The following is a 144,179-nucleotide window of genomic DNA, read 5'->3' as shown; positions in this document are numbered from 1 at the left end:
AATCAAAATAAATGCTGTCTCTTAACCATACCGTTGACAAATTCATTATGAATTAATTCATAGGCTTAATTCATTTTTACTTCAAATGTATTAAATTAATTCCTTTGAGAATTCATTCTCTAGAGAATTAATTCATTATTGATTCAGTAAAACTTCCTGTAGTTGTGATCAATTTCAAAATAGCTTTAAAAGTATATTGAATGATTAAAATTTTTCTTAAATTCAATCTATTACAAAAAGGCTTAAACACTAATTTTTCATCACTCAGTTTTGTTTTTGTTTTGCTTTTAATCATTTATAAAATGAGTTTGGAAGAAACTTATTCCAATTCATTTTATAAATGATTAATGAGCGTAATTCCAAAAAGTAGATATCTACGGTGTAAAATAACCAGCAGATAAGGTTACCTAAAAGGTAACTTGACATTAATTTCAAATCAATATCTACGAGTAAAAATTACCAAATATTTTTTACTCCATAAGTAATTAAGCACTGATAGATATCTATTTGTTGAAATTACGGGTATAAAAACTAAAACAAAACTGAATAATGATATGATGATGAATGAAAACATATTTTAATTCAATTTGTATTAGATTTGAATTAACAAGAATTGAATGATTCAAATGTTGAATTACGTTATGAATTAAATCAACGATGAATGAATTGTATTTAAATAAACGCCTGTAAAGGTAGGTTCACACATGGCAAATATTTGCTCAAAAAAGCGTAACCACTTTTTTTTAGCATAAATTTGTTTGACGTGTTTACTCTTACAATTGTTTTGTAAGATCAAACAGCATCAAATAAAATAAAACAAAATGTTTGGTTGTGAATCATCCAAAGTTAAATAAGTTTTTGGAATAAATAAAAGTATTCAAATATATTTTATTTAGTGGTTACGTCTTTTTCGTCAAATATTTGTCATGTGTGACCCTACCTTAAGAATGAAGCTAAAGAATTAGGTGTTAACATTTTTTTAATTCCGAATTAGTGAATTCAGTGAATTCAGCTCAAATTGAATTAATTAATTAGTTTAAATTAACCTTAGTTTCAATATATTTTCTTTAAAATCATTTTCTTTTGAACACAGGATATTGAACAAAAAAAATGTTCTTGAACAATGGATATCTCCAAAAAGATATCTTCCATTTTCTAAAGATTTTCCCCAATTATATGGTTAACAACTCAGAAAAAATTCAGAGTGGAACCATGTGGATCCCACTTGTTAGCTTTGAACTTTCCCCATCTTTCTGACAACTTATGGATTCCGAGCCAAAATAACTGCTCATGTTTTGAGGCCAAGAACGAATCCAGCCAATTTCGGATACTCTGTTCTGAAGTGAAGCGTTCTGCTTCGATCGAAACAAATAATAGTCGGACGGGGAAAGGTCTTGACTATAAAGCGACAACTTCATTCTAAATAGTTTTTAAAAGGCATTGCAACATGTAGACGAGTGTTGTCATGATGGAATATTACAGTTTCATGTCTGATCGTTGTTCGGCCAATGCTAGCTTCAAATGAATCAGTTGCGTTCGGTACAGGTTCCCTGTGATGGTCTGGTCAAATCTCAGTAGCTCATAATAGATAGGACACCTTTGGTTCCACCAAATACAGAACATTACCCTAGCGCCATTGATATTTGCCATTCATCTGGTTAGCCGGGCTTTACATACGATCTCTTACGTTTCGGGTTGTCGTAATGGATCCATTTTACATCGCAAGTAATAATGCCTACAAATTCTTGGTCTTTAACCTTTTTTGGAATAGAATAGACACATAGAACGGTAGGAGAGAGAAATATCAATGGAACAAATACGGGTGATTCACACATACGGGTGATACAACAACAAAATAGATGGCAATACATTCTCTTGAATTAGGTTTTTGGATCTCAGTTACCTATCTAGTTGTCATCTAGGGCCTAGGCGATCTTTGTCTTCCATGTCAAAATCACCACTTCTGAACCGAACAAACCGTTCATCGCACGTTGAAAGCGATAGAATACATTCACCATAAGCTTTGGTGAGCAATCGGTGTGCTTCAGCAACAGTTTTTTTTTTCAAATTGAAGAAGTAAAACTTCCCCTATATGACTCTTTCTTGGCCCAAAATTCAACATTTTCGAAGCAAATTAAGGACACGAATTTTGAGATATCCTTCTTAAATAGGCTCTAAGCATACTTATTCTCTTTCTGTTAAAAACGTTTTTCTTTTCAGAAATACATTATAACAAAACACTTTCAAGGATTAATTAAGAGTAAGTTTGGACACTATCTTCCTATGAGGACACAGGATATTTATACTTTTCGAAACTTTTGGAAATTATATTTTTTTTGAGATTTTCTTTGTTCAAGAACGATATTCTATACTATACCCTGTTTTGCTAAGAAACTGATTTCTAGAAGATTCATTAGCTTTAATATGAGATCAACAATTATAAAATCTGACACACAGTTCTAACTTAGAAGCTAAAGCGAATTTAAAAATTCTGGAAGAATTTAAATTTTGTATAGTCATGGAAAATATTATCGAATTTTGAAGTGTAAAAGTCCAAAAATTCATTTTTTTTATAGAATTTTTTCATTTCGTCCCAACAAAAAATTTATATTAAGAACTTGCCAGGTTCGAAGAAAGTTCTTAATATAATTTTTTTAATTTTATTGTGAAACAAAAAAATCCCTTAATTCGTTCCACTGTCCTACAGCTATAGAAAAACAATTATACGAACAGCCACAGCAAACAGTAATAACTACAACTAACTGGTGGCTAAAAGTCACTTAGGCATTGGCAACACTGATCAACTTTAGAGATCGTGTCAGATTAGAGAAATTTATTAGTAAAATGCCGCAGAGGGAGACTCACGTTTGGTCTCTAAATACCCGTACGTTCGAACACCAAACATTCAGAAACCAGCAGTGGCAACAACAGCTACAATGTTAAACTAAAAAGTCGAACTAATACAATTCATTGATAGTTTGTTGCCACTGCTGCTGCTGCTCACCGCTCGCTCCTGCAGCATATCGCTGTCGTTAGTAGTGGTGGTGGTGAAACTGCTGACATCAAAAATTGTGGCTATTGCTGCATGTATCAGGGTTTCAATTTGCAACGCAACTTATAATGTGGCATTTTGCAATTGAGCCACAAAACGCATTTCTTGGCTTGTTTCAACTGTGCCACCACTTTCAACTACTACTAATGCTCGGCAACATGTACTTAACTAAGACTTTGTTTGTAGCAAGCAGCCAATAAGAAAAATAAATAAAAAGAACGAAGACGATGAATTCTATACTAAGTATTGACTGGAGTTTATTTTGTTGCAGTATATGCTGCTCCTGCAAGCCGTAAATCATTGATAAAAAACAAAGTTAAGCGTGCTGATGAGACAACCCAAAGTAGCTGGCTGGCTGGCTCGATGGCTGGTTGGGGCTGGAAGATACCCAGAAACAAAGAGTTGTTTTGTATTTTTGTTTTTGCTACACATGTGTAGTAGACCATTTTTCAATTGTTACTGACTGCCGTTTTGCTAAAATGTATGTGCGCGGAGAGTTTCTTCTCTCTGCTGTCGATATTTTGTTCTTGTGATTGGACGTTGCAAATATTTTGGGTAATTTTGTATCATTATGTCAATTAATCACATTTAATTTGGCATAAAAGGATGTGTGAAAATTTCAATGAAACTAATTTATGATCCTCATGTACGATATTTGTTGTAGTTGTTGTTACTGTTTAATGACAAACAAAGTAGTGAGTGACTCTGCCTTTGAGTCCCAGAAAACGGTGGCATGTAAATAAAGGCTTTCTTTCTTTTTTTAGCAAGTAGCAGTAGTATTTTTGTTTGTCAATGTCAACAATCACCGAAAAAAAAACACAACTAACCAAATGAATATTTATATGATCATTTTTTAATTGGAACTTTTGTTTTCCACTTAAATATGGAGTGTTTATTTAAAAGGGAAGATGATGACAAATAAACATTTAAAATTAACAACATGCAGATCACTTGGCAGCTGAAATAAACTGCTCAAGTAATTATGTGTTCCCGGAAACATTAGCTTGAAAGTTTGTACAATTTAACAGTAAATTAATATTAACTAGAGTATAAATGGTGCATGCCTCTCAAAGCCTCAGCTCCCTGATGGTAATTAAAAAAGCTACGTTAGGATTTGACAGAAAGAAAAGAATCAAACATTCTAAAGACTCGTTTACAGTGTCCGACAAGAAATAAGATCCGTCAAATTTTTGTGTAGAAGAGTACGAATGGATCATTCTTAGGTTCAGGTTTATGGTAAGAAAATATATTGCAACTAAGATACATAAGCATTGCTATGAGGCAAATATTGTAAAAATTGGATAAGCAGTTACAACTTTATATCCACATGGAATTGAGCGATTTTACACCATTGTTATATAAAATATGAACTTAGTCTAGGTTCCATGGTCAGCCACTCTTCATGCAGCTCACTTGGGTCTATTCAAAACTGATCCCATAATGATACCCGAGGAGTAAACAGCTTGGTATTTATAATACATCCATTGTCTCCGAGGTGAACCAACCAGATTCTCTGATGAAGAAGTGGATTCGTCTTAGATTCATCCTTGATGGAGGAATACGATTCCAAGGATGCGTTCCCTCAAGTTTGTCAGAGCCAGGCATTGGCAGAATAGTTGAGACGCAGTCTCTTCCTGTTCTTTATTATGACAGTCTCTACAGTAGTCGTTGTACAGCATGTTTCCCAATTATACAGTGTCCTGTAATAAAGGACACAATTAGCATTATTTGTTCACGACGGAATTCTATAAGTAGATTCGTCCTGCCGGCATCATATACGGGCCAAGTCGACCTCGTTATAGCACTGGATTGTGCTGTCCCATATAGTTTCAGCTGTACAACCATCTTGCATTTAACAAGGAAAATACCATAAAAGGGGTGGATCGCCTCCAAATTCATCATCGCACCCATTTTGGCCAATTCATCTGCTATCAAACAACCCTGATTTCCATCGTGTCCAGGGACCCATATAAGTGTTATTCTAGAATGTCTCGCTATATAGGGATACCCGGCATTCCTCGGCTAACCTAGATGTCGCACAGATGGATGGATGGTCGTAGAGCGCTGATATTTAGCACCGAAAATTATATAGACCAAACTAAGAAAAAAATAAAATTTTATCAAAATCGACCACGCCCACTGCCCATACAATCCAAACTAGAAATGCCGAGTTTAAATTAAATCGGTCACGCCCACCGCCTACGAAACCCATACATAGATAAGATTTTTTTTTGATATTTCGTTTATTATTCGCCAAAAATTTTTAAGTTTTCATCCTGTTCCCAAAACTATTATTTTTTTTAATCGAAACAAGACACTCCCACCTTTCATTTTATTAAAAGGGGAAAGTGGGGCTACATATTTTTTTTTTTTCATGGAAAATCAAAAATATCACTTATAGATTTGGGCATATCTTCTTTCATTTTTTATTTATGGAGAAATGTTATATTTTTCAAATATGTTAAAGGTAAATGGTATTATTAGGAAAATTATACATATATAAACCACTGAATTGCGTGAAAATATAAGTAAATTTTTGCTTAACACCCTTGCATGGACTTTACTTAAATTTTTTAAAAATAAAATTAAATTTTTCTTAAAACTATAAGTGTACAATTCATCTTTAAACATTTCTCTACAAAACTGCATAATTTGATTTTTGAAATTGAGTGTTTGAAAAACTGACTTTTTGACACCAAAATCCCTCTGTGTGTCGTGAAGACACCCGCTATTCCGTTAACGGCAGCCTTGCTATCAGTAAATATACATAAATCGCTAGATATTCCGCCTGTAGTAATTTCCACTGTAGAGCAGTACAGATGTTAGGTAACTTAAAATAGGATTTTGTCCCAAAATTCTCAATAAAGAAACCACCACCGACCCTATTACCCCTTTTAGAGCCGTCCTTATGACATCGTTAGGTGGGAAGAGTCCGCGCTGACATATATCCCTGTTCGGGATTATAAGGTTTTGCGATGCAGTAATCGACATTACTATGTATATGCCCATAGTAATTCAGTATCTTAGAGTGTCCAAGTTCCTTACCAGACCACGAATAACCAGCATTCAGTCTGACAGCAGAGTTGAGAGCCATTTGTATCACCATCAAATCAACTGGTAACCAGTTTAAAATAGTAAAAAGTGTCATAGAGCAGGTAGAATTTATAGCGCCTGTAATCAGTATCACAGTAGTCCTTAGATCTCGTTCAACGGCCTTCCGCATTCTCCAAGGCGTGCCATCACACCATTACTCCATAAAACAAGATGGGTTTAACAACGGTTTTGAAGATCCAACTAATACCCTTCAGCATAACATCCCACTTAGTACCAAATACCCCTTTGCAAGAGTAGATGGCCACATAGGCCTTATTAAACCTGTTCTGAATGTTCAGATTATAGAATAATCTTTTGTCTAGTATGATGCCAAGGTACTTTGGATTATCCCTGATCTCCAGACTAATTCCATTCAGTCTAGGTGGTCTAAAGCCATCGATCTTGGGAGACAGACTCTGGTGGATTTCGGATGGACAAAAACTTACCAACCGGACCATAACAATGAAACCATGGAAAAAAGCTCTATGGTACATCTGATAACCGCCCCAAATAAGAACAGACGCTACCAGACATAGGGTGAGGGTAGTTCTTAGTATCATGCTCAACGTGTGCCTTTCTGCAATGTGAGACCCTACCAGCTATCGATAAAAGACAAACCAAATATAGCAACTTTAAATTTCGTAAAACCTTAACCCTCCGTTAGTCGCAATCATTTTCAATCGAGACTAGTCGCAATGTATCAAATTTATATCAATAAAAAAGGCGCGTTTGAAAATAATATCTTCACTTTTTATTTCGAAAACATAAAAACAATATTAAATGCAATGTATTTAAAAGAATAATACAAAAAAAATTGCAGTAAAAATATTATTTTATCAAAAAATATATTAAAATTAAGGGTGTTTAAAAAAATTTACAATAAAAAAATGTTTGCCTGTATCAACCAGATCAGTTGCGAGTAACGTTAAAGAACCTCTGCATCAAGTTTTAACAAAGGACAAATAATTCCTAGTAACGTAAAACAATAACTTTAATAACAATTTAAAATTTTAAAAAAAAAAAAATCTGAACAAAGAACACAAAACTTAAAGCTTAAGCATACTCCAAAAAACTTTCCTGTCTTTTGCCAGTTACCATTTAAAATTTACCCTCAACTCATAACGCATTTTTGCAACATTGTTTAAATACACACAAAAAAATTAAAGTAAAAATTGCACTTTATGTTTCTGCAACTGGTTGTTGACGGTACAATATTCTTTTGGGTTGTTGTATTGTTTTTTTATATTTTTTCTATAATAAAAATTGTATCTATTTTTTATGTTTATTTTTCCTATTGTTGTAAAAAGAAATTATTATGTACATGACAATAATAAAGAAAACCTCCCTAGAAAGATGATAAGGCAAAAAGTAATAAAACTTTCAAATTACTTTTTTTTTGTGTGTGTTTTCTTTAAAGAAAAGAAAGCATTGAAGAAAAAAAAAAGTAAAACAAGGAAAAGAATTAATGTTTGACAAGATATTGCAACTTCTATATAATTTTCTTTTTTTCTTTTTGTTTTTTATACTTTTTATTATTATTTTATTTTACTTTTCAAACTGATATTCTCAGCAGATTACAATGTAGGAAGATGCAGTAGAAAAAAAATCAAATAAAATAAAAGAAGCTAAAAAAGGGATAACAAAAATTAAGACTATAGAAAGAAAAGCTAAGCCTCCGAGAGAATCAGCACAAGAAAATGTTGTTTATTATTTATACAATACAGTGGGCTATGAGTGGGCTAAAGCACACAGTTGTCGTGGATAAAAATATTTTGAATACATTAGGTCATTGGTTGAGCCTTGAATATAAACTGATTATTATGGTTTTACCGTTATGAGATGTTGCTTATAAACAACTTTGCGCCATTGTGGTACATTTTAAAACACAAATAAATATGGATATTTCATGTTATTTTTATTAATTTTTAATACATTTCATGTGTGATATGAAACAAAACAATAGCTTTGTTCAATAACTAAAAGTTGTTACTAGTTAGTAACAATTGTTACTTATAAAAGCGTTCATTAACTCAAAAACTTGCAAGTAGAGAAAAAATCAAGAGCGTATAAATTTTAGAGAGTGTTCTCTCGTTGCAAACTATTACAAGTTCTATTTTGAACTCGTAATAGTTAGCAGCTTATATTTTATATGTTTTGTGTTATTGTTTATTTATTTAAAATTTTATTTTTGTGGTGAAAAAATGCCAAAACAAAAGAATTTTCAATAAAATTAAAGAAAATGTGAGTATTTATACATTTTAAAAGGAATAAAATAAGAAAATTGTGTGTATAAAACAATTGTTACTGGAAAAGCGTTCATTTACTTTTTACTATTGAGAATTTAAGAGAGTAATTTTGTAAATGTTGATTTTATTCTCTCGTTGCAAGTATTTACTGGGAATGTAAATGAACAGACCTAATTTGTTTGTGGCTTGCAACATAAGTGTACCTTACATTTTGATTTTGGAATACCGGTGTGGGAATGTTAGATGGTGCTGGAGACGATGGTGACAGTGAATCTGATTGCATGCTTGAAGGGATTGCCGAAGGACGACCTCTTTTGCGTTGGTTTATTGGCGTAATATCAGATGCGTGTAGAAGCTCGTTTACTATCATCAATTGAAAATTCAACAATGACATATGTTTCGTTTTTCTGTCTTGATCGAGGTATATTCATATACTTCTTTTGTTTACTACATCAGCGTTTGCATTCTGAAACTGAATTTTCAGCTACCTGATCAATTGTTGATTCAATTACTCTCTCCAAATTATAATTTTTCTTCTTATTCACCTTCTGCATCATCAGAATTATCAAATTCAAATCGATTATCTGTTTTAATTCTGATTCTGTGAGACCTTTTGGGCGCATTTCAAAAAAAAAAAAATAATTACTACGTTGGACAAATGTTGCCTATAAGCAACCGTCAGCAAAAATAACATCTGGTTGGCGGGACTTCACATACGATCTCTTACGTTTCGGGTTATCGTAATGGATCCATTTTTGATAGAAAGTAATGATTCGATGCAAAAATAATTTATTTTATAGTGTTCATGCATCATTTAGGACACGCAAAATCGTCTTTCAAGGTCTCTCGGCTTCAATTTGTATGGTACGGAGCTGTTGGATGAATCCTACTGCTCGCAAATATTTTGAAATTGCTGCTTGGGTAGCTCCAATGATTCTACAATCTCTTGTTGAACTTGGAAAGAATCTTCACGGAATAATGCCTCCAATTCTTAGTCTTCAAACTTTTTTTGGCTGGCATGAGCGATCTTTGTCTTAAGTGTCAAAATCACCACTTCTGAACCGCACAAACCATCTCTCGCACGCTAAAACCGATGGAACACATTCACCATAAGCTTTGGGGAGCATCGGTAAAGCAAAACTGGCCGCATATGACGATTCGTTGGTACAAAATTAGCTATTAGCAATAACTATTTGTATCAAATCGTATAATGTTCTATGGACATTTTGTTCTAATTACACAGTACAACATATGATTTTGGGACTCAATTCTGACAATTGCACATGAAAGTAGCCCCAAAAATAAGAACTTCTGCATAATTAGTTTTTTCAAGTTGGCTGCCGTAATAATTTAATGGCCATACGATTTTTTTGTTGCTAAAGATGGATTTTTATCACTTTTTCTATATTTTAACACGGTTATATCTCGGTATAAGGAATATCTCTTTTGTGTCTGAAGCAAATATTGAATAGGAGAAAAAAAGCGGAACATTCCTACCCGAAAAAGGTGCATCCAGTGCCTTAAAAATCTCAAAAATACCAATTTTTTTTAAATTTGTTACCAATTTTTCACCTTTTTTGCTCAATAACTGGATTGCAAATCCAATTATGGACCGATCACCATGAAATTAGGTCGTGGTTTGCGTCTATATGAAAGTTATTTACCATGAATTTTGTATGTATACCATAATTTTTAAGAGATTTATGCACTTTAAATGGATTTTCGGAACAGGGTATTATATGGGAACTATGACTAATTGTGGACCAATCATAATACGTTCACGTGCAATTGTCAGAATTGAGTCCCAAATGTTGTACTGTGTTATTATTGGTTTTACAGATTTTGTTCATTTTAAATACCAAACATTTCTGATCAACAGAGAATATTTGCGAAAATTTAATCCACCTAGGTCCTTCACTGTTGGCCACAACGTGCTGATGAAAATACCTAAATAGTCTTCGAATTGTATAAGGATCCGTAATAGATATGGTTTTGTGGGTTTCCGACCAATATATTGATGTGTTAGAATTTTTGGTGGAGGGTATAAAATGAAGACATAATTGCAGTGGAATCTTTTGGATTGCAATAATATTAATCTTTAAATACGAAGGTGAAAATTTGGATATAGTCACTGATAAAAACAATTTTTTTAAATTTTGGATATTTTGTTTTTGCTTACTTGACACAGGGATTTAGAAAATAAGGCCCTTAAAAATGTAGAGTGGGAGTGAAATATTCCACCACCTCCGTAGTTGAAGGTTAAATATTGTACAACTCTATTTTATATACTAAATATTGCATATAACAGTATTTTATATAGAAAATCTTGGGTATAACAGTATTTTCTATGGAAAATTTTGTGAAAATGTTGGCGTTGATATTTAATTTTTACTTAACATCAACAAATTTTTCATATTTTATTTCCCTGGGATTTACAAAATATGGCTCTTAAAAAATATAGAAAAAGAGTAAAATACTCTGATAGCTGTATTTACTATACAAAATATTTTTTATAACAGTATTTTTTATGGAATAGATTATGTGTATAGGTCTTTTCTATTGAAAATTGAGTGTATAACAGTATTGTCTACGTAAAGTTTTGTGTCTACCAGTTTTTGTCTATAGAAAATTGTAGGAATAAAAGATTTTCCTACAGAAAATTATGAGTATAACAGTTTTTTCTAAAAAAAATTTCGTGTATAACAATATTTTCTAAACAAAAATGTGTGTTCAGTTTTCAATAGAAAACAGCAAATTTTTTGTATAACAGTTTTTCTTATAGAACATTTTTTATATAACACATTTTTCTATAGCAAATTTTGTGTTTAAAATTTTTATTCTTAAAAAAAAAATTATGCCAATACCACTGTGCAGTAGTAACATTAAAGACAGATTATAAATTATGAATAAACACTAGTAGTTATGGTTTAATCAAACAAAGAATTATTTAAACAGTTCTTGTTTTCTTTTCAATCTCTTTCTCCATCCACTCTTTAACAACTTGCCGAGAAATCAAAGTCGAAGATATGTAAAAATGACACCAAAGGGATTAAAATATGCATTTGTTTGCAGAAAAAAAAGAAAGAAATCTAAAACATAAATTCTTAACAAGAATTAAAATATTAAAAAAAAAACACACAATAATGTAACAGAGTTTGAGGTCACTTTCTATAAAGAGACAAAAAAACAACAAGTTAAATGAGAAAAAAAAGACATTATAATAATAGAGAACAAACCCTAAAAGCCAAAAGAACAAAAAAACTATGAAACTGGGAAAAAAATGCAAAAAAAAATATATATAAAATAAAGTGAAAAACTTTAATTGCATGCAATGCGATGGATGTACAGCACAATTTTGTACTTTATAACTTTTGTCTGCATTTAGAGCGAATGAAGATGGAAAAGTCCTTTAGAATGAGTTGGTTGGCATTTCACATTTTACCCTCGAGATAAATGTTCCTACAAAACTCACACTCACATACCAACATGCATTTGTTTAAACATGAAACTTACAAAGATCTACAAGGATACTGGTATAAGAGCAGGAACTGTTATATCTTGCTCTGGCAGTAAAAGCAAAGCTTAAAGTCCATCAGTTTTGTTCTGTATACGAAGGATTTTTCCTTCCACTTCCCCATTTTGTTTTTTGGTATGAGTGTGTGTGCGTTTCTCTTCTTTGTACACTGACAGCTGTTTGGTCAGCGTGAAATTATTTTAATGAGTTCGAAAGTCAAACAATTTGCATTTTGTGTGCAAAAGCTTTTTTTCGTTCGTTTTTTTTTTTGGCCAAACTTTTTGCTCTGGTTAAATGAATGTTGTGTGTGTGAGTCTGCATACGAATTATGATGATGGTGCTGAGGCAGAGGCTGGTGTATGTTTAAGTCTTCCATATTTTGTGAGCTATGGGAATTTACCATCCATGTACTGGTTCGTATCTCGTTTTGTTGCTTTTAGTAGTGCTGTTAATGGTGATGAAGCAAAAGTTTGCTCAATGCTCTTAAGCGTTAAGCGAATTTTATATGAGTTAAATTACTTTGGATTATTAGCCACAAAAGTAACATCAATTAGCACCACAATATAGTGTTTACACTAACAAAAAGAAAACCCCCAGAAATTGGCTGCTAATAAAACAAAAACAGCAAAAAAAAAAAAAAAACTTTTTCTTCCCTCAAGATAACGACAGCACGTAGCAGCAACCAACCAGCCAACCAACATCGTTCGTTGTATATATTTTCCTAGTAGACAAGTACTGCTCAGTGCTAAGGAATTCATAAGTTTTAGCATCCACTTGACCCTAAAAATTTTGTGTTTACACACATACTGATACATTTAATTATGTATGTATGTATAAGTATACCTACCTACTTATGTAGATTCTTCCCTTTTACATAAGAAGGTTTATGTATTTAATTTAGCAATTTATTTACCACATACAAATTCTCTAAAGTTTAACTTTTAACTTTTTTTTTTTAATCGTTGGGAATAATTTTCATTATTTTATCACGTCCAGTTCGTACAGTCGTAGCAAATTGTTATGGGACAGCAAAATAGAAATAAAGTTGGAAATGGTTAATAGACTTTCTTAAATGTTTGTCTAAATAATTTCACATACATTTAATCAAAATTCAATTGTACAAGGTCTTTACTAGGGTATTCATTCGACTAATGATCGTTCGATTAATCGAATAATTTCTTACGAATCGAATCGAACAATTTAAAAATGGCCATTTTCGAACAACGAATAATTCAAACAATTTTATGTAGAATAATAGAATAAAACGAATAAATGTTCATATATATTTAAATTTACAAAATTGCTTAAAATTTTTCATAATTTCAATTTTAAATAAGAATAATGACTCACAAAAATTGTATTGTTTCTGAAAATCGACAAATAACTAAAGACAAAGGGACTTTCGATCACTGTAGATGAGTGTTCCGATAGCTCCTTCTATAAATATATAAATATTACTGCAAGAAGTTACAATTCTAAAAACAAATCTTTTTAACTTAGGACTTGAACCAATGAAAATAAAAGGTATGGAATAAAATATTTGTTATTTAGCTAGCAAAATATTAGAAGAATCGCAATTAATAATCAAAATATTAACTTAGATTAAAGTAGAGTTGAATGTGATGGAGAATGTGATTTTGAAACGGTCATCGAAAGTGATATTGAGGATGACATTTATAATGATTACATTGAAATAGATGAAGGAGTTCGCATGGAGTTCGTCTTATACGTGATTTTGAACATTGTTGAACATCTTTGTCTAACATTGTAAAAAGGTTTTTGCGATCAAACTTTGGACAGATTCCCTTTATTGTGTAATTCCCCAAGACCACTTTATTAAGCAAAGATTCGACAACGTTGATAGAGCTTGATGTATAATACAATTTGTTATAAATAATTTTGAAATAGTGAATAATAAATTTACTGAAGTATTAGTTACTCAATTTAAAACTCGAATTAATGAATGACATAAAAAATTCTTAATACATTTATATTGTATTTGAATTCAGGATCATGTCCATAGCTCAAATCAATTATTTTGTAGATTGTTCGGGAGTTAATCTGATGTTTCTGATGAAAATTTAATGATGGACTTTGTTTTTGAATGTTTTTTAACATTATCAATACTTGAATTGTTAACTTTAACGTTATTTTTTGTTTTTCTTTAACAATAAAATATTAAAAAACCGACATCATTCTTTACTTTTTTAAAAAAAATTTAATTATTCGAATAATTCGATTAATTTTAAAAGTGTGATCGAATTATTCGAACAAGTTAAAATCTCTTATTCGAATTATTCGTTTTATTCGAACAAGAGAAAAATCTAATAATTCGATTTCCCTAGTCTTTACCCAAAACCCCACTACAATCCGTGTATTAAAGGAAAAAAGTCAGCTCTGCATTAACGAAATTTATGCAACATAATTATAGAAAATGTCAGCAAAAGATCGGATCATTGAACGATATACTATTCCAAACATAACCCAATGCTGTGAACTTTTTTTAAGACAGAACGTGGAGCATTATCGTTAATGTGATCATTGATGGCATTATGGAAGATATTGTTCTCCATGGTAATTATTGACGACAAATTGAACGATATTATGACAAAGTTAATTGTTGAACGACAAACTGACTGACAGTCTAGTCGTCCATGAAAATGATCCGAAAACTTATAACACCCACTGTAAATAACTAAAATGCAATATTGAAAGACTGTGTGCATAAAACAGGACAAAGCATTCAGAGAGTATTAAAATAAATATACGATGATGAGTTAGTATCCTATTAAAAACCATTAAAAGCAAGAAAACTTATTTGCTTTAATAAAAACTAAATAAATAAACACAAAATAAAATAAAATTACAAGAGAAAACCGAACTTTGTTTGGCGAAAACCACAAGAATGTTTTTTTTTTTTTGTTTGTTTGTTAATTTTCAAGGAAAGTAAAAGCAACAGAGTAGAAATTAAGGCAGAGTTACAGCAGCAGCAACAGCAGCAATAACAACAGCAGAGTAAACGACAACAATAACTTCATTATCCTAAAACAGACCACAAAGAGTTGTTGGTTGCTCTTATCAGGGCCACATCAATAAGCTTTTGTTCTGGGTTTATATATTTTGTTGGGATTAAACTTTAAAAAGTAATAGAATACAAAGAGTTGCCAGACTAATTGGTGTTGATAGAAATATTTTCTTGATTTTAAAATTGGTTTACTATTTAAAGGTCGGAAAAAAATAAATTCACGTGCTGTTAAGGCAAGATTACAAGTTGTTAATTCTTGAACAAAAATATGAAAAAAATTCTGAAATATAGGGTGTTTTTCCTAGAGGCTGTGAACTTTAAATTGAAATAAAACAGAGAAAAACGTTTTTAATATCCATCCAATATCGGATGGGCAGCGGCTAACGCATACATGACATATTTTCCCATTAACACAAAGTTATTGTCCAATTTTCACACACCCTTTACTGGAAAATAAAGCACGCTTTTGATTAATAAGGAGCGTTGATAATCCTCAAGCCATTGTCGAAACACCGCTACATTCAGAAAAATTCACTGTTTGGTGCGATTTATGGGTCATGGGATTTCATAGTATAAATTTTTCATCAATCCTGGATCTTCCTCAATTGTGGATATTTATATAGTTCAAATGTTGCATCAATTCTGGAACTTCCTTAATCGTAGATGTTTTTATAGTTGAAATTTTACATAAATTCTGGGATTTCCTCAATCGTGGATCTTTTTATTGTTTAAATTTTACATCATCCTGAATCTTCCTTAATCGTGGATATTTTTACAGTTTAAATTTTACATCAATCGTAGCTCTTTTTATAGTTCAAATGTTGCATCAGTACTGGATCTTCCTCAATCGTGGATCATTCTATAGAGAAAATGTTACAGCAATCCTGAATCTTCCTCAATCGTAGATCTTTTTATTGTTCAAATTTTACAACAATTCTGGAGCTTCCTCAATCGTGGATATTTTTATAGTTTTAATTTTACATCAATCCTAGATCTTCCGCAATCATGGATCATTTTATGGTTCAAATTTTATATCAATCCTACATCTTCCTCAATCGTGGATCTTTTTATAGTTCAAATGTTGCATCCATCCTGAATCTTCCTCAATCATGGGTCATTTTATGGTTCAAATTTTATATCTTTTTTTATAGTTTAAATTTTACATCAATCCTGGGTCTTCCTCAATCGTGGATCATTTTATAGTTCAAATGTTGCAGCAATCCTGGATCTTCCTCAATCGTGGATCTTTTTATAGTTTAAATTTTACATCAATCCTGGATCTTCAATCATGGATCATTTTATAGTTCAAATGTTGTAGAAATTCTGGATCTTCCTCAATCGTGGATCTTTTTATAGTTAAAATTTTACATCAATCCTGGATCTTCCTCAATCGTGGATCATTTTATAGTTCAAATGTTGCAGCAATCCTGGATCTTCAATCATGGATAATTTTATAGTTCAAATGTTGTAGAAATTCTGGATCTTCCTCAATCGTGGATCTTTTTATAGTTTAAATTTTACATCAACCCTGGATCTTCCTCAATCGTGGACCATTTTATAGTTCAAATGTTGCAGCAATGCTGGATCTTCGTCAATCGTGGATCTTTTTATAGTTAAAATTTTACATCAATCCTGGATCTTCAATCATGGATCATTTTATAGTTCAAATGTTGTAGAAATTCTGGATCTTCCTCAATCGTGGATCTTTTTATAGTTTAAATTTTACATCAATCCTGAACCTTTTTCAATCGTGGATCTTTTTATAGTTTAAATTTTACATCAATCCTCGATCTTCCGCAATCGTGGATCTTTTTATAGTTTAAATTTTACATCAATCCTGAATCTTTTTCAATCTTGGACAATTTTAGAGTTCAAATGTTGCATCAATTCCGATTGTTTTTATTGTTAAAAGTTTACATCAATCCTCGATCTTCCGCAATCGTGAATTTTTTATAGTTTTTTTTTTGCATCAATCCTGGATCTTTTTATTGTTTAAATTTTAGCAAAGGATGTATGCAGATGGGACCTCCTGTTATCTGCCTCTATAAAAAACACCCTTTATATTATAAGTTTTAGGCGTTGAAAACTTAATATTAGTCTTTCTTAAAAACATATAACTTAAAATTTTTATTTGAAAAACTCTTAGTTAATAATATAACCAAATAACTCCATACATCTTGATAAAAGTTCTGGCAACCCACTTACTTTACTATATGTATTTTGAACTCGTATTATTATGAAAATTCTATTTATGTACATTATAAATAATGAAAATTATGTACAAATATACATATTTACATACAATATATGTACATATGTATATTTACTGAAATATATTTTTTGTGCAAAAGCAAAAAATAGAAAACGCCGTAAAAGATAAAAATTCCCTTTGGCTTTGGGGTTGTTGGCTTTACATTTACGATTATGTACATGATGCTCTCATCGTAGATACTTGCGGCTCTGGTTGGGCTGCTAGTGACCAATCATCGTTATAAAATCGTTAGCCTGGCTCTTTGATGTTTGATGTGGTTCACCATTTAACCAAATGAGATTATATTATACGAGTAAATATGTGTTCGAAAGTATATACGAGTACTTACTATAGATGTTACTCAAAGGAACACCAAAAATCCTTAATATCAAACAATAATGCAACACGCGTGCTAGTGATAGGAATTTTCCATTATTTAACATCGATTATATTCGCATTATCTCATTACTTGTAATCTACATACATGTAGATTAGACCTTAAGTTTGTATATGATTTGATAATATGTAGATTAAATAACAGAAGTTTAAAAATTAAATTATAGTTGTAACTGGCAGGGGATGAAGTTTATGGAAGATATGTAATGGTTTTAAAATGAATTGATAAGGGCAAACATGCAATTTAAATAATCGCATAAGATTTAAATAATATATTTGTAGTATAAAGAATAAATGAAGGGATTTGTTCAATGACTGTGTTAATTTGATTGTCAGCGAAATTGTTCATTACCAACTAATAATGGTCCTTCTGTACTTACTAGGGTTTCCATTTACTCAAGTTTTATTTTAATCGAATAAAAGTTTATAATTTGTTTTTATTGTTCGTATAATCTGTTAATTTTTAAAATTTGTAACGAATAATGAGTAAAAATATTATTCCAATAATTTAATCAAATATATTGGGTGTATGACTTTAAAATGTGGGATGGTGAATGTGTTCCATCGGTTTCAACGATCAAGAGATGGTTTGTACGGTTCATAAATCGCAATTTTGACACAGAAGTCAAATATCGCCCAGGTCAGCCAAACCAAGAATTGGAGGCATTGCTCCATGAAGATTTTTGTCAAACTCAACAAAAGCTTGCAAAAATGATAAGAACCCGCCATTCTATTTTTTAAATGCACCGACAACTTTGTTTTTATTTAATTCTTTATGACCTCATGCGGGCACGAACCTGTAACACAGAAATATATAAGTACAACTGAACAAATAACAGGTTATAAACAATAAAAATTGTTAGCACTTAATAAACATTTGCGCACTGATTTATATATAGACTCCGTGGCGCAACGGTAGCGCGTCTGACTCCAGATCAGAAGGTTGCGTGTTCAAATCACGTCGGGGTCACAACATAAAATATCTTTTTTTTCGAAAATTATATTTTATAAACTTGCTAATAAATATTATGTTGAAATTTGCCTGTGTAAACAACACCTTTAATTAGACCCCTTTCACACTAGGCAATTTTGTTGCGCAAGTCTCTTGTGTTTGTAGATGCCAGAGGTAATGTCGGGTTAAGGAGAAGAAAATTTTACAAGCTGTTTTGTTGTTGGGCAAGAGACTTGCGCAACTAAATTGCCTAGTGTGAAAGGGGTCTTAAATAGTTTTTAGGCTTAAGTTTTCAAAAAATAATTTAAATTTAAAATGAGTGATGCATAAAAAATTAAACTAAAACAATAGCATTTCGATAATATGTACTACTTTTTTAAAATAGTAGTAGAAATACTACTTTCCTAAAAAATAGTAGTAGAAAACTAATTTTTTTAAAAATAGTAGTAGAAATACTACTTTTTTAAAAAAATAGTAGTAGAAATACTATTTTTTTAAAATAGTAGTAGAAATACTACTTTTTTTGAAAATAGTAGTAGAAATACTATTTTTTTAAAATAGTAGTAGAAATACTACTTTTTAAAAAATAGTAGTAGAAATACTGCTTTTTTAAAATAGTAGTAGAAATTCTACCTTTTTAAAAAATAATAGTAGAAATACTACTTTTTTAAAAAATAGTAGTAGAAAACTACTTTTTTTAAAAATAATAGCATTTCTACTACTTTTTTAAAATAGTGGTAGAAATACTACTTTTTTAAAATAGTGGTAGAAATACTATTTTTTTAAAATAGTAGTAGAAATACTACTTTTTTAAAAATAGTTGGAGAAATACTACTTTTTCAAAATAGTAGTAGAATAACTACTTTTTTCAAATAGTAGTTTTTAAAATAGTAGTAGAAATACTACTTTTTTTAAAAAATAGTAGTAGAAATACTACTTTTTTTAAAAAATAGTAGTCGAAATACAATTGTTTTAAAATAGTAGTAGAAATACTACTTTTTTCAAATAGTAGTTCTTAAAATAGTAGTAGAAATACTACTTTTTCAAAATAGTAGTAGAAATACAACTTTTTTTAAAAAAATAGTAGTAGAAATACAATTTTTTTTAAAAAATAGTAGTAGAAACACTACTTTTTTTAAATAGTAGTAGAAATACTACTTTTTTCAAATAGTAGTAGAAATACTACTACGGACTATTATTGCCGAGATAAAAACGAAAAACTGTAAAAAAAAACTTTAAAGTTTTTTTTAATAAAAAATTAGAGTTTTAACTTGTTTTCTTTGTAGTCTACCCGGTAATCGGGTAGTGACAAATTGGCAAAATTTGTCCCGGGAATTCCTGTGACAAGAACCCTAATCCCAATTCATCTCTCTAAATTTAAGTTTTTTTCATTATGCCTTAAAAGTTTTCTTAAAGAATAATCTAAGATCTAAAATAATACTTTTCTTGTTATACACAAATGGGCATGACTATAGTCCACCTATATGTTGAAATTAACTTTCCGTAGCCCCCAATTAACTTACAAACATGATTGATACATCAATATATAAGGAATTCTCCCGACTCGGTTACTATTTGAGAAAATCGGCCCACAAATGTCTGAGATATAAGGAAAAAACCGGGACAACCTCGATTTTTGGCCAATTTTTTATCTATATCTGGATTACTAAGACATTAATATAGACAATATGGATATCTAATGATAGATATTTTAAAGTACATTTTACCAAAAAAATTTTGTTGTCATAAACTTTTTTCACTAATAAATAATTTTTTTTTAAATCTTGAAAAAAAAAATTTTAAACTTTGTTTACCTAAAAATATTTAAAATTTGTATTTTAAAGTATAATTTTGTGAAGGGTATAAAAGATTTGGCACAGCCGAATATAAATTTCATACTTGTTTTTTTTATTACATGAAATTAGTGTTATGAATCCTTGTGAAATGTAAATCGAATTGGAAAACATAGATGAAATCAAGAATGAAGTGAAGAAAGCTATCATAATGGACAACAATATCTTTATTTTCCATTGGTTTTTAATTACCGATACCATCCCTACAGCCTACCATAATTAAGCTAGATTTATTTGACTTTAAACACATTTAAATAGTTTAAGACAATTTTCATTCCACTAAAATTAATTTTATAATTTTAAACGTACAGTGAAATGTATATAAAAATTATAATCAAAATTGATGTTAGCTCATCATGCTCATTTTATATTATTCAAACTTGTACTTTATTTTAATAACTTTCAAAAATATTATGGCAATAAGAAATATAACGAGTATCATAAAAATCCAAGTACAATAATGTCAGTAATAAAAAAAACAAGACAAAACAAACTTCCTAAAATGGCTGTCATGTATTATATTTTGCCAGAATTTTTACAATATAAAACAAAAAAATTAAAAATATATAAAAATCCTTTAACATTTATAGTTTGAAATACAATAGAAAAGCATGTTTGTTAGCTCATTCGTTCGTTCGTTTGTTTTGTTGATTTTTGCTCAACAGTAGTTTGTGTTGGTCTTTGTTTTTATATCCGTTGAAATGCACTGCCGAAAATAAAAGTTTCCTTCCTTTTTAATTTCATTTAATGTTTAAGTACAACAACTGCTATTACTCTGGTTATAACTATATACTTTACAAAAATATATTAAAGGGTAGAATGGAGTAAATAAGTAGTTTCCTCAACTCTTTGTTGCATTTTTATTGGCTGTTTTAATAGTTTTTTATGTTTTGTATAGCTGTGCATTCTTTTAGCTTATTTTTTGTATTATTTTTGGCATAATAAAACTGTTCTGTTCTGTTTGGTTTTTTTTTATTTTGAATTTTCCTTATTTTTCTCATTAGTATTATTATCATAAATTCCAAGCAAAATGTTTAATTGCTATTATGTTTTAAGCTTAATTAAACGTAAAAGAAGTCATTAGGAGGGAAATTATAGAGTTATGAATTTATTTATAAAATGAATGTTGAATGAACATTTTGCATAATGTGTTCATTGTTGAATTGTAAAATAATATAAGTAAGTAAGGATATAATTTCAATTATTGTATTGTGTGTACAGTAGAGAAAATATTTAAAGTGTTTTATATTACAATGGATTCAAATTATGTTAATTTTAAGGAATATTATCTTTTGAGAAATATTAAGTTGATAAACGAAATTCACATTTTATTGTTCTAATTTAGGAACTGTTAAGGAATGTGGAAACGATTTGAGAGTAACTCTTTATAATATGAATCTTTGTAATCCTAAATATTATTAAATGCTTTCTGATGTTTTCATTCAACAGTTTTGTGCAACAATTAATTACAATTTTCAATGTGGATTAGGTAGACAAGAGTGCTTTCATTTTTGTTCCTTGATCGTAAGGTAATGTAATTAAACGTCTTATACCAGGCTTTTAAATATCGCAATTTATAATGGTAAGCCTTTCGATGTATTTTTATTATATTTACACACATTGAAAATCGTAACGAATCATCGCACGAGAATACTCATCCCAGCAGTTAAGCAAGTTGTCAATGTATCCCTTAAAGACAGTAATTGTCACAAATGTCTTATCACTTGGCTGACTCCCATTTATATATTTTGGTCATTTGACACGTGTGTGCACTTTGAAGTGCATAGAGATGACTATTGATTACTTTATACATCCCAAGTAATCTAGCGTGAAGACAATTGCCACTTAAGTGTCTCTAAGTAATCTGGAGTGTAGTTACTTTAAACTTTTTGTGAGTAATTCGTACAAACTTGTTTTATACAAATTGTGTTGACATAATTCTCATACAGTTTATTTTTATTTTTGCTTAAGTATACTGATATCCCATGTAACATAGCATGAAGTCAATAGTCACTTTAGTGTCTCTAAGTAACCTATGGTGAAGTCATTTCAAAATTTTGTTTTACTGCACTTTATGTTACCCACTAGAAGCGTTGACTACTTTCGATCAGCTATCAGATAGTCACAATGTAATCAAAAGGATCAATTAGGACATGCACGTGTTAAAATAACTAGCCACGTAGCTAATCAAGTACCAGTTACAAAGCTAGTAAGGTAATTGACGCTATGTAACCAGTATGTGAATCCAATGCGTTGCATACTTTGGACCAGCTATTAGACAGTCCCATTGTAATCAAAAAGAGACAATTGACCCCCTGCTTAGGACATGCCCCTGTTAAAATGACTAGTCACGTGGCTATTGAAGTAACTAGCTCCCACCCTAAATGATGGGTAAAATCACTAGTTCGGTACTGTCTCCTAGAACTGCTGGGATGGGTAAATATAACTGTGGTATTTATTAATCTACAATACCGCATCGTTTTTACTGAAAACACTAGAAAAACGGGTTGCTGTCCACGTTGGGAATATCTTCTTCCCGGTTAACATTAATACTTAAAAAGGAGGTCTATACTAACTATCAAGGATACTCATGATAGAAAGGGGATGTTGTTTTTGGGTATAGCAATTCAACAATGTGATTATATTATCGAGGCTCAACAATATGATTTCATCCTAAATTATCGAGGCTCTCAGAAATAGACCAGCAAAGAACTATCAAGGACACACTTGACAGAAAGGGGTATGGTATTTTGTTGGGTATAGTGATTGTATTATGGATGTGATTATATTATCGAGGCTCTCAGTGGTTTAGGGGTAGACCAGCGATGAACTGAACTGAAAATATGCTGATGAATAATGACATAAATGGCCATTGACAGAACTAGGAATATTATTACAAGATGCTCTCCGCAATGGAGAGTTATATCTCGACCTTTGTGGAACCTTGTGGTATATAAAATCGTCTTCAAGGTACTATGATCGTTGCATGTATTGCTTATATCTCGCTCCTTTTGAAATGCAATTTTTTTCCCTCGATAAATGAAGTAATAAAAGACAAAGGTCTAGGGATCAAACCGACGAGGATCGAATGTGTTTTTGGTTTCTCAAATTTTATATTGTACACTAGATGTACACAGCAGTCATAATACCAATTCTGACCTATAGTGTTTTTTCTGTTGCAGAAGGGTCCACTTTCACTGTTGCCATGAGTTTCTCAGACAAGTCTGGAGACAATAAGGATATACCTCCCCTTTATATTTACATCAAATGTATCTCGATTTTGTTCAAAGGCGCGATGGACTAGATGATAGTGCACTGGATTTTCATTCTGATTCCCGTCAATCACAATGGATGTTTCTGCAGAAAATATGGGCATGACTCACCCTGCAAAGCATGGGCTGGCCAATATTGGGTTAGGGTACAAAAAAGAGTGATTGTGCCGCAAAATTTATCCTCCATATTGATGGTTTAAAGCGGGGGCTATCACAGGAATCTTCTCTGATAAACTTGGCATCTTCGCCTCTCTTACGTTACCTAATACCTTTACTGTTTTCCAGGCGAGAAGTATTCCAGAATCTCGACGAGGTTAAATATATCCATATGGACAGTTTTGCATCAATATAAGATATATATATATAAGAAATATCTCCACCATGTCGAGTTAGTATGGTTCTCAGGAAGCGAGGTTATACGGGGAACCAAATATCTGATGAAAGTGCAATAACTTATTATCTTGTATAAAGCTGTATCATACAGGGATATTCATATTCCTTTGGTTCGAAGGGTGTTGAACATGATAGATAAATGGATGTACGAAGAGACTCTGGTGGTCTACGATTTTCAATAGAGTTTGTCACAAAAAAGATCTATTGCTGTGCACTGTATGATTGAATATATGTCGATACGTGTGAGTTACTCACGTAGGAATTACTGCAAAAGTTATTTGGACAAAGATATAGAGGAGTCGGTACAACACCATCTATGTGACTATCCCGCTCTGCAAGAGCCATCTTGGATTGAACCACTTTTATGATATCGACTATTTCACGATGGATCTAATTATATTTGACAGAACTGTGAGCTAACCGTGAATCACTAATAAAGTTATAGTAAAAACTTGATTGAGACTATAGGCCTGCAAATGTTGAATAGTTTAACATACCAACAATTCTCATACAAAAAATGTTATAGATTCTAAAACGATTTAGTTATGTCCGTACATCCGTCTGTCTGTTTGTTGAAAACACGATAGGTCCCAAATGAAAGGTGCTAACTGGTTGAAATTCTTCATAAATAATCTCTATAGATGAGGTTTGTTTGGTACTGAAAATGGGAAATATTGGTCCATGATTTCAACTAGCCCCCTTACAAATGTCCCCCCGGAGCAATAATAAATATGTTAATTCTGCAAACTTGATACAATTCTGCACAAATTAGTTGTAAGTACTCTGAAATTATACTGTAAAATATGGCGAAAATCGGGAAACATTTTCCCTAGTCCCCATACAAGTTCCCCCTCAGAAAATAACTTGAACATTCATAATAGTCTTAAACAAGTTTTATAAATATGAACCTAAATCTTTCTACCAACTTTTGAGGGGATCGGTCTATAATTGACCCTACCCCCCATTTAACCCCTATATCAGAACACTATTTTATTATAAATAAATAAGAAAATATAAACGTATAGAAGATTGTATTTTTTATTAACTTTTCAAATCTCTTTTTACAAAATAAATATTCAAGTTAAGTGCTAACAAAATTTAAATATTTATGCAAAATTCATGTTTTATAACATTTCAATACTCTTGTATGTTAAATAAAAAATTTATTGTTATCTCATTTACACTCAAAGAAAGATTTCAAATAAGAAAAATACAAATGCAAAAAAAAAAAAAAATAATCAAAATATAACAGATTGAAAAATGATTTAAGGAATTTCTTTTGAAGTTTTAGCACTTTAAAAACAAGTAAGAAAAAAAGTATAGTCGGTCAAGCCCGAACATATAATACACTAGACTGAGTATATATAATTTTCTTTTAAAATTTCAATAATGTTTTGCATGGGAAATTTGCCGAACTGGGCCTTAAATTATGAACCGATCGCCATGGAATTAGGCCTCGTGATTTCTTTCTTTATGAAACTTATTTTTGTTAAATTTTATTTGGATTCCAAAATTTTTATGAGATTTATGCTCGTTAAAGGGATTTTCAGAAGTGGGCCTTAAGAAATGTTTAAATTTCTTTTTATATAAAACTTATTTGTGAAAGAATTTGTATGGTTATCTTATATATAAATAGGCCACACGTTTTTTTATGGTACATATTTAGGTATGTTATTGTCCACCGATATTGATGAAACATATATGGTTTAAAAGGTTATTTTCTCTAGATTTGCAGATCATCATTTTTTTTTAAATTATTTCCATAAAAGTGGTCGAATTTCGGCCACCGGGCGATCCAAGTCTGATTTACTTTTATATCAAAAAAGTCCTATTTCGGGAGGAAATTTTTAAGGGGGCTAGGTGAAATAATGGATCGATTTTCACCAGTTTCAATAGGCTTTGTCCCTGAGCCGAAAACAAATTGATGCGAAATATTTTTCTCCATTATGGTGGTGTAGGGTATAAATATCCAAATAACGTATACGCACAGTAGCACGACCACATACAAGAATATGTTGTAGTATAAATTACAGTTTGTTTTTTGAAACGGAAGTTAAACTTAAGCTGTAAAATGGTGGCGATGTGTAACAAATCAACTGTATTTCATTTGTTCGACTCTCTTATAAGAATGTAATAAATCAAGTTGTAAAGCTATAATGCTACATACAACAATAACAAACACCATTCTAAGAAAGCAAACAAAATGAAAAACGCTTCAATGGCAAAAGAATACTAAGAAAATCTTAAAAGTTCTTTAAAAATTAAATTAAAATTCATCATTTCTTTATGGTATTTTCTGTAGACTTACTTAAAGCAAACAAATTTTGTAAGGTTTAGGAAAACTTGTAATATTAATAATTCCCAATAAGCATTTTTTACGGGAATTCAAGTTGAAAGCAAGTATAATTCAAGTCTTGAATTATAGTCAAGCAATTGAGTTGCATTTGCATTACACTTTATTTCAATAGCATTCTCCAGTAAAAAGAAAATAAATTCAAGCCATATCTTTCTTGTTTGAAAAATATTTAATTTTTCAAATATTTTTCAAGTTTAAAACACAATTACATTTGCATTCAAGTCAAATTCCAACAAAATGTTCAAGTACTTGAATTTCATAGGATTTGGTGCTTATTGGGTTAGAATTGTTTCACAAATAGGAATAGGGAATAGTGTTTAAAAGAACTCATCCCAATAAGATTTTTTACTGGAATTAAAGTTTAACGCAATTGAGTTGCATTTGCATTACACTTTATTTCAATAGCATTCTCCAGTAAAAAGGAAACGTAAATTCAAGCCATATGTTTTTTGTTTGAAAAATATTTAATTTTTCAAATATTTTTCAAGTTTAAACCATAATTACATATGCATTCAAGTCAAATTCCAACCAATTGTTCAAGTGCTTGAATTTTTGGGACTTTGGTGGTTATTGGGATTTTTCTAAAACTTTGAAATTACTTTTCAACCTGCTTTTTTACATACAGTTTTATGTAGATTACCTACTACTACTACTTTAAGAACTCCAAAAACGAGGGGAAAACATATAAAAAACATTAAAAAGAATAAGGAAAATGCCAATGAATATTTTATATATTCGTACATATACTTTTTCATCTTATTTTCACTTTTTGTATTATTTAAATACCCATTGATTTTTGGCCTTTTTGCAAATTTCTCATTTTCCTTTCAGTTCCCGGTTCATTTTTTCTCATTTTGGCCTTTATGCTGTTTGTGAATTTGAAATGAGTTTTGTGTGAACAAAGGTAGAGAGAAGGAGGGCGTCAAAGAATCATTCTTACTTACTTCTATTAAATGGATAAGAAAACAAGAATTCCATTTAAATAATGCTCAAAAAGAATGAAATGGGTGCGAACATTATTATTCGATTAACATATTTACGAGCATCAATAAACCTGAGACGAACAAATCTACCTTCAAATCATGCCACCATTTAGATTGCAATAAAAAGGTGTTAGAATTTTTTTTATAGGCCTTTAAGGAGCAAAACATTTAAATGAGTTGAAATACATACATACTAACATACATTCCTTAAGGTGATTAAACGTATAGAGAGGTATGATTTACTTTTATAGCTGAATTAAATTTAAATAAAATTTTAAAGTGTCTGGTGTATTAAGGGAAGTTGTAAACGAAATTGAATAAAGTGGCATAATACATATAAATATAAAATGAAATGTTGAGAATTTGCACAATTTTTATATTAAAATATTATAAAATAAGTTATATCCATGGGGTTCCTGTCTGAGTTAGGTATGATAAATACAAATGGCGCGGAATTATAATTGTATAAAGCTAAAGGTCATTAAAATTTGTGAACTCTGTAAGTTCTATTTAGAATTAAGTAAAATACAGATAATAATTATCAAAATCATTGACACTATTATAATTTTTAATACAAAATATGATTAAAAAATAATTGAGCAATAGAAAAATTTTAATCACATATTTAATGAAAATATTAAATAAAGCAATTCAATGGTTTGACACAAAACCAAAATAATGAAAAAACGACTTAACTCTTTTAGCCACGTTTTTTTTATGTATAAGTTAAAATCAAAACAATTGCATTTTTACTTTAATCAAGGTTAGTTTATTATAAAATGTAAGAAAAAATTAATCAAAACATGAAAAAAACACATTCCAAAGTTTTTTGTGGAGTGAAGTGGTTAGTTTACAAACCACCGTGGCAGTTGACATTAAAAATAACTATGATAAACATTTTTGTTTCGTATAATTTTTTCGGAAATCGAATATTTTTGACTAAATTTTCTGACCAAACAACCGAAATATCAAAGTAACACTGAATTCGATGAACAATAAACACTCTGTGCTTTTTTTTAATTCCTGAAAGTCTCTTAAAAAAAACAGATTTTTACAATAAGGGTACTCATTTAAACGCTTAAGTTTCCCATTTGTGCAAATGGGCAAATTTGCGCGACATGTTTCATGAACCCACCTTTTCAATTTTGTGCAAGTTTATACAGAAAATTTATATTTGTCAAATAAAAATACATAAATTCAACAAAAGCTTTAATAATTTTTTTTCAAATTGTATAAATTTTAATTTTAAAATGTTGAATGAAAGTTAAATCTTTGGAACAAACGGTGGTATACATAGTTTGGAGGACTTTGTTTATGTTCTAGCTGTTGGTTAATGTTTTCATACACAATGTCATTTAATACAATCATTCTGTTCCAAAGTTACACAATTTTCACATGCACAAAATTTTTATATTTTATTTGATTTTTATTTCTTATAAATAAAAGTAAACAAAAGCAGCTGATTCATCAAATGCACAATAAATTCAAGTTTGCGAGTCTAAATTGTCGCGCAAACTTATCGGAGTTGTGCAAATGAATTTCCATACATTTTTTGACATTTCATTTGCGAGAGTGTAAAAATGCACAGATTGCACAGTTTGCGAGGCTTTTAAGCGTATACATGAGGACCCTTAATATTTTCAAATTATAATATTTATCAATCATATTATTTGACAATCATAAACGATGACTGCAAATAATATAATTGTTTAGCCAAATGGCAATAGATGACAATAAACTATGTTTTAAAGACTATAGAAAATGTGGTTAGTACTCTGTTTTACAACATTTTAAAAATATATGATATAATATAAATATACGTATATAAAATAAATAAATATATATCTTTAAGAGTTAATTCTTTATTGAATCTTTAAATTATTCCTCATTCAATGTCATAGTACAATTTCTTAGATGATTACATTTTTCTTCAATTGAAATCTATTAGACATTCAAAGTTTTTAAATTCTAAAATTCCTTTTATACCCTTCACCATGAGTTGCAAAGATATATATATGGAGTATTTCATGTCAAGTGAACCAACTTTTGAAATCGATGTCTTCCGATCGGGATGAAATTTGCACCAATAGAATTTTGGATAGTAACTCAGACACAATTTTTAAATTTTTAAAAAAAAAAATATTCTTTTAATATTTTTTTCCGAAATATAAAACTTAAAAATAAAGCTTATGGCCTTTATTCTGCCTTTTACCCTTTTCTGTGTTCTTTTCTAAAAAAAATTTAGTTTGGCAAGGGTATAACATGTTCTTTTCAAATAATGTTGCCCTAAAACCCCGAAGATATGCTACACGTTTCACCCTCAATTTATCAAAGGGTTAGAAATGCAGCACTTTTTAAACAGCAAAATGTATAGTTTTACAACATTTAGAAGGTACATAAAAGAAAATTGCATAAATGGTAATGGTTTTTGTTCTATTGTGATCGTTAAAAATGTAAAACATTATGAGGGGATGGGTAATATTTAATAAATGGTACAAAATATGTTGGCAACATTTTGTGTCAGAAAAGAAAACGCCATTAGATATTTTCCTTGAAGACCTATTTGGTCGCTTAGTGGGATGCGTGTCCCATAGATATCCCATCAAAATAAATATTTTTTTATGTTTTAAGTTGCAAAATATTTATTTTGATAGATATCCCACTCGCATCCCACTAAGCGATCGAATATGTCTTCAAGGGAAATCTTTATATATAATTATTCTGTACGTGTGTTAGTAACTGAACTCCTCCTTAACGGCTAGGCCGATTTCGGTGAAATTTGTTGTGTGTTTGAGTGGGTACCTGGATGGTTTAGATTCACAATTGACCTATATAGAAACAATGGGCATGGTACCTCCCATACAAATTAAAAATTTATTAATGCATATCTGGAGTACTATTATAGTGGGAGTCTTCAAACTTTGTGTGAGCTATGGCAGAACAACGTTTGCCGGGACAGCTAGTACCTATATAATATTCTACACATATTTAAAAGTATATTAAACAATTTTACCCTTTTTTACTGCTTAACCATCAACTTGTATTAAATTCAATTAAAATCAAGAATTTTATTGAAGATCATGATTTATATGCATTTCCCTTAAACAATTCTTTTTCCTATCTCATTATTTACACTTTTTATTTCATTTACAAATTGCACTCCTTTTTCTTTTTTTTTATTTACATATTTTTTTTAAAAGCAACAACAACAAACAACACACATTGCCAATAACAAAAAAACACTTGAAAGAGAAATTACAATAAGTAATAGCAACAACAACTACAAAAACAACAAATTTAACTACGATTAATGACTTTGCTAAATTGAGATTAATGACCGCCTGTTTTAAAAGCTTTTTTCACTTTTATTTGAATATTTTTTTATGGAAATCCAGACTTTTTTGCGAAAACTATCACTTAAACTAATAAATTATATAATATATTAATTAAAACAAGCTCTACATGCCTTATAATAAATAAAATTTAATAAAGGCTTAATTTATAGGACTTTAGTGAAAGGAGTAAAATATTCAAGCGCAACACAAATCGGCGAGACATACAACATTTTTTTTGCAGTCATTGTCAATTTTGCCAGTTAAAACCAAAAAAAAAAATAAATAAAAAGAAAGAAAGTTGCATAAAAATCACTTAAACAACTAACAAACTAATCCACCTTCAGAACTCCGTAGAAAAAACCAATCTAAATCAACTTAATTGTATGACACATGTAGTAAAACATCGAGAAAAGTTCAATTGAAAAACATTAAAACGGAAAAAATAAATATAGAAAGAAAACTTGGAACTAAAAGGACAAGACCGTCTGTCTCTCAGTCCGTTTGTCAGTTGGCATGTTTGGACACTAGGTGTATTTGTGCTGCATCAGTGATGATAAATTCTCTTTTTTCTTACATTTCAAATGAAAGTGCTGCAGTTGCTAAATATTTCCTCCAGTTGCAGCAACATTTCAAATCGAGCTTGCAATTAAAATACAAACATACATAGATACAAAAAAAAATATATATGAAAAACGTTAAAGTTAAGCACAGATAAGATGAAAGGAATATTGACTGTAAAAAATAAGCAAGCAAATGAAATGATTAAATGTGAAATATATTTGGATGCTTTTACTTATTTGCTGGTATTTTTCAAATTCAAGTAAAAATGCATCGAAATGTCAGTAACGAGGGATGGATAAAATGGTCAAACGGATTACTTAACTTGGCTTAACTTAAATAAAACAATAATTACCTTCACTGAAATAACTACAATTTCCATTTTGGTGAATGTGTTCCATTCGTTTCAACGTACAAGAGATGGTTTTTGCGGTTCAGAAGTGGTGATTTTGATACGGAAGATCGCTCAGGCATTACTCCATGAAGATTGTTGTCAAACTCAACAAGAGCTTGCAAAATCATTGGGAGCTATTTAAGCAATTTCAAAACGTTTGCAAGCAGCAGCATTCATCCAGAAGCTGGGAAATTGGGTACCATACATCCCGATGCTGAGAGACCTTGAAAGACGATTTTGAATGTCTTAAACGCAACTGATTCATTTGAAGCGAGCATTAGCCAAAAAATACCCATAAGATGCGGTCAGCCGTGAAACCGTAATATTCCACCATGACAACACTCGGCCACATATTGCAATACCTGTTTAAAACTATTTTGAAAGATGTGGTTGGGAAGTTTTGCCTCACCCGTCTTATAGTCGAGGCCTTGACCCATCCAACTACTATTTGTTTCGATCGATGCAGAACAATCACTCTGGGATACGCTTCACTTTAGAACAGAGTATCCGAAATTTGCCTGATTCGTTCTTGGCCTTGGTTTTTTTTGGCGCGAATGATGGGAAAAAGTAATACATTTATATTGGGTCATACTCTCCAGATTTGGTAGTATGATGAAGTTGATTTATTAAAATTAAGACCAAGTAAAAATTATTGGCCTATAGAAAAAAATAATTGCCAAGAATTAGGTTCAAACTTTAGGCGTTAAATGGATAAATTTGTTCGAAATGGTTTCATGTTTATATAAATATATAGTTCTCAATTTCAAAAGTTACTCATAGTTGGTGAAGGGTATAAAAATTCCTAGCGGAAACCTTTAAAACTACCCTCGATTTTTTTCACATTTTCACTTACTCACTCCGAGAAGTTTGTCATACCAACACCACAAAGTAGACAAGTATTTATGTATAAGTCCATATGTCCAAATAGCTGTGTACTTGGATGTACGGATGTGAGTAGTATATGTGGTGGACTTAAACACTGAAATAACAACTGTTCAAAAATGTGATTTTAATGCTCTGTACAATTTGTTCAAATACAAGGATACACAAGCCAACAATATTTTGTAGTCGTTCTTGATGTTATTGTAATTGTGAAAAACTAAAGAAATAATGTCTGTCTGATGCATTTCCGTACAAAAATAAAACATGAACGACAACAAAAAAAAACAAACAAAAACCAAACTACTATTACAAACACCGGAAAGCTTTGGTATTCCCTACAGCAATAGTAACAGATGTTTGGTAAAGTCACTGTGCTGGCATACATGTATGTATATAAAGATGTACATGTGTATGTTTGTATCTATGTGTCTATGTTTGTATATACAACTACATAGATGGATGGATAAACAAACATTTTGTATTTTTTCATTGTATGTTTGTATGAATAAGAATTGAAATGTTTGTTCTAGCATATTCGTCATACAGTGTTGACCACGTAATCAACAAGATGCGAATGAAGCTTTAAAAGCACACACACACACAAATACTCGCACACTCACATGCATTGATTGATGGTCAGATAGTCCTGCCAACAACATAAACACCCTTAGCTGTATATAAGCACATATAGATAAGAAGGCAAACTGAAAAGTCCATTATTCTTACATAGTTATTGAACATTATAGTGTAAACAACTAAGTTTTGTTTGCTTCGAAAATGTCGAATTTTGTACCTAAAAAGCGTCATATGCGGGAAGTTTTGCTTTACTTCTTTAATTTGAAAAAAAGTGGCGCTGAAGCATACCGATTGCTCACCAAATCTTATGGTGAATGCGTTTCATTTGTTTCAACGTGCGAGATATGGTTTGTGCACTTCAGGATCGTCCAGGCCAGACAAAAAATATTGAATATCAGGAATTGGAACCATTACTCCATGAAAATTGTTGTAAAACTCGACAAGAGTTTGAAAAATCATTGGGAGTTACTCGAGCAGCAATTTCAAAATGGTTGCTGGCAGCAGGATTCATCAGGGAAATTGGGTAACATACGAATTGAAGATGAGAGACCTTGAAAGACGATTTTGTATGTCTGAAATGCTTCGATCATTACTTGCGATGAAAAGTGAATCCCTTACGATAACCCGAAGCGTTAGAGATCGCATGTGAAGTTCGGTCCACCAGCCGAATCCATACCAACGCCAAATATCCATGGCGGTAAGGTAGTTCTCCGTATTTGTTGGGAGCAAAAGGGTCCTATATATTATGATATCTGGCCAGACCATCACAGGTAACCTGTACAGAATGCTGATATCTGGCCAGACCATCACAGGTAACCTGTACAGAATGCAAATGATTCGTTTGAAGCGAGCGTTGGTCGAAAAACGCCCAGAATATGCGACCAGACATGAATACATAATATTCTATCATGACAACGCTCGGCCACATGTTCCAATACCTTTTAAAAACCATTTAAAATGAAGTGGTTGAGAAGTTTGGACTCACGATGCAGAATGCTATCTCTGGGATACGCTTCACTTTGAAACAGAGTATCCGATATTGGCTTGATACGTTCTTGGTCACAAAAGATGAGCAGGTTTTTTGGCTCGGAATCCATATGTTGCCAGAAAGATAGGGAAAAGGTCATAGTTAGCAATGGCCAATACTTTGAACAAATTTATATTGTACAAATATTGAAAAATAAAAGTTAAAATTTGAAAAATCATACACCCAATAGATCTTAAAGAATGCAATGCTTCATATGGTTGAGACGATGTAAACCTCAAAAGAACCCATAAAAACAATTAAAAAAGTATCGTCTATGATGCCCGACTATATTATACTACACCAAGTATACAAGCAAAAATAGTTTTCAGTAAAAATTAAAATTTTTAAATTCTTTTAGATCCAAACTTTCGTAATGAGGACACATCAATTGCACATATCTTAAACAAAGCTTAATTTTTACATAATATACATTGGTCAGAAAAACTAAAAAAATTTAAATCTCCAAAATGTTCCCTACAAAATTTATAACCCTATAATATTTTAACGGATGGTGATTGAGGAATAACGCATATAACTATATTGTACATTTACTGAATAGTTTGTTTATACAACTCTAAATCCAAAAGTTGTGGTAAATTAAAAAAGGGGAAAAAATCCGGTTCGTAACAATCACTTTTATATATTTTAAACTTTAGGACGCTATAACTAATAGAGATATAAAAATGTTGGGACGTTACAAATATCAGCACTAACCCAATATACCCTCCCCTCTATGGTCGTTTAAGGTATAATTAACCTGCACAAGTATTTTAAAATAAGTCCCAAACCTTGACAGAGTGATTGGCGATATTAATCGCAAACAGGAAGAGCTTTCGTACCCAATTTTTATATTTTAAAAATCCTTATTATCCTGCCCCCAAATTTATACTCCTACCATTATTTATCTTTTATACACATTGAGTTTGTTGGCAACTATGTGTGAGTACACATTCGTATATTGTTTGGATTATAAGAGTGAAACAATTTCATGCTATTTCCGTTTCATATTAAAGTGACATTAAAATTTTGTAAACGTGTGTTGATAACAATGATGACAGGAAAACTACAACTGAAACAACAACATCACCAACAACAACTGCAACAACAAATTTTTAGCAACATATTTGTTTGTGTGAATGAATGCATTGTAGGTACCTCATATGAGTTTTTACGAGTATGTGCCAATGTAGGAACATGAAGTACCAGTAGTGCTTTTCAACCGATTGCGGTTTATGTTTATAACGGAAATGCGTTGGACTGACTATCCGGAAGGTGTACACGTACACACGAACACAACAACAGCAACATCATACTTAACATCCCTTTCGTTACATCGTCATAAGTCAGATGTTTCTTTATTTGACATTTTAACAGGACCAACTATAGACTGTCTTCCCAAATGTTAGAACAAAGGAAATCAATTACTGTAATACAAATATTATTACAAATGAATCATTAGAGAAATTAAGCACATTGAATTATTTCAAAACTTGAGAATGTATCTTCAGATCTAAATTTTTTTAGAAATAAGCCTATAATATAAAACAAATTTTTTTTTATAGCTTTCACGATGAGTATCAAGGCTGTATTGAGTAGCAAAGCTGTATCCGGATTACTAAGTCATTAATATAGACAATATGGATATCTAATGATAGACATTTCAAAAGAGGTATATAACGCCATAGTAATTCGGACCGACAAAGGGTCAAAATCGGGAAGACTACTTTTTAACCCGTTTTTTTTTTAATTTTCACTAACAAAATTTTTTAAAAAAAAAATATTTTGAATCTGAAAATTTGGTGAAAGATATAAGATTCGGAACTGCCGTACTTGTTAGTTCTAAATTTTGAATTTTTTTCAGTCAACGAGACCTATTCTGGAGCTCATATACCAATAGATTCGTATTGGAGTGCTCTTTCATAGAAAATAAAACTCCTCAAATGAGTTTTCTTTTCTGACGTCAAATTAAAACTCTCTTTTTAAGAGTTTCATGCGAATCCTTATTTTTATGTTGAAAAATAACTGTTTTAGATGGTTTTTTATTTTTAAAGTTACAAAATAGCTGTTATAAAATATTGTTTTTGATATGTTGAAAAAAACAGAAACCGAAGAATAAGTTTATTGGTTTTCTGTTTCGGTATTAAGCCATTCAATCTCGTTATCATTTCTGAAACATTTTTGTTTTGAGCCCCTATTTTAACTTTTGTGCTGTTTTTGTAAATACTAGACTTTGTATTATATTTTTCCTAAGTTTCATCAGAATCTGCCCAAAAATATATAACATGTCGCTATCTTTCCATGAGAAATTCCAAATATTGATAATTTTTACCTTTGACCTTCACGATATAAGGGTTAACGTTTTCCGATTTTAGTAAAACATTCACACTATATTTAAAATTACCTGGACTATAATATTCTGAATTGGTTTTACTGAAAATTCATAATAATAAGGAATTTCGGCTCATTCGCCAAAATTTGTAAAAAAAATTGTTTTGCTAGAAAATCTCAAAATTTAAGTCGCAGGTACGGAAAAACAATAGGAGGTGTTGTCATACTTTTTTCATATTTTTATTCCCTATTATGTTTTCAATAAATCTCAACGTGATCATTACAAAACTCTGAAATTTTTAGAAATTTGTGTTTTGAAACTGCCGTAAAAAAATCTAAATTGTGTTGGTAATGGTATCCTATGAAGACAAAAACTCATATACAAGTATAAACATATTTTGTATATCTCATTAGAACGACAATTACTTACACATTTCGATTCTGTTAAAATAAAAACAAAAACTGAAAAAATTGTAGAGTATCCAAAACCGAAATCCGGTCAACCGGTTTTTTCCGAAGATTTAGTACACATTTCCTATTAGCGTCCACAAATAAAAATAAATTTAAGGATACCTTTTTCAATTAAATAAAAATTTAATATAAACCAGTTAAGAGTTTTTTTTTAAGACAAAATTCAAAACCGTTTAACCGGTTTTTTCAAAACCACACTTTTTCGCTTAAACTGGAAAACGGTTTTTTAAATTTGCCGGTTTTTTTGACACTCTAGCCACCAATTAATGTCATCCTATCATCATAATATTTTACACAACATTTTTCTACAATACACAGAGCAATTCTAGAGGGTGGGACGGTCAAAATTTTTAATTTAATTTTTTTGGAGCACTCTAATGTACATATGTACATACTTTTATAATTCTATAAGCGTTTATTTTTTAATTACAAGAAATTCTCCTTGTCATTAGAACAAATTTTAAGGTATTACGAAAAGATCTGACAATATACTATAATTTAATAAATGATAAAAACAAATTCTTACCTTTTAAGACGTTGAAAATTTCATACTAATTTCAGTTAACCTTATTGTATATAAAAGTACTGTTTATTTAATTTGTTTATTTTATTTACATACATATTTATAATCCATTAACTTTCATTACATTTATACCGATTCAAAAGTGACTACCCCAGCGGCGAAATTTTTGAGGCCTTCAGCTATAAGGCCTTCTGTAAGACCTTCCTAGACCTTTTTTTAGATCCAGTACTCATGCTCGCTTGCCTTCTCAGGAAGACCTTATGGAAGGCCTACCTGCTCCCTTCTTTATATTGGTACAAAAAAAGTACAAGCACAAAATACCGTTAAAAAAATCACATTCCAAAGACAAAACAACAAACACAAAATAAAATGCAAAAAGTGAAAAGAAAAAAGAAGTAAACTTAAAATAGTTTTTAAAATAATTTGTAATATGTTTAATTTTTAAAGGTAATAATTAAAATTACCTTTAGAAATGACAGTTTTTTAAATAATTGTGACAGCTTATCAAATAATATACAAAAGGCCTGATAACAAGCCTGTGAAGAAGGCCTACTACCAGGCCTGTTGAAGAAGGCCTTCTATCAGGCCTGTTGAAGAAGGCCTTGGCTGGCTAGGACATCGTGTGTAAAAAATATATGAGTATGGAATGGAGCAATGAGGCCTTGTGTCTGATAAATAAGGCCTTCCAGAAGGCCTGCTTACTACTTCTTTTCGCCGCTGGGACTTTACACATCACTAATATTAATGCACTTGTTTGACATCTCTTTCTCTACATTTATCACTCAACAAATTTCTCCAAAAACAAATGAAAATAACAACAACAATAACACTAACATGTAGAGAACATCTTAACATGACAATAGCATAAGCGCGAAGCGATTAACTACAACAACGACAACAACAACACATACTATTCAAGCAATGACTGGCTTTTATTGTTGCAATAATATGCAACAACTTATTTTTTAAACACTTTTTGCACTTTTATTTTTAAAGATTTTTAGAAACTAACATATTATTTATGTAATAGAACATTTAAATTTTAATATTACAACTTATTTTCAATTGAATAAACACTTTAACTTTAATTTTTTAATAAAGAAACGGGAAGCACAACTTAACTACGACTTTAACAAACACGACGGATATGAAAACTAAAAAGGAAGGAGAAAAGAAGTAGCCAGATTATTTATTTTAAGCTTTAATGGTGGTTTATTTTAATCATGGGGAGTTTTGTGAGGTTATTTATAGGGAATGAAGATGTCGACTATATTTACTTAATATAAAATGTTGTGTATAACAAATTAACCTTCATTTATTTATAAATATTTATATAAAGATGAATTGTTAATAAATACAATTATCGAATATTATATATTTGTATTTATTTTAGAAATTAAATGACTTAGAATTTATATGTTGTTAATTAATATTAACTGCATTACAAACAAAATATGTACTTGAATTAGAATATAACACAGTTTTTTATATATTTTGTTGGTCGCATTTATCATTATGTTTAAGTGTATTAAAAAAATGTTTGCTTCTGTTACATTCATGATAATAATGAATATCTATACAGAACACATCTCATCATCACATTGATAATGATGACAACACTATGGAACGGCTACCAAAAAAAAAACATGATTATAATCAATATACTCTATACAATCAGCAATGTTTCGGGGTATTTCTGCTAGATTTTGTAGTCAGAATTTGAAAGGAACTAATTTTACAAACGAAAAATAAAAGTATTAAGTGAAAAGAAAATTGTTAATCTGTTACCATTACAAAAGAACATTTAAAATGGTCGAGACTGAAATAGAACGCTGTTCTCTTTTCGGCTGAATCCAAATACAATATAAGAAGCAGTGATGGGAGTGCATTTGTAAGACCGAAGACTCCAAGTACACAAATAAGACAGTCAAGTTTGGTGGCAATATTATGGTGTTTTTCAGGGCATAAAATGACCACAAATACACCTCTCGTGTTGTAACTGAGTGGTAACAATCCAATGAGGAAGTGGCCTTCCCAATCGCCAGATCTCAATCCCATAGAAAATCTATAGGGAATTGTAGATCGCAAAATACGGACTCAAAATTATACCACGAAGGAAGCTTTGCAAATGCGGTGGTTATAAGACCCCTTTCACACTAGGCAATTTAGTTGCGCAAGTCTCTTGCCCAACAACAAAGCAGCATGTAAAATTTTCTTCTCCTTAACCCGACATTACCTCTGTCATCAACAAACACAAGAGACTTGCGCAACTAAATTGCCTAGTGTGAAAGGGGTCTAAGGTACATAATTTCAATATATTTCAAATCAGACGATTGATTCTTTAAATGGTTGAATCGTCGCTGTGAAGCAGTCATAAAAACGTGATATCCAACAAAATAATGAGTAAAATTAAACCTAAGTTTCCATTGTTTGAATTTAATACCGTAACAATAAATACTTTTTAAATAGTTTTCTATTTTTAAGGCCTTTTATAAAATTAAAAATTGATTATGAATTTGTTTTTGTTGTTAATGTAATGTTCATAAGAATTTTTAAGGATATTCGTTACATATTTGGAAAATTTTACATTGAATTTTCAACCACTGTATAACTTTTTGGCTTGAATCATAAAAATCCAATAACAATGTCCTAACGTAAGATTAATTGATTGGCTAGTACATTCATTAAGTCACATGTTGTGAGGCATCTCGAATAGTATTGTTGGAACCACACGCTTTTACCTTTTAAAAACGGTGGCATAATTCCCTTAAATAAACCGGATACTTTTGATTGGAAATAAAAGCAGTATAGTAGTTCAAAATTTTAACAACTCTTTATTTATCCAAATTTACACAACAATTTAAATAGTCAGTCACTCTCTTTCAATGTACACATTTACATTACACACCTTAAAAATACAAGAATGCAGTTGACTCTAACACCGCCTACGATAAACTAACTCACTGCAACTTGTTGTACCCATTTATATACACAGCCCCATTATCTAGAAGCCTCATGAACCATCTAACGGACAAAACCAGAAGGCTCCATTTCTAGAGCTAGCAGCCTTGACAGTTAATGTTGGCATCACTGTGCTGCCAAGTATCCACTTGCATACAAAAGCTGTTGGATGTGGTAAAATCATTAAATTGTTAGTAGTAATATTTTAGAGAAATACGGACAGCAGATTGGTTTTGAATTTATGAAATAAGAATTAAGCAAGTAAAAATTAATCGATAAATTTTGAAATCATTCCTTTAAATAACAGCGAATAGTACCTGCATGATTGAATTTGTATTATTGGTTGCATTTTTTTTTCGCTTATGTCTAGTGGTGTTTGGTCAAGTCTAGTATGTTGTACTGGCATCAGCAAAAATTTTGTTACTTTATACAATATTTTGTAAAAATCATTTTGTCTGCAAGTACCAGAAGGATGATCAATTAAAAAAACTTCGTCTGTGCTAAATGTAAAACAAAAAATTGGAAAATAAAACTCATTGAACGTGGGAAATGACTAGAGATTTTCAATCAAATTTGTAAGACTAGTTTTAATAGAAATTTTTCAACCAAAAAAAAAAAAAAAAAAAACAACAAAATGGAAAACAAGTGGGTGGCAAAAAGCGAGCGCCGGAGGATGTGATTGTATTATCATCAATGTCATCATTGTAATGACAGGTAAGTGTGTCTGAATGGATTCTATTTAATTGCTCATACATAGATTTATGAGCAATGTTTGAATAGAGTAGTGATTTTATTGTTAATCATTAATTTCAAAATGTGCCTGCTATTACAAAGTTTTGAAGATGAGCATTTTAAATTTGTAGGACTTTAAATAGTATTTAGCAGGCAATTTAAAATAATTATAAAATTTAAGCTGTAAATAATTACTAGTTATAAATTATTTATTTTTATAAAAACAATTCAATAACAACTAAATTTATTTTATGTTATTATAGCATAAACCGGATCTTTAGTCTTAAAACTTCCTTCTTGATAAACTTTGTAATATGCACCCATAGTTGGCTCTTTTTTATTATGAATAAGGCGGTATCTGTAATTAAAATTATATTAAAAAGTTTCTTCCAATTGTGAATATTAAAGATGTCAACCACATGGATTACTCCGTAATTCGATACGAATTATAATCACCCCTATCACGAATCAATATTTCACATGAAATATGTTCCCATTTCCCATTTTTCGTTCATAAACTTTGTTCACGTGAAAAAATTCCCCATGTTGTGAAATTTTTACATGAAATTTTGTAAACAATAAACAGCTGCTACGAACAAAATCAACTATTGTGAATAAAAAGTTTAGGGGAATATCACAATAGCAATTTTCCCTCCGAGGGAAATGGATATTTCATGGGAACATAAATTTCACATGTTTTTCACGATAGGGGTGAATATTTGAAACGAATTACGGAGTAACTCCCATATGGATTATTTAGCATTTTCAATGACAGTCTAGAAATAATATTAATTTTAATATTTTTTAATAAAGTCGGAGTTAAAAGTCTTACTTACTTCTTGAGAGTATTTAAAGGTTCGAAATTTGGATTCCTTTTACATGTTTTAATATCAACATTCGGTAATATACATCTTAGACATGGAGCATGATAACGTAATATACAATTTTTAGCAGCATTCTCTTTCTCCTCGCCAATTCTAATCCAACTCCAATTATCTTCAGCATAGGGCTTAACATTTTCCAACGTATCAATCAAGACATTGCCACGAAATTGTAAATGATGGACTCTGTCATCAGTTGTCAAACGTTTATTAAGATCATTTACGGATTTATTATTCATAACCATGACAGGTATAAACTCCTAATATAAAATAATATTTAATATCTATTTAAGTAATAATATTAACAAGCTATATTTTTTTACTAACACTTTTATCTTCACCCATTAAATTGTACTCAAATTCCGTGTTTATGATTAAAAATAATTTTAAACCTTGTGATTTGTTCATAATGACTTTTGAAAACCATTCATGATGTTCCTGTTCACCTTCCACTAAATGGGATTTACAACCCTGTTTGTGTTTAACTATGGGATGTTTCATCTTTAGTGAGTCCAAATTTATAGTTAACGATTCCATCTCGGGAGCTTTCACAACTAAAGTGTTTTTATAACCCACTTCAGTCGTAATACTTAACATTTTTGGATATACACCAGCAAATGCATATTTGCCATTTTCATCGATCAAAACCAAACAACGATCTCTAAGATCTTCTGAATACAAACCATCAATTTTACACTGTACTTCATTTAGTAAAAGTGGTGCTGCTGATGTAACAGGATATATAACAATTTCTTCCAATGTACCAACAAATTCCCATTTTGCATTTTTTGGTGGTTTTTGCAAATGTTTCCGTCGACAAATATAATATGATATATAAGATAGCGCTATGGCACCCAAACTAGCTGCAAGTACTGTAGACAGGAGATATGATTTCATGACTTACGTGGTGTGAAATTTGTTGAAAAGTAATTTTTGTAACTATTCATTAACTTAAGTTGTGTTCTTCTTTATATTAGTTTCTAACTTAAATTATCAAATGTTCTCTTTTTCCGATAAGATCTAGAAAGAGCTTTAATAAAGTTTGTTTCTCTTTATTAGAGGAAAATTTATTACATTGACCTAAAATTACTTAAAGGGCCGGGCATTATGAGATATTTTGTTTAGTAGGAAAAATCTAAAAAAGCTTTTCAAATAAAATGTGTTAAAATTATTAAAGCTTTATTTCGCTACACTGCGATATAGGGATTATTTGTTCGCAATTACATTTGTAACACATTGAAATATTTATAAATCTAAAATTTAAAAATTTTAATCAACGGAAAAGTTGTATGTAAAAATTCAATAATAATCATATTCAAAATATTAAAAAAGGCAAATTGAAATTGAGAAATTCAAATTAATATTGAGAAATTAGAATTTTAAATTCTGAAAAGCATTAAATATGTAGCAATTAGAAATTGAAGTGAAGAAATCTAATTTTATATTGCGAAAAAACATATGTATTGAAATTTATAAATCGAAATTAATACTCAGAAATTGAAAATTAAAGTTGAGAAAATAAAACTTGATGTTGAGAAAACTTAAATTAAATTGTTATTAGGTTTAAACAGAAACTTAAATTCATATACTCTTAGCAAATATTTTATGATAAAAATTTAAAATTTCTCAATATCTTAAAAATAACGAAAGTATTTCCCACCAAAAATCGACTTTTATAAAGAAAATTTCGAAATGTCTAAAAAAAAAAATCATAATTTTTATAAAGAAAATTTAAAAATATCTAAAATTGCTTATAAATCATAAACTAAAGGGTTTATAGTGAAAATAATGAAAATCTGTGATCACTCATATTTCCCACCAAAAATCGATTTTTATAAAGAAAAATTTAAAAATATCTAAATTTGCTTATAAATCATAAACTATAGCGAAAATAATGAAAATCTGTGATCACTCATTTTTCCCACCAAAAATCGATTTTTATAGAGAAAATTTCGAAATATCTAAAATTGTTTATAAATCATAAACTAAAGGGTTTAGAGCGAAAATAATGAAAATCTGTGATCACTCATATTTCCCACCAAAAATCGATTTTTATGAAGAAAATTTCAAAATATCTAAAATTGCTTATAAATCATAAACTAAAGAGTTTAGAGCGAAAATAATGAAAATCTGTGATCACTCATATTTCCCACCAAAAATCGATTTTTATAAAGAAAATTTCGAAATATCTAAAATTGTTTATAAATCATAAACTAAAGGGTTTAGAGCGAAAATAATGAAAATCTGTGATCACTCATATTTCCCACCAAAAATCGATTTTTATGAAGAAAATTTCCAAAAAAACTAAAATTGCTTATAAATCATAAACTAAAGGGTTTATAGCGAAAATAATGAAAATCTGTGATCCCTCATATTTCCCACCAAAAGTTGGTTTTTATAAAGAAAATTTAAAAATATCTAAATTTGCTTATAAATCGTAAACTAAAGGGTTTAGAGCGAAAATAATGAAAATCTGTGATCACTCATATTTCCCACAAAAATCGATTTTTATGAAGAAAATTTCAAAATATCTAAAATTGCTTATAAATCATAAACTAAAGGGTTTAGAGCTAAAATAATGAAAATCTGTGATCACTCATATTTCCCACCAAAAATCGATATTTATGAAGAAAATTTCGAAATATCTAAAATTGTTTATAAATCATAAACTAAAGGGTTTAGAGCGAAAATAATGAAAATCTGTGATCACTCATATTTCCCACCAAAAAATCTAAAATTGCTTATAAATCATAAACTAAAGAGTTTAGAGCGAAAATAATGAAAATCTGCGATCACTCATATTTCCCACCAAAAATCGATTTTTATAAAGAAAATTTCGAAATATCTAAAATTGTTTATAAATCATAAACCAAAAATCGATTTTTATGAAGAAAATTTCAAAATATCTAAAATTGCTTATAAATCATAAACTAAAGAGTTTAGAGCGAAAATAATGAAAATCTGTGATCACTCATATTTCCCACCAAAAATCGATTTTTATAAAGAAAATTTCGAAATATCTAAAATTGTTTATAAATCATAAACTAAAGGGTTTAGAGCGAAAATAATGAAAATCTGTGATCACTCATATTTCCCACAAAAATCGATTTTTATGAAGAAAATTTCAAAATATCTAAAATTGCTTATAAATCATAAACTAAAGGGTTTATAGCGAAAATAATGAAAATCTGTGATCCCTCATATTTCCCACCAAAAGTTGGTTTTTATAAAGAAAATTTAAAAATATCTAAATTTGCTTATAAATCGTAAACTAAAGGGTTTAGAGCGAAAATAATGAAAATCTGTGATCACTCATATTTCCCACCAAAAATCGATTTTTATGAAGAAAATTTCAAAATATCTAAAATTGCTTATAAATCATAAACTAAAGAGTTTAGAGCGAAAATAATGAAAATCTCAATATCTTAAAAATAACGAAAGTATTTCCCACCAAAAATCGACTTTTATAAAGAAAATTTCGAAATGTCTAAAAAAAAAAATCATAATTTTTATAAAGAAAATTTAAAAATATCTAAAATTGCTTATAAATCATAAACTAAAGGGTTTATAGTGAAAATAATGAAAATCTGTGATCACTCATATTTCCCACCAAAAATCGATTTTTATAAAGAAAAATTTAAAAATATCTAAATTTGCTTATAAATCATAAACTATAGCGAAAATAATGAAAATCTGTGATCACTGATTTTTCCCACCAAAAATCGATTTTTATAGAAAAAATTTCTAAATATCTAAAATTGTTTATAAATCATAAACTAAAGGGTTTAGAGCGAAAATAATGAAAATCTGTGATCACTCATATTTCCCACCAAAAATCGATATTTATGAAGAAAATTTCGAAATATCTAAAATTGCTTATAAATCATAAACTAAAGAGTTTAGAGCGAAAATAATGAAAATCTGTGATCACTCATATTTCCCACCAAAAATCGATTTTTATGAAGAAAATTTCAAAATATCTAAAATTGCTTATAAATCATAAACTAAAGAGTTTAGAGCGAAAATAATGAAAATCTGTGATCACTCATATTTCCCACCAAAAATCGATTTTTATAAAGAAAATTTCGAAATATCTAAATTTGCTTATAAATCATAAACTATAGCGAAAATAATGAAAATCTGTGATCACTCATATTTCCCACCAAAAATCGATATTTATGAAGAAAATTTCGAAATATCTAAAATTGCTTATAAATCATAAACTAAAGAGTTTAGAGCGAAAATAATGAAAATCTGTGATCACTCATATTTCCCACCAAAAATCGATTTTTATAAAGAAAATTTCGAAATATCTAAAATTGTTTATAAATCATAAACTAAAGGGTTTATAGTGAAACTAATGAAAATCTGTGATCACTCATATTTCCCACCAAAAATCGATTTTTATAAAGAAAAATTTAAAAATATCTAAATTTGCTTATAAATCATAAACTATAGCGAAAATAATGAAAATCTGTGATCACTCATATTTCCCACCAAAAATCGATTTTTATGAAGAAAATTTCAAAATATCTAAAATTGCTTATAAATCATAAACTAAAGAGTTTAGAGCGAAAATAATGAAAATCTGTGATCACTCATATTTCCCACCAAAAATCGATTTTTATAAAGAAAATTTCGAAATATCTAAAATTGTTTATAAATCATAAACTAAAGGGTTTATAGTGAAAATAATGAAAATCTGTGATCACTCATATTTCCCACCAAAAATCGATTTTTATAAAGAAAAATTTAAAAATATCTAAATTTGCTTATAAATCATAAACTATAGCGAAAATAATGAAAATCTGTGATCACTCATTTTTCCCACCAAAAATCGATTTTTATAGAAAAAATTTCGAAATATCTAAAATTGTTTATAAATCATAAACTAAAGGGTTTATAGTGAAACTAATGAAAATCTGTGATCACTCATATTTCCCACCAAAAATCGATTTTTATAAAGAAAAATTTAAAAATATCTAAATTTGCTTATAAATCATAAACTATAGCGAAAATAATGAAAATCTGTGATCACTCATATTTCCCACCAAAAATCGATTTTTATGAAGAAAATTTCAAAATATCTAAAATTGCTTATAAATCATAAACTAAAGAGTTTAGAGCGAAAATAATGAAAATCTGTGATCACTCATATTTCCCACCAAAAATCGATTTCTATAAAGAAAATTTCGAAATATCTAAAATTGTTTATAAATCATAAACTAAAGGGTTTAGAGCGAAAATAATGAAAATCTGTGATCACTCATATTTCCCACCAAAAATCGATATTTATGAAGAAAATTTCGAAATATCTAAAATTGTTTATAAATCATAAACTAAAGGGTTTAGAGCGAAAATAATGAAAATCTGTGATCACTCATATTTCCCACCAAAAATCGATTTTTATGAAGAAAATTTCAAAATATCTAAAATTGCTTATAAATCATAAACTAAAGAGTTTAGAGCGAAAATAATGAAAATCTGTGATCACTCATATTTCCCACCAAAAATCGATTTTTATGAAGAAAATTTCCAAAAAAACTAAAATTGCTTATAAATCATAAACTAAAGGGTTTATAGCAAAAATAATGAAAATCTGTGATCACTCATATTTCCCACCAAAAGTTGGTTTTTATAAAGAAAATTTAAAAATATCTAAATTTGCTTATAAATCGTAAACTAAAGGGTTTAGAGCGAAAATAATGAAAATCTGTGATCACTCATATTTCCCACCAAATATCGATTTTTATAAAGAAAATTTCGAAATATCTAAAATTGTTTATAAATAAAGGGTTTAGAGCGAAAATAATGAAAATCTGTGATCACTCATATTTCCCACCAAAAATCGATTTTTATGATTATAAATAAAGGGTTTAGAGCGAAAATAATGAAAATCTGTGATCACTCATATTTCCCACCAAAAATCGATTTTTATGAAGAAAATTTCCAAAAAAACTAAAATTGCTTATAAATCATAAACTAAAGGGTTTATAGCAAAAATAATGAAAATCTGTGATCACTCATATTTCCCACCAAAAGTTGGTTTTTATAAAGAAAATTTAAAAATATCTAAATTTGCTTATAAATCGTAAACTAAAGGGTTTAGAGCGAAAATAATGAAAATCTGTGATCACTCATATTTCCCACAAAAATCGATTTTTATGAAGAAAATTTCAAAATATCTAAAATTGCTTATAAATCATAAACTAAAGGGTTTAGAGCTAAAATAATGAAAATCTGTGATCACTCATATTTCCCACCAAAAATCGATATTTATGAAGAAAATTTCGAAATATCTAAAATTGTTTATAAATCATAAACTAAAGGGTTTAGAGCGAAAATAATGAAAATCTGTGATCACTCATATTTCCCACCAAAAATCGATTTTTATGAAGAAAATTTCAAAATATCTAAAATTGCTTATAAATCATAAACTAAAGAGTTTAGAGCGAAAATAATGAAAATCTCAATATCTTAAAAATAACGAAAGTATTTCCCACCAAAAATCGACTTTTATAAAGAAAATTTCGAAATGTCTAAAAAAAAAAATCATAATTTTTATAAAGAAAATTTAAAAATATCTAAAATTGCTTATAAATCATAAACTAAAGGGTTTATAGTGAAAATAATGAAAATCTGTGATCACTCATATTTCCCACCAAAAATCGATTTTTATAAAGAAAAATTTAAAAATATCTAAATTTGCTTATAAATCATAAACTATAGCGAAAATAATGAAAATCTGCGATCACTGATTTTTCCCACCAAAAATCGATTTTTATAGAAAAAATTTCTAAATATCTAAAATTGTTTATAAATCATAAACTAAAGGGTTTAGAGCGAAAATAATGAAAATCTGTGATCACTCATATTTCCCACCAAAAATCGATATTTATGAAGAAAATTTCGAAATATCTAAAATTGCTTATAAATCATAAACTAAAGAGTTTAGAGCGAAAATAATGAAAATCTGTGATCACTCATATTTCCCACCAAAAATCGATTTTTATGAAGAAAATTTCAAAATATCTAAAATTGCTTATAAATCATAAACTAAAGAGTTTAGAGCGAAAATAATGAAAATCTGTGATCACTCATATTTCCCACCAAAAATCGATTTTTATAAAGAAAATTTCGAAATATCTAAAATTGTTTATAAATCATAAACTAAAGGGTTTATAGTGAAACTAATGAAAATCTGTGATCACTCATATTTCCCACCAAAAATCGATTTTTATAAAGAAAAATTTAAAAATATCTAAATTTGCTTATAAATCATAAACTATAGCGAAAATAATGAAAATCTGTGATCACTCATATTTCCCACCAAAAATCGATTTTTATGAAGAAAATTTCAAAATATCTAAAATTGCTTATAAATCATAAACTAAAGAGTTTAGAGCGAAAATAATGAAAATCTGTGATCACTCATATTTCCCACCAAAAATCGATTTTTATGAAGAAAATTTCCAAAAAAACTAAAATTGCTTATAAATCATAAACTAAAGGGTTTATAGCAAAAATAATGAAAATCTGTGATCACCCATATTTCCCACCAAAAGTTGGTTTTTATAAAGAAAATTTAAAAATATCTAAATTTGCTTATAAATCGTAAACTAAAGGGTTTAGAGCGAAAATAATGAAAATCTGTGATCACTCATATTTCCCACAAAAATCGATTTTTATGAAGAAAATTTCAAAATATCTAAAATTGCTTATAAATCATAAACTAAAGGGTTTAGAGCTAAAATAATGAAAATCTGTGATCACTCATATTTCCCACAAAAATCGATATTTATGAAGAAAATTTCAAAATATCTAAAATTGCTTATAAATCATAAACTAAAGAGTTTAGAGCGAAAATAATGAAAATCTGTGATCACTCATATTTCCCACCAAAAATCGATTTTTATAAAGAAAATTTCGAAATATCTAAAATTGTTTATAAATCATAAACTAAAGGGTTTAGAGCGAAAATAATGAAAATCTGTGATCACTCATATTTCCCAAAAAAATCGATTTTTATGAAGAAAATTTCCAAAAAAAACTAAAATTGCTTATAAATCATAAACTAAAGGGTTTATAGCAAAAATAATGAAAATCTGTGATCACTCATATTTCCCACCAAAAGTTGGTTTTTATAAAGAAAAATTAAAAATATCTAAATTTGCTTATAAATCGTAAACTAAAGGGTTTATAGTGAAAATAATGAAAATCTGTGATCACTCATATTTCCCACCAAAAATCGATTTTTATAAAGAAAAATTTAAAAATATCTAAATTTGCTTATAAATCATAAACTATAGCGAAAATAATGAAAATCTGCGATCACTGATTTTTCCCACCAAAAATCGATTTTTATAGAAAAAATTTCTAAATATCTAAAATTGTTTATAAATCATAAACTAAAGGGTTTAGAGCGAAAATAATGAAAATCTGTGATCACTCATATTTCCCACCAAAAATCGATATTTATGAAGAAAATTTCGAAATATCTAAAATTGCTTATAAATCATAAACTAAAGAGTTTAGAGCGAAAATAATGAAAATCTGTGATCACTCATATTTCCCACCAAAAATCGATTTTTATGAAGAAAATTTCAAAATATCTAAAATTGCTTATAAATCATAAACTAAAGAGTTTAGAGCGAAAATAATGAAAATCTGTGATCACTCATATTTCCCACCAAAAATCGATTTTTATAAAGAAAATTTCGAAATATCTAAAATTGTTTATAAATCATAAACTAAAGGGTTTATAGTGAAACTAATGAAAATCTGTGATCACTCATATTTCCCACCAAAAATCGATTTTTATAAAGAAAAATTTAAAAATATCTAAATTTGCTTATAAATCATAAACTATAGCGAAAATAATGAAAATCTGTGATCACTCATATTTCCCACCAAAAATCGATTTTTATGAAGAAAATTTCAAAATATCTAAAATTGCTTATAAATCATAAACTAAAGAGTTTAGAGCGAAAATAATGAAAATCTGTGATCACTCATATTTCCCACCAAAAATCGATTTTTATGAAGAAAATTTCCAAAAAAACTAAAATTGCTTATAAATCATAAACTAAAGGGTTTATAGCAAAAATAATGAAAATCTGTGATCACCCATATTTCCCACCAAAAGTTGGTTTTTATAAAGAAAATTTAAAAATATCTAAATTTGCTTATAAATCGTAAACTAAAGGGTTTAGAGCGAAAATAATGAAAATCTGTGATCACTCATATTTCCCACAAAAATCGATTTTTATGAAGAAAATTTCAAAATATCTAAAATTGCTTATAAATCATAAACTAAAGGGTTTAGAGCTAAAATAATGAAAATCTGTGATCACTCATATTTCCCACAAAAATCGATATTTATGAAGAAAATTTCAAAATATCTAAAATTGCTTATAAATCATAAACTAAAGAGTTTAGAGCGAAAATAATGAAAATCTGTGATCACTCATATTTCCCACCAAAAATCGATTTTTATAAAGAAAATTTCGAAATATCTAAAATTGTTTATAAATCATAAACTAAAGGGTTTAGAGCGAAAATAATGAAAATCTGTGATCACTCATATTTCCCAAAAAAATCGATTTTTATGAAGAAAATTTCCAAAAAAAACTAAAATTGCTTATAAATCATAAACTAAAGGGTTTATAGCAAAAATAATGAAAATCTGTGATCACTCATATTTCCCACCAAAAGTTGGTTTTTATAAAGAAAAATTAAAAATATCTAAATTTGCTTATAAATCGTAAACTAAAGGGTTTAGAGCGAAAATAATGAAAATCTGTGATCACTCATATTTCCCACCAAAACCCGATTTTTATGAAGAAAATTTCGAAATATCTAAAATTATAAATCATAAACTAAAGGGTTTATAGCGATAATGAATATCTGTGATCACTCATATTTCCCACCAAAAATCGATTTTTATAAAGAAAATTTAAAAATATCTAAAATTGCTTATAAATCGTAAACTAAAGGGTTCGATTTTTATAAAGAAAATTGAAAAATATCTAAAATTGCTTATAAATCAAAAATTTTGCCAAATAATAAACTTATTGCTGCTTTTTCTACAAATGTTATACCGATTTTCTATTTTCAATTTTCTTTGCGATAGACCAATATCTTGCGCCACATAATGATATTCTTTTAATAACAAAAATTATTTTTTTAACAACAAAGATATTCAATTCAATATGGGAACATGTTTTAAGCTTGTTTTTATTTTATTTATTTTAAATAATTTTTTTTATTTAAATAACATACATAAAAAGTCACTGTGACCGTTTTTTTAATTTTGTTTTTTCTCCCTAATAGAGTGTTCAATAATTCGTTATCAATTATTCAGTTATTTTATTATTTATCATTATATTATTTGTTTATTATATATTTTTGGTTGGACCCTCCACCTCTTATCATGTTCTTGCTAGACAATCTCTCTCTCATACTTATACTCTCCGATTTTTTGTGTTGATGAAAGTTTATTTATTATTGATTCTGCATAATGGGTCAGAATTGTATGTTATGTTGTCTTAAGTTTTATTTATAAAAAATAAAAGGCTTTAATAAGGCCTGCAAAATTAACAAAATTTCTAATAAAACTTATAAATAACTAATAATTCCCAAAATACAGATACATGCATATATATTTTAAACCAGATCATATGTAGTCTGGATTTTTAATTTGGTGGGAATAGAACCCGCAATCCCACCTGATTATGCCATCAGTATGGGATTGCGAGTTCTCTGCCAGAACAAGCATATATTTTCTCTTTATAGGTCCCACTGTGCATAGATTTCATCCATACCTGTGGCTATGGTGGAATACTCAACGAGAGAATGAAAATCTAAAACAAACATATAAACAACCGGTATGAAATTTATACGCGTTTCTGCGTTTGCATGGAATTATACACCCCCCTACCCCCTCTGTAAATTATACAAATGTTGTTGTTTTTTTGCCCGTTGGTGTAGTTATTGTTGTTTGCAAAATCTTCGTCTGCTTTATGTGTCTGTAGATGACTTGAATGAATTTCCATTTGAAATGTTTGCTTTAGTTAAAAACTGTGAACCTAAAGTTTATCATCTAGGCATTACATTTGCGTCTTTTGCTTTTTTCTATAGCGACAAAGAAAAAAAAAACAATGTCCAGTAGGTTTTTCAAATTGATATTTAAGAAATTTCTATTAACTAATACAAAATAAATTTTGTCCATAAAGCTTCCAGTGCAGCTGCTAATAGGGCTATGTATGTAGGCCTTGGTTTGGGTGCAACAATGTTAACTGGGGCATTATCGTATGTTTTTTACAAGTACTTGAAACGTGATATTATGCCATTAAAATGGCGTCGCGTTGGTACATTGGAACAAATTAATTTATTTCCCGTCAAGTCTTGTGCCCCCTTGGAACTATCTGCTGCTGATGAACTATTGTGTGAGGTGTTGGGTCTTCGCTTTAAAGGCATTAGAGATCGTGCTTTGATGTTGGTGAACGAAAAATATGAAATGATAACAGCTCGTGTTTATCCCAAATTGGTGTTGGTCTTTTCTAAGCTAGTGGGTGAAACTAAGTTGTTACTGACCGCTGAGGGTATGGAACCTTTGGAATTAGATTTTGCCACCTTGGCAGATGATGCTCCGGGTAAAGATATACACACTTCGGTATGGGGCACAAAACTGGACGCCATGCTGTGTGGTGAAAAGTATGACAAATGGTTTTCACGTTGTATTTTAAATAAGGATTCGGGATTGCATTTGGTCTATTACCCTTATCCTAAACCAGTGAGATCTGTTAATTCTCGTTTGACTAAAGAGCCTTTTATAACTAAAGAAGATTCCGTGAGTATAGAAAATTTAATAATGATAAGAAAAAATTTGTTTGTGTGAAAAAACATCGAAAATATTTATAAAAAGGTAATTCTTGAGGATAACGTTTTTTGGTTGACAATACAATGAAAACTTTCCCAAATACTTGTACATATTTAATTAATAGTTTTTTTTTTAATATTGTGTTGATCAGGTCTGTCACAGAAATTTTACGAAAGTGAAAATAATAATATGTTCCAATTCGTAACGTTTTGATTTAGCTTCTACAGCTTTGAAAGAAATTTTTAGTTAGAACTCCTAAAAATATACATGCAATATTTTAAATTGTTTCACTTATTTACACATTTTCAATTTTTGACTTTCACTTTTTCATTTGAAAGTGGAATTTTTATATAGAACTCAAATGCGTTGTGACATACCTAGATATATACTTTAATTTACTTAATATGAGCCTCAAAAGTGGGTTATCTTTTAAAATACAATAAATTAGAATTAAAATTACAAAATTACTTCAAACATAATGAGCTAAAAACGTTAGTCTTCTTTCTTGCTGAAGTTTAAAAATTTCAATTGTTTTGCCAAATAAATAAATAGCTGTTAATAATTTTGAAAACAGTAATAACGGAATATAGACTTCAACAAAGTTTCCATTGTATTGTCACTCACTGTATATATGTCAACTTTTCACGTCGCAAAATTAGCTATCTAATGGTAATAGATTTGGAGATCGATATGATCAATTGTTTATTTAAATACAAATATTGATTAAATGGAAAGTCCCACAAATTGCATTTAATAATCTTGTTAAACAAAGTCTATGAAATAGATTTATCTATTCATTCTAACGTATTGTTACTAAGGTATTATTTCTTATCATTATCTAAATTACATACTTGTATACACTCAATATATAAGATTTGTTTTTTTCTTTTCATTTCTATTTACTTGCATATCAAATAATACTAGGGCACCTTTGGCGATGCCACCAGCTATATGCTTATGAATTTAGCTTCAGTAGAAGATTTAAATACACGCTTACCTAACTCAGTAGATACCTTGCAATTCCGTGGTAATTTCCATTTGAAGATGGATAAAAATGATGCCTATGCTGAAGACAAATGGCAGTGGGTGCGCATAGGAGATGAAGCTGTTTTCCGTAAGGTAGCACCTTGTACTCGTTGCATATTCCCCAACATCAATGTAAAGACCGGCGAAAGAGATCCCAATGGCAATCCTTTGAAAGAACTTAAAAGGTACGCAAAAATTACATAAAATACATTTAATAATAAAAATTATATTTTTTCTTTGCTTACTTTTTAGTTATCGTTTAATAAACGATAATGTCAGTCCAACATTGGGCATTCACTTGGGTTTGAGACAAGCTGGCTCTATCAAAGCAAATGATGTCATTTATGTAGAAGATGTTGAATGAATAAAACATTTATTTTCTATTGTTATTATTGTTAAATACAAATTAAATTATATATTATTCCCCTATATTTGATGAAATTCATTTGTATTTGTATTTTTATTTTGTTAATAAACTGATGAACATATTACATATTAATTGTATTTTATTAATTTAGTTTTTACTTGCAAATTAATTTTACAATGGAATATTATTTAACTATTTAGAATTTTCTTTTTAAAGCTTTTCACGTAGCTTTGTTTTTTTATAATACATATAAAATTATATTTTCTAAATTGGTATTTTACAAAAACATTGACCAACAATAAATTTTAATAAAAAAGAAAATAAAAGTATAATAAAGATTAACATAAAAAATAGTCTTATTTTATAAGAAAATACAGTAATAAATAAACGTGTTAAACTGAAAGACAAGTCATTACTTTTCTTCTATGTTTCTGACTAAATGTATAAACACTACAAGAATTTTTGATTTGATTTTAGAATTTTTAAACGAAAATTTAGGTTTTTATTTATGTTTAAGTTTCAGTTTAAATGAAAAATCTATACAAATTACAATTTTAAAACAAAATTTGTTTTATTTTTATTAACTTTTTGGTGTTTATACATTACTTTGATTTTTGTTTTCGAAATTCCAGAATATATTTAATATCATACCATTTTAAATATGTTTAAAAAAAATGAGAAAATCTTATGTATATTGAAACTGATAATTTTTTTCATATAAATATAAAAATATATGTTTGCATTTAAAGGTTGTATTTCATAGTCATAATTTTAAGCGTTAAATTTTCTATGATTTATTTTTTAAAGACGAGTAATTTCGAAATTGATGTATTTTAAATATGACAATGAATTACCACCTAAATTTATGATAACAGTTTAATATTTTCAGGCTTAAATCTGAAATAGTGTGTCTATGCTAAACATCCTTTCCAGGCCAAACCGCCACAGGCCATGCTGACAATAACATATAATACGAATATTATAATTAAACCAACAATCACGTATAAACGTACATTTTTCCAAAACATTTGACGTGCAAGATTGCGAGATGCTTTGCGGAATGCCACAGACTAAAAAAAATATAATTTTTGAAATTATTTTAGTTTTATAGTTAAAAATATTGATGCATTAAAATAAATTATTTTAATTATTTCACATTACATTGTGCTTTCGTTTGAAAACACCACTTTCGTTGCAAAAATCGAGTCATTATTTTTTTTTAGAGATAAATATTAAAGAAATTTACGGCATCGTTTTTGAACCTTGCAAAAATGCGAATTTTCGCTTAATCACAACAACCAATCGTGTTATACAAATAAAATAAATATTGAAAACATGATGCTTTTCATCGTTATCGTAGATATTATTTTTGTTTAATCCAGTTGTCCGAATCTTCGACAACAGTACATAACTCTATATATGAGTTAGTAAAAAAATACCAAACTCTAAATATGTGTTAGTAACAAAATTACACAAGTGTTGGAGCCTTTTAAATTTTCTCCAGGCTAATGAAAAAATGTTTACAAATTTTCAATACCAATATTGGAACTCTGCCCTATATATTAATATTGGGGATATTCCCAAATTCATAAACTCATCTCTCATTTACTAAAAGTACGACATAACTCAATAAAAGTCGTTTCGAGAAAAACGGCTTTGAATGTTTTATGACATTTTACTATTTCTTAAATAACTTTTCAACACTTTATGCGATTTCAGATGTTAATATGTTTCCAATCGGTATTACTCAGTAAAAAAAACACGAATTTTGAGTTATGTCGTTCGTTTAATACATGAGATATATATGCTTATGAATTTGGGGTATCCCCTAGTTATTGCTACTTATGAATACATACATATTTTACTTTACTGCTGGGTACTATGAATAAGTATTTAAACCCAAAAAATATTACTAGAAACCACGGAAAAAAGCCAACTGGCTAAATAGCTTATTTAAATTTAGCAATGTGAAGATTTGAAAAGCAATATATCCCAATAGAACATATATGTTGTAATAAAATATCATACTTACATTGTTACTTAAATTTTCTGTCTTATTAACAAGTAGTTCCAATTTTTCTCCACGATCTCTTAGATTATCTAAAAAATAGAAACATCATACATCATTATAATTTTATATTAATATACCTTAATACTAACCAATATTTTTAACCATAATGTCTTTTAACTCATCAATTTGTCCATGAACTCTAGAAATGGCATCGACCTCATTCGATTGACTAAAGAACGTCATTTGTTGAGCCAATACTTTAGAAAATTCTGTGTTCATAGCATATGCTATGGCAGTGGCCACTGTCAAACCATAAGTTTGTATAAATTTCTGTTTAATATCAGCCAAAAACAGAAAAGCACGAGACCTTTCGAATTCCTGAGAAAATAAAAAATTATTGTTTGTATGATATATACAAATATCACCAATAACTTACGTTGTCCGTGATGCACATATAAATCAATTTATGTTCACAAACATAATGTATCAAGTAGTCGCCATGAGAGTAGGTCAACTTGTGGTTATCCATAGAGATCTTGGAGATAATTTGATCTGTTACTTCGGCGAAATTTCCTACGCACTCAGCGTATTTAGCTAGCACGGTGGTACCGCGAGAGATTACGGAATACAATATAGGCATTGTGCCAGCGTATGTGGTTTAACAAAGACAATTAATACAAAGTTCTGTAAAAAGTTGTGAAATTTATTCGCAAGCTCCACTTCTCCTCCCTTTGTGTATTTGCTTAAAAGGGAAGACCTAAAAAAATAATTTAGTTGGTGTGGCCTGTTTGAAATACGATACTCATTCATTCATAAGCAAGATTGCAATAATTTACAAAAAATAAATAAAAATTGTTTGTCTTAATCTAAGATTACTCACCACAATGGGACTTTTTGTTTTTCCGAAGTTCGTTGATAAATTTTTCTGGACAAAATTGATGCTGTTTGTTCTTTGTGTTTATTGTTTGTTTACCTTTATCACTTTAATTTCATATAATAATGAAGTTTATTATATTGATAAATATAGAAAAATTTGTATATGCATATATTCTAGCTATTTTATAATTTTTTAAACTGCATAATAATACTATGCGTATTTTCTCTATTTACTTCATCGGTATTGTTTTCTTTTTCTCCATGAAAATTAAAAAATGTCACTTCTATTGCATTTTTCAAAATAATAACACACAGTTGCAAATTATAGTATTACAAAAAAATAAGGCCCTAATTTTGTAAATCACATCATCAAAGTGATATTTATGTGGAAAGCAAAAACAAAATTTCAAAAACTTTAAGAATTTGTTTTTGTTTTATAAAAAAATTTTCAAATTATGAAAGGCATATCATTCATTAAATTTTTAAAATCAAGTAATTTAAGATCTCTAATAGAATCGGCAAATCGCACTTTGCCATTTCTACAATTAAAAATGACGATAAATTGACAAATCTGGCAACAATAACTGCAAGTTCTACGGCTGTAAAAAGTAGTAGTAGAAATGATTTTGGCTCATCTGTCTCACATCAAACACTTTACACAAAAACGCCATGTATTTCTTATGGTACTGAAAGGTTAGAAGACCTCATATTTCTAATTCGTTAAAAAACAATGGTTTTGCTCATGTGGTCTGCTCAGATAAACCCTCATTGAAATCCCCATGAAATCTTAATAGATTTCATTGAACAACCCTGTTTCTACTACTATTTTGTGCATCAATGTAGGTTTTGTTTTTTTCGTGGAATATTTAGTTTTTTTTTTCACTTCATTCATAAACAATACATTTATAGAAAAAACTGGGAAAATAATTTAAAATATATATTATTAAATTCATTTGTGAGCTTAAACAATTATGAATTCGAATGCATTAGTTAATGGCACAGATTCTCCAGTTTCTGGAGAAATAAAACCAATGGCAGATAAACGTGATTTGCTCGCTTTGCTCAAACTTATCAAGAAATATAATCTTAAACAAACGGAGGAGTTACTGTGCCAGGAGGCAAATATCAAACCCAATGAATTGGAAGAAGTAGATGATAAAGAAATAACAACGATATTATCATCGGCCTTGGGAGAAAATGTGGAGAATACCAGTTCTGAAGGTAAACCAGGTCCCGGAAGTGATCCTGAGTTGTATGATGCAGCCTACCGAGATTTGCGCAGTTTTGTAGATGAATCCTTAGATATTTATAAGCACGAATTGTTTATGGTGCTATATCCCATACTAGTGCAAATATATTTCAAGCTGGTATCCGGGGGTTATGCAAAATCTGCTAGAGAGTTTGTGGAGAAATATGGGCCTGACTTGGACTATTATTATCGGGAAGATTTACAAAATCTTTTACTTATTACTAAACGCTCTGAAATGGATAATAATGATTGGTACACCTCAATGGAATCGGATAAATTTATTATTCGCATGTCCCGCGACGCACATTCGTTGTTCAAACGTCACATACAGGACCGCAAACAAGAGCTGATAGCCGATATTGTGGCAAAGTATTTACACTTTGATACTTACGAGGGCACTGCCAGATCCAAAATCCAGTGTAATGCTACTGCAGGATCTTTGATTGGAGAATCTCGTAGACAGGATAATAAAATTAGGGTCTACTATGGCCTACTAAAGGAAGTAGACTTCCAATTATTAACAACTCCTGCTCCAGCGGCTGTTGAAGAAGAAGATGATAATGATCCTGATGCTCCAGATAAGCCCAAAAAGAAAAAACCTAAGAAAGATCCACTATTTTCAAAAAAGTCGAAAACAGATCCCAATGCTCCTTCCATGGACCGCATACCTTTGCCTGAGCTTAAAGATGCCGATAAATTAGAAAGGCTTAAGGCCTTAAGAGAAGCCTCTAAACGCATAGCACTCAATAAAGAATCATTGCCCTCAATTTGCTTATACACCATTTTAAACTCTCACAATAGTGTTACATGTTCTGAAATTTCGGAAGATTCCTATATGATGGCCGTTGGTTTTACCGATTCTAGCATTAAAGTATGGTCTTTGACACCCTCAAAATTGAGGGAAATGAAAAATGCGGAAATGCTTAAGGACATAGATAAAGATGCGGAAGATGTTTTAGTTCGCATGATGGACGATAGAACCGGTGAATCGGCTAGAACATTTTATGGGCACAGTGGACCAGTATATAGATGCGCTTTTGCTCCAGAAAAAAATATGTTACTCTCCTGCTCAGAAGACACAACTATACGATTGTGGTCTTTGCATACTTGGACTTGTATAGTTGTTTTTAAAGGTCATTTGTTTCCTGTTTGGGATGTACGATTTTCACCACACGGTTATTATTTTGCCTCTTGTTCGTATGATAAAACTGTACGTCTTTGGGCTACCGATTCTAATCAACCTTTAAGAATATTTACGGGTCATCTTTCGGACGTTGACTGTGTGCAGTTTCATCCCAACTCGAACTACATAGCCAGCGGCTCTAGTGATAGAACTGTTCGGCTATGGGATGTTTTAACGGGACAACTGGTGCGTCTTATGACAGGTCACAAAGGACAAATAAATGCTTTGGCTTTTTCAACTTGTGGGCGTTATTTAGCTTCTGGCTCCTCGGATCATCATGTCCTAGTATGGGATCTATCGCACGGTCAATTGGTCACCTCTTTAGTTAGACATACTGGCTCTATACAAAGTATGTGCTTCAGCAGAGATGGCACTGTATTGGCAGTGGGAGGTCTGGACTATTATTTAACTCTATGGGACTTTACAAAATTGACCGAAGACTATATAACACAAAGCACCAACGCCTCGCATAATCCCGAGATTAGCGAAGGCGATACTTATTTATTGAGGGCTTTTCCCACCAAGTCGACACCGTTTATGACGTTACATTTCACACGACGTAACTTGCTATTAGCTGTGGGCACATTCAAATCATAAATTCTATTCTTAAGCTAATATTTTTAAATGTTCTTTTTTAGTTTGTAAGTAAATATTTTTCATTTCATTTATTCCCATAAAGAGATAAGATGTGTAATTTAAAAAAAATAATAAAAATTTCTATAACTAAAGCAAATGATTTTTCATTTTGTGAGTTTTAATAAACCATATTCAGCTTAATTGCTGTATTCCATGGGAACACATTCTTCGGCTGCTACATGTGTAGGAGATGAGCCATCTATCAAATGGTCTGTGGGTTCACTATCCAAAGAAGGTTCATTACTGAACATTTCTGCTGGTACTGTAGCTGGGGCTCTTTCCGGAATCAAATCCATAACAGAACGTTTGGATAGTTGTCTCTCAACCTCTGCCTGAGCTTGTTGACTGACTGCCACAACATCTATGTGATTGTATGCTGGGTTTGATACCTGATCGGTAGACTCATTAACTGGAGCTGGGACGGAGTTTTTCTTTTTGCGACCTCGTGCTGATCCGGTTGAAGAGCCGTTTACACTTTGTTCTAGTTTGCGTCTTTGGAAAATATTAATATTAGTGGTAAATACCTATGTTAAATGTAAACAAAATTAACTTACTTTTTAACTTCCTTTGTAGCCTCGTCCTCAGAAGATTCTTCGGTTTCTTCACTTTCTGATGAAGTATTTTCTGGTTTCTCATATTGCAGAAGACGATCTAGGAGAAATGCTCTATCCCTTGAGACTTTAAGCAAACGTCTTTGATTTGATCTTAAAGCATCTTGGAAGAATTCATTTTCCTAATATAAAAGATAAGTGTGAATTGAAACAAGAGCCTATAATAAAATAGTCTGACCTTAACTTACGTATATCAAAAATTTCAGTTTTCTCTTCAAATAGCGATACTGGTTCTTATAATCCACATTGCTGCTGGTTGCTCCACCACCCTGTCTACTTTCCTCATTATCTTGACTTTCTGAATCAGTATCGTCGTTCAGTCCCATATTTTGTTCATTATTATCGTTCTGTTGAGCTGCTTGTTGTTCATTGGCCAGCGTACGACAATACCAACCGTCTAACATCTTATTTTTATCCAGTTTTTAAGATTTTTTTTAAATTTAAATTATTTATTTCAAAACATGTAAAAAAAACATTTCCAAGATGGTAAAAAATTATTTTTACTGTGGTTGCTAGAGGTAGCAGCTATTGTAGTTGTAATCGATAGCATTTAGTGATGATAACTTGTGGCAAAAGAAAGTATTAGCGTTTTTATTTTGCATGAAAATTTTTAAACCTTGCGTTTTTTGTGTTAATACAGATTTGCTTAAATAGTAGTAGAAATTTTTGGTGTTTACTCATGTAACACCAATTCTTTTTAATTTTGGGTTTTCGTAATGAGTAATGGGGGATCTTCGAACCTATAAAATCCATAAGAAATACACAGTGTGTATGTATAAAGCGTTTTGCGTGTATATACCATAAAGTTTATATTCCCCATAAAGTTTATATTCCGTATCGTTATATATAGCGGATTAGGTATAGCCATATCCTTCTGTCTGTTGAAGACCCCCAAATAACTTTATTATATGTTGGATACATTAATATATCCGTTGCTACTTAAATTTGGGCAACTCGACCCACAAATGGCTATGTTATAAACAAAACAATTTATGACCTATTTTTTATATACATACTAGTTGGCTTCGCCCGGTAGCATTTACTAATTCTAGTTCTTATTTATTTGCAAATAAAATATCTAAATTTATAGAGGAGCTTTACTTTAGGGAGCTTTTTTTATTACATTTGACTGGACTCAAAAAAAAATTCTGAGTTTTACCCGGAATTTTTGAATTTTTTTTCTTTACAAACCATCTCCTTAAAATTTAGAATCGAATAAAAAAATTCCATTACATACATGGACCATTTCATTTTTATATATATAGATATGTATGTGGATTTCTAAGCCATTAACATAGACAATATGGATAGCTAATGATAAGACATTTCAAAGAAATTCCGACCGTCAAAATATTTTTTAACATAAATTTTTCCCACTAAATATTTTTTTCACGAACATTTTTTTCACCAAAAATTTTATTTCAGACAAACATTTTTGTTTTACTAAAATTTTTTTAAAATATTTATCATAAAGTATACTTTGGTGAAGGGTATATACGATACAATACAGTCGAATATACTAGATCTCTTACTTTTTTATAGTTAATCAATAATAAAATATGTGTATTTGCATTTCGTTTGGCAAAACATCAGCTATTATTAAGAGACAAATTAATATGCGAATCCGCTTTTCGATATACCCAGGTAAAAGACCTCCAAAGGCAGATTAGTCAAAAAATGTTGGACAGCGATTTTTGTAATCCTTATGTAGCTGTAATATTTAAAAAATTTGATATGAAGAGTATTCATAAAAAAATTATATCTATCATAATTGGTAATTCAATCCCTTTTAAATAATATCAAAACATTTGCGATCGTATATTTCTTTTATGAGATATTAACGATTTTAGGGATGTAAATGTGTTCCAGTATATTTTGTTTGGTTAATATTTTTATACGTTTTTGGGTCTTATTAAATTATATAAGGTAAATATTTACCGACATGGGTAAGTGTATAAACGTTAATTTAAAGTAGATTATGCACATTTTTCTATATAATGGTAATCTCTAATATATAGTTGAAGTTGTAAATCTAGTTATTTACTTTAAAATGTTCTTTTCATTTTCTTCTATCCACTTTTCAGCTCTTTCTAAAAGGCCAGGCACTTTACGAAACTCATTCTCTGACGCACCAACTACTCCCTTCCTAACAAAGCCATCTTGCGATTTATTCAAAACGCCCACTTCACTCAACTCTTGACTATTCACAGCAGGATTATTGCGAAAATTCGTAATATTTAAATGTGCAAGCAACATGTCCATTTTCGATTCGTCCAAAGAACAATCTAAAAAGTTTGCAATTTGTTTAATAGAACCTTCAAGATTTGCCACCATATCCTCGTATTGAAGATACAAAACATTTGAGTCGTTTTTGTGCTGCATTGCCTCTTTCAAATGGCTGTAATAAGGCATCCAAGGATCTAGTATTGAAGAAACATTTCATTATTATTTTTAAAATTTAAGCAAACAATTAATTACTTAGGCTTTTTTCAAAATATCCCCAATAACGTTCAAAATCACCCACATATCCTTGGGTACGAAACAAACGATTTAGATGATAGAAAGAAACGGCCACATCTTTGGGTCGGCGAGCCACATAAATTAGCTGGAATTAGGGGAAATGTTAATTAAATATAATTGGGATTAAAGAGTTTCAAACGTAAAGAGTTTATGATATGTTAACTTACTTTACTTTTTTGTTCCATAACACTGGGTGGCAATAAAGAGAATGGAAAGTGTGATTTTATAAAACGCCTTTGTGAGGTTGGCATATCCGAAAGAAGTTTATAGCCTGGCATTGATATGGTCTCTATAAAGTTCTGATTACTTTCACTAAGAGCATTTTGTTTCAAAAGTTCTTCTTTAATAACGGGATGCATAAACAATTGGAATCTAAAATTAATTAATTATTTATGATTTAAAATAATAAAATATTATACCCTTCACCATAAGTAGCTTTGAATTAATTAATTCAATTATTTATTAAAAATATCAGCAAATCATTACATTCAAACATCTTTCGCAACACAACATATTTTTCAGATTCATTTAATGCTTGTATTTTAATAAAATTCATTCATTGTTGATCATAATCAAATTCATTCAACCTTTAACTGGTTCAATTTTTGTAAATTCAAATCTAATACAAATTTAATGAAAATATTCATTAAGTTTCGTTTTAGTCATTTACAAAATGAATTGAAAAAATTTAATTATTCAATAGATTTTATTACGCTATTTTGTTAACGGAATTAAAGAAAAATTTAATGATTCAATAAAGAATTTGAAGTATTGAGAAATTATGTCAAGGAACTAATTACTAAAGAATTCATTAATAGAATGGTGAAATCGTGTATATAACGATATAAATATGTCCGTCTGTCTATTGAGATTAACTTTCTGAAGCCCCTAAATAACTTACAAACATTATTGATAAATCAATGTATCGGATATAGTCCTTAAATCGGGAAAATCGGCCCACAAATAGTGGGTATATAAAGCCATAGAAATTCTGGCTGAAAGTGGGTCAAAAATATTATTTAACCCAAATTTTTTCTTGAAAAAATTTTCATCAAATTTTTTTCCAACACTTGTTCAAAATTATTTTTTTTTTCTTTTCAATCATTATCTTAAAGTATACTTTGGTGAAGTGTATATAACATTATTAGTTTTTTTCTATTTACTTACTCGAAAAATGGAAATCGTTGTGTTAATGGCATTTTTTGTGCCGTTTCAAAATCTAAATTATTTGCCACCAACCACACCAACTCTTGAGTCCATGTTGTACCCGAACGGGGGAAAGTAACCACCCATACGTCATTAGGACGGGCTTGAAAATTGTAATATGATTCAGCCTCATGTTTGTACTTTAACGGAAAGAAATATTTCTCTGGACCGACTTGCACAAAACCATCTTTTTCCCCTAGATTATTTAAAAAAATTATTGGTAAAACTTTAAAAATTTGTGTCTTTTTGCTTAAATTACCATGAAAATATTTTAATAGTTCACTGTTGGTTTTTTCATCGATTCGAGAAATTTCATAGGGAAATTTTAATTTTGTATTTAATGCCGCCATTCTATTAGCCACTGATGAATGCACAATGCATATGAATAAAATGTTAAGAGTGCAAGTGAAATTCATTAATTTTTTTGTTTATTAACTATAAGAATGTGTGTGTTTGCAATGTGACAAACATCAACTATCTGCTGCGTCAACAACTATATAACTGCATAGGCCTTGCAACCAGTTTTTTCTTTCTTCTTAATGGTAATAAATAGTGTAAATTGACTTTACAATTCTTATAGACTGTAACCGGTTTTTTTTAATAATCGATTGTAATTATTATAAAACTCCTTAGCAATTAAAAAACAGTATGAACATTTGATACAAGCAAAGATTGAAATACATTTAGAAAAATAATCTGTAGTACACTAGATACTGAAAAAATAATAAATTTAAACGCAAATTTATTAATTTTAATAAAGTTTTTCTTTCTGTAAATCCGTGCCTTCCTTTAAGGATTGAATAAAAAAATTAGAATTAAATTTACATATTCATCCCAATCATGAATAAAAAGTTCGCTTTTCACTTTTTCTATTCAAATTCAGTGTTAAAAATGGGAAAAGGAAAAAAACTGCCGCGGATTTTTTATTCATGATTGGGCTGATTATTGACTTCTGAAGTCAGTTTACCCTTATGACTTGTTGTAATTTAAGAAATAATTAAAAAAAAAGACATGAATTGTATTGTAAATAATTATATATTTTTTCAGTATTAAAAGAAACAATAAATGTATTAAAAAAAAACATTAAATATATATCCATTTCTGCGTGTACATATAAAGTTTCTACAGACAAACAAAAATAGTTACTTTTGAAATAATTTTTAAACGACTCACTTGAAACGAATAATTGTATACTCCAAATAATAATGGCATAAGCAAAGTAATTTTTAACGAAACAAACGCCAGTAGCATTACAAGTAAAAATATAAGCATATATGTATGTCTGAATGTGTATATAATAAACACTAATAAATTCTTATCTGTTAGGGTTAACGATCTGCTGAGAATCTTTCAATAAATAACTATGAAAACTGATATTACATATGCAGATAATCCATAAGAAATGGTTTATCATCAGTGCCGTATGGTGTTAAAGGTACATCATATGGCAGAGGAAATGGTGGTATACCATCACGTGGTGCGCCCAAAGGAAATGTATCCTCGCCAATCTGAAATTAAAAAAATTACATACAATTGACAGATGTTATTATATGATATGTTTTGTAAATTACATATTATGCAAAACTTTTTATGTTTAAGATCTATATATGAAATTCCACTAAAAATAAGGCGCATCTAAATACAGTACATTTTCAGCATAGATAGGGGTAGTGCACTAATTTTGCAGTTTGCACTAATACTTAGTGATAGAGCAAAATTATTGCCATCATTTTGTTGATGTTTAGTGTTGAGTTGAAAATTAGCAGCCTCACTAAACATTAGTGATATTGAATTAAAAAAGTTTGTACACAAAATTAAAAAATTTGATTTAAAAAAAGCAATCTTTAGTTTATTGCTACTTTTTTTGAGTGTAATTACAAATTTTTCACCATATTTTAAGTTCAAAATGATTTAACTTTATTTGTGTGCACTAATTCAAAACTTAAGGCAAATACTTCATTAAAAATAAGTAAGAGATCTATATTCGGCTGTGCCGAATCTTCTGGAAATTATATTTAAAAAAAAATTTAAATATTTTTAGATAAAAAAATTTTGTTTTTTTAATTTTTTTTAATCGTTGCAATGGACTTTGAAATATCTATCATTAGATATCAATATTGTCTATATTAATCCAGATATAGATCAAAACAAGTAAGAAATTATGGTCGGTCCAAAAGATACAAAGTAAATAAGCAAAAACACCTTTCTTTTAAAATTTTAATAATTTATATTAGTGCGTGATTTTCGGAAATGGGCCTTATAATGGAGCTATGACCAATTATGGACCGATTACCATGAAATTAGGTCGTGTGATTTATGTATATAAGAAAGTTTACATGGATAACCAACCATCGGACATCGTTTAATCGACTCAGAAAGTGATTCTGAGTCGATCGGTATTTTTTAGACTAATATTTTTGGACATTGCATACATCAGCACAAACGCAATATATCCACTACTATGGTGGTATAGGCCAAAAATCGAGTTTGCCCATCGAGCCGGAAGAATTCCCGATATATTTATGCAGAAAGTTGATTTCAACATACAGACGGACATGGCTATATCGACTCCGTTATCTATAACGATCCAGAATATATACATATATACCCTTGCCACTCATGGTGAAGGGTATAATAAAAAAGAATTAAAATTTATTATTCATATTTGGCTTTAGTGAGAGTATGTTTAATGTAGCTTTTTGTTGATTGCAAGTTAAAATTTTTCACTAATTGATTGTAGTGCATATTTTTGAACTAAATCTGCGTTTAGTGATAGTGAACAAATTACACATTTACTACTTTTTTGGAAGAGTTCACTAGTCAAGGTCTGTCAACTCAGCAACCACTACTGCTACAACAACATTTGGAAAAGTTTCTATTGTATTGTCAGCCACAGGATATCATGTTTTATTTGTCCATACTAGCGATTTGGGAGAAATTTATAAATTTATTTAAAAAATTTATAAAAAAAAAAAAAAATTATAACCGATTATGGCCAATAGGCTAGGTTGTTGAAAATAAATAATAATATAAAAAAAATATAATTTTTGTTATACAATAATTTGTTATCAAATCGAACTGTTTTTAAAAATCCTTGCAGGCATATAACAATATGTATTTATTTCTATTACATTTCAACTCACCACAAACTTAGGTAAAAACAAAACACCCACTTCATAATTAGCAATACGTAAGCAAGGCGATATATTGACATTTTTATTATAGCAACCCCAAGCTGCCTTCGACAGATTGGCTGATGTTAAAATGAACCAATATACAGATCTGTCTTCTAAATTATATCTGGTGTAGGATTTTATATGTGGCATAGCGCGAGAACGATGACGCAGTTTTGAACTCCACTGTTGTAGGTATGTTTTAAGCCAAGGTTGTTTATCGTTGGTATTTTTACTATAGGGCAAACAGCCACCGCCCAACATGCCATCATGACTACGACTGACATTGCTATAACTAGGGTAAATCATTTTAAATGGTGGCAATTGTCGTATACCCAAAGGCATGCCATCTCGACGTAAACTATTTAGAAAATCATGTTGTATCCATGCTTGAACATTGACACCCAAACTACCAATACTTGAACTTTGACATACAACGGGAATTTTTTCATCTACTGGCGCGCAATGTTTTTGCAGAAGGCTGGCAACACGTGGATGTCCCCAGGGGTGTCCACGTGGTCCTTCGCGATGTCCGCCGGGTACGGAACCGATAAAGAAAACACTGCGTCGAATAAAAATATTTAAAAAAAATAATTATTGTGTATATTAGCACGAATTTTAAATAAATATTAAATATTATTCCAATAAAAATAAATCCATAGTAAAATCATATTTATCAAATCTTTGGTAATTCAATAAATAGTTATAAAATATAGTTTTCATTCTTAGAATTCCATTCTGTCAATCAACTTACTTTATAGCACTAAAATCACACTTTCTAATACGTGCAATCCAAGGCTGCAATTTGGCACATTTATACTCCACCAAATAAAGCATTAAATCTTGTCGAAAATTTGTAGGACTTTCACCGGATGCTGTATCTGCTTCTTCGGACATAGCCGAACAGAGTGGACTTATCCATATACCTTGAGTACGATTATGCCAATCATCCTCATATAGATTGGCAGTCGATACAACCACCCTCATGGATCCATCTTTGTAACCCAATAACATAACTTTGGAATGTGAAGTAGCGAAGGGAGTTGGCATTTTAATTTTAATCGCAGTTACCTGTGGCTTATGCTTATCTATAGATAGTAATTCAGGTGTGTCATCACCATATAAAACTAAAAGTGGAGTATTCCTTAAACAAAAATATGAAAAATTTAATTAATAAATCAATAGTAGAAATAGGTATTAAAAATAATTACAAAATGCCTGCAAAATAATAATGACCCAAAAGCCATCCAATATCCACCATAAAATTTATTTGCACAGAACTTTCTATAATGCCCAAACTTTCATCTAAAATTTCTGTTAAAAAAGTTTCAATTAATAAACCGGAAGCATATTTCTATAGAACAATGTCATACCTTGCATAGTAACTGTCAGTGGCTCATTATGTGTAGCCTTAGCATCCGTTATGGCTGTTAAGAAGAAATTGTATGGAGCAGCCGCTTCCAATTTGTTTGCCATTTGTCCCTTCTCTACCACGACGGGTATGTAGTCCTTAATGTTGCGTGTTATTTTTTGTTTCTTGGCCAAATTTGAATCATCACTTGCTTGTCTCGCTGTAGACGAAGTAGGCTGTGGTGATTTGGAACGTTTATCACATGGCTTATTTTTGTCTGCTTTTAATTGTTGGTTTGTTTGCGAGGTTGACGGACCTTGAGTATTCTCTTCTTTCTTTCTGGGGTTGGATGCATCTTTAGGAAAAAGTTTTTCTAGCAATTTAATTTGCTGCAAAATGATATCACTATTGGAAGTCAACTCCGTAGGTATATTATATTTACTAGTTTTGGGGTCCATTCCCATCTTGTAGATATTATCCACTGGAAAAAGAAATTTTCGGAAACATTTTTTCTTTCAGCAAATTTATCAATATATTAGAAGACTTACAGTGAGGATGAGAAAATTCTCCAAAGTGGATCGGATTCTTGCGGTAACATTTTTCCAAATAAGGACACGGCTTTAACTTAGACGACATTTTTTTGCACAAAAACTCCAACAGCAACAAAATATTTTTCAAATATTCAAACAATTCTTTTTGTCAAAAATAATTTCGTCACATTCATTGTTGCCAGATAATTTTGGTATAAAATCGTCAAAATTGCACTAAAAAATCGACAAAATATTTTTTAAATTTCGGCTTTAAAAGAAAAAATAATGCATTTACATATTTGAAGAATTAATGTTGTAAAGCAGTAAATAACTAGAATTATTTAATATTTTTATACAAAAATCAAACATCAAATGTAATGTAAATCTTTCATTTGGATAGTTATAGATAGCGGAGTTGATATGGCTATGTCCGTTTGTCTGTTGAAATATACTTTTCAAAGACCCTAAATGGTTCGGTTGCTATTGAAAAACTGGAAAATTGGAACAAGAACGGTGGATACAAAAGCAAAAACCGTAACTTTCCTATATCTCTCCATTTGTTAATAAAATTATTTGATTAAAACCTTGATGTTAATATAAACTTTTCACAACATCTTAATTTTTGGGACAAAAATCCGCAATTCCCACTTTGCCATTTTTACAATAAAAAATCGTCAAAATAACAATAAATCGGCAAATCTAGCATCAGTGACTGCAAGTTATACTACTGTTAAAAGTAGTGGAAATACTTTTTGGTCATCTAGCTCATGTCAAACACTTTATACTCAAATGCCATGTATTTCTTATGGGACTGATAAGTTTGAAGACCCCCATTTGTCACTACAAAAAACCCAATACAAAAAAAAATAGTTTTGGACATCTTATCTGCTCAGATCAAGGCGAATTAATACAAGGTGGTGTTAGTTCTACAAAAACAACGATTGGTCTTAACAAATGTCAAAAAACCAAAATGAAAAATTTAACAAATAAGTATTTAAACTTAATATAGTGTAGATAATTGAATAGTGAGGGCTTTACTTATTTATGTAAACAATAAATATTTTGTTAATAAGCTTAGAATATGTAGATATTTAAATATAAAAACAAGATTTGACAATTGTTAGAACCAAAAAGCGAAAAAAAAAATTATCAGCTGTTTGACTGACTCCACCTTGTATAAATTCGCCTTGGCTCAGATGAGCCATTTTTTGTCACAAAATTTCTACTACTATTTGTTGCTTCTCAGGCAACAAATAGTAGTAGAAGGTTGGCAACACTATATTATTTACAAGTTTTTCATTCGTAAAAAAATTGTCTTGTTTCACGCGTAGTTCACGGAAAAATCAGCTTTCATATTAATATTAGCCGTGTTTGTAACCAAATTTGAAATAACATTTCGTGTTGATTAGATGTTACATAAACAATAATTAGTTTAATAAAATAAATAAATATTTTCAAACGAACCAACAACGATAAAGAATAATTATTACGAAGAAAAATGAATATTTTCAATTCCTTTTTGGTCGACTTATTCGTTCCCCTTGTGACTTTGACGTAAAAACAGAATAGAGCTGATAAAACAAACAGAAAATTCATAATTTATAGCCAAAAATAGAAAACGCGTAAATAATTGTTAAATTTGATTAAATAATTTGATTTGAAGCAAAGAAGAAGAAAATAAAGTAAACTAAATCTATAATTTAGAAGTGTTTAAAAGAAACGGTGCTGTAGTAATAAAACTGTGATTAATGAAAAAATATTAACGAACATTTTGTTAAATCCCCCCTGCAAATCAATGGTGCAATTGTAAAACGAGGAATCCCTAAGTAAACACTTGTACTTTACTTCTTCCTGTTCCCAGTAATATAGACATAGATATTGGCAGATACATACTCTGTTGCAAAAAAAAGAATATAAAAACCAAATAAGCGCAGCATGCACTCTTCCCTCAGTTGGACTTCGAGACTTATTTCGCGTGCCCTGCGCAATGGATTCTCCACACTAATCGAAACAGCTACAAATGCAACCGCTTCTGGAGGGTTAAATAAAGCTCGTCCTCATTTCATATCAGTAGTGTGCGGTTTTCCAAAAGATTTTTTAACCTCTAAATACAAACCTGGTAAATATGGAGAGGACTCTTGGTTCAAGACATCTACATCAAATGCTGATGTTTTAGGTAAGTCTTATAAAATTTAAAACAAAACTAGCTCTATAAATAGTAAGAAAAAAAACACGTGTAAAGGACTAATTGATTAACGGGCTAACAGCCGACAGTTTCATACACATGTTATCTATTGTTAGTCTATGCAGAGGTAGTCGGTCTATTTGCCTGCCTATTTTTATGTCTCTCCGTTTATCTCTATGTGCTCTGCTTTTCTACATTTAATGACAGTATATCAGCAAATGGTTTCTATAGCCAGCAATACTACTGCGTCTATTTGTTTGTTGTCTGATGTATTTTTTGTATGTCCGTTGTTAAGAGATTTTTGTTTTCACATTTTATATGTACAATGTATATTCATTCTATTATTTACTTATGTTTTTAACACCACCATGTGACTTTTTTCCTTCATACATAGTATATTATAAATATTTTGTAGGTATATGCTGTGTATGCATTTATATCTCGATGCATGTGTTTTTTTCTTTCACTATAACGACATGGAATTCAAGTACATACATATGTAGATAGTTCTTATGCCATAAGTTGCATGTGAGGTAAAGATTTTAATTTGTGTATTAAAGAAATTATGCACTTAGAATTTATTTATTTAACACTTAGCATAGAAAAAGAGATCCCTAATAAAAAAAATCGATTTTCAAGTGGATCCTTCAAATAAGGATTTTTAAAATTTGGAATTTCTACCAACATGTGTGGTTTACTTGTTTTGACATATGGGATTTTCTTTTAAAATGTTTAATTTCATAAACAAATTGTATTTTTGTTTCTGTTTGCTGTAGTAATGCAAAATATTTTTTCAATAACGTCATAAGACTTGATTCTTTGTGTATACATTTAATCATTAATAATTCTTCCTATAAAGCTAATTTTACAAACATTTTAACACAAGCTTTTCCTTTTTTTAAATATTTCAGTTTTTATATAAAATTAATGGCCAAATGTTTAAAGTAGGATTTTAATATTTATGCCCTATTAATTTTTGTTCAATATTTTTTGTTATTTATAATACTCATAGCGTTGCTTTTAAGTCTATCAATAAGTCCAAAGTTCATTTTCATCAAAATCTATTAAAATAAAATAAGAATTGATTGAATTTATGCCATAAAATGTTGAAATGTGTGATTTATTAAGTTAGATGTTGTAAGTAGAGTTAAAAGGAAAAATATGCATAAAATAAATATATACATATGTACGTACATACATGTCGTCACCTATGCTGCAAAAGGACTTTTGGGTAAAAAAAATTGTTAGTTTTAATAATTTTTTTTGGTGAAAAAATATTACGCCTTTGAAATATTTATCATTAGATATCTTGCCTACCCCTAGAACTGATCTTTAGACTCTAAAAATAGGTTCTGAAAAATATTAAGATCATATGAAGTTTGAAGATTCAAGAGTAAAATTCAGTTTTTAAGTTTTTGCTAACAACATTAAATAATTATTTTAGAATTCTAATGTAATATTTATTATCGTAATGCAATTATCGGTCTGACGAGATATAACGTAAAAAACGTTATCTAAATATAGAAAGGCCTTTTTTCGGAAGTACAGGTTTTCGTTTATTTCGATAAATGGTCCGCTCATATCATATACAAAAAAATCTCTACTTAAAAAATACGAGTTAGGGCCTTTCTATATTATGGTAACGAAAAATTTTAAATTTAAAAAAAAAATGTTATTAAAAATTCCCGAGACCATTAACAAACTTTTTTTAATAATACAATTTGGGCTTAATGAACTATGTATGTATATGTTAGGATATTCAATTAATCGGGTTTCTGATTTAATCGGGGTTTAGATTTAATCGGTTAATCCTTTTAAACGATTTTTTTTAGTTTTAATAAAACTTGACTTAAAAAACCTCCTCTCTCACTGACTGTAGAAGTTGGAGAAATGGAAAGTATTGCATGATAAAGAATATTCAATTTCTTCTTTTTTTAGTTTTTTCTAAGCATATAAAATCCTCCATCATACCATTGGAGTACTTTTTGCATTTATTAGATTTTGAATACTTTAATAGTTTTAAGTTCTGATAAAAGACTCATTTCAGTAATGTCTTCAATTTCTTCTATTACCATGTCGCCCTTCGGCTCATTAGGACAAAGTTCATCATATAACATTCTAGAGAATAAGTCGTAAAGTACATTTCATACCGCTAGGTCATCAGAATTTGTTTTTACAATTTTATCACCATGAGTTTTTTTCGCATTTTTTTATTATTTTGCATTAAAAAAATACCTATAACCCCAAATTTTCATCAACCGACCCTCACCCACCCATTTTTTAGCCAAGATTTTAGTAATTTACTATATGAGCAATTTCCAAATATCAATATTTACCTATTTTTATGAAATTTTTTTATATATTTTAGGTAGGTACGATAATAGGTCGTGAAGTATATAGGCCATTAGGATGTACATATCAACCCATTTGTTTTAATCTTTTACGCCAAAAAATTTGTTTGTATTTCTCTTCATTTGGCATCAAAAATACCTATAATGCCAAATTCACTTAGAATACTTTCGTTATTTTTTATTTAACAACCAAAATATTCACTAGAAATAATTTGTATGGCAGATCAACGCTTCCGGGTCAGCTAGTATTATCATATAATTTTCAGGCAAGAAGTGTTACCATAATTTTTATAGGTTAATTTATGTTGGATTAATCTCTTAAATTAGAAACTGTGAGTACAGATATCAAATGAATGAAAAAAAAATCTTGGAAGTTTCAAGCCCATAATTTTTTTATTTCGAAACCCATAAGAAATACAAGCCATCTGAATTCTGTTTCGACGACTCAACTCAACTAAGAGCATTTAACCCAAATTTTACAAATAAATAAAATGCTTTTATCAATTAATTTTAAGTTTTTGAATGATCAGCGTAATAAAATATTGTTATGGATAATGTGATTCTGACGTATGAATACCAACATCTAGTAGTAAACGTACATATGCATAACTGATCTTTCAAAAGAAATTAATGATCAACATAATAAAAAAGTTGTTATTGATAATGCAATTCAGAAATATGAGTATCATCATAACAAAGGCATCAGTTTTAAAAAATAAATAAAAAAATATTTTTAAAAAATTTATTTATTTCGTGACATAACAAAATAACAGCGCAATTTGCATGTTGTTTACAGAGTTCTAAACAGGAGTAGATTTAAATACATTAGTCACCAGAAAAAGTAATAGTTAAATTCTTAAAATTCAAAAAACTTAAATATTCATATTCTTTGTTTGAAAGTTATACTGTAACAAAATACGGTTTTTGACATGTGTCGGATATGAAAACCCCTTTATTCTGTCAAGGCCCTACTTGTAAGAGAAAAATTATTTTTCGAAACTCTTTTTAAGGGATATAAATGTGTTCCATGTTAAATATACAATGACATCCCACTTTTACTAATAGCAGAATATAAACACAGGATTTTTAATTGTCAGAGTAGATTTTTAAACTTTTTCAAACAGAACAAAAACTTAATGTTATTTGGTAAAATCAAATGTGTAAGAAATATATGAATCGAAATTACGAATTATATTACAATATTTCGCATAAAAGTTATTTTTTTCGAAACTAGCTTAAATTTAAACTAGATTAAATCAAAATTTACAAAATTACTCTCTTAAATTCTCAAAAATAGTAAAAAGTAAATGAACGCTTTTCCAGTAACAATTGTTTTATACACACAATTTTCTTATTTTATTCCTTTTAAAATGTATAAATACTCACATTTTCTTTAATTTTATTGAAAATTCTTTTGTTTTGGCATTTTTTCACCACAAAAATAAAATTTTAAATAAATAAACAATAACACAAAACATATAAAATATTAGCTGCTAACTATTACGAGTTCAAAATAGAACTTGTAATAGTTTGCAACGAGAGAACACTCTCTAAAATTTATACGCTCTTGATTTTTTCTCTACTTGCAAGTTTTTGAGTTAATGAACGCTTTTCCAGTAACAATTGTTACTAACTAGTAACAACTTTTAGTTATTGAACATAGCTAATGTTATATTCCGTTTGTAATTTCCACATTTTTCATATTCCGGATCGTTATAAATAGAGAATTCAATATAGACATGCCCGTCTGTGTGGTTGTTGATACAACAATATATCAGCTATAGGAAAATCTTGGGAAATAAATGGCTGAGATATAAGCAAAAAAAAAAACACCGACTACCTCGATTTGTTACCAATTTTTTTTATCTATATCTGGATTACCATTTCATTAATAGAGACAATATGGATATCTAATGATAGACCTCTCCAAACATTTACATACATATATGAAGCCATAGTAATTCGGTCCTACAATGGGTCAAAATCGAAAAAAAAAAAAATATTTTTTAACCCGAGTTTTTTTATTTTCCAAACTAATATAGCCTAAGCGTGAATTATGGCTAATTTGTTCACTCAATAATGTTTTTTCAACAAAACTAGTTTTCAATCTTTATCTTAAATTACATTTTGGTTAAGGCTATATAAGACACAGCCCTCTTAATTGTTTTTTCCTCAATGTTTTCTTGCAATAATTTTTAAGCGGTGATATTTGGTAATAAGAGCCATCCCCCCCGGCCACCGAGTTTCGCTGGTATTCCTGCACAAAATTCATGTGAAAGGCCAATATAACAAACAATTTTTAAAGAATTTAAAATATTTTTTTTTTGAAAAAATTGTATGTATATCATTTTTATTTTTGCAAAAAATAATTTTCTTTTTTTATTTTGCAAAAATCCAGTTTTTGTTGAAATATTATTTCATAATTGTATGATATTTGTCGAAAAAATCGAATTTAACAAAAACACACTAGTTTATGCATTCTAGTCGAATATCTTAATCCTACTGTTTATTTTATAGAAAAAATCTATAAATGATAAAAAAAACATTTCTCCGTTTCTATAAATGATTCGGTGTCACAATCTTATAGTTATTATTTCCATATTTAATAATAATGAAATTTACAATTATAATATGAATAAATTTAAATTTATTTCCATAAAGTACTTGATATTTACAAGCTTCAATGACTAATTTCAATTAAAAAAAAATTAATATATTTGCAAAAAATACTAATAAATTTTATCATTTCTATTACATTACAGGCGTTGCTGATGGTGTGGGTGGCTGGCGTAGTTATGGTATTGATCCTGGAGAGTTTTCATCATTTTTAATGAAAACATGTGAACGTCTAGTCCACTGCGTAAATTTCAATCCACAACGACCTGTTAATCTATTAGCATATAGTTATTGCGAATTATTGGAACAAAAGAAACCTATACTAGGTAAATGCAAATGAAATTAAATCAAATTATTTATGCTTTAATATATAACATTAAATGTTTACAAACAATGACGACATTTTATTGCTACAGATGATAGAATGCAGACGACACTTAAATATTTATGCAGAATTTGTTTTTTTTTATATAAAATTATTTGATTGTTTAATTAATAATTAACACTATCAGTAGTATAACAAATAGACAATATAAATATTTAGTCAAGGTATTGTAGGTGTCATTGTAGTAGTATGTGTAGTAGTTGTTTTGTATTTAAACAAATTTATTGTTATTTATATACTATTGAACAAGTATTACATGAGCTTAACACTTTGGTCAGTCAGTCAGCTTTAAGTGATAATGAAAAATTTGTTTTTATATTTTTCCAATGAGATTGGCAGGACTGATAACAAAATGAAAACGGTAATTAGAGTAAGAAATGTTTACACCATTTTCCTTAGATAGTTTAACATTTTTAAGTTGTTTAATTGTTAAAAATAATCTCAATGAATTTAAAAACGTGTCATTTGGTAAGAAATATTCTAATTGAATATTAAACAAACATAATTAATTATATTTTTTATACAATCGTTATATTCGTAAATAGAAAAAAAGGGGACTCAAGCTAATTAAATAAAAAGTGTTTGGTAAACAGTGTACATATTTTTTAATTATACGTTTCTGTTTTTGGAAGAATTGTTTTTGTGTTGTTTTAAATAAATAGCAATTTACAAAAAAATAAAAAAAAGTAAAGAAAACATTTACAATTCTATAGGTTATATTAGATTTTTATTTTGGCGTGTGTCCAGCAATGATTTCTTTCTCTCTATTATTTGTTATTATTTTTTTAGAACTGCGTTTATTGCGTTTATTTAAAAAATATTCATACATACACACTTATATGGTTTATTTTTAAACGAAAAATAAAAATAAATGAATATAATTTATTCACAAACAATTTCTTTCTCTTTCTTTTCTTTTCACAGGTAGCAGTACTGCTTGTGTTTTAGTATTGAATCGTGAGAACTCCACGGTTTATACGGCGAATATCGGTGACAGCGGATTTATGGTCGTACGCAAGGGCGAAATTGTTCATAAATCAGAAGAACAACAACATTATTTTAATACACCCTTCCAGTTGTCTCTGCCACCACCCGGCCATGATCACAACGTCTTAAGTGATAGTCCAGATTCGGCGGATACCTTAAGTTTCCCCGTTAAAGAGGGTGATGTTATTTTAGTTGCCACAGACGGTGTCTTCGATAATGTTCCAGAAAAACTCTTATTGGATGTTTTAAAGGAGGTAAGAAACAAATTGGGAATACATATTAGTATTTATTTACTAAGAAGGTTGGTTGCTATTAGAAATAATAGTTATGTTAATAGTTCAATTAAGTAATGTATAAATTAATATCGAAGTCGTGTTTAGGAATTTGTTATGGAAAAATTGGGGTTAAATAAACAATTTTTTTTTTTTTTAATTTTGTCATGGAGATAAGAATAATGTACTTCTAGCTTAAATATAGAGTACAAATGCAATAATTTCCCTGGAATTATTTCTTGGATTGTCAGAACTCATTTGGCAATGTTGATATTTTGTTTGCAATTTTTTAAATTATTTGCAAACATTTTAGTTTTACATATTTGTTTTATTTACTGATAAAATAATCGTGATGTACACTGAATTATGTTATTTTATATATAATTCACTGGTGGTTACTCACTTCTAAGTATATAAAGATATAGAAATTGGGATCCACAAAATTTGTTTTCACCAAACATTTTTTACCCTTCACCATGAGTGGTAAAGGTTTGTCATTTCGTTTGTAATTTCCACATTTTTTATTTGCGACCCCAGTGGATATAGCCATGCACGCCCGACCAACTGTTCTTCTGTATGTTGAAATGAATAGGATGCTATTTAAAAGCTAGAAAATCGGCCCACAAATGACCAAAAAAAACTACGATTGGGAAAAAAATTAGAAATTCTTTTACAAAAAAAATATTTTCAACAAAAATCGTTTTCAATATTTATCTTAAAGTATACTTTGATGAAGGGTATATAAGTTTCGACACATATCAGTGGATATAGCCATTTCCGTCTGTTGAAATCAACATTCCGATGCCCTCAAACAATTTACATATATGATTGATACATTAATATATCCGCTATAGTCCCGTTTCGGCTGCTATTTGAATCGACAAAGTAATTGCTTTGTGATGTAACAAAAAACACGACTAAATCGATTTTTGAACTATTTCTGGATTATAAAGTCATTCCCATGGACAATATGGATATCTTAGACTTCAAAGAGCTTTCCAACAACGTATATTTTTTTTTTACCAAAATTTTTTTCACCAGTACTATTTTTTCACCCAATATTTTTTTCGCTAAACAATTTTTTTCAACATCTTAAAGTATATTATGGTGAAGGGTATATAAGAGCCGAATAAGCTCTCTTACTTGTTTTTTTATATATTTTCAACAAACTAATGAAAAATTCCAAAAATTCAATATTTTGACCTTTGATTAAACTTGTTCGATTTTGGTTTCGGTTTTCATTAGAATCTAGAATTTTTTTTGGAGTTGTCAAGTTTTGGTTGAATTTGATTTATTTTTGCATTCATTTGCAGAGGAACTCTAAAAAACAGGAGTTTTAACTCAATTTTTAGAATTTAAAGAAATCTACATGTATTTTTAAAAGATTGCTGTGTTAACCCGCACATTTGACAAGTTTTTAAGTTAATAATTTTGGTGTGACAACAACAAGTAAACACTTTAATTATTGTTCAGTTTAAAAAGTATTAAAAATGTTTATTTTGAATTCACATTAATAAATAAAATGTTATTCACACAAATTTCACGCGATAAAAAACTTAAGTATCACGTTTTAAAGAAAAATCTACTAACAGCGCACTTAAACAATTTGTAAACAGTTTAAATATTTACGTTTTAAAGAAAGATCTACTTAATGCATTTTAAAAACATGTAAACAGTTTAAATATTCACATAAAATGTTCGTGTAAAATCCAATTAAATTTTAAGTTTTTATTTATTTGGTTATTGTTACAGGTTGAGGGCGTCACAGATCCTGTCAAATTACAGATGACTGCCAACTCGCTGGCGCTGATGGCGCGTTCATTGTCATTTGATAGTGACTTTATGTCACCGTTTGCTATTAATGCTAGACGCAATAATATAAATGCAACGGGTAAGTTCTAACCTTAACTATAAACAGTATTTAACAGTTTTTAATCTCTTTCATTGTTTTTCTTTACAGGAGGTAAACCTGATGATATAACTGTGGTACTCGCAACTGTAGCAATGTAAATTTTATCATTTGTAGTAGTGATTATTATTTTTAATTTATATTTTTTAAGTTAATGCTAAATATCGATTTGTGTTTAAACAAAACCAAGATAATTATTTTTTGTAACTAAATTTCTGTTGTAATTAATTGAGTGAGTGCGTACGTCCTTGTTTAGACCTTCTTCAACTTCAATTGTTACGTTCGTTCGTCAATTGTCTACACCCTTTCCTTGTAATATTTCTTTCATAACTGACTTATTAGTTTAAGATCTTTAGTTAAATCTTAATTGTTTTGCCCTTGTCTCAATAGTCATTAGGTATAACTATAACAAATTAATACATTTTACTCCTGATCATTTAACTCATTTTCTCTAGCATCATTTTGTTTTATAAGAATGTATGTATAATTTTTTATAAGCTATTTTTTTTTTTAATATATATCTCATGTATTTGTATGTGTATATTTTTTGTTTGTTTCTTTATTTTATTTCTTTATTTCATTGCATTTCTTTAATTTCCATTCATTATTTTCTTGTCTGTGTGCATGTGTTAAACAAGTTCCTCAGGTCTTTGTTGGCTAAGTTTGATTAATTGTATTTTTTGTGTCCTAATACTTACATGTTTGTTTGCGGTTGGCATTAAAAAACTAGAATCCCTGCTAAAAAAATTATTATATTTCGATTGAGTATTTATTTGTTTACGATCAAACGAAATTTAATAAAAATAATATGTAATAAAACAAATCTTAAATGTTTTGTAATATTCTATAAGGAAAATGAAGTTGTTTATGCAGCCTATTAAAACTAATGAAACTAATTAAGCTTAATGCAAACGATAAACGATTTCTTAATACAAAAGAACAGCTTTAACAATTTCTTTTTCTAATAACATACATATAATAAATTTAAGTTATTCTGTTAAGTGTTTCACGAAAAGATTACGAGTCTGTACAAAAATACAAAAGTTTTACTATTTGTAAGTATTTTGTTTTTTTTTAATTAGGACTTTTCGACTGAGTACAAAATTTTAAGATTGGCTAATATTTTTTATTTTTATTTTTTATACTTTATTGCAAACAAAAAAAGATTATTTTTGAAAACAATTGAAATACAGAAATGTGGCAACATGAATTATAAAATAAAATGTACATTCAATGAATTTAATGAAAATTTTGTTTTTTTTTTATTTTTGGTTTTGAAAATGTAATGCTAAGCAGGGTTATTCTTCAATAATGAGGTTTTTTTGACCCACCACCAAATTTTCATCAATTGATATTTCATGGTTCTTCACCATTGAGGTTTCTTTCCACAAAATGTGTTTATTAAGTATGTATGTCTTCACATTACGTCAAATCCAAGTTATGAAAAAAAACCAACACGTGTTTTAAACTAATCAAACCGTTATCCGAAGTATAACATTAATACCAATTCGAGAGAAAGACGCAAAACTGAAAGTCAAACTACAATATGACGATAAAAAAGGTGTTCTCAACTGGTTCCCGGAGCTAGTTCTACGTATGCCGATTTCTTATCAAAAACATTGATTAGTTCTAGAACAGCTCTTAAGAATGGGGCTTAGTTATTCACGGCTTCCGTAGAACCGCACCATTTCCAATTGTATTTCAGAAGTTTCTAATTGTATTTCAAAAAATTTCAATTGAATTTCAGAATATATATACCAATTATATTTCAGAATTTTCCATTTAATTGCATTTCAGAAACTTACATTTGTATTTCAGAAAATTTTAATAACAATACCTACCATTGGAAAATTTTGAAATACATACAAATATAAAGTTCTGAAATATAAATTGAAAATTCTGAAATATAATTAGAAATTTCTGAAATACAATTAGAAACTTGTGAAATACAGTTGGAAATGGTGTAGTTCCGAGGGATATAATTTCAAGCAAACATTATTGATCACAGAACTGGTTCCAGAACCATTTCGAAGAGGGGGTACTGGCTTCGTAACGATTCCATAGAACTTGTTCCGAAGGTTACAATTACAAACAAAAATCCTTAGTCGCAATGCCAAACTAGATTGGGTACTGTCTATATGCATGCGTTCTAGAACTAGTTGTGGAACTAATACAGGGGCCGAATTACCGCATTCGATATCGAGCAAGAAATTTAGTACATTTTATCATAATTTCGTTATTGAAATCAGTTTTCTATGCGAATCTAATTCGATCACGCGGTAATTTGGCCCCAGGTTTTCCTTGGTTTCGTATATTAATGAATATAGTACGAATATAGTGCCACTTACAAAAATATTATTTTTTCTCTTAGGATTTAATAAGATTACAACCCTACAATTTTTTATTTCATCTCACGAAATCTAATAGTTTGTTTTCTTAAATAAGATCCAACATATTTAAATAAAAATATAACAGAATTATATGAAACTAATCAAGGCGAATTATAATAAAGTTTACCCCAAAATATTGCTTAATTCTTATTTTTTTTTTAAAAATACAGTGGGGTCATAGCTAAAAATGATAATAAATAATAATAAAAAGTAAAATTAAAAATGCATTATAGTAATGTAGTAAATATACATTTAGGATGTTTATGAAATTCTAGTTAAAATATCGAATTCTCTCTTAACTCGATAAAAAATCTATAATTAATAATTTGGACTGAAATTGTAAATGTTAACTTGTAATGTTAAGGGATGGAAAACATATTATGATTGATTGGAACATGTATGTATTTTATTATATAATTTTGTTTAAAATCACGATATTATTTTTGGTAAAACCTATGTACCATTCCTGGTATATAGCCCGAAATGTGTATACCAAGCAAATATTTGGCTGCTTTTTTTAATAACAAACCTAAATTAAGCCAGTATTTTTTTTCAGTTTATAACATGATTTTTATTGAAGTCTTGTTGTTGCGATAAATCTAAAATGGAAAATTAAATTAAAATTTATTATTTAAGTATACCTACTAAAAACCACAATAAAAACATTGAAAAATAAATATATATAAAAAAAGATCGTTATTCATTATAATGTAAACCAAAAAATAACCGTTGTTTTATTTTAAATTAATTGTGTTTTATTTACTAAAAAAAATGTATGGTATTTTTTTTATACAGAGTTTAACTTTTTTTTAGTGTTTTATTTTATTAAGTATAGACTTTTTCACTCAATTCCCCCAAAAATTCATTTTATTTTTCTTTTATATATATATAGATATTAAATTGTTTTCATAATGATGTATAAAAAAGGAATTTATTAATTAAAACATTACCCAAAAAAACTATTCAATACAAACAAAAATATTTCTCACTAAAGGTATAAAAACAAATAAATGAACAAAATTATAAATGTTACACATTAGGAAATGTTTTGTGGTGTTAGTTTTTTTTTCTTTCTTTTTTAAAGTTTTTGTTTCTTATTTTGTACACGGCAAAACACGGCGGGTTATTTGTGTTTTATTTGTTTTTTATTCCAACATTTACTCTACAGCTAAGAATTAATTTTGTGCTGGTCTTGCCGCTCTTTGGTCATTGTTTTCATCTGGATTTTGTGCACCTTCTGCAGCTGCGGGTTCATTGTTATCAGCCTCTGGTGCTGGTTGGGGTTCAACTTCTTCGCCACCCCAGTTAAAACCACCGGGACGATCTTCGGGAAGAGGCTGATAGTTACGATCAATGTGTTCATTAAAAAGTACTTTCCTGTAAAAAATATTTATTGTTAATAAATTTTTTTTAAAAAAAAATTATAAACAAATTAAAAAGATCTTATATTTTAAAATTGGTTGATTTGGTTAACGGTTTCATAAACAATTCTAAAATAATAGTTGAAATTTTTTACACGTCGAAGCTATCGTATCGAAAAATGATTTTGATATCGAAGTTATGATAAAATGTACTACATTTCATGCTTGGTATTGAATGTCATGATCTCAAATTTAAATTACGATAAATTTTACTCGAAATTAAAACGAATAATGCCCGAAATTTCAACAAAAAGATATCTATCAGTGCTTAGCTACTAATGGAGTAAAAATATATGGCATTTTTTACCCGTAGATATCGGTTTGAAATTAATGTCAAGTTACCTTTTAGGTAAATTTATCTGCTGGGTATTTTACACCATGGATATCTATTTTTTGAAGTTACGGGTATAAATCATGTAGATTTTATTTAAAGGACATGGGACCCCGAAAACGTTACTTGAATTTGGTTTTCTAAACAGGGGGAAAACGACTAAAGCATGTTGATTCAATTTACAAAATATATAAATTCGATATAAAAACGAAAACGTTACAAATCAGTCAGGTAATTTTTTATATTGAAAATCAATAAATTCGTTCCATATAAGGTTTAGGTATAAATGTAAAAACGTTTTTTGTTTAACGTTCTGAGAATGTTGAAAGGCAATGCTAATTTGTTTTTTTTCGTAACGGTATTTTAATGATAATGGTAACTTCAACCAAAAATGTATATACAGCCCAATTATGAAAAAAAATTCCCAGGGAGTTTTTTCCCTTTTCTCATTTTTCCTATTCAAATTATACACATGTGAAAAAATGAAAAGGGAAAAAACTCCCGGGGAATTTTTTTCAAATATGTATATCACTTTCACTTGTTTTTTCTTGAAATTTTCTATACGGGAACAAAACATAAGCTTAAATCCGATCGCCATGAAATTAGTTCGCATAATTTATGTCTATATGAAACTTATTTCTGTTGAATTTTATGTGGATACCAAAATTTTCAAGAGATTTATGGTCGTTAAAATGATTTTCGGAAACGTCCTCATCATTAGGTGCCATGATTACTGTATACAGTGGTGGTCAAAACATATGCAACCAGCAACAGAATTTTACACAAGTGGTTTAAACTAGTTTAAGATGTAAACAAAAATATTCATTTGCTTATAATATTTTTTAATTAATGCTTTAAAAATAAGAATATGAAATTTAATTCAGAATTTTTTGCATTGAAAGAAAAAAAAAATAAAAAACTACGTATGGGTTGATATTTCATTGGCCAAAACATATGCAACTAATTGCTTTTAAAACATTTCTGTCTATAAAACTTAATATTTCGTGGCAAATCCTATATTTTCAATCACGGCCTTACATCGGCAAGGCAGTGAAGCTATCAAATTGGTAATAAAATTTGCAGGAATAGCGTTCCAAGCATCTACCAATCCTTGAAACATAATATCTGAATTAGTGCAATTTTCGGGGTCGATTCTTTGATTAACGATTTTCCAAATGTTCTCAATGGGATTTAAATCTAGTAATTGTGGTGGCCATTCCATTACCGAAACTCTTTCTTGTGCTAACCACGATTTAACAACATGTGAAGAATGCTTGGGGTCGTTATCGTGCGAATAATTCATCGAAGAGGCATATTATCCACAGCATTTGGAAGCATTACTCTTTCCAAGATGTCTCTATAGATAAATCCATCCATTATTTCATTAATTTAGAGCGATGGGACAACTCCAGCAACAGAAAAACTGCCCCCATACCATTACGTTGCATCCTTCATGTTTCAGTGTCTTTTTACAGTATCGTGCTTGAAGCCGCGTGTTAAGCGGTCGTCTTACGTAACACATGAAATCACTTCCGATGATATTAAATTCGGATTCGTCGCTAAATAGGACAGTCGTCCATTTGTTTTCTGGCCAATTTAAATACTCCATATCAAACTTCAAACGTTTCTTTTGATTACGTTTTGATATAAGCGGTTTTTGCGCGTAGGGAAAACGTCGGTGAAGCATGCAGGATGCAACGTAATGGTATGGGGGTTGTTTTTCTGCTGCTGGAGTTGTCCCATCGCTCTAAATTAATGAAATAATGGATGGATTTATCTATAGAGACATCTTGGAAAGAGTAATGCTTCCAAATTCTGAGGATAATATGCCTCTTCGATGAGTTATTCAGCACGATAACGACCCCAAGCACTCTTCACATGTTGTTAAATCGTGGTTAGCACAAGAAAGAGTTTCGGTAATGGAATGGCCACCACAATTACTAGATTTAAATCCCATTGAGAATATTTGGGAAATCGTTAATCAAAGAATCGACCCCGAAAATTGCACTAATTCAGATATTATGTTTCAAGGATTGGTAGATGCTTGGAACGCTATTCCTGCAAATTTTATTACCAATTTGATAGCTTCACTGCCTTGCCGATGTAAGGCCGTCATTGAAAATATAGGATTTGGCACGAAATATTAAGTTTTATAGACAGAAATGTTTTAAAAGCAATTAGTTGCATATGTTTTGACCAATGAAATATCAACCCATACGTAGTTTTTTAATTTTTTTTCTTTTCAATGCAAACAATTCTGAATTAAATTTCATATTCTTATTTTTAAAGCATTAATTAAAAAATATTATAAGCAAATTAATATTTTTGTTTACATCTTAAACTAGTTTAAACCACTTTTGTAAAATTCTGTTTCTGGTTGCATATGTTTTGACCACCACTGTATATAAAACTTATTTGGAGCAAATTTGATTTGAATTAACTTCTAATTTTTCGGCCTGGGTGGACTTTTCACTCAAAATGCCCATATACTCGAACATTTAGAGTGAATTATTTATTTATCAATAAATTTGGTTAACGCAACCAAAACTCTTTTATCCGTGTAACAAAAACAGAAACATTTCTAATTAAAACAAGAAAGTTAACATTTCTAATAGGTCGACTTAATTCAAATTTTAAAACATTAAAACTTCCAAAGATACGCTGTTTTTTGGCATAGTTTAGTAAAAAATATACGCGAAATTAGCAACCCTAATAGATACGAATAATTGATAAAACCTTTTCCGAAAATCTTTCTCTCGTATATACAGTGCCGGACTTAAATATTCACACAGCATACAGATTTATCTTTAATCTTCCATATTTTTTAAACGAAGGCCACAACTTTCGTATTTTTTTTTTTTTTATTAATTCTTCAATTACATAACCGAGCCCTTAAGGGCCTTATATGGTTAATAAAAGCTACTAACTATATAAAAAACTACAATTAATATAAAAAACTACAATTAATTTTATTATATATAATTATTATATATATTATATATACAATTATTGATTTAAAAAAAAAAAACTAAACATAAGTTGGCACATTTCAGAAAAAAAATTAACTAAAGTTTCGAAGTTCGATTTTAAGGGGACAAAAATATTCACACAGTTTCTAATTTTTAATAGGAAAATCGTTTTTTTAATAGTTTAATATTTTGTGGAGTAGTCTATCTTTTTAATGGCTTCTTTTAATCGTCTTGGCATTGAATCGACTAATTTTTGGTGACGTCAGCTCCAATATTTTGCAATTCTTGTGACAGGACTTCTTTAAGTTGAGTCTTATTAATACTATGGTGCTTTCCTTCACGTCCGACCAAATTATCTCGCAGATGTTCAATGGGATTCATGTCAGGTGATTGCGGAGGAGTCGAGAGAATGTGGGGAACATGATGCTTTAACTTTAACTTAAGAGCGCATTGTAGTAGGTTTTCTTTTAAAATATTAAGGTACACTGTTTTGTCCATTGAACCGTCGATGAAAACTAAGTTTCCTATACCAGATGCACCCATACAACCCCACAACATGACACCTCCTCCACCATGTTTGACAGTGTTTACTACATGGTTTTTTTCCAATTCAGTGTTTGGCCTTCTCCAAACTCTTACTCTGTCGTCCGATTGAAAAATACTTACAATCTTACAAAAATAAATCTGAAGATTTCTGGAACGGAATACTATTCTTAGATAATATATTTCAATATTTTTTAATCGGACGATTAAAAAATAAACGTTACCACTGAACGTTACCACTTTGTTATTCACTACAGATGTTCGAGTGATTTTTCAAAAATGATACCAGTGAATGTTAACAAATATAAAGGATTGACATTTAACAGTATATATGTATGTTGAAAAATATGAAATAACGACATAAATGCACCTGTTACTTGCTATTTTCAGTAACAGTTGTTAACAGTGATTTTTCAATCACGGTGATTAAATCACATGTATGGAAATATCGCTCATTTTTACTATGCAGTAATACCAATTACAATGTATTTATTATGTTTGTTTTATACAAAATAGCAAACAATATTTAATAATGCAAATCGATTTTATAAGTAAACCTTTAATAAATTAATTAATTTTTAATTATTTTCTTTAGCGCACAAAATTTTGTTTATTTACTCATTACAGTGTTGCGTTTTAAATATTATTTTTTATTTATTATAATATATTATTCATTTCACACAAGTTTACTTTTAAAAATACAATAAAAAAGTACAACATAAAATTAAGAATTTATATAGTTTTTTCATTACATAATTCGACTTAATTTCCCATAATTCAATACAAAAAGTTTTTTTATATTTTTTATATAAAAAAAAATTATTTTTTAAGTTTTTTTGTTTGTCTTCTAATAGTTGCACAGCACAATTCACAGTTTATAACTTGATTGAAAAATGAATTAAGAGCTTTGACGGCCACACCTTTTCCAGTTGATTGGTCCTTTGAATCACGCCACGCTATAAATGTTTCTTGGGGAATGACATCTGCATCGTTTAGCTCACCAAAAATAGCTCCCAATAATCCTCTTGGATGTTCTAGATTATGAACCAACAATTGTATGGCATATAGGCATTCCAGTTCCAAGTCTTCTTTATTGTCTAAGTAACGCAGCAGTACAGGTATGCACATTTTCTGGAAGCACGGTAAATCTAAACTATAATTATTGGAATCCTTTATAGCAAAGCTTGTCAACGTAGTCGTTAAACTTTTAATGAACGTTTTATCCACATCTACTATATTTCCATTGATATAATCAATGAGATTGTCAGCATTGGAGCCCTCTTTTAATAATTGATCGATATGCTTCACTACACGTTTATTACGCTTTTCTTTAGATTCTTTGTTATCTATATCTGGTTGGTATTCTTCATTTTCAACATATTCAAATTTATTTGTTTGAATAAAGTTGTTAACTTCATTTTCATTCATAAAATCTGTCCACTTTATGTGATTTTTATTCCACATGTTGCGTGTAAATCTGGGACCTACTTCTCGTGTGCAGTACTTTAAAAAGGTTTTAAGGAATTTGAGGCAAAAATTAGGTGAGCCGCTTTCACTCAGTTGTGTGTTCCATAAATCATTTGCAGTTATTAGTTTCTTAACTATTAAGGGTCCGGTAAATTCGAATATGTACAACCATAGTTCGGGTATGTCAACAATTAAATCACACGCAAATTCGGAAAAGTGTTTATAGGCCAAGCGGAAGTGTTCGGCGGAAATGTATTTATTTTCAATTAAAAACGCTACAACATTAGCCAGGTGTCGCCGGCACATTGGTCCAACATTTGCTAAATGCAAATAATCCGTAATTATGTAATAGACCAAACCACAGCGTTGATTTTCCTTGATTTTCTTTATACACGATACTGTCGTGTTATCTATACATTTCGAGTTGGCAGCATTTTCTCCCATCTCAATGACAACAGCTTTAATTATTTTTAAATCCGCATAAGATGGTTCTTCAAAAACTGCTGGCGGCGCAGATGACGGCTGAGTTGATTCACTAGCGGCTGGTTTGAAATGTTGCTGTTGATGATCTGTTACATTAGATGAATAGTGAGAAGACTGTTGTTGTTGATTATCACGGTATAAACTAGAACTTGCAGTGTGTCCACTACCACCTCTGCCTGTTGACATGCCGGACATTTTTGATGAAGTCATTCTAGATAATGAAGTGGACGACAACATTGGTTGTTGATATTTGGAATGACTAGCTGATTTTTGCATATTTGATGAATTACCACCGCCCATGCCACATACTTTTTGGCTACTACGGGAAGAGGAGTTTTCTCGTGATGCTTGTGTTGACCCAGTCCGTGAGAGTAATCTACCATGACCATGGCGATCACGTTTCATGGATCCTTTGTTATATGAACCCTTATTACGCTTTCCACTAGGGTCCCGATCGGAACTTTTGTTGGCAGCAAAAGAATTTGATGGAATTGTTGTTGGTTGCGATGAAGTTTTAGGCCATAGGAATAACGAAAGACCACCCATTTTCTTATTATTCATATCAACCGTAGTCAATCCAACTAGTTTACTAGAATCTACTGCCTGTGTACGATTACCTTTGCCAGTCTGTACATGCCAAGTGTCGTCATTATTTGAATTTCCCGACTGACTATGACTACCGCCACTAACTCCACCACCACCCTGTCGACGTTTAAGACTTCCAGTGGCACCTTGTTGACTATGAGTACCTTCGTAATTTCCGGAACGACTATCATTACGACCTCCCCCATCGTGTTTCGCTGAACCACCTGGCATTGAGTTCATATAATGATACGGATTGCTCAATTTTTCATTATTAGCCTCCTTTTCTATTTGTTCCATAGTCTTGGGTGCCTCATTGCGTGTCGACTGCCATTTCTTTTTTCGCAAATCAATGACATCTTGTAACATAAAGCGGATACGTGATGATATTTTTGAATTTTCATGTTTTAAAGCGATATTTTGCATGCGTTGTATTACGCTCTCTAATGAGTATTTGCGTTCATCATCTTTGGAGATGTGTGTCTGTTCGAATTTCTGACCCACAGTAGTTAAAAGCTTGCATAGACATTCCAACATATCCTCATTATTTGGATCTTTAAGCAGAGCTTCGATACATGTGTGTATGATTTTGCCCGTTAGTATGGATATCTTAAATAGTTCACCAATAAAACGCACAGTACCACCAGAACGTCGACGAATCTTGCGCTCTTCTTCATCCAATAAAGCCTCAAGTTCTACCTTTTCCTTGGGATCTGTGGGATTATTAATTTTTTCTCTTATGGGCTTCAGTTTTTCCTCCTTTGCACTGCTTTTCGTGACATTCTGATTGAACTCTCTTTCGGTCTTGTCCAATAAAGCATTACGGAAATAGGCGAGATTGGATTTAGTTCCACTCTCCATGTGTTCGTCGCGGGCTTTTACTTCGTTGATTAAACGGTGACATAAACTAGCGTATGACACTGAAAAATTGGGCTCATCGATAGCTTTTTCAAAAACCAAAATCATTACAGCTTCCATTTTCTCCATGTTATCGATTTTAAGTTTAATAATTTCTTCCACAAGTGGTTCAAACTTCTCAGGTGTTAGTTTGTTTAATATGCCTCGGACACGTCGTATCAATTCATCCTTTTCACGTTGCGCCTTAAGTTCAGGATCAATTTGTTTCTCAGCACATTTAACCAATACGCTAGGACGCCAAGCGTTATCGGCTTCATTCAGTTTGACGTCTTGATTCAAAGATAGATTTAAATGTATTATAGGTTTGCCACTATTTCGATTATGGTGACCGACATCGGCTCCTCCGCGACCCGACATTGAACTCTGTTTCATATAATTATTTTGATAGTTGGCATCAAAACTACGGCAGTGCCTTGCGCCACCGAAGCCACCAACCATAGATTGTACCTTTTTATTGCCGCGCGAAGCAAATGCTGGCATTAAATTGGTTTGCGAAAATATTGATGTGTTCTTTACTTCGGGCTGTATACGAGAAGCCTTTACCTCACGCAATTGCATCATTTGGTCACGATTGTACTGTTTTTTTCCGCTAGGATTTGAGGGCGACCATTGACCTTCATTGTAGTTAATCAATGATGGCTTGTTATTGGCAGCCGTTTCGTCTGTGTTGTTATTATCTTCGCCAACTCCTTCCTTTTTATCATCGCTGCCTTCCTTACTCTCATTATTATTGTCATTGCTAGGTTCAGTTTTCGTTTTTTCATTTTTAGTGGAAATAGTAGTTGCATTATTATTTGTTGGTGTTGTTGATGATTTTGTCGAACTATTTTCAACATTTTGTTTGTTTTCTGAATCGAAATTCGGCTTATCTGTTTCATCACGATCTTCATCTTCCAGGGTTATAGTCTTACACGTATCGGCGCATCCAGTTACAGTTTCAATTGTTGCTGATGCTACTTCAGTTTTTTCCGTAATATTATCATTCTTGTTATCTAATTTGTCAGCATTTTTATTTGTTGTATTCGTAGACAAATTGTTTGTGTTGTCTGTTGATTCATTCAATGTTGCGGCTGTTGTCGTTGTTAATGAATTACCATTTGTGGCATTTGTATATTGGCTTTCTCGTTGTTCCTGCTCTTCTTTATGTTGCACATTACTACTACTATTAACAATATTTATTTGTTTTTGTTGTGGTAATATTGCAAATTCTTGTATTCCTAGTGGCATAGTTTTTACAGAATCCGCAATATTACAAATAGAAGATTTTTCTTGCTCAAAATATTCTTCTGTACAACTTTCTTTGCTCTGCTTTTGTTTACTAATAGTATTATTATCACTTGAAGTTTTTAAAGATGATGACGGCGACTTGGATGATATATTTTCCTCTAGTTTTTGATCTTTTAATTGTTCTTGTACTTCTTGGTTAATATAATTTGTTGGAAGCGAATCTTGAACACAATTGCCTTGACACAAGTTTTGGTCCAGTTTCATGTCGGCAATATTCTGGGATTTTTTAGTTTTTTGTTTCTGTGGTTGTGTCGTTAAAATTTCAACAGATGGCACGTCTGTCAATGGCGATACAATTGCTGTTTTCTGCTGTTGCTGAGTTGTTTCTTTAAAGTTTCTATCAACGAATTCTTCTATAGGTTGCACGACTTCCGTATGGGATTTTAAAGTTTCAGGTATGTTTAGTTCTGATTTAATAGATAAAGTCGATGCTGTTGATAAGGATTCAATTTCTATATCTAACGATGGAACTGCATTTGTAGATGATGACGATGATTGGCAACCCGATGCAATATTAGTCGACTCATTCTTGGCAATATCTGACTCCTCCAAAATATTTCTATTTGTAACAGGATGGATAATTTGCAGAGCATGAGAACGCAGCTTCCCCTTCGTTTGGATCGGATTTTGTAGTTGCTGTTGAGGTGGTGGCTGATGTGGCATTCCAACTAATGGTGCAACTCTTACTGGTTTAGCTGCCGTTTTACTTGCAAAACTTAAAACCGTACTTGTCGGAGCTACACCTAATGGCAACTGAGCTTGGTTGCCAGGTGCTGTAGGGCCACTAACAGAACCACGTGGTTGTACTGTCATAGCACTGCTTAATCCCACACCGACTCCGGGCTTAACTGCAGTACGTTGTTGTTGTGGCGGCTGTTGCAAATAATATGGAAAATACATTTGCGGATAGTTTTGAGGTGAATATTGACACTGTTGTAATTGTGGTGTGCGCGTTGCATATGGTGCTGTAAAGTGTCCCAACACAAAGTTTTGTTGCACTGCGGGATAAATAGTGGAATGGACATATGTGTTCCTAGGTGAAGGACTTGAAGGATTTTGTCTATAAATATTACCATTTGCAGGTTGATTTGATCTACCTGTTGAATTATTGGCCGTACTTTGCGGAACATAGATGTTTTGCCCCGATTGGGGCTGCATTTTATATAAATCTGTTTGTTGCCCAGAAGAAACTGATGGCTGAATGCCGTGTAGAAGTTGCAATGGGGGTTGTGATGATACAGCAGAGGCTGAAACTGCTGCACTTAGAGTTGGCTGTTGCAGCCCACTCTGTTGGGGTAAAGTATAACCCGCAGATGGTGCTGCTACATAACTACCGTTCCCTGAGATATATAAGACCGGTGTGTATAGTATATGCTGGCCACTAAATGTTTGCTGACCCTGTGACAACGACAATTTTTCAACATCAGATACCTGTTGCCTATTTGAAGACAGTTTGTTGGTTGTTCCTCTCATCATATATACAGGTTCTTTTTGTATATACGACAGTTAAGCTTAAAATTCTGTTGCTCGATAGTATTTTCTTCGAAGTTTCAGAAAAATTCACTGTCGTTTTGTTAGATAAAATATGCAACGTTATTTTGTAAATAAATATTATTATTATATCCGAATTAATTATTATTCTTGTATATTGTCCGGTTTAAATACGTTTAGCGAATTTAATGTTCTTTGACAGAATTTAGTAAAAAATATAGGGAAAATTAGGAACCCTAATAGGTACGAATAATTGATAAAACCTTTTTTTAGAAAACAATCTCTCGTAACCAAAATTTCAATAAAATTTTTTATTTTTCTGATTAATTGATTACGAATAAAACTGACTAATTTAGCAAAGACAAATATATCACTTGTTAGTTTATTTTTCCTGAAATTTCTATACGAGAAAACAACTTAAGTTTAAATAGTATTTGAATTACTTACAAAAAGTTTGGTGTTTTAAGAAATTTATAGCCGTTTCTTTGGAATGGAAATACATCTTCTAGGAAATAATAAATATGACCAACACCCATGCCTATGATATCCACCCATATAGTATTACCCAAGATCATGGAGCAACATAACAGAACCCATGGTAAGTAGGGAGCCTGCAAAAAGCACAATAATTAATCTATGAATAAAAAAAATCCACTTAAAATACAAATAATTTACCTGAAAATTCATAACACCAAAGAAATTCATACGAACGAATGGATTCCGCCTGGACCACACATACACCAACATGAGGGTAAAGGCCTGTCCCAAAAACAACAAGTTCACAAACAAACCAAAGAAGGTCATTAGGGCACCGCCAAACAGGAACATCATAACAAAATCTGAGCTACGACCGCGGAATGAACCTTCCTCCAACATGCGACAATAGCGATATGTGAATACCATATTAAAGAAGAAACTTATGCCCACTGAACCGAAGAATAGGAAAGTGGTGGCCAAACGCCATAATTGCAATTTACGTATAATCAAGATGGGATTGAAGTACAATTGTAAGGGCGATACTAAATCCAAATGCTACAAGATAAAAAACAAACAAGTTAACCATAAATGCATTTATTGAGCAAATAAAATTGAAGTGGATGACGTGTCCATAATATCAAAAGATTCTCATTTAGCACTAACCACTGCCAATGTTGTGATAACGCATGCCGTTGTATAAAAACGTGTTACTGGTGGTATTTCAAGATAAAATTGTCGTATTGATTGCAGCGCCATGGCGCACTATGTGTATTTATTACAGGATACCTGCAAAAGCCGCTAAAATGTTGCAACAAATTCTTCGTTGGATTGGCTACAAACACCAGACCATTGATTTCTTTGTTTAGTCTTTACTCTTCGATAATTTTGCCACAAAGATTGTAATTGATTTTTTAGCCAAAACAATGAATTATAATGCACAACTGTCAGTTTCTTGAGATGCACTTATAAATATTTACAAAATCTTTTATTAGTCCACCAAATTCTGCACTACCACACACAATTTCTTTCCAAACAGCTGATGGCTAATGTTGTCAGTATTTCTTCAGTTTTCTTCCCCAGTTAATGTTTTTGTATCCCCAAAAATCCTCAGCCATAGTATGTTCTAAAGCCCACAGAGTTTTATATCGGTGCTAAAACAATTATGACCGATCCTCATAATATTTTGTAGTATGATTTAGGTATTTATAAAAATTATTTGAGTTAATAAAAGTTATGAAATAGAGGTGCGAAAATTTATAATTTAATTCGGGTAAACTTTATTTTGTGGGCGCCACCCCAGATTTTTTTATGCCGAAAATAGTGGAATAATTTAATTTCTCGAGAAGGTAAGTCTAAAAATTTCGGATAATAGTTATTAAATTTAAAAACTAATTGGTTTCATATTATTATTTATTAAGGGCCTCATTTTATAAAAGGAAACCTTTGCAAGCGTAATCAATTTGTATTTGTACTGGGGAAAAGGTTTTAAACTTGAATATTTTCAATAGAATTTTATTTTAACGTTTTTGGTTTTTGGGGATAAATAATCCCCGAAACTGGCAGCACTGCATAAATAATTACCGCTCATAAAAATTTTATTTGAACAGCTGATATAAAACTTTGGCGGTGCTGCCACTATTTTTTTAGTTTTCATCCAAAGCTAATTAATGTAAAAATTATGTCCGGCAACATAGAAATTAGTACTGGTATAGGTAGAGTATCTATCCCATCTTTATCAGTGATGAGTCAAGTCGTTCATATCGATAACTAGTTAGTGGTAGTTGTTGTCAATAAATTATTATTTTTTGTTTGTTTTAGTGATGGGACTTTTTGTAAAAAATACACTCTCGTTTTCTTTTTGGGCACTGAAAATTCACCCCAAATTCCGTTATAAAATTGTTCGAGGTCATTGGAAATTGAATTCTTTAAAAGTAGGTGGTTGTTGAATTAGCCAATTTTTGGCAGGATAAGTTTAAATTTCTCGTCCTTCAGTTACAAATTTAATGTGCTACATACCATGGTACATATCGCACTGGTTCCTCTATAGAGCGTCAACTCAAAATTTTAAAATGTTCAGTAGAAGCAAAAAACTATTTTTTTTCAATACATTACAATGAAACAACTGTACGGATACAACTGTATTTTTTGGCGAAAGAGTAGAGAAAATGATAGCAGATTTTTACAGTGGGTAGATATGACCAATGCACATCGATTTCTTGCAAAAAGTGAAATTTGAAAAATCTTGAGTTGACGCTCTTTAGAGGAACCAGTGCGATATATCTTACGGAACTAGATATTCATTTTAAATAGGGAGGGTCGGTATGTTGGTTGAATGAAAACAACTTTTCGAAGGCCACATATATTTTACGAACTCAAATTAAATTTGTCATAATAAATATGAACAAAAATTCAGGACATTTTGGTTCAATGACGAACTCCATCCAGTAATATTAATGGTAAATTATATCGCAAAAACTTATGAAGTTCAATAAAATAAAACACAGTAGATTTTAAATTTTTTTAAAGTTTTTTTTGCTTTATTTTTGTATACATGCAATTGATTTATAATTATTCAAAAATTATGCTTCACCTTGCCTGTATTTTGTTGCTCTTAAGAAGAGTTTAAAATACATTCCATATTTCTATCAATATTTAAACGTCACACTTCATTCAATTTATCTTTCATTTTATATATTTCTGTTTTTTCTTTATTATTATTTTTATTTGTTGTGGGTTTCATTAAAATATAACATTTACATTATAGAATAATTAATTAATTCAATCGTATTTTTTTTCATCATTCATATCTTGGTAAACTTATTTAAAACATTAAAACTATTTTCATTTTTAATTTAATTTTTTTTATATGCTTTTTTTTCTTTTTATATAAATTCGGACTTTTGTCAATAAATGATTTATTTCTTGTTGTTGAATTTTTATTTTTCAAATATTTTCAATACTTAAGGAGCAGTGATTATATAAGTTAAGTATGTATTGTATTGGGGGGAGGGGGTTAGAGTTTAATGTCAGTGTATCTAAGAAAATTGTTGCTATTTCCTGTTGTAAATGAATAAGTATTTATTTATTTATTTTTTAAGTGTTTAAAGAAATGTACATTTTTTTGTTGACGATGTTGTTAAAAAATCTTGTTGTGAAATGTTAAAACAAATATTTATTTGGCCTAGAGAGTGTAGAGTTACTTAGTAAGAAAAGTGAAAAGTGATATTTTAGAGAAATTTCAAAAAATGATTTACCAAAATTTTTTAATTTTGAAATAATTTTTTTCTTTATTCAAGTTGTGTGGTTTTATTTATAATTAATTTTGCTTTGTTTTTATTTACTATATATCATTTATAATAATAAAAATTTAAATTTTGTTTTAAATCACAGATTTTGTTTTAAAAAATGTTAAAATAAAAAAGACGTAGTACGACTAAGAGTTAAGTTTAAAAAAAATTTCGTAATTTTGACTAAAGAGTTTCATTATTTTAATTTTAATTACCTAAAATTGTTTTGTTTGTTTGTTAATTTTTCGATTTTTTTTCATGTTTTATATAATATTGAGGTTATTTTGTTTTCTTAATTTTCCTTGATATGCGTTGCATTTTTTTGTTTTAGTTTGTATTAAATTTAAAAAAATTTTGAGATTTGTTTTAACATGTTTGTTTGGGTTTTTTTTATATATTTTATTTGCAATAACAACAATAATACATACAGATCTTTTTAGATTTTGAAACAAAGTCCATGTTAAAAAATTCTTCAAACAAATAATTTTCAAATATCGTTAAATATATGATTTTTATTGTGTTTTTTTTTTGTTTGTTTATAATATTCAGGGATTGGGGATTTTATTTTATACAAATTATTATTATTATGATGAATTTTAGGAAAAGTTTTCACTTTGTTTTTGTTAAAAATAGTTTTAAAAATGTTTACAATTGATTATAATTTTTAGTTCAAAGTGAAAACTTTTCTTTTTTAAAGATATTTTTTGTTTTTTTTTTACATATTAATTTATAAGTTTTACATTATTAACTACACAAGTTTCTTGGAAATTGTAATATGTTTTTAAAGATTTTTTTAGTTTTTTTTTTAGAAAAAAGAATTTTTTTATAGAATTTAGAAAAAAGTTTTTATTTTAATAATTATTTTTTAATTTTTGTTTATATATATATTAACAACCTGAGGTGTTACCATGGTCCTTTATTATGTTCCATTATTGTTTTTATCATTCATAAAAAAAGAAACTGTAAACTTGGCACTGGTTTTAGAGGGTTTTAACGGGGTTTACTGGTCTATGGCGCTGGGTTTCATTATCAACAAAACAAATCCAAACTTTTTTTTTCAAACAAACATAAATTTTTTATTTTCCAAAACAAAATTTTGACAAAAAAATATTTTTTAAAAATTATAAAAAAATATATATGCATAAAAATAGATAACAGCCAAACATAAATTTAGATTAAAGTTTTTTTTTAAAAAAAAATATTGGATATTTGAAAATAAAGATCACAGTTTGTAGGCATTTTTTTCTTTCAAAATTTGAGCTTTCGAAATTTTTACCATAAAATTACAAAAAAAAAACCTAAAGAACTAATAAAAAAAATAAAAGAGACCATCTTATAAAACTAAAAGCTACGAGGTATTTCAAATTATAATGGTTAATTTAAAACTAAACTTAAGATTAAAATTATAAAATAATTACATAAAGAAATAAACAATTTCTAGTTTAATTGTAATGATAAAACGCCCGTAGTTAGTTAATAAAAAAAACATGAGGTGCATATTGATTTCTTATTTGATGAGGTAACACTTTTCCGTATACACTGAGAGTTGGCATAAAAGTGGTCGAGAGATATTTTGTTAGAAACAAGTTTCATAATCAAATATTTAATTTCAAAATTTGTTTTATAAATCTTCGACAAATTAAAAATTGATTATGAATGTTTTGCATCATCAACTATTTTACAAAAGTATCTGACTGTTTAATCTCACTGGGTCCTTTTTCCGGTAAAAATATAGGATTTTGTATTGCTGGGTTATATTTTGTAAAAAGGCGGAAAGTTAGGTTTGAACTTGATAATTGGAAAATTTTAATGAATTTTATAGAAATCGTATTGAAATAAATAAAACACGCTATCGAGCAATGCGATTTCAATTGTTGTTTAGTAAGAAAAAGAAAATAATATTTTAAGAATTTCTGAACAAATTGAAGTTGGATCATTAATATGTTTGCATTAATCAATTCTGTTGACATCTGGTGTCATTTTGACATTTTTAATGACTCAAATTAATTTGAAAATTTTAGTGAAATTTATAGAAATCGTTTTGAAATAATTAAATCGTAATCATTGTAAGAAAAAGAAAAAACTCCAGAAAATAGAAAAATATATTAAGGATTATAAAACTGTTTTCAAGCATTTATCAGTTGGCCTGCTTTTATGTCACCCAGAGTATAACTTATATATTTATATTTATGTATGAAATGGCACACAATATTCCAATATTTTTTATCAATTATTTTTAGTTGAATTCTAAAAATTCACTAAGCCATAAAACACTGTTTTTTTTTTTTGCTTTAATGGAGGAGGGAAATTATTAATTATTCTTTTTTGTTTGTTAAATCTACGATATAGATGGCGGTATCGTCGTCTTCGTGTTTTTTTCTTTTAATTATTTATCATATAAAATAAACTTATTTATAAGTTATTATTTATATATAGAGGTTGTTAATTGTAATATAAATATGTAAGGTTTTGTTGTTGTATATATATGTATATATATATATCTAGTATATAAATTGAAAAATTCCTGAGACATTTTACAGATATGTGCAAAAAATTTGTGTATTTTTTTTTAATAAAAAAAAAAATGTTTTCATTTCTTAATAAATTTTGAGCTTTTTTTTAACTTTAATACCTGAATTTGCTTAAAGATTTTATTTATTTAAAAAAATCTATAAAATGTTAAATTGTATTTGCTTGTTTACATTTAAATCAGTGATTTTATTTTTGTTATTTACATTTAAATATTTTGTTTTCAAAGATGAGATAAAAAATGTGGTTTTTATATTTCTTTTCAAAATTGTAAATTTTCAAAATGTTTTAGTTTTAGAGCTCTTTTTTGTGTGCTTTTGTTGTTTGTTGTGTGTTTTATTTATTCTTTCATGACATTTGTACTTCACTGGTGAAAATCACTGAGTTTTTTTTTTGTTAAAAAAATATTTCAATATTTTGTTTGTTTTTAGAAGTATATTATTATTTTTTTGCATAAAATGTTGTAAATATGTATTTCCCTGATGTAATTATACTTGTTGTTGTTTGTTTTTAGGTCTTAAAATTAAGTAATAATTTCATTAAATGTTAAATAAACTTTAAAATTTTTTTTAATCGAAACCTTTAAGTTCGAATTTGTGGTTTGTTTTTTCTATATATGTATATTAAATATAAATATTATTTATTATTTATGTTGGAATATGATTTTTTAGAGAATTTTCTTGTTAAAAAATTTTGCTTTAATTTGTTTGTTTTATTGTTTTTTTTTTTTTTGTTAAAAAGGAAACCAATAAATATTAACAAATTATTAAAAGAAAAACAAAATTTTTATTAAATATTTTTTTATAATTGAATGAATTAAATGTTACATGGAAATATGGGAAAAAAGGAAATCTAATATAATTCATATAAACAGCATTTTTTTAATATTTTGTAAGATATTTTTAATTTAATTAAACAAATAAAAATTGCGTATACGCGGTGATATGTATAACGGAAGTTAACGGCTTAAGAGTTTAAGAGTTTAATCTCTCTCTTTTTCTTTTTCTATGTATTTTCTCTGTAATGCTGAATTTTCTTTTATTTAGACTTCCTTTAATCTTTAGTTTCATGTCAACACAAATTTTACACCAAAAAAAGTCCTTCATTCTCTTCCTTTCTTTTACAGCCCGCTCATGGTTTAAGCCGGGGGACAGGCTTTTTAAACTTAAAAACTTAACTTAAAATTAAATTATTTAGTTATAGAAGAAATTATGTTTTAACTTAAATATACATAAATTAATATACTAAAGTTTAAAAAAATATCTTATATGAGAGAGAGAAAAAAAACCTTTTCAAAACTTATGCTTTATATGTACAAAACTGAAGAGGTTTTTCTTAGCAAAAATAGAGCAAAATTAATCAATCAATCTAGCGGTATGATGATATCAAAGTTTCAGATATATGTATTTATATTTTGAATGCATTTTCTGGTTATTCTGTATCATCTATCAAATATTGCACGGACAACAAAATGTGGGCCAGAGTGTTGGTTGGTGGTGGTTGTTAAAAAATTGACATTAATAAAGATTTCATTCATCTCTGGCAGCTGGAGCATGTGTGTTTGCTGTTTTGTTGTAATTCTCTAAAAAATTGCATTCCATAATAAATCCTATTGGATGCCTGGTGGTGGTTGGCCCAACTCACTGCTGAAGTCAAATAAAGCAGTTCTTTGATGCGTCATGGCATGATGATGATGGTGGTGGTGATGATGTGGAGGTACTAAAACATTTTTCATTGAAGTCTTCAATAGCCTTTTCAGCATGCCGCTGGAACCCCGATGCTGCAGACTCTTGTGGGTGGTCAAGGAGTTCTTGGTGCGATAACGTCTATTGCAAAATTCACACACATACAAGGTGTCGGACTGTTCGTGTTTGTCCTGAAAGTGTCGCTTCAACGAATAGTAGCAGGAGAATGTGCGGCGGCAGTAGGGACACTCTTGGGGTTCATTTATGCCGCCACTGGTGGGTGGTGGCATACGTAAAGGCATTTGCGGGGTATTGTTGTTAGACGGTGTCATGCCAGAGGCTCCTCCACTGCCGGGTCTGGGCGGCGAGGTGTGTATGTTAAAAGGGCCGGCTCCATTATTTAAGCTTGAATTGTTGTTATTGTTATTATTGCACATCATCGAACCCAGCGATGAATTTGGTGAAGTCATGGCCGTGGGTGGTGATGGTGGTGCTGAGGTAGAACTGGTCGGTGAAGAGGTATTAGAACGCATTGAATTATGAGGTCCTAAATTCATTCGGTTAGAGAAATAAACAAAGATAATATATTAGTTATCGAATATTTTCGTGTTTGCTAGAGAGAGATAAACTCAAAAGTAAAAAAATAGTGCTGGTTGAAAGTGAAAAATGAAAAAATTAAATGAATAAAGAATGAAAAAAGTTATGGAAAGTATAGTAGTTCATAGTTTTATTTTTTACTAAGAAAAAAAGCTCTAGAGTTTGATTTTTTTTCCATTAAATTCACAATATTTCTAAATATAACCTAAGAGCTTTTTCCTTTTTTTTTAAATGCTATGATAGAACTAAGCGTTTTTTTTAATTTTTTGGTAATTGTTTTATAAACAGAGTTTTTTGTTGGGGTTAATTTAGTTATGTAGTTAAGTATTTAAGAATATATATAATAAAAAATGTTTTAAAATAGCTGATAAATTTTGTTTTTGTTTTATTTAAATATATGATTCAAACGCGTCTAAAATTGTTGTTCGGTAGAAAAAAATAGGTACATGTTTTAAGAAGAGAAATTCAAAGAAAGTTGTTTTGGTTTTGGTTTTTTTTTGTAATGGTTCTAAAGCGATAGTAAAAATCTACAAATGTTGGTTTGGTTTTTTTTTGTTTTTTTGAACTTTTGATTTTCAATAAACTACCAATTTTGAAAAGTATTTACTTTTTTAGCATGCTCAATAAATACTTTTTATTGGTTTTATTTCTTGGGTAATTTTTATACACATTGTTTTCATATAAATATATATATTTTCCAACTTATATTAAAAATTATATACAACTATAATACAAATTTCTATAGCTAAAAATAAATAAAAAAAATCATGCCTAAATACTTGTATATATACAACACCATGCTCCAGTTTTTTAATGATTATTTTCATATAATTACAAAAGGCCACAAAAGCTTATAAGACATGCACGAAAAGCTTAAACAAAAAAGAAATGAGTTCAATATAAATAACAATAATTATATATAAATTATAAAAAAAATGTTAAATGAAATAAAAACTTACCAAAAATGAAACTAAATAATAATGAATTAAACTTACAGCTTATGAAGAATTTTAACTAGAACTAGAATAAATTCTTTTAAATGTATGTAAAATTGAAATCAAGAAATGAAATAATAATGGAAACTTATTGATTGAATGATGGATTGAACTTTAAACAGGTTTTAAAGCTTGCTTTTTATTGGTTTGAATTAGAGAATGAGAGATAGAGAGAGAGATATAGAGTGTGAGGAAAAAGAGTTGAGTTTTATAGAAAGAGAGCAGAATGTGAGAACAGCAGCTACCCTTGATGAATTAACAGGATGAGAAATATGTGGTTCAATTCACAAACTATCGTACGAGTTGTATGTTGTATGAAATTTGGTTTAATCTAATAAAAACAAGTAAGAGAGCTATATTCGGCTGTGCCGAATATATATTAAATGGATATGAAAATGAATTAAAATTTTTGAAATTTTTATTTTTATATCCATATATTAAAATGGATATGAAAATGAATTAAAATTTTTGAAATTTTTATTTTTTTTCTCTAAATTTTTATTTTCGAATTTTGAAATTTAAATTCGAATATTCGAACATATATTAAAATGGTTATATTATGAAACTACATTGAAAATGTGTACTTTAAAATGCTGAAAATTTTTAATCTTTTTTCAAAATTTTTAATTTCGTAATTGGAAATTTAAATTCGAATATTCGAACATATTTTATATTATAAAACTACATTGAAAATGCTGGATATTTAAAATTTTTTTTTCAAAATTTTGAATTTCGTAATTGGAAATTTAAATTCGAATATTCGAACATATAATAAAATAGTTATATTATAAAACTGCATTGAAAATTTTTAAATTTTTTAATTTCGAAATTGGTAATTTAAATTCGAATATTAAAATGGTTATATGTATGAAACCTACATTGAATATACTTTAAAATGCAGGGAATTTTTAACTTTTATTTTTAAATTGGAAATTTAAATTTGAATATTCGAACATATATTAATAAAATGATTCTGGAAATTTAAATTTTTTTTGCAAAATTTTTAGTTTGGAACTTTCGAACAAATATTTGTTTGTTTACATAATCTAGAGATTATTTCAACAGCTTTAAAAATATGTGGAACATAAGTTCGAATCGAGTTTAACTCTTGAATGCAAAATTTTAGCTTATTCGGAAATTCAATTTCAACTGACAGACGGACATTGCTATATAGATTTCTCTATATATAACGATCCAGAATATAAATACTTTATGGAGGTTGTATATGTAGTACAAAATGTTTACCATTTGTACAACTATTGTAAAATCAGACGACATACAACTCTTACAATAGGTTGTGAATTGAACAACTGATAAATTAATATTAATGCAGCTAAGTAAAATTAAATTTAAGCTATTGGTAGCAGTATTATACAATACCAGCAGTGAATTGCACAATAAATCAATATTAACAGAGGATTATAAATTCCTCTGTATTTCTTGATCTAATTTTTTACTTAAGGCTTAGCTTTTCATTAATGTTAATTTTTGTTAGCTATAAGTAGTAAAGTTTAGCAAAATGTCTATAATTTTTGTTTAAGAATGAATTAAAAATGATAACTAATGTTTCATTTAAACTCCACTATATTCTGTAAGCATTTTTTAAAAAATAGAAGATGAGATTAAATAGTTGTAGCAGCTTCTTTAAATTACTTAAGGAAAAAATTGTTGTTTTTTTTGTAGAATATACTTACATCTCTAGGTGAAAGCGGAAATAAATCAAGTATGTAAAATATATAGTAGAAGAGAGTATGAGAATGCAAATTGTTTTGACATTGGGATAATACCAATCAATAATACTACTAATGATCAATAATCAAATATCACTCCATTATGGTCAAATACAAGATAGATATGTATTTTTTTATTTTTGATTGCAGATGTGTTTATATATCAATGATCAATAATATCTACAGGATTATAAAGAGAGGAGAGAGTGAGATAATGTATGTCTGTTGAAACGAATTCAAAACCAGAGAATGACTACCAGAGAGAAGAAAAGGTAATGGCTAATATACAAAAGTGTAGTGTTCAAAAATGACAGACAGCTAAAAGAGACAGTTTATTTATATAATTTTTTAATATTGTATTTTAACAATGTGTTTGTTGTAAAGCCCACTAGTAAGTCATTAAACAGACAGAAACAGTGACAGTGAGTGAGAGAGAGAGTTTAGTTTTAGAGTGATATAGAGAGTCAGTGAGTTTGGTTTTTTTTTTTATTATAAATTTTAGCAATTTAGACTAACTACGTCATCTAAAAAGGCTTTAGAGCTTTTGTAAGGAAAAAGCTTAAAAGTTAATTTGATTTTGTGTTTAATTTTTTAATTTGATTGAATGATTAAGAGTATGATCCTCACCTCGTCTCTCATTGGTTAACAGGATATAGACAATTTATATTTGTGTGATCCTCTAATAATGCATATTTTATTCTTATTACCACTCAGATGTTTTTATATGTGTGTTTTTTTCTTATATTTGTTTTTTTTTTAAAGCCTTTGTACTCCACTGATGTTGCGCCACATTTATAACATGATATATATATTTTTTTGTAATGAAATTGGGGAAATGAGGTCCTTGATTTTTGAGTAAGTGTAAGTTATAGTCCTAGTTTGCTTATAATGTATTGTATTGTATATATAGTAAATTGACTACTATGTTTAGAGGTAAAAAAGTAGAAGGCCACATAGAGATAAATATGATGGTCCATAAGAATAAGGTTGCTAAGGTGATTCGTTACAAAATTTTTTTTGATTCAAGTTAACAAGGGTAATTTGTTTCGTTTGTAAGTAATACAAAAGTATGTATGTAAGTATTTTATAGATAAAAATTATGCTAAATTGTTGTCGTGTGGTAAACTACTAGTAAATTTAAATTTAAATGTAGGGTATGTATGTATGTATAGTTGAGGCATGTTCTATAAGTATAAATTTAAAAGTACTATGTGTATAAGTAAAGTATTGTATAAAATGTACATATTATCACTACTTTAGGTATGTATGGCATTGCTTTTATGTTGAGTTTTTTCTTTTTTTTTTAAATGAAGGTAGGGTGTTTTGTCAAGTTAGGTTGTTTTCAAATGATATAAATAATAATCGTATAAACTTGTCATTAAATGTCGTTCTTCAGGTGGTTTAGTTTGTTCATGTTCAAGTTGTTGCTGCTGCTGCTGCTGAGTTTGCATATTATGATGATGAGTGGGAGGAAGAGCAGGAACAGTAGGAGGAGGAGGCGGTGGAGGAGGAGGAGTAGGTGTCAGAGTTGTTGGTGTTATTGTTGTATGAGCATGTTGCGAATAATGATGATGGTAGTCATGATTATGATGATCTCCTCTTAAGGGTTGTAATGGATTTTTACAATTGCTATTGTTATTATTGGTAGTTGCACAATACTGACATGACACAGAGTCATGCAACTTTTGATTTCAGATCGTGTTATTGTATTGATTGAAAAGCTTAATGTCTTTCATTTCCATTTCACCGGGTCGTGATTTGTGATAGGTATAAATGTGGGTCATCAGGGAGTTACGCGAGCAATAGACTCTTTCGCAGATGATACAACGGTATTCCTCTTGGCGTACAGCATGTTTGTCGGCAATGTGACGTTTGAGCGAAGCTTTTGAGCAAAGAAGCTTACCACATAGTTGGCATGAGAAGAGTTTTTTAGGCGAATTTCCTGGAATTGTGTTTATATATTGCAAAAATGTTATAACTATATAATTGTTTAAAAAAGGATTTTTTTTGTTTTTTTTTTTGTATTTTGTTGCTGATTTTAGTTTTTTTTTTTCTTAAATACCATTAATGAACAAAAAAACTATAGATATGTATAAATATTTAGTAAAATAAGTAAAATGCTTAAATAATATATAGAATTTATTTTAATATCAATATGAATGGCTGTAGAAAAAGACATTTAAAATGACATAAATGGTGTAATAATGTAAAAGGCAGTTAGAGTGAGTTTTAAGTTTAATAATAAATAGTTAAATATATGAAACAAAAGCTTGATATTTTTTTAAAAAAAAAATTAAATGTTTATATGAAATGCAAAACATATTGCCTAGTTAGCCTGTTGCTAGGTAATGCCCTGTTTAAATTTGCGCACGATAGTTAAAATCCACACATTTAAGAACAAATATCACAGCAATTATTTATGATCATGATGAGAAAAATGACACAAGAAAATATGTAAAAGCGTTTAAAAAAGTACCTACAACATATTTAGTAATAATAAATATAAATTAATTAATAGCCAGAAAACCTTTATAATTTATAACCCAAAATAACAGCTACAAATGAATCGAGGAATGGACAAGGCCTAGACTTCTCTTAACTTAAATTAATAGCTAAATGATCCTCTACATATTATATAAAGTCTCTTGTTATTATTTATATGAATAAATAAGTTTTGAGCGAAAATTAAACACTTGATACGTTATATTTTTTTCTTCATTTTGTTGTTTTTATTGTTTATATTTAAATGATAACTTTTTCAATTATGTTTATTTTACGAAAATATGTTTGTTATTTTTATAAATAAAATGTTGTGGTTTGTTTTTGTCTCAAAATCTAAAAAAAAATCATTCAATTTAATTTATATTTTTTTTTAGTTTTGTAGTTTATTTCATTTCCATGATTTCTCAAAAAAAATGTGTTAAACACCTTAATTCAAAATATTAAAAAAAAATAAAGAGAAAAGATATCAGAAACAAAAACAATAGTTTTAAATAAGTTATAACAAAATTTATATTTATACATATTTATATGTTTTTTTAAAAAAAAAAATTAAACTTTATTATTTATATTATAATAATAATAATAATAGTATGTAGTAGTTGGAGGTAATTAATAATTAAAATTACAAACAGAAAATGGAAGTGAAATTGTGTAGTTGTTTGTTTGTTTATTTATTGTATTTTTATATCTGCTAAAAACATGGAGATATAGTTTAGTTTTCCTTTTATTTTTTTAACTGAGAATAGTTGCAATTATAACAAACAAATTATATAAAAATAATTATGTAATAATAATAAATATAGACTAAAAAATTAACGACTATAAATTTGTGGCTTTAAAACTTTTTAAAAATGTTTTAAAGTTTCATTTATTTCCTTTTCTATTGTTGTTTAATGGTTTTGGGGGGAGGGAGTTGGGGCTTGGTTTGTTTGATAACTATTTTTTATTATTTTAAATTATTTTTTATATTTCTGAGTACATACATACATATGGAGTTTATGTGTTTATTTCTTTTCTTTTTTTTGTTTCTGTTTTATTTTCTTTGTTTTGTTTAATAATTATTTTTATTGTATGTCAAAGAAAGTAAAAGTTTTAAATATGTTTTATGTTTTATTTACTTGGGTTTTTTAATGGTTCATTAAAATTCTCATTTGGTTTATTATTTTTACTATTGGATTTGATTAGTGTGAATTGTGTAGTAGTAGTATATTTATAACATATATATGTTTTATTTTTATTTTCATTTTTAGATATTGTTTTATTGTTACTATGTATAGGAGTTTTGCATTATTTATTCAATTAAAAATTATTACTATTTTTGTTGTTATATGTTTTATATTTTCTTTATTTTTCTGTTTCTTCGGTAATCTTGATTGATGATAATAGGTTTAATTACTAAACTTTTGAAATGCTTGTTCATATAGTTATAATAGATTTTAAAATCTCCAACTTTGGGAGACAATTTTTTAGTGATTTTTGGATTTCAAGATTTAAACTTCAAAGTATTAAGGAAATTTAATTCCTTCTATATAATGGGTATAACAAAGTTTTTTTTCCGAACACTTAATTCAATGTAGTAGAAATGTCCTGTTTGGTTTAAATTTGTATAAAAGAATTATCGCTAATAGCGATAACTTGAAATTTCTGTAGCATATTTATCAATTTTTTTTAGAAATGAATGTCTAGTTTGGTTTTAATTTTTATGGAAAATTTTATCAATTTATAGATAACTGGAATTTTGGATTTTTTTTTTGAAAATTAATCAATTAATGAAATAAACAAAAATATTCTGTAAATTTTGTATAAAATATTATCGCATTTTTCGATAATTTGTTTTATTTTGGTACAAAATTTATTGTTCTTAAATTTTTGATTTTGTATTTATCCTAAAGAAAATTATAAGATATTTTTGAATTTTAATCGATATCTTAAATTTTTTACAAAAAAAAATTATCGATAACAAATATATTTTTTAAAGAATCTTTTTCGATAAATAAAAATTTATTTAAAATTTTTGATTTAGTATTTATCGATACGGTTAAATTTTCTAAATAAAATATGTGTATAAGAAAATATATAGATAACTTGAAATTTCCTTAGAAGATGATATTTATGAATTGTAATCGATATATGTGTAATATTTGCAAAAAATTTATCGATAACAAATTTTTTAAAAAAAATTTATCGATAAATGAAAATGTATTTTAAATTTTTGATTTTGTATTTATCGATAATTTTAAATTTCCTAAAGAAAAATATGTGTATAAGAAAATATATCGATAACTTGAAATTTCCGTAGAAAATTAAATATTATTTTCGAATTGTAGTTTTTAATTATAATTTAACGATAACTAGAATATTTTTAAGAAAATCCATTATGACCATATTTTAAACAAGATCTATCAATAACTTTTGTATAGAACATTTTCCGATAACTTGATTTTTTAAGGATATAATTTTTTTTTAAATATTATCGATAACAGGATGTTTTTATAAAGAAACATCTCGATAATTTCGAAATATTCAAAAAATCTTAACGATTACTTAAATTGTCTATAAAAAAATTATAGATATCTTGTTTTTTAAAGAAAAATTTAAATTTTTGGAAAAAAACGATCATGATCATTGATTTTATATATGATATCTTGATTTTTTAAGGAAAATTAAAATCGTTATTTTAAATTTTTTATAAAAAAAAACTTTCAATAAGATTATTTTTTTAAAGTAATTTCATCGATAACTTGAATTTTTCAAAGAAAATTTATCGATAACTTAAATTTTCTATAAAACAAAGATAGTTTTTTAAATAAAATTCATAAATAACTAGATATTTTTGAAGAAAATCTTTCATAAACATTGATATTTTTAAACCAGATCTATCGATAACTAGAATTTTTAATAGAAAATTATTCGATAACTTAAATTTTTTAAAGCAAGATTATCGCTAAATTGATTTTTTTAAAGAAAATCTATCGATAATTGAAATTAATTATAGAAGAAAAATTCCCAGTAATCAGCTTTTCAAGGCCAATTCATACAGGGACTGCATATGACAGTCCATGTGACAAGTTTGTGGCAAACTATGACATTCTATTGAAATTTCTCTCGATATTGAATGTCTTAATATTGAATAGTCCCTTAAATTAAGCTTTCAATCCCAATGAACGAAGTGACAAAAAAAACTTTGTTATACCTTCAAGTCATTTTCTATTTAAGAAAAAAGTTTAGTAATTTCTTGGACTCTGGGAGCTATTTTAACATAAATTTTGGTTTTACTATTATTGGTAATTGGTTTTATAATCTTTTCTTACTGTTTGTGGTTGCTTTTTTAATGTTTAACACTATTGTTTGATTTAAAAGTTTTGCTTTAGTTTATGACATACATTTATTACAAAAAAAGAAATAATAGGAATTACTTTTAAGTTTTAGTTTGATATTTCAATAGAGGCAAATACTTTAAACAATAAATCTAAAGAAAAAAGAAAATTAAAAAAAATCTATTTTATACGATTTGTTGTGGGGGTGTTTCATATTTACATTTTTAAAAATTTATTTAGAGTCGGTTAAATTATAAAAAAAACAAACATTTACATTTATATTTAAAATAAAAAATATATATTGTATTGTATATTGTAGTAGTATTAGGTTTATTTATAATGTTGTTAAAAAAAAGAAAATTAATAATAATATTGAATATTTATAAAAGTAACTGCTTAAAATCAAATTAAAACTTAAAAAGAAAAACATTATACAAAATAATAATACTTAAATGTTATAATATTCTTTTTTATTTTGTTTTGTTTTTTTTGTTATTTTGCATACATGAGAGAATACCTTTAAAAATAAAATTAAAAAAAATTGGGGGTGTATAAAAAAAAATTTTGGTATTTCAAAAAGTATTTAAAAAATAAAAATAAAAAATTCAGACTTCTCTTTCCAAAAAAAATAAAAAATTATATATATTTTTGCTATTATATTAAAATTAATACATATAAAAATAAAATTAAAAAAATTTGTTAAAGCTTTGAGACCTACATTTATATTTCATTAAATATATGCATGTAAGTTTTTAGCTTTTTTTGTAATTTGGAAAAGTATAAAGAAAAAAATTTTATTTCTTGCGAAAAGTTTTAAAAAAATTCAGTCTTTTTAACACAAAAATTTTGCTTTTTCTTGTTGCTTTTTTTTGAAAAATTTTGATTTTGTTTTTTAAAATAATAAATTTTTAATGCCAATCACATATTTGTTTTCGTTATTCTTGTTTCAATTTGGTATTTAATTGCCAAAAAATATATAAATTTTTGATCTTAAACCTAAAAACTATCAGTCCTTGCTTTCAATGCCTAAAAAAACATAAAAAATTGTTTTTTTTTTCTTTTTTAACTTAAATGTGTTTTACACAAATCCAAAAAGAAATAAAAATTTTAAAAATAAAAAGATAAAAATAAAAAATCATTAGATAAGTATAAAAAAGATAATATTATAATAAGGTTAAAGAAAATGGTAGACAAGTAGAATGTGCAGTATTAAGAAAGAAATTTTGAAACAAATAGTTGCAGTTACAAACTGTTTGCTAAGGCCATAAAAACAGTATTGTTTTCAGTTGTCTCAACTGAATTTTTAATCCAAATTGATGAATTACAACTCTTAAAAGCTAAACTAGGTTTTTTAGGTAATAGGAAATTTAAAATTTTGAATTTTTCTTTCCACATTCTACTTGATAATGGAAGTTTGTTTTAATGGTTCTCATGTTATTAAGATTTTGGGGTGTATGTGTTTTTTTTTGTTTGTTTGTTTGTTTAAATGTATTAAATACATATTTACATTTTGTTGAAATAAAACTTTGCTCTATCTTAAATTCTAAAAAATATATAATATATTACAATGATTTTAAATCTGTTGAAATCTTAGCGATCTCCTTATTCTTCCTTTTTGAGTTTTACACAATAAGTCCTTTAAAAGTAATTAGTTTAGTAATGTAGTTTAGGTTTTTTTTTTAAATATAAGTTTACAATACATTTTCTTGTTTTTGTTTTCTTTATATACTTTCTTCTTTTATGATCTTAATTTCTTTTTTTTTTATAAAAAAAAAAATTAAATGTATTGTCAACGAAAAAGAGTTTAATTGCACAAGTCAGTTTTTCATACACTAAAATGGTTCTTAACTAAGTTTTCTTTTCGTTTTTTTTGATATATATAAAATTTATAGGTTTTTTTTATATTCAATCGAACCCTTTAATATATATTTTAATTTTTTTAGGGTCATTTCATGTTCGTGTATATGATGCTCATCATATGAGTTTTCTTTCATTCTTTTTTTTTTGTTTTACTTTTTCAAAATGAAATTAAAAAAATATTTGTAAAAATCACAGTTTTGAATTCGCCTAAATATTAATAAAAAATAAATCTTTGTAAGTTTTGTTTTTGTTTTTTTAGTTTGTTTTTTAGTTTTTTTTTTTTTTTTGAGATCCAAAAAGAGGAATAATGTAGGAAATTGTATGGAGGATTTTTGTAAGAAAGAGAGAGAGGGATGTTGCTTAAGATGTTTTTGTTTTAATTGGAAATTTTTGTTTCAAAATTATACAAGATGGTTGGGTGATTTTGTAAGAAATAAAATGAAATCTTCTGAAGTTTCACGATTAATGCCACAATTGTAAGTCTGCCATCTTTCATTTGTGAGGAAAATGAATTTCAATGATCAAGAAAATGGAAATAAATTTCAATATTTGTCGAAAAATTGCTTAATATTTCAAAACTTATACAACACTCTGCTGATATGCTGCTCACAATTCTTCCCTTCAACATCCAGTTGGCAACATCTTTGACAAAGTACTTTGAATGTTGTATGCAAGGTATAATTAAGATCATTGACATGATAACGATCATCACGCTGATTACTCAGATTATAGCTAAGTTTCATCTAAATTCGGACTATATGAAGTGATTCGAAAAATGTATGTTTATACTCAGTAAAAATTTAGTAAAAAATGTATAGATGGGGGATTTTTTTAATGCGAGAAAATAGACCAATTTGTCTTTAACATTTTTCATGGGAAGTGAAACAAATTCGAGAAATTAGAATCCATTATTCCTTCATTTAAACAAATTTCAGATAGAAATTTGATGTTAGGTTCGGGTTCCTATTCTGTAAAATTTTCTCCGGAATTCTCGGAAAACTTTTATCGGGCAATTCCTTTTTCGTTTTTGGTACAAATTTCCCGGGAATTCGCGGAATTCTTATTCGGTAAAATTTTCTAGGGAATTCCCGATAAAATTTTGTATCAAAAACGAATAAAATTTTCTTTAAACCAGGTAAATTACATTTTCTAGTAGGCCGACATAAAACAAATTAACTTCTTAAAGGAATTATTAAGATGTTTAGCATTAAAACTTCTAAGGATATTCATATTTAGAGAAAATAATGACAATAATACTGGTTTAAATTTCTTCTGAAAAAGTTAGTCACACCTCTAAAAAATATTACTAAGGGTAATTGAATTTTACCGATTTATTTGAAAAATGTTAATGGTTTTTAGAATTGAAAAATTTCCAGGAACGAACAGATTTGTTTAATATTACCCGGGAACGGGATATTTAATTTAGCGTTAAATACCTTGTTTTTTAAGCAAATACTTCCAACCATTATTTTAGGGATTAAAAAAACCGAAAGTAACATCAAATAAGTGAAGACATAAACATTGTGGACATTAAGTAGAACATTGTGTTTTGGGGGACAACTATTTGTTTAATGATTTAATAAATTCATACTACTATAGGGATCCTCACACGAGCCCATGGCATAACTTTCTATTTGTGTTAGATCCACTATAGGTGGTGGTGGTGGCGGCGGGTTTAAAGAGGCTACTAGGCCAGCCTCGTTTGTATTCGTCGATGATGATGATTGGGGGGATTGAAGATTTGTTGATAGGCCCGGGTGAGTAGGACCGGCGGCGGCGGCTGGATTCATGGCAAAACTGAAGAGATGTTGTAAAAAATTATGCTGATCTTATAAGTAATCCATACAAGGTTTTACCATATTTGGTGAAGACTGCTGTGGATGTGAGGACATTTGCATGGTGGGTCCCGCATTACCGCCGCCAGCGCCCACAATGGGCGAGAGTAATAGCTCGGCAGCGGCGGCCGCTGCTGCAGCAGCTGCAGCCACGGCATTATCATTGTTGCGATTCGCAACGGAATTATTGGCGGCGGCAGCGGCCTGCAATGAACTTAGCGACTGATGCAGACGACTGCCGGGACCCGCCGAGGAGCCGCCAACGGAACCTACCGAGCCATGATGAAAATACGAATGATGTTTTTGCCGCCGGTGATAGATACTCTTGTGATTGTTGAGGGAGTTAAGAGTGCGAAAGACTTTGTGACACAAATTGCACACGGCATTATTCAGGGGCTGTAAATGCTGTTGCTCTTTGTGGCGTTTGAGCGTAAGTTTGGTACTTAACAATTTGCCACAAACGTCACAGCGGTGACAGGCGTTCAGAGGAAGGGGCAATAGCAAACGATTGCCGCCACCCAGTTCGGAGGCCCTAGAAGAGGCTAAAATGCCAGCCGCCGAAGAAGTGTTCGAAGAACGACCGGTGGGTGAGGGTGACAAGGAGGAACGTCTGTGCTGCAACAAATGATGGTGGTCATAGGGAGAGGGGGCTCTGGTCAGATGATGATGGTGGTGATGACTGCTGGGGGAGAGATCATGATGGGAGTGCAAATGGTGAGAGGGCATCAGTGACAATTGATGTTGCTGTAAAGCAAATTGGGAGTGCGCGTGTGAGAGGTGGGGAGGTGGGGTTTGCGCTTGTTGGGATTGGGATTGTTGGTGATGGTGGGGAGAGGGGGTATTGGGAAAGGAACCTTGTTGCTGTTGATGTTGCTGCAGTTGACTCTTTTGATCGGGCGTCGCTCGTTGACCATGGCGTTCTCTATCGCGCTCAGTGTCTAATTCATTATTACGTTCTTTTGCTTGTTGTTGTTGTAGTTGTTGTTGTTGCTGCTGTTGTTGTTGTTGATGGTGGCTGTGCATATGATGTTCATGTTGATGTAGTGCATGAGTGGAATGATGGTGGTGGTGGTGGTTGCTACTTGTATTAGGATTGACCCCGGGTACTATAACGCCACCGAGTAGGTTAGTGCTTCCACCTATATTGAATATAGGAAGAGAAGAGAAAAGAGACAATAGTGACTTTCTGTTTTTTGTAACATTTTGAATAAGTAGTAGTTTGTTTGTTTGTTTCTTGTTCTACTTTTGTGATTTTTTTTTATTTAATTTTTTTGTTTTTTGATTGTGTTTTTTTGTTTGTTTAATTTTGTCTTTTATGTGTCTTTTTTATTTGGAAAATGTTTTTTTGTTTAATTTTTTAATGTATTTGTTTCTGTTGTTTAATTGTTTCTCTAGGTACACTAACAAATCCAGGCTCTATAAAAATGTTCAAAGTATACTATCAAAATTTTGTTGTTTTGTTTATTTTGCTTTGCTGATCGTTTATGAATTTGGAATTAAAATTAAACAAAAAGATTAATTTTAGTCTGGTTTTTAGGGGAACCAAGTAAGTTTTGCCTTTAATTTTTCTCATTATTCTTTCTTTTTTAATATTTTTCTTTGGTAACAAATAAAACGAGTAAAAACAAAAATAAAGTATTAATAACATTTGCTTTTTGGGTAGATGTTGTTTGTTTTGTTTAGTTTTGAAAAACTGTTAATTGAATTTTGAATTTTTTAAGGCAGTTTTGGGAAGGGAGTTTTTAAAATTTTTTCTTTTTTTTTTTTGATTTGTTTAAAATATTTTTTTGGTTTAGATAAGATAATGAACAACACATTGATACATTTATAAAAAAAGAAAACTATTTAACACTTACGGTATTTTACAAAAAAATTCTAAAAATCATTTTTTTAAAATTTTAAAACAATTTTTAGAGTTCTTTTAACGTTTAGCAAATTCAAAAACAAAATGATTTTGAATTTGTGTGATTTGGTAAAATTTTGCTTTTGTCAATAATTAAGTAAAAAGCATGCTTTTTAGAATTTTCATCCTTGAGAATATTTTTTAAGGAATCAATTGATTTTTAGTATAATTTTGAAACATTTTTGGCCTGATTGATTTGTTGGAGGTTTATTTTATTTTTTTTTTTTTGGTATAAAAGTACAATATTTTTTATTATACTTTTATTGATTTTTTTATTTAGATATTTTTTTTAAAACATGTCACTAGTGTCTCTTTTTTCTTTTCATTGTTAGCACACCACCTACAAATATTGAGGGGGAAGTTTGTTGTTTTTTTTTTCAATAAAATATATTTAGCAAAGTAGATCGTTTGCTATATTTTATAGCTTAAATTCTATAAAATTTATAAACTTTATTTAATGTATATAAAAAATTAAAGATTTTTTTTTGCATTATTAAAGATTTTAAATCAATAATTTAAAAAAGAGTTAAGGAAGAGGAAAGAATTTTTAAAGGGTTTAATTTAAAGGATTTCTAAAATATTTTTTTTTATAACGTGTTAATATCAATTTACAAAAAAAAATAAAAAAAAATAATGTGTATGAAAAATAGGTGCTTTGACTTGTGGTAAAAATATGGTGATTTTTATAATATGATTATTTGTTATAAAGTAGCTAAAATTTTCAAGGACTTATTGTATAAATTCTCAAAAAGTATTTCAAAAAAAAATATATTTAAAATATTAATAAACTTATAAAATATATAAAAAAATAACTTAATTATATTATATAAAAATTAAACGAACACAATTATTTATAAAAAAAGTATCTCCATTAATAAAACTTATAAATTTTTGTTTTATAAAATTATTAAAAATTCATAAAATATTTACAAAAAAAATAAATCTTAAATTAAAAGTAAAGTAAAGAAAAAAAGAAATGCTTTATTTCAAGGAAAAAAAATCAAGCTTATAAAACAGTTGGTCGGTCGGTCGTTCATTAAAAGGCCCGATTTTTCTTCTTTTTTTTGTTTTTGTTAATTTCCTATTTAGTTCTTAAAATTATTGCATCGAATTCAATGTTTTTTTATTATATTTTTAAATATATATTTTTTTTTCATGTAAAAATTTCAAAACTTATTTATACATTTCTTTTTAAAAAAATTCTTATATTCTATAATGTATATATTCAATATAATCATTGTTCATTGTTAATAATGATTTTTGTTGTTGTTTTTTTTTTAATGTAATTTTAAATTTCCTTTCTTATTTATAAATATTAAAGCCACTTTTTTATATTTATTTAATATTAGTAACAAATTCATTAAACTATTCTCATTTTTTTTTATATAAAAACCTGACAAATTCATAAAAATTTTTCATATTATTAACTATATTGCTTAACTTTCTTTTGTTTTAGATTTTAGTTTTCGTAGAAGAAGTTTAGATTACTTTGAGAAAAAAAGTTAATTGTATATACTGTGTATCCTGTTTTGTTTTTTTTCTTACTTTTTGAAAAAATTTAATTTACAAAACATTAACAAAAAAATTATAAAAAAATTCTTATAGAATTATATTGAAAAATTTCATTTATAAAAGCACCTTAATATAAGTTATCCTTGTGGGGGAAAAAGAGCAGTAAGGTTTGCAAATTTCAATCAATAATTTGTTATTTCACTTATTCGAGAGGGTGTAAATGAATGCCATGCTTTTGATCGGTCTCGATTTACTCCTTTTAATCATTCAGTTGAGATTAAATTTATTGATCTCTAGCTCAAAACTAGTTTTTGCTAAATTAACCTCTTTGTTTTTATCACTCTCTTCTTGGTTTTTAAAGTTTAGAATTTTAATCAATTTATTACTCTGAGATATGTAGTAGTTTGTAACGAATTAAAAGAAAGTGAGACAAACTCTTTCGGAAATACTTCGGTTTTAATGTTATTAGTTATTGAAATCAATTGTTAGGAATCAATATTGCTGCATTATCAGTTCTATTCAAGATCACAATGAGTTTGAAAATATTATTCTTAAGAAAAACTAATAATTTTGAAAAATTCTAAATTTGAAAAATTCTTCTAGAATTCTAATTCCAAAAATTCAGTACTTTGATCTATGGAGGAGAATCCATAATTTTTATTTTGTTCAGTAGCTCTTCACATTATCGTTTCTATTTAAGATCGATCACAAAGAATTTTAAAATATTTTTATAGTTTTGAAATGAACTTTAAAAATTCTTCCAGTTTTATCTATGGTCGAGAATACATAATTCTGTTGTTCCATTTGTTTTGTTCGTTCAACATAACTGATCACAGTTATAATATTTAGGAGCAACATTGTGTGACAAATGCATACAAGATCAGTTGATCCTTAAATAATATACAAACGAACTTAAGAAATTCTAATACAAAACCTATTTATAACTTCAAATTTAGTTCTTTGAATGAATGTGTTTTTTGTTGTTGTTAATTCAATATAACTGATCACAGTTATTTTCTGAAGAAGCAACATTGTGTGAAAAATTTCAAATAATCCTTAAATAAAATTTAAACATTTCGATATCAATATTTCGATGTTATTTGAAATTATTTTCTTAAGTTGAATTTTATTACTTTTGCGAGATAATCTTTGGCTTAAGAAGACGAATTTACAGAACTTGAAAAACCTGGATGCCTTTATTAAGCATGTTAAACGATTTGTTACATCAACCGATGTTATTTGACATCCTTATCTTAAGGATTGAAAAAAAACTGAATAAAAAATTGAAACAAGATCAAATAATCATTAAAAAGGGACGAACTTATGTATTAATACATTTCGATGGATTTAAGCTGATTCCTTGATTAAGCATGTTAAATGATTGGTTCCATCATACCGAAGTTATTTGGCATTCTTATCTTAATTATGAATAAGTCATTAGCTGAAAAATATCTATCTTTAAAATCAAGATCGTATGAATAATACATACAAGATCAAATAATCCTTCCAGAAGGTAATATATGAAAAGCTGATGTTATGTAGCGAGAGAATCTTAAATAAGCAGACTGACTGCTCTGTCTACTCTGTAGAATAGATCGCGGAAAATATAAGCATATGATTATGGTTTTGAGTAATAAATAAAGAGAACTGATGAAAATAAAGCTATGGGTATTGATGATTAAGCAACAATTTATTGAAGCAAATAAAAGTTTTATTTGAATCAAACACAGAAGAATTTCATTTTACATACAAAGACCAAGTGCAATTATAAAACACTTGCCGAAAATAGCACAAACACTTATTTCGTCTAATATTGTCCCAATATTACTATAGCTTAACAGCTAAATGAAAAGAAATAGATCATTACTGATTTATCACTTAATTGAAGAGCTTAATGATCTAAAAGAGATCCTAAAAAAGAGCATACAAGTATGATAAGTAAAAAAGTAGTAAAGTAGTAAATTTATGAGACATTACAAGTAAGTAATGAAGTATGTAATGATATTATTGCGCTAATAAATGTTATATACAATGTGATAAATTTTGTACAAACACCATCTATCCAAAAAATTGAGAGCAAATGATCAATATAACTTTAAGTAAGCCGAGCTAAACTGGACAAAATGGCATTCACATTCCCTCTGGACAAACAAACAATAACAAACATTCTTGCAAACTTTTCTTCTCTTGTTTTAAGGTATTTTCTTTTTAACGACAACACTATCTCTCTCTCTTAACATGTAACATTATTATTATCGATGTTGTTGATGTAAACAAAAAAATATTATTAATGATAATAATTATGAAAATTATTATTATGATAACGGTTAAAAATTAACATTTGCTAAATAATCAAAATACATAAAACCCTATGAAGATGAACGATGATTAATGGCCGTATAGTAGGGATTATTGACAGTGACACCCATATTGTTGGCATGATGGCCGCCACCCATGTCCGGTGATTGGGGCTCTTGTTTCGGTTGCTTGAGATTTCTATGATAGATACTCTTGTGATTGCGTAAGCTATTCAATGAACTATAGACGCGTTTGCATATGTTACACACCGGCTCTTTGGTCGGACGCATGTGCACGTTTTGTATGTGACGCTTGAGGCGTGTCAGGGACGATAAGTTTTTGTTGCAGGGATCACAGCGAAAATCATCACCACCGCTAGACGTATTTAAACTGTTTGCGGATGAATTTAAGGCATTCGAGTTACTAGACGAGGCTGCCATATTGGCCATGGCTGCGGCGGCGGCCGCAAACATATTACTATTGTTATTGTTGCCACCAATGTTATTGGAGGAGTTGCCGCCACCCATGGCGGCACCAGCAGCATTACCACCCGGCGCATTATTGTTTTGCATGAGAGCAGAAGGCAAGATTTGATTGTTTGAGGAGGATCCGGTGTTGTGGCTCTGGTTGTTGGCATTGCAATTGTTTGAGAAGGGCGACAAGTTAAGGCCACACATGGCAGAGGCGGCTGAAGCGGCTGACATGGCTGGAGATGATGATGTTGTTGAGAAACATTTATTGTTTTTGAAAAAGTTGTTACAAAAATTTGTATTGTTATTGTTATTATTATTGTTGTTGTTGTTGTTCGTGATGTTGTGATGTTGGTGGTGGTGGTGGTGGAGAAGGTGATCATTATTATCATTATCGTTATTGTAGAAGTGATGGTTGTTGTTGATTGTAGAAAGTGATATTGTCGTCAGTTGACCTGACGACAAGGGAAAGAAAAACGTCGTATTAAACCATTTAATAGTTTATGCAAAATTTGTGTTTTTGTTATTATTGAGTTTTAGAATTCAATTTCAAAATTTGCCATCAATTTTCTTTTCTTTTATTTTTTTTTTGTGGGGGTTGGGGGGAATTTTTATTTTCAAGGGAAATTTTAGTTTAGTTTTTTGGTACTCTTATTCTCAATTTAACTTTGGGTTTACTTTGTGTGTTTAAACATGGTTTAAACTTGGTTTGTAAAAAAATTTATTTCTTTTTTGATTGTTTTTTCACTAAATAGTTTTAGTTTTTTGTTTTTTTTGGTTTGCTGTTTATAGATGTAAGACTATTGCTTTTGACAACATTTAACTATAAAATTAATCAGCCTTACTAAGGTAAGGCGTTGAAGTTTTGCGATATTGACAATTTCGTACTAGATTAAAGAAATAATTTGTTTTTTTTAACTTTAATCTATTACAATTGTAACGGTGTCGTAAAACGCTAAAACCTAACTCAGTAAATAGCTGATTAATGAGTGCTGGGGGAGAGGTTTATAGTTATTAAAAAATAAGGGAATTTTAATTTAAAAGGAGAACATTTTCACTTGTATTCCTGAAATGTTGAGGTCGTTTCATTTTGTTCAAGAATAATTTAGTTAAAATATATGTATATAATTATCTGTATTTATGTACAAATATTGAGTTTGAAAGTTATGTTGGCCTATAAATTTCGTTGATTTTTCTATAATTCTGGGTTTTAATTTTTTTTTTAATTGTTTTGTGTGTGTGTTGTGTATCATTTACGTGTTGAACACCATCACCATATTTTTCTTGTAGTGTATTTTGTGTTTTGTAATTTTTTAATGTTTTTTTTATATTTTAAAGGGTTTAAACTAAATTTTGTTAAATTTACAATTTATAGCTGGGTTTTGGTGGGGGGAGTAGGGGGTTTTAAAGTTTGTGTGTGTTGGAGTTTTAGGTGGAGTTTTGTAGTAGGATTTTAGGGTTTATATCTACTTTTCATATATTACAAATTTTGAAGCATACTTCTAGGTTTGGTTTTGTTTAATATTTTTCTTCTTTGATACAAAAACATGCTTTGTTTGGAATTATTTTTTTTTGCCTGTTTTGTTGAGTGTAGTGGGGTTGATTTAAAATTCTTACAAGCCATATCGCCTTACAAAAACCGATTTTTTTCCCATATTTTATTTTAGTTAGTTATAATTTTTATACAAGCTAGATTTGATAGTGTACTTTATTTAAGTGTATAAGTGTTTTATTTTTTCAATTCGGTTTGTTTTCTTTCTTTTTTTTTGATGTTTAAAACCTTGGGGTGGGTATCTTTCAGTGTTTAAGTATTTTGTGTATATAGTTTTGTCCTTTAACCGTTGATTTTTAAGTGTTTTTTTCAGCTTTAAGCCTTAAACTCTAAAAAAGTTATGGCTAATAATAATAATTTGATAACTTAGTATAAAAAAATAAAACCATATTTTGTTGGTTATTGAACTAAACAAACAAAAATATACATTTAAAATTAAAATTTGAAATTATAGTACAAAAAAAGCAAAACAAGAAAAAAAATATTTTTTTTTAAATAAAACGTTAATTTTTCTTTCATCATTATTATTTAAATAAAACCTTAACCCAATAGTTTGTTTGTTTTATACCGAAACTTTTACAATTACTTTGTTTATATTTAATTTTCTGTAATTTTTCATGCAATTTTGTTTAAAATACCAATTTTTATAAGGATTTTCTTACAGTGTAACTTAAAATAATTTACAAATTGTTTTATGTTCTTTTTTTTTGATTTCAAGGAATTTGTGTAATATTAAACTTGATTTGTTTTATAACTTATAGCTAAAAATTTAGTTAATTTAATTAGAATTTTCTTATAGATTTTGTGTGTGATACTTTTCTGTTTCTTTTGGATAGGAGTTTTTATGTTTGTTTTTAGGGGTTGGGGGGTTTCTTTAATTCATAATTTCTTAGCTTTTTTCCAGGTTAATCAATATATTAGCATTTAATTAAAAATATAACTTCTAATCTTATTAATCATGTTAAAGAAATAAAACAAATTAGTATAGTTGTTTTGAGAGAAGTTAAAAAGAAGTTTTAGTAGTTTGTTAAATGTTAAAAACATAAACAAAATTAAATTAAAAAAAAATATTAACTAAATAAAAGCCAGGTTAATTAATAATGATAAAGTGTTGGTGTAAATGTTTAAATGAGAAAAAATAATAAAAAAAGAATATACATGTTGAAAATGTGTGCGTGTGAATGTATTTATGAGATAGTGTGTGTGTGTGAGTTTGAATGTAAATGAGGCTGTGTTTGTGTGGGTGTGTATGTATGTGTGGTTCTCAATTTTTTTTTGTTTTAAAACAAAAATGTAAAAAACAAATGGTTAATAACAAATTTTTGTTCTCTAATTTTTCTTTTTTGTTTTCATATTGTTTTCACCACTAGGGAATTTGAGTAGTATATTCAACGGATCTTTTTATAAAGGGGGGAAATTCATGGGACCAATTTTTTATATCTCTTTGCCTAATAATATTCACAAAAAAAGTAGTTGTAAAAGTTTATACGCTAAGTTTCGAATGCAACAAAAAAAAACAACCGTCTCTTTTATACTATTTAACATGGTGCACACTCTTGTATTCGTATTTTTTTTTCTTGCTCTTTCTTTCTTAGAGGAACATATTTAAACCAATTTTTACTCTTCATTAAAGAGAGCTTTGTTTTTCTTATAACAATTTCTGTCATTGCTGTAGCCTGTTTTGCTGTTAAATATATAAATAAAGCCTTTTTTTAAATAAAAAAAAAATAAATAATTCTTCCTTTTTTCAAACACTCAATTTAAATACATAAACAAAACAAACTAATGTGGGCATTTTTTCTAGAGTAATGTAGAGGATTAGCTTAGACTACAACCTCTGTAGATACTAAATGTGTCTAAGATAATTAACTGCGTTCATCGTACGTTTATCGTACCTTGTTTAACTTAGATGAAGGGATTTTTCTCAAAATTTCCTAGCATAACTCTTTAATTTGCTGCAAAACATGCCGATTATCGTATGTAGCTTTGTGTTTAGCTAAATTTTGCTTCATGATAAGATCTCTAGGATAGCTGGGGCCGAATTACCGCATTCTATATCGAGTAAAATTAATTGATCTTATAATATTCTTATTTGAGATTATGGTACGAACATTTTTTTTATATATTTTTTCCAAAATTTTTGTGGGTAAAATTAGGTTTTATAGTTTTTTTTTAATAAAATAAAAACACATCTTACTTTTTAATTATTTAATGGGTTTTTGGCTAATGGGTTTTCAATATGAAAGTTCATTCGATCAAGAATGCAGCCATTATTACACTTTTCTTGTATGGCAAAGCAACAGGCAGAATTTTACATTTAAGCAGAAATCTCAAAACTTTGTGAAATCACTTCGATATGATGTGATAAAAAATAACACGGGCCGCATTCGTGATGGGGTAAAATTGATCGTAATTTTCTTATTTGAGATTAGAATTCGATATCGAGAAGAAATTTTATTATAATTTCTATAAAGCTAATATTGTATAATCTGCCCGTTGGGAAAGTAGAACTTAAACATTGAAAAAGAAAAAATGAGGATCAAATTACGTTTTCTGCACTGTTGCCCTTTTTTGGTGTTAAATCATCAAAGAAAACTTGTAGATCTTATTATGATTCCTGGCAACAATTTTGCTCTTTTTCTGCCCCTTGGAGTGTAGTACTCCCAAAAATTTAAAGCAAAAATAAGGCTCTAATGGCGTTTTTTGTTTCTTTTCATATTTTCTAAATCTTAAGAAAAGCAATAAATGCACAATTTTTGTCCTCATTTTTATTAAGGTGTCAAAATATTCCTTTTCTTGGTGTTGGCAAAAGGTTTCCAATAAAAGGTTCCAAATTATCAAGAAAACATGGGGATCTGATGGTGGTTGCTTATTTTCTGCTTTTTAAAAGGTTATTTACTGAAAAAACTGCAACATATTGAAGGGGTAACATGTAGTTTTCTAAAAATATCACTCATAGAAGGCAAAAAATGCTACATTTTCATTGTTAATGTTGCCTTTATGATACAACTGGCCAAACCAATTTTTTTTTGTAAAAAGTAAAAGGTTCGTTAAAGAAAATATTTTTCGTATTTGTTGCTTATTAAGAAAAAATTTTAACTTTATTCAGTCCCTTTTCTAAAAAATTATAGTTATGGTACCATAATAAGTTTGAATTTGGTGCTTCGAACCCGTATTGCGTAGGAATTTATGTAGAAAAATTAACTGAGTTCCTGACAAGCAAATTCATAAAAAATTGCAATATTTACAAGCTGAAATAATAAATGAAACTATTTCTTGGCTTTTTTATTAATTGTTGGTCCTTCGAACCAGAACCAAAATAATTAACTGTGTTCCTGACAAGCTAACTTTACAAAGCAACCTTTTGCATTAATTTTTAGATTTCCAATTAAACTATGTTGGAATTTATTATTTGAAAAACATTTATTTTAAATCCCCACAACATTTTCCTTTAAAACTCTAGACAAAATGCTGTTTCAAAAAGTTTGTTTTGTTACTCGCTTTTCTGAATAAATCGTGCGTGAACGCGTTTGTTAAAACATAATTTAAAAAAATATTACAACAAATAAAAAACATTTATTTATTAAAACCAAAAACACAATTACGTTTGTTTCTTTTTTTTTTTGATAAATTAAAATCATAATTGAAAAATAACAACAAAAGAAAAAACATTAGTTTTAAGTTAAAAAAATTACACACATATACGACGTTTAGTTCAAATTTTTGGTTAAGAAAATTAAGAAATGTTTATAATTTTTGTTGGTTTTTAATATATTAGGGAAATTAAAAAAAGAAAAACAAAGCACATTTATATTATTAATAAATAATTAACTCAATTAGATATGAAGTATAAACAAAAAAATTATAATATATTAATAATTATAAAGGGGGTGGGTGAATGAAATTTTTTCGATTGTAACTAAACTAGTTATAAAACCAATTTAAAATGGTTTTTGATATTGAATTAATTGATAATTTTTAAAAAAAAAAATATATAAAACAAATGAGACAAATGTATTTTAAATTCAATAAAATGAATAGAAAATCATAAGAAAAAAACGAAAAATAATACAAATGTGAACGAAAATATTAAGTTAATCATAAAAAACAACAAAAAAATAAAAATTATATTAAGAGTACGAATACAAAAATTAGTACACAAAAAACAATTCACGGAAAATATATATTTATTTTAATGATTTTGTTTTGTTTTTTTAATTTTTAATGCAACACAAATGTAAGATTTTACTTCTCACATTAGGATTTTACTCGTATTAAACGTTTCTTTTGTTTTTTTTTTTACATTATTTGGATTTGGATTGTACGTGGAGTTTATTCAGTAGTTAGACAAATTTTATCTGATTTCAACTAACATTTTGATTTTGAGTGTAATACTTTTAATACGAACGCCTCAACTTTCTTTATGCTTTTATTTATTATATTTATTATTGTTATTATTGTTATACTAGAACAAAATTATATGTTAAAAAAAAATAAAAAAAAAATCAATTTGTTTTATATATATTTAGATTTGTTTGTTTGTATATAAAACACCATGAAAATTGAAGTGTTTGTTTGTTTTTCTATAAAAAAGTTGTAAAAAGGAAAAGGATTGAAATTTTATTTGAAAACAACAACAACAATACCACAACTTTATATTGCAGGAAAACTAACAACATAAAGGCAATCAGTCAGCCAGCCATCAAACCATCCAGCCAGAGTTAGTTAATGAGGAAACCAGTTGTTAAAGGGCGGGGATGTGTTAAAGAAAAGGGGTTAAAAACCATCAACTAACCTCAGGTTTATTTTACAATAATAATAATAATGTTTTACACACATGCTTTAAGGCTTTTGTGAAAATGTTTTTGTTTAAAACAAAAACTTTTCAAACTGATTTTTAAATGATAACGGTATTATTAAAACAAGAAACAAGAGGAAACGGAAGAGTAGTTGTTGATGTGTTTATTAGTGATGAAATTGTTGTGGTTTTACACTCTCTCAAACATATAAACACACACGCTTACAGCATAATTAAAAAATTTCCTCAATTTTTAGAAGAAAAAAAAAGAGAGGAATGAGAACATTTTCTATCATTACAAATAACTAACAATGAAGAGTTAATGCTTTAAGGATGATGAACACATGATGTAAATGTTTAAGAGTGTGAGCAGTGAGTATGTTAATTACTTCTAAACCAAATATGTAAAACTTTTTATAATTTGGCATCTTCATCATCATCATCATTGCTGCTAGCAGCCAACAGGTTGTTGTTACAATTATAAACGTTAAAACGTAAACGTTTAAAAACCCCACCGGATGGAAAACTTTTCTAATAATGTTTGAACAAATACCGGCATGTGTAAGCATGTTTATCTTAATGTTTACATGTGTAATTTACTCACTTCAATTTTCAAACGAGTGTTTTCATGTTAAATATACAAACATTTTCTCATATATAAAAAAAATAGTATTAAAGTGACGCAAATAAATGAAATCATTTACCATTTGAAACAATCAAACAAGAAAGAAATTTATATTCATGTTTTTTTTTTAAGTTATTCTAAAAAAAACTTAACGCCAAATTATTTAAATACTTTTGGTTTTCTTAGTTATAAAAAAGGGTTAACATATATTCAAATAATCAAAATAATTGAAATTTCCATGATTTTTTTTTTTAAATTTCTAATATTTTAACCCTTTATTATTGTTTCTAATTAAAATTTTTCGATTCTTTGTTATATATTCAGTTGAGTTTTGAAAATTTGTTTAAAATATTTTATCATTTTAAGTTTATGTGAATGCGTAGAAGTAAATGAAATTTGTTTATTTTTTTTTTATAACTCGATTATAAAAAATTATTATTTTTTTTCTTTTCATTCTAATTATAAAGAAAAAAATAATAAATAAATAAACCAAAAGTTAAATAAAGAATATCAATGTATACTAATTTAATAAAAAAAAATATATATTAATAAATAATTTGAAAAAAAAAAAAATTATTTGGAAAAAAAAAATTAAGAAAATTTTGTACGCATTGATGTAAAAAATGTCAATGAATTCTAAGCAATAGTAAAAAAGAGAAAGCACTCACCTTGGGGAGAGGCAGCTAATTCGGCAGCACTTTGTAATTGAGGATTCAAATCTGTAAAGAATAAAGAGAAAATTAAGAAATTAGTATTTGAAAGGTTTTAAATTATTTGTTACAGCAGTAAAATTCTGGTACAAACGTTGCACCTTTTCTGCCCTTTGTGTTTTTTTGAGTTTTTTTCAAAAAGTAAAAGCTAAACTTCTAAATGGCTAACATTTTCAAGACTTTTTTTGATATTCAGCTTTGAGCTCTTTTCTGATTGGTTGTTGAAACGATTAGGTGCCAAAAAAAGGCAAACATGGTTGACAAAACAAGGCATCGTATAAATGCTAGGGGATTTTCGTAGGGGTTTTAAAAGAGAACCAAAAAAAAAAGACATGACTTTAAATCAAAGTGTAAATGCCACCTTTGTAAGAACAAGGTTTATAAATTCAAAAATAATTAAAACTCCTATTTTAAAGGTTTCAAATTATTGAAACTTAAGTAATATCTGGTAAAAATGTTGCCCCTTTTCTGCCCTTTGTGTTATTTTGAGTTCTTTTCTGGAAGAAAGTTAAACTTCTTAACTAATAATGTCTTCTTTCTAATAATGTCTTCTTTTAAAACCAATGAATCCAAAATTTTTCCCTTCAATAGAATAACTGTCGTAAAATGTTGCCTTTTTTGAAAAATAACAACAATTTTTTATTTGGAATCATAGATTTGGATTTGTTTGAAAGGAAACTATTTGTAAGAACAAGGTTTATAAATTTAAAAATAATTAAAACTCCTATTTTAAAGGTTTCAAATGATTGAAACTTAAGTAAACTCTGGCAAAAATGTTGCCCTTTTTGTGCCCTTTATGATTTTCTGAGTACTATTCTATGAGTATGTTAAATTTGTAAATGGATAACATGTTCTTTTCTAAAAATGTCACCTTTTTAAAAGCAATGAATGCTGAATTTTGTCCTTATTAGAATAACAAATCAGATTTGGATGTCTTTAAATGCAATTTTGTTTTATTGCGAATCAGGAATCTTATGAGGAATCCATTTCTGATTTGTTGTCTGATTTGTTTTAAAGGCGATTATTTGTTCTATTGCGATCTTGAATATAATCAAGGATCTAATGAGGATTCTATACTTTGAATAAAGTGCAGAAAGTGTTGGCGTTTTTGTAAAATATTATAGATTTTTTGTATATTTTTGCAAACAAATCTGATTTGGATTAGTGTGAACGGAAATTATTGCTCTATTGCGATCTGGAATCTCTTCATGAATCGAATGAGAATTCTATACTCTTTTATTTTGCAATCACATAATTGGATTTGTTTGCAAGGCAATTATTTATACTATTTCGATGTGGAATCTTATCAATTATCTAATGAGGATTGAAAACTCATAATTAAATACTTACTGGCAAATGCTGCTGGATCCATGTTGCTCAATGAAAACTGTGGAAATGGTGCCGATGGAAATAACTTTTCACCTGGTGAAAATGGAAACGGAGCCGAGGCTGGATGTGGTGGCATGGTACCTTCAATTTCTTCATCGTTTACCGAACTAAATACAAAAACAAAACAAACAAAATTAATAACAATCCAAAATATAAACATCAATTGCTGCACTTACCTCAAAGAACCTTTACCACAGTCGGCGCTATTGGCACGATGTACATCATGTTCTCCAGTCGAATCATTGCTGTGCTCGTTATCATTGTTATTGGGACAAACCAGTTCCATGGGTTCCGATTTAACATCTTCCGCCGAGCGTGTCAAGGGTGAAGGTGTTAGACTGCCTAATTTTTCACTTGAAGAGATTCCATTGCCGTTGGTATTTGAATTTGAGCCATTGCCATTGCCATTGCCGCTAACACTAAGTGAGGAACCATTACCTAAAGATTTTTTTTGTATTAATACACTTGTTATATTTTCCAGTTACACAAACAAAGATTTAAGATGACTTACGTTTCTCATCTTTTGGTGGTGGTGAATTGTTATTATTGTGTTTCATTGTTGAGAAATCTGTGGGTGTTAGTTGTGGTGAAGTACTGCGTGGATGTGGTATATCGGGACTGTTGGTATTACTGGGTGGCAAACCATTATCCGAGCTACGCATGCGCTTCAAAACATTATTGGGATCCTCGGCCGATGATGTTGAAGTGTTGTGTTGTTCGCGTCTGATCATGGCAATGTTGCGTTTATACAAGGGGGTGGGTGGAAATGGTGGTGGCGGTGGTGAGCCCACAATATTACGCGGATACAGTGGCGATTCATCCTGCATGGAGGAGTGGTGTGAATTTAAAGGTGTGCGTATGCCACTATTGGCGAGATTTTGTATTTGAAGTAATTGCTATAGGAGATAAAATAAATTTTGTTGTATAAATTTATAAAGTTTTGGATGGATGGCTAGTTTTGTGAAGATTTTTGGAGTTTTTACTTACACTATTAGTTTCTTCTGCTTGTTGTTGTGTGAGGCCGGAAACTCTTAAAACTTCAGCGGTTTTAAGAAATGATTGTAAGGATTTCTGATGGACATTTACCTCACCATGATATATAAACTCAACCAATGAATGTAAATCATGGAAATTTACATCCTGCAATAAAATCACTGGGTGTTTGCAGGGAGTACTCTGTTAATAAAGAAAAGAAAATTAAATATTATTAAAATTTGTTTATTACAAGATGTTTAGTTTTCAATTTATTTGCTTAATCTCCCCTTAGTGATTATTTTCTTTCAAAAAGTTTACAAGTGAACATTCAATTTTGTTAAGCACTGTTTTTTAATGCTTCTAAATATAGTTTATAACACTCATACTTCTTTTTTTAACATTCCAGTTTTCTACGCATTTAAGTATAAATACATATGTATGTATGTACTTGCATGCAGACTGCATGTGATCGTTCATCTAGAAATTAGGTCATGCATCAGATGATAAAACATGAGATATTTTTGCGGCTGTTTCGTCTGGCTGTCCGTCTGTTCGTCGTCTTTATTTGTCGTTAAACCAAAGGCAAGCTAGCAGGGCAGGCATTATTACAATTTTACACCAATGTTTTCATGTATTGGTGTGTAATTTTAAAACAATGATGGTGATTGTTTGTACATACCCAGCAGTGCTGCCTTGACTGCAAAAGAAGTCTTATTACCAATTTCAATTCGAATTTTCTCAATTTGAAATTCAAATTCTCAATTTCATATCGCAATTTTTAATTTCAATTCGAAATTCGGAAAATTCCAAATAAAATTATGAACTTTAAATTGAAATTGAATTGATATAATTCCATTTAAAATTGTGAATTTTTCCAATAAAATTAAAAATTACAAAATGAAAATAAGAAATTCTAAATAAAATGGAGAAACATTTAAAAATTAATTTAAACTAAATTTATAATTTTCTCAATTTAATATTGAAATTCCCAATTTTAATTCGAATTTTCTCAATTTGAAATTCAAATTCTCAATATCGCAATTCTTAATTTCAATTTGAAAATCGGAAAATTCCAAATAAAATTGAGAACTTCAAAATGAAATTGATAAAATTTCAAATCAAAATTGAGAAAATTCAAAATTTCAAAATTAAATTAAGAAAATTCTAAATGAAATTGAGAATCATTTAAAAATTAATTTAAATTAAATTTGTAATTTTCTCAATTTAATATTGAAATTCCCATTTGAAATTTGAAATTCAAGTACACAATTTGAAATTCAAATTCTCAATTTCATATTGAAATTCCTAATTTCAATTTGAAATCCGGAAAATTCCAAAAAAAATTTGAGAACTTCAAATTGAGTGAAAATTTCCAATGAAATTCAAAATAAAATTAAGAAAATTCTAAATAAAATTGAGAAACATTAAAAAATTAATTTGGAATTTTCTCAATTTGAAAATGAAATTCTCAATTTAAATTTGAAATTTGGTAAATTCCAAATAAATTTGAAATTTGGTAAATTCCAAATAAATTTGAGAATATCTAATTGAAATTGAGAGAATTCTAAAATTGTGAAAAAATTCAAATAAAATTCAAAATGACATTAAGAAAATTCTGAATAAAATTGAGAAACAAGTACACAATTTGAAATTCAAATTCTCAATTTCATATTGAAATTCCTAATTTCAATTTGAAATCCGGAAAATTCCAAAAAAAATTTGAGAACTTCAAATTGAGTGAAAATTTCCAATGAAATTCAAAATAAAATTAAGGAAATTCTAAATAAAATTGAGAAACATTAAAAAATTAATTTGGAATTTTCTCAATTTGAAAATGAAATTCTCAATTTAAATTTGAAATTTGGTAAATTCCAAATAAATTTGAAATTTGGTAAATTCCAAATAAATTTGAGAATATCTAATTGAAATTGAGAGAATTCTAAAATTGTGAAAAAATTCAAATAAAATTCAAAATGACATTAAGAAAATTCTGAATAAAATTGAGAAACATTTAAAAGAATTTATTTAAATTAAATTTGGAATTTTCTCAATTCTTTATTGAAATTCCCAATTTCAACTTGATTTTTTTTTCTCAATTTCAATTTGAAATTCGGAAAATTTCAAATAAAATTTAAAACTTCAGATTGAAATTGAGAAAATTCCATTTAAAATTGTGAAAATTTCAAATAAAATTCAAAATTAAATTATGAAAATTCTAAATAAAATTGAGAAACATTTGAAATTTCTCAATTTTGAAATTCAAATTCTCAAATTTCACAATTAAATTCTAAATTTTGAATTTGAAATTCTCAATTTTGAATTTGAAAAAATTCCAAATAAAATTGAGAATTTCAAATTGAGATAATTCCATTTAAAATTGCGAAAATTTATAATGAAATTCAAAATTTCAAACTGAAATCAATTTTATAATTTTCTCATTTTAGTATTGATTTTCCCAATTTGAAATTCAAATTCTCAATTGGACTTTTTTTTCAAAATTTCACTTTGAATTTCTTAATTTCAATTTAAATTGAGAAAATTCCAAATAAAATTGAGAACTTCAAATTGAAATTGAGAAAATTCTAAACAAAATTGAGAAACATTTATAAATTAAATTCTCAATTTCAAATGGATTTTTTGTTTCAATTTTATATTGAACTTCCCAATTTCATATCGAATATTCTACTTCAACTGGATTTTTTCTAAATTTTTCTCAAAATTTTTTTATTTTCAATTTGAATTTTCTCAATTTTAAATTTTTTTTTATATGAAATTTTCTTAATTGGGACTTGACATTTTCAATTTAATTTGTAAAATTCCCAATTTAAAGTAGAAATTCTCAATTACATTTGAAATTTTCTAAATATCATGTATGTATAATGTTCTAAATTTTAATTAAAAGAAATATTCTAAATTTTAAATCAAATCACTAGTTGGGAACAGTCTTCCAGAACTGTTGGTTATATTCCAGGTTTTATAATAATAGTAGTAGTGGTATTAGTGTGTAACGTATTTATTTCTGTTGCACAGGATGATCATGATTTTGCAAAAAGTATAATATTTTTTTTTTCAATTTTCTGTTTTAGCAAATTCGTTTTGTTTTTCTTCATCTGCTTTTTAAAGTTTTTAGTACTATTTTTGCTTTAGTTGCTATTTTTGTAAAATTTGTATTTGTTTGTTTTTGTATTTATTTTTTGCTGCTGCTGCTCAAATTGAGGTCAACAGATCGAAAATCTTGTTTAGGTCTCGTATATGTTACAAAGACTCATTCATATTTACAAAAAAAAAACACACACAGATACAAAAGTTAATACAAATTGTAAAAAAATCAAGTACATTGAAAATTTGCAGAAAAGAAATGTGTGTGCAATAAATATGCTTTGTTCATACAAATAAACAGCAAAAAATTACATATTGTAAAATAAAAAATTTATTTTTTTTTTTAAACAAATACATTTGTTACAAACTCAAGTTTTGTTGTATATAGGGTGAGCTATATAAACACAAATACATAGATCTGATATGGCAAACGTCTTTCAGTTTAGTTCGATTCAGTTCAGTTCAGTTGGTGGCAGTTTATTTGTTTATTTTAATATGTGCATTATAATGAATGTATGTATTTATTGAAGCTGTTAATTTACTGCATTGACTTTGCTGCTGCAGCAGAGTTGTCCGTATAGCACAGCAACAATAACAGCCAGTATATTAAACAGAAATTAACAAGCAGCAAGAAAGTGGGCCAGCCACACCATTCAGTCCATTCCATAACATTTTACAAGCAAAGTACTACTTACATTAGTATTGTACGAGTATTTATTTATGTATTTAACTCTGGCACCTCTTATTGAATTGAGCTCATTTGTGAGAAACGCCATTTTTTTACAATAGTTGTATTTTTTGTTGTAAATTTTTGCTTAAAATGCAACTACACTTTCTAGAGGCTGCTTTTTATTTAGTATTTTTTTTTTTTTGTAGATATTGTAATTCACAAAAAAGCTTTAACCGTTTTAACTGTTTCAAAAAGAAACGAAAACAACGGCAAATTATCAACTCCCATAACAAACAAACAGAAAAATTGAAATAAATAAACAACAAAAAATAGCTTAACAGCTGCAACATTTTTGTTTTACAGTTACACCGTTTTAACCGTGTTCAACTTGAAGAGACAATTAGCATTACAAGTGTTTCATTTGCCAAAATAATACAAAAAGATGACCGTTATCGCTTCTACTGCTTTTAGCCACTAACTAGTAGATATGTTGATACTACTCGTATTTGTTTTTTGTAGTTTTGCTCTCGTTTTGTTAAGTGTTTTCGCTGTTTATTTTTTTATTTTTTTTAGCATTTTATGTTAAATAACAGGGTGTTTTTGTGAAATTGTTTGTTTGCCTGGTGCTGCAGCAGTTAAACCCCTAATTAAAATAATAATTCTATCTGCAGTTAATTAAATATTAATGCCTTTAGAGTATATCTAAATAAATATAAATGTATGTTGTATAAACAAAAAACTTGACAAAAATTGAGTGAGAAAAGGGATTTACAGTGGCTTGCAAAAGTATTATTATTGAATTTAAAAACTATTTAGGCGTTTACAAGTTATACCAACTTTAAAATTTCTCTATAACAATTGAATTAATTCAGTGGTCGGCATTCACAGCCACCTGGGGCTGCCGAACGCAATCGACAATTTAGATTTACACAACACTAATGTGATAGCAATTATCTTAAAGTGTCGTAAGGCAAACATATTGGAGATTGTAAAGTAAAAACCTCAATCAGAAAATAATTTGTATGCAACATGTTATGTTTCTGCCGACCACTGAATTAAACGAACTAGTCCTGTACTTAAAAAAGGACATATCAATTAAAATGTTATCAAACTATTTATTTGGTTAAAATTATCAATTAATTTTAGTCTAATTTAGTGAACACTGTCAGGAATATATCCAAAAATATAAAATTTTTCAAAATAAACATGTTACTGTTGCTGTAGCAAAGCAAATAAGACCAGACAATGAAAACAGATTCCAGAATTTCTTCCCAATCGAATAATTCGGACTATGTAAACAGTTTTTTTCAGTTACAGTAACAGAAACTCTATTGGTGGACATGAATTACGATTGAAACAACCAAATATTTGGTCCATCTAAAATTTTTTAGCCACAAGTGGAAAATTCGGTCATAAAGACTGAATTATTCGATTGACAACAAATTCGATTGTCATAATGAAACTGTTTTCCCAGAGCAACGTTATCGGTTATTAACGGAAAATGTCTTTGGCGTTTAATATCGAGGATTTTATATTGTCTTCTTCTTAAATTGTCGTTGAGGATGTCTTAAAGACGTGGCCGACTAGGATTGTATTATCCGTATATACAAAGTTCGTTCAAAATGTTGCAGTATGTTCGCTTCGAACCAACTTGTAGTTTTAGCTGTTTCCTCAGCCAGAGTTTTTTTTTTGGAAAAACGCGATTTCTCTTAAAAGTTTTTTTTATAAATTTTGTTGAAATGGCAAAGTTTCATCGTACGATTTTACCAACTATTAAGGAAATGTGGTCGACGGCAAAGCTGATTGACCATTGCAACAGTTTAAAGTATTTTTTTCTTTCAATAATTTGGATCTTTAATGATTGTCTTTTCTACCTGTCAAAGTTCTTTGTTCGAAATTTCAATAAAATAAGATGGAAGCATTCCAATCAATGGAAAATTTACTTTGCTAATATAAATCGTAATATTTGAAAGTGCATCACTAGTCAGTGACAAGTATAGTTTGAAGCTACAGACTGAATGTAGTTTGAAGTTCTCAAAACTAGTGTGAAATGATAGAAGTAAGTTTGAAGCTAGTCCAGGTTGCATCAAACTTGCAAACTTACTGTTCTTCTAAGATAAGAAAAGTTTGAAGGATGTGGAAAATAATGCCGAATTATTGACTTTACGTTTTAAATTTCAATTTATTTTCCAAACACAAAAATATTTACCAACTTTTAGCAAACGATTTCTTGCCATCACTACCTATAAGTTTGATGGCGTTTGAACTACTCAAAACTGGTATGAAATAATAGAAATGGATTTGAAGTTGGTCTAAGTTGCTTTTACGTATGTTTCTTTTAAGAAAAAACTGAAGGAAACTTTGCCCATCTTCAATGTGTTCTCAAATGTTTTTAATGAAGATCAACAAATTGTTGATCAGATCATACATTTAAGACATATTAGCCGGTTCTTAAGGATTCGAATCTGCTTTTGATGTGTGGGAATTTAAAAACAAATCATTTGATTCCGAAACAGTGCTGAATGCGAGTGTGGAATAGTGAGAGCTTTAAGTTTTTCAGAAGAAACAGGTGACACTTGCCTTGAATTATTTCGCACGAATATATTTTGCTGGATTTGACTCCTCTTGAAAGACCCATACAGTCGATTGATGTTTAATCTCGGTATCTTATCCATGGACACATCAATTGTCGCTTGTGAAGCATTTTGTGGTACTGCAATTGGTTTTTCAAAGAAACGAGCAACTATTTGTGCACAGGACTTCATTGACGAAATATATCTGTTAAATTTAAGTTCTATTGAAAGATCCATACAATCTGAAGTTTACAACTCTAGATTTGCTACATGATTCCCCATACATTCCCCCTAATATATAAGCAAAATAATTGAATCTTCGCTTATTTGTATTTTGTGTCCTAGCTAAATGTCTGCAACAAAAGATCACTAGCATTACTAAATTATTTAAAAATCTTAGCTAGAAACACGACGGTTAAGCTTCTCTTTACAAAAAAAAAACAATGTATGTACATATGTTGCAATTTTGGTAATTATGTGTCTTTGCTTATTTGCTATTTTGTGTCCTAGCTAAATGTCTGCAACAAAAGATCACTAGCATAACTGATTTATTTAATATCCAAATCAAGACAGATGTTAAGCTTCTCTTTACAAACAAATTTTGTGTTTTAAGCCACTGTAAAGGTGTAGATGTGTCTTTATATTAACCTTATTAGTGTCGCATAAGTACTAATTGTTTTGCTAAAAGTCGCTGCTACACTTTAAAACTTATTTTAATTTCAACCAACAAATAATGCTTTGACTATTCAGCAGGCAGGCAGGCATCCAATCCATCCTTCTTTTGCATAATAATGTTTGCAATTCTATACACTACTACCAGTTTGTAATTCATTCATTTAACTATTGTAAAATGTTAAGCCTATTCACAACACAACAAAAAGTACTATATCTCTTACACTAACACTTACACTAACAACAAACACTATTTATGTAGTACTTTTTTTGTCAGATTGTGCCAACAAAGTTTTGTGCCATTTTAATTTGTAGCGAAGCTTTTTTTCTTCTACTTTCATTTTACAAAGCATTTGCTTTTTTTTGGTTTGTTGTTGTCGTTGTTTTGATAATGTAATTTAAATTATATATTTTATTATAATAAATTTTTTTTTGCTTGACCATGTTTTTATTTATTTTTTGTTCACTAATTTTGTTGTTGTTGTTGGTTTGGTTGTATGTAGTTGCTGTTGAATTCAGTTTAGTTTAGTTGCATTTGTTAAAGTTTTTTTTGTTTGTGTGTCTTTCAATAATTTATTTTTTTTGTTGTTGTTTTTGTTTTGTTCAATTGTGTGTTATGTTGTTGTTTTTTTGCTATTTAGCAAATTAAATGTTGTGTTCTTTTTTTTAGTTTTGTGTTGGATTTTAGTTATTTTTTGTTGCTTGCTATTTTATGCACTTCAAAGTATGCAAAATGTCGTGACATTACTAAGTATAATGTTTTTTAAGCATTTTTTATTTTCTTTTAAGTTAAGTTTTTTTTTTAGCTTTTTTGTATGTATTTCTTCAAAGTTGTTATTGTCTTTGTTATTGTTACAGTTTTTTTTCTATACATTAATTTTTGCATAAGTAGGCCCATTTTATTGTTTGATGCAAGAAGTTTTACAAATTTGTTAACGACTTTGTTTTTTTTTCTTACTTCTTCAATTTAATTTCAAGTAAACTTGTCAACGCAGTTTTTTTTTTTTTTGCTAATTTTAATGCCAAATTCTGTTATTTTTTTGGGATTGTAAATGGAGTCAATTGAAATGGCTTTTAATTGTATTGTATTTTGTATTTAATAAGTTTTTTCTTTGGATTTTTGGCCATAATAGAAAATTTATGGTAGTGGAGAGTAGTAGTTGCAACAAATTAGTTTTCTTTTTTTTTTTTTTTAATTTTGTGTAAAAGATTAGTTTTTTATTTTAGTTGATTGCTAGTAGTATTTTTTTTAAGAACACACTTTTTTTTTTGTTATATAGAAAAAATTTTAGAAAATTTTTAACTTTTTATCAAACGATTTTTTAAGAAAAACTTTGTAAAGAGCTTTATACAAAAACTTTGTAAGCTTTGAAAAAATGTTAGTAAAAATTTTTTAGATTTTATTAAAAAAAATAGTTTTTTGCAAAAAGTTTTTTTTTTTGGAAAATTTTTGTAAAAAATATGAAAAAAAATTTGTTAAAATTTTTCGGAAAATCTGCAAATGTTTTTGGAAAACACTTCTTGTAAAAAGCTTATTTTGTAAAAAAGACTTTGTAAATAGCTTTTTAGAAAAACTTTTTGGAAAAATTTGTAAGAAGCTTTTTGGTATTGTTAAAATACTTATTGAAAAAAAGCTTTTATTAAAAAAATATAGTTTTAAAAATTCTTTACTTGTATAAACCATTTTTACAAAACTGTGTATTTGGTTTTTTTAAGAAAAACTTTGTAAGAAAATCTAATTTAAAAAGAAGCTTTTTCTTTTAATACCCGTTTTTAAGCTTATTTGTACAACTTTTTGTTAAAAAGCTTATTTAAAAACTTTGAACATTTTTTAAAAAAAAATTTTAAAACAACAATTTAAAAAACTTTTTTAATACTTTTTTACTAAAAGCTTTTAAAAAGAACATTTTTAATTTTAAAAGCTTATTTAAATAATTTTTGGAAAAAAGCTTTTATTTAAAAAAAAATATTTTTTAAAACATTTTACTAAAATAGCTTATTTCAAAACACTTTCTTCTTTCTAAAAAGTTTCTTGATTTTTTTTAAAGAGTTAAGATTTTGGAAAATGTTTGTTTTTGTAAAAAATTAAATGCTTTTTGAAAATCAACCTCTTGTAAAGATGCATATTTTGTAAAAATTTTTTTTTTTTGATAAATTACCTTTTTGAGAATTTTTTTTGTAAAAAGCTTTTAAAAACTTTTTGTAAAATGTTTTTATAAAAAAGCGTTTTTAAAAGAATGTTATGAAAAAAATTTCCTTTTATGGTTTAAACATTTTATAAATAAGCTTTTGAAAAAAACTTTATTACATGAAAAAAAGCTCTTCTGAAACATTTTGTAAATAAAATTAAAGAATATTTGGTGGTAAAAACATTATTTTCTTTTAATAGTTTTATTTTGTATTCTGGAACACATCAGGGTCATTTTATTTAAGTCCTTCTTTGGTAGTTTATATTAGCTTTCATTTCAAAAGCTTTTAAAATAAGGCTTTGTATAACAAAAGCTTTATTACTTTAAATAAACAAAACTGTTTAAATTTCCTAAAATATTAAACAAAAACTATTTCTATTGTATAATAATTCTATCATAACACAAACATTACATTAATAAAACTCAGTTTTACAAACTAGTAATAAAAACTTCTATTATAATTGCATTAAAATTATAAAGAAAAACGCAAGAATTTGAAAAGTGATGCGGTTTTAAAATAAAACGAAATTTGCTCATTTTAATGCCACAAACACACAAAAAAGCAATGCCACAACAGAGCACGAACGAAGAAACTTAACAAAAGGGGCAATTCTTAAGAAACCCCCCTAAAACTATGCAATACTACACAACAACAGCAGGAAAAAAAGTTTTTCTAAAATAGTTTATCGTTATAGTTTTGTTTGGCTGATTTTGTCGTTGTCGTTGCTAAAAGGATTGCTAGCTAGCAATTCATTGTGTTATTGTTGTCTTCTACCGCCAATATTGTTTTGTACATTAGACCATAAATGTCTGCCGCAGTTTGTAAATTTTAGACTCACATTTGTTGGTTGCATACATATTTGTTTGTATCTTGCAGGTACACTAATGTTTTTTTTTTGTTCCTTTGCTAAAATGTGTCTGTGGCATTTAGCTTTAAACCAAAAACTTTAATAGCAACCTAATTAATAAAAATAAAAATTATATACAGAACAGAAAAAAAAATAAAGAAAAGATTATAAAATATCACGTGCTGAAAACTGAAACCATATTTAGACGTCTTTTTGGTTTGTTATTTTTTTTTGCTTTGCAGTTGTGAAAAGTTGCAAAACTGTTTGTTCTTTTGTAGGGAATTTCTAAATAAACTATTTACATACAACAATATGATGAAGAAACCAGCAGCAGGAAAAACTAGGCGTATTCTTAGAGTAAGGAAGGCAAATGTTTTTTTTTATTTACAACTTAAAATAACAAATATTTTAAATGTTAGTTGTTTGTACAATACATTTACAGCACTATGGGTATGTGTGTATGAAGGTTTTGTACACATTTTAATTTATTTACTAACTTGCCAATTTCTTTTTTATATTTTGGTGGTTTTCGTGCTAGATTTGTTAGGGGCACATGGCATAAGTTTTGCCTTGCTTTTCATGCCTTTTGCTAATGCCTGTAAAGTGGCTGTTTGTAAATGTCTAAAAGGGGTATTGGTGTATAGAGAACGCTTAGCAAGGATATCATTTTAGTTTTCAGCTTTAAATTTATAACATTTCAGCTGCAGTATAAAGAAAATTTTAAATATACGAGTTTTTGCAAACAAAAAATTGCAGTTTCTTGTTTAGTTTTATACAGAGTAAATATGTCTGTATAACAAAACTTAGAATAGTCGTGAGTTATTATAATGTTAGTTTGCCTTCAGTTTAGCTGGTTAAAAAATATGACTTGTTTAAGTTGTAAAAGAAAAGTTTGACGTCGCATTTTAACCAAAAAATCCAACTAATGAAACAGCTATTTATGACATTAACGAATGCATTAAACAAAACTATTTATTTAACAAAAAACTAGCTAAATTTACTTAACATCTACCACAAACTTTAACACGCAATTGCGGTTTTAGACTCTATTAAAATTTTAAAAATGTAGCCTTTAGAATTAAACCTTTGGGGAGTTGCTAATTTTAATTAACATTACACTTACCTTCAATAAATCTCTAAAATATGGACTGCACGCTGATAATACAACGCGATGTGCCTTAATGCTACGACCCTCGCATGCCAATGTGACATCGACGAAATCTTCATCATCTCGTAAATTCTCAAATGCTGATGTTATGCTACTTTGGTAGTTATTCCAGCGCAGACAAAAATGCTGTGTTTCATCCATTTTGTAACGTCTGCGTTTTATTTAAACAACAACAGTTTAATTAATATTTTGATATTTTGTTTTCTCTATTTATTTAATTAAATTAATTAAATAATGTTCTTCTTCTTGGTTTTAATAAAATTTTTGTTCAACAAAAATATTTATTTTTATAAATAAATCCGTGTATTTCTTCTGCTTTTCAATATTTTCTGGGTTTTGATTTCGTTTTAGGTTTTATTTAAAGATGTTTATTTGTTTCTTCTTCTATCGTATTGAATAAAACGTTGGGTATTGATTTTGTTGTTTCTGTTGTGTAGAGTTTTAAATTATTATTGATAAATTAAACGTAAACTGCAATGAGAGTTAAGAAAAATAAGGTATAAAGGTTAAAATTATTTTGTTTATAAATTGATAAGATAAAAATGAATAATTGGTAATGATTGATTAAGGTTTGAAATGCAGTTTCTAATCTTTTAAAAGTTTCTTGTTAACAAAAGTTTGTTTGATTTTGGTTAATGTTTAGTGTTAGTAAT

The 144,179-nt window shown here is 28.7% G+C and overlaps 11 protein-coding genes and 1 non-coding gene across 18 annotated transcripts; 4 read left to right on the top strand and 8 right to left on the bottom strand.

The window, feature by feature from the left end:
• Positions 1–18,475: 18,475 nt before the first annotated feature.
• On the top strand, positions 18,476–18,547 carry TRNAW-CCA (transfer RNA tryptophan (anticodon CCA)). Its single transcript has one exon. It is a non-coding gene; the product is annotated as a tRNA-Trp (tRNA).
• Positions 18,548–41,422: 22,875 nt separating this feature from the next.
• LOC135956528 (mitochondrial amidoxime reducing component 2-like) lies at positions 41,423–42,996 on the bottom strand. Its single transcript, XM_065507060.1, has 3 exons — positions 42,382–42,996; positions 42,010–42,314; positions 41,423–41,531 (listed from the first exon to the last, which is right to left on the bottom strand). Exons 1-3 carry the CDS (start codon positions 42,949–42,951, stop codon positions 41,423–41,425), a joined length of 984 nt encoding a protein of 327 aa, XP_065363132.1. The 5' UTR covers positions 42,952–42,996.
• A 10,075-nt stretch (positions 42,997–53,071) lies between these two features.
• Marc (Mitochondrial amidoxime reducing component) lies at positions 53,072–55,406 on the top strand. Its single transcript, XM_065508767.1, has 4 exons — positions 53,072–53,220; positions 53,289–53,905; positions 54,860–55,146; positions 55,214–55,406. The coding sequence occupies exons 1-4, from the start codon at positions 53,214–53,216 to the stop codon at positions 55,323–55,325; spliced, it is 1,023 nt and encodes a 340-aa protein (XP_065364839.1). The 5' UTR covers positions 53,072–53,213; the 3' UTR covers positions 55,326–55,406.
• Positions 55,334–58,434, bottom strand: Vamp7 (Vesicle-associated membrane protein 7). 3 transcript variants are annotated; one of them, XM_065508772.1, is made up of 5 exons: positions 58,220–58,434; positions 57,776–58,023; positions 57,489–57,717; positions 57,361–57,428; positions 55,334–56,398 (listed from the first exon to the last, which is right to left on the bottom strand). In XM_065508772.1, exons 2-5 carry the CDS (start codon positions 57,977–57,979, stop codon positions 56,240–56,242), a joined length of 660 nt encoding a protein of 219 aa, XP_065364844.1. In that variant the 5' UTR covers positions 57,980–58,023; positions 58,220–58,434; the 3' UTR covers positions 55,334–56,239. The 3 variants fall into 3 exon arrangements, with proteins under 3 accessions (XP_065364844.1, XP_065364843.1, XP_065364842.1); XM_065508771.1 differs by having other exon boundaries at positions 57,776–58,123; positions 58,220–58,430; XM_065508770.1 differs by having other exon boundaries at positions 57,776–58,096; positions 58,220–58,430.
• A 693-nt stretch (positions 58,435–59,127) lies between these two features.
• Taf5 (TATA-box binding protein associated factor 5) lies at positions 59,128–61,380 on the top strand. The gene has a single exon (XM_065508766.1). The coding sequence runs from the start codon at positions 59,187–59,189 to the stop codon at positions 61,242–61,244; it is 2,058 nt and encodes a 685-aa protein (XP_065364838.1). The 5' UTR covers positions 59,128–59,186; the 3' UTR covers positions 61,245–61,380.
• LOC135957925 (INO80 complex subunit E) lies at positions 61,246–62,363 on the bottom strand. The gene is made up of 3 exons (XM_065508768.1): positions 62,083–62,363; positions 61,838–62,016; positions 61,246–61,775 (listed from the first exon to the last, which is right to left on the bottom strand). The coding sequence occupies exons 1-3, from the start codon at positions 62,296–62,298 to the stop codon at positions 61,421–61,423; spliced, it is 750 nt and encodes a 249-aa protein (XP_065364840.1). The 5' UTR covers positions 62,299–62,363; the 3' UTR covers positions 61,246–61,420.
• A 1,283-nt stretch (positions 62,364–63,646) lies between these two features.
• St4 (Sulfotransferase 4) lies at positions 63,647–66,156 on the bottom strand. The gene is made up of 5 exons (XM_065508372.1): positions 65,880–66,156; positions 65,582–65,816; positions 64,582–64,786; positions 64,373–64,499; positions 63,647–64,314 (listed from the first exon to the last, which is right to left on the bottom strand). Exons 1-5 carry the CDS (start codon positions 66,034–66,036, stop codon positions 63,935–63,937), a joined length of 1,104 nt encoding a protein of 367 aa, XP_065364444.1. The 5' UTR covers positions 66,037–66,156; the 3' UTR covers positions 63,647–63,934.
• Positions 66,157–66,636: 480 nt separating this feature from the next.
• gkt (glaikit) lies at positions 66,637–70,850 on the bottom strand. The gene is made up of 6 exons (XM_065508657.1): positions 70,693–70,850; positions 70,167–70,625; positions 70,005–70,107; positions 69,548–69,937; positions 68,764–69,355; positions 66,637–67,128 (listed from the first exon to the last, which is right to left on the bottom strand). Exons 1-6 carry the CDS (start codon positions 70,778–70,780, stop codon positions 66,997–66,999), a joined length of 1,764 nt encoding a protein of 587 aa, XP_065364729.1. The 5' UTR covers positions 70,781–70,850; the 3' UTR covers positions 66,637–66,996.
• Positions 70,851–71,984: 1,134 nt separating this feature from the next.
• On the top strand, positions 71,985–82,628 carry LOC135959116 (protein phosphatase PTC7 homolog). Its single transcript, XM_065510143.1, has 5 exons — positions 71,985–72,850; positions 77,973–78,152; positions 79,136–79,452; positions 81,223–81,361; positions 81,431–82,628. The coding sequence occupies exons 1-5, from the start codon at positions 72,610–72,612 to the stop codon at positions 81,478–81,480; spliced, it is 927 nt and encodes a 308-aa protein (XP_065366215.1). The 5' UTR covers positions 71,985–72,609; the 3' UTR covers positions 81,481–82,628.
• A 2,194-nt stretch (positions 82,629–84,822) lies between these two features.
• Der-2 (Derlin-2) lies at positions 84,823–96,687 on the bottom strand. The gene is made up of 4 exons (XM_065510144.1): positions 96,402–96,687; positions 95,937–96,293; positions 95,709–95,872; positions 84,823–85,146 (listed from the first exon to the last, which is right to left on the bottom strand). The coding sequence occupies exons 1-4, from the start codon at positions 96,492–96,494 to the stop codon at positions 84,945–84,947; spliced, it is 816 nt and encodes a 271-aa protein (XP_065366216.1). The 5' UTR covers positions 96,495–96,687; the 3' UTR covers positions 84,823–84,944.
• On the bottom strand, positions 89,838–95,401 carry LOC135957507 (eukaryotic translation initiation factor 4 gamma 3-like). The gene has a single exon (XM_065508268.1). It carries the CDS (start codon positions 95,244–95,246, stop codon positions 89,853–89,855), a length of 5,394 nt encoding a protein of 1,797 aa, XP_065364340.1. The 5' UTR covers positions 95,247–95,401; the 3' UTR covers positions 89,838–89,852.
• Positions 96,688–102,854: 6,167 nt separating the features above from the next.
• On the bottom strand, positions 102,855–143,745 carry br (broad-complex core protein). 5 transcript variants are annotated; one of them, XM_065507409.1, is made up of 7 exons: positions 143,482–143,745; positions 132,320–132,508; positions 131,844–132,228; positions 131,509–131,770; positions 131,294–131,439; positions 129,902–129,952; positions 102,855–103,786 (listed from the first exon to the last, which is right to left on the bottom strand). In XM_065507409.1, the coding sequence occupies exons 1-7, from the start codon at positions 143,665–143,667 to the stop codon at positions 103,164–103,166; spliced, it is 1,842 nt and encodes a 613-aa protein (XP_065363481.1). In that variant the 5' UTR covers positions 143,668–143,745; the 3' UTR covers positions 102,855–103,163. The 5 variants fall into 5 exon arrangements, with proteins under 5 accessions (XP_065363481.1, XP_065363482.1, XP_065363478.1 ...); XM_065507410.1 differs by lacking the exon at positions 102,855–103,786 and adding an exon at positions 108,157–108,503; XM_065507406.1 differs by lacking the exon at positions 102,855–103,786 and adding an exon at positions 115,778–117,214.
• Positions 143,746–144,179: the final 434 nt, after the last annotated feature.

The sequence above is a fragment of the Calliphora vicina genome, chromosome 4 (assembly GCF_958450345.1).
Source record: "Calliphora vicina chromosome 4, idCalVici1.1, whole genome shotgun sequence".
NCBI classification, from domain to species: domain Eukaryota; kingdom Metazoa; phylum Arthropoda; class Insecta; order Diptera; family Calliphoridae; genus Calliphora; species Calliphora vicina.
The sequence above is the reverse complement of the archived record's forward strand: the minus strand, read 5'-3'. Positions and strand labels throughout refer to the sequence as shown.

Bases quoted from the DNA above. Each gene is read 5' to 3' on its own strand.
- gkt (XM_065508657.1), bottom strand. From the start codon at position 70,780: ATGTCGTCTAAGTTAAAGCCGTGTCCTTATTTGGAAAAATGTTACCGC. The intron at 69,938-70,004 runs GTAATTATTTTT...TTTTTGTTTAAG, and splicing joins TATTATTTTGCAGGCATTTT to GAATACTCCACTTTTAGTTT. The intron at 69,356-69,547 runs GTAAGTTGATTG...TATTCGACGCAG, and splicing joins TGTGATTTTAGTGCTATAAA to TGTTTTCTTTATCGGTTCCG.
- LOC135956528 (XM_065507060.1), bottom strand. From the start codon at position 42,951: ATGAAATCATATCTCCTGTCTACAGTACTTGCAGCTAGTTTGGGTGCC. The intron at 42,315-42,381 runs GTTAGTAAAAAA...ATTTTATATTAG, and splicing joins TAATGGGTGAAGATAAAAGT to GAGTTTATACCTGTCATGGT. The intron at 41,532-42,009 runs GTAAGTAAGACT...TTTTAATTACAG, and splicing joins CCTTTAAATACTCTCAAGAA to ATACCGCCTTATTCATAATA.
- LOC135957507 (XM_065508268.1), bottom strand. From the start codon at position 95,246: ATGATGAGAGGAACAACCAACAAACTGTCTTCAAATAGGCAACAGGTA.
- LOC135957925 (XM_065508768.1), bottom strand. From the start codon at position 62,298: ATGTTAGACGGTTGGTATTGTCGTACGCTGGCCAATGAACAACAAGCA. The intron at 62,017-62,082 runs GTAAGTTAAGGT...CTTTTATATTAG, and splicing joins AACTGAAATTTTTGATATAC to GAAAATGAATTCTTCCAAGA. The intron at 61,776-61,837 runs GTAAGTTAATTT...TATTTTCCAAAG, and splicing joins GCTACAAAGGAAGTTAAAAA to ACGCAAACTAGAACAAAGTG.
- Der-2 (XM_065510144.1), bottom strand. From the start codon at position 96,494: ATGGCGCTGCAATCAATACGACAATTTTATCTTGAAATACCACCAGTA. The intron at 96,294-96,401 runs GTTAGTGCTAAA...TTTATCTTGTAG, and splicing joins TTATCACAACATTGGCAGTG to CATTTGGATTTAGTATCGCC. The intron at 85,147-95,708 runs GTAAGTAATTCA...TATTTTTTACAG, and splicing joins CTTAAAACACCAAACTTTTT to GAAAGTACTTTTTAATGAAC.
- Vamp7 (XM_065508772.1), bottom strand. From the start codon at position 57,979: ATGCCTATATTGTATTCCGTAATCTCTCGCGGTACCACCGTGCTAGCT. The intron at 57,718-57,775 runs GTAAGTTATTGG...TTATTTTCTCAG, and splicing joins ATATGTGCATCACGGACAAC to GAATTCGAAAGGTCTCGTGC. The intron at 56,399-57,360 runs GTAAGTATGATA...TATTTTTTTTAG, and splicing joins CAGAAAATTTAAGTAACAAT to TCTGTGGCATTCCGCAAAGC.
- Taf5 (XM_065508766.1), top strand. From the start codon at position 59,187: ATGAATTCGAATGCATTAGTTAATGGCACAGATTCTCCAGTTTCTGGA.
- LOC135959116 (XM_065510143.1), top strand. From the start codon at position 72,610: ATGCACTCTTCCCTCAGTTGGACTTCGAGACTTATTTCGCGTGCCCTG. The intron at 78,153-79,135 runs GTAAATGCAAAT...TTCTTTTCACAG, and splicing joins ACAAAAGAAACCTATACTAG to GTAGCAGTACTGCTTGTGTT. The intron at 81,362-81,430 runs GTAAGTTCTAAC...TTTTCTTTACAG, and splicing joins CAATAATATAAATGCAACGG to GAGGTAAACCTGATGATATA.
- Marc (XM_065508767.1), top strand. The intron at 53,906-54,859 runs GTGAGTATAGAA...AAATAATACTAG, and splicing joins TTATAACTAAAGAAGATTCC to GGCACCTTTGGCGATGCCAC. The intron at 55,147-55,213 runs GTACGCAAAAAT...CTTACTTTTTAG, and splicing joins CCTTTGAAAGAACTTAAAAG to TTATCGTTTAATAAACGATA.
- St4 (XM_065508372.1), bottom strand. From the start codon at position 66,036: ATGAATTTCACTTGCACTCTTAACATTTTATTCATATGCATTGTGCAT. The intron at 65,817-65,879 runs GTAATTTAAGCA...TAAATAATCTAG, and splicing joins ACTATTAAAATATTTTCATG to GGGAAAAAGATGGTTTTGTG. The intron at 64,315-64,372 runs GTAATTAATTGT...CTTCAATACTAG, and splicing joins ATATTTTGAAAAAAGCCTAA to ATCCTTGGATGCCTTATTAC.
- br (XM_065507406.1), bottom strand. From the start codon at position 143,667: ATGGATGAAACACAGCATTTTTGTCTGCGCTGGAATAACTACCAAAGT. The intron at 132,229-132,319 runs GTAAGTAAAAAC...TATCTCCTATAG, and splicing joins AAGCAGAAGAAACTAATAGT to CAATTACTTCAAATACAAAA. The intron at 117,215-129,901 runs GTGAGTGCTTTC...TATTCAATATAG, and splicing joins ATTAGCTGCCTCTCCCCAAG to GTGGAAGCACTAACCTACTC.